General features: G+C 39.0%; 3 protein-coding genes, 1 long non-coding RNA gene and 1 pseudogene across 6 annotated transcripts; 2 read left to right on the top strand and 3 right to left on the bottom strand.

Annotated features, from left to right (window-relative positions):
- Window positions 1-45376: 45376 nt before the first annotated feature.
- On the bottom strand, window positions 45377-85875 carry Sucla2 (succinate-CoA ligase ADP-forming subunit beta). Of its 2 annotated transcripts, none has more exons than XM_070003205.1 (11): window positions 85790-85875; window positions 71549-71729; window positions 64661-64760; window positions 64343-64505; window positions 59535-59663; window positions 56260-56398; window positions 54317-54478; window positions 54081-54223; window positions 48976-49096; window positions 47761-47849; window positions 45377-46135 (listed from the first exon to the last, which is right to left on the bottom strand). In XM_070003205.1, the coding sequence occupies exons 2-11, from the start codon at window positions 71637-71639 to the stop codon at window positions 46061-46063; spliced, it is 1212 nt and encodes a 403-aa protein (XP_069859306.1). In that variant the 5' UTR covers window positions 71640-71729; window positions 85790-85875; the 3' UTR covers window positions 45377-46060. The 2 variants fall into 2 exon arrangements, with proteins under 2 accessions (XP_069859306.1, XP_069859305.1); XM_070003204.1 differs by lacking the exon at window positions 85790-85875 and adding an exon at window positions 77570-77704.
- On the top strand, window positions 77781-82605 carry LOC138814209 (uncharacterized). The gene is made up of 3 exons (XR_011367922.1): window positions 77781-78372; window positions 81283-81380; window positions 82344-82605. It is a non-coding gene; the product is annotated as an uncharacterized lncRNA (long non-coding RNA).
- Window positions 85876-86108: 233 nt separating the features above from the next.
- Window positions 86109-91750, top strand: Nudt15 (nudix hydrolase 15). Of its 2 annotated transcripts, none has more exons than XM_070003202.1 (3): window positions 86109-86291; window positions 89887-90168; window positions 90242-91750. In XM_070003202.1, exons 1-3 carry the CDS (start codon window positions 86134-86136, stop codon window positions 90483-90485), a joined length of 684 nt encoding a protein of 227 aa, XP_069859303.1. In that variant the 5' UTR covers window positions 86109-86133; the 3' UTR covers window positions 90486-91750. The 2 variants fall into 2 exon arrangements, with proteins under 2 accessions (XP_069859303.1, XP_069859304.1); XM_070003203.1 differs by having other exon boundaries at window positions 89887-90083; window positions 90242-90489.
- Window positions 91751-96918: 5168 nt separating this feature from the next.
- Med4 (mediator complex subunit 4) lies at window positions 96919-120659 on the bottom strand. Its single transcript, XM_070003201.1, has 7 exons — window positions 120502-120659; window positions 113601-113667; window positions 109253-109423; window positions 106950-107007; window positions 104974-105060; window positions 101267-101398; window positions 96919-97711 (listed from the first exon to the last, which is right to left on the bottom strand). Exons 1-7 carry the CDS (start codon window positions 120624-120626, stop codon window positions 97539-97541), a joined length of 813 nt encoding a protein of 270 aa, XP_069859302.1. The 5' UTR covers window positions 120627-120659; the 3' UTR covers window positions 96919-97538.
- LOC138813583 (sentrin-specific protease 2 pseudogene) lies at window positions 102586-104624 on the bottom strand (annotated as a pseudogene).
- Window positions 120660-144179: the final 23520 nt, after the last annotated feature.

Genomic DNA, 144179 nt, shown 5'->3' with positions numbered 1-144179 from the left:
TAATTCAGTCTAGTCCTGGGCCTGATACTTGACCAATTTAAAATCTCAGTTCACACAGTTCGAGTTGTCCTCCAGTTCCTAACAGGATGGCATGACTACTTCTTAGCTGCACAGATAAAACTCCCAGCCACCCCCATCAGGCTGCTGCTGCCCTAGCTGTCTTACAGACTCCTTTCAGTATCTCTCTATCCACAACAAGCACAAGTCAATTTCAAAAGGAAGCATGAGAGAGAGAGAGAGAGAGAGAGAGAGAGAGAGAGAGAGAGAGAGAGAGAGAGAGAGAGAGAGAGAGAGAATATGAATTTTAATCCATCATTCCAAAGAATCATGTGAAAGTGGATAGCAGCTTGTTCCACAGTTGCAGCTGCAACTTAACAGCCAATCACAGGAGATGAGGCAACTTGGGCAAGGTCGGAGGGAAGGGAGATGGAGGATTTCTAGCAGTTTCGCAAATAGTTCTAAGGCCCATCAGCTTGCTGCCCAAAATGCCTCTATATTTTCCCAGAAAAATTTGCATTTCATCTGCCAATGTCCTAACCTCCTACACACCCATATTTCTTTCTAACACTGCTCAAGAAGTATTCCATTCCATGTGCTACCAAATAAAGTCTGACAAAGACATCCCTCCCACAGCCCCTTACTCTGATTGTTTATTTATTCAACAAATGACCTTTCAGTGAGAGAGAACCCCCACCATGGACTTGAGCATCCTGCATGCTCTTGTTGACTGCGCCAGACCATAAAGCCAGTCCAGCTCCTGCCTCTGAGGCAGATGGAGACAGCCACGGTGTAATTACCTTAGGCTTGTGAGGCTTCACTTCTTGCTCCAATGTTTGCTGAGACTTTGGCCCCAATTCCTCAGCTGTAACCATGATTGCATAAGCTTCCAGGTCTATGATGCCAATACTTCAGTGCCACTGTGTGTACCCTGCAAGGAGCAATGTTGCTCTGACCCCGATGTCTGATCTTCTTTGGCATCTAGAAAATAGCCATGGTTCGCTGTCCATCCTTATGAGGCTCAGGTTCTTGCTGACACCTACAATTGGTCAGGACCTGTTGCTCACACCCCAGTGCAGAGGGCCATAAGCTCCACTAGGCATAAACCATGCTCAGTTGGTACTTGGAATGCTGGACATTTTCTGGATATTTAGGTAAAGCCTTATGTAGAGGTTGTTGATTCATTAACATAGATCTTAGGCCCAACAGTGCTGCCAATCTGCTTGAAGCAGCTTATTCAGCACATATATTTTCTCCATAAGGCACATCGCAGCCTTCCTGCCCATTAAGAACACCAGATAGTACTTTAGTGCTACCCTTGGGGAAATGTTAAATAGCAAAATCATGGCCAGATATGGTGATACACACCTATAATCCCACCTATGCAGGAGTTGAGAGGATCCTGGTGGACAGATGGCCCCAGATAAAAATGAGATCCACTAGAAAAATATACTAAAGTAGAAAGAGCTGAAGGGCTAGGCCTGATGCGGTAAAGAACTTGCCTAGCAAGTTCAAGGCCCTAAATTCAAACTCCAGTGCCATCAAATTTTTAAAAAGGAAGGGAAGGAGGGAGGGGAAAAGAGAGGGAGGGAAAGAAAGTTACAGAAGGAAGGAAGGAAGGAAGGAAGGAAAGAAGGAAGGAAGGAAGGAAGGAAGGAAGGAGAAAGAAAGAAAGAAAGAAAGAAAGAAAGAAAGAAAGAAAGAAAGAAAGAAAGAAAGAAAGAAAGAAAGAAAGAAAGAAAGAAAGAAAGAAAGAAAGGAAAGAAAGGAAAGAAAGAAAGAAAGAAGGAAAGAAATTGCCAATAATAAGTACAGCAATGCCAAAGGCAAGACATAGCTCAAAATAGGTTGTAAAAAGGACATGTGTTTATGGTAGGACAGCTGGTGTGAGAAGGCAGAGCACGACCCTGTGCAACTCAATTATGACTGTGCCTGTTAGGTGACTCAAACATTTTTTCACAGTGCACATGGCCATTAGTGACCATGATAGCACCAGAAGTATGCAATGTGGAGTTAGAAATAAATCTTCGCAAGTATGTAAATCCACAAACATCGAATATGTGAATAATGAGAATGACTGGCCATGATTATGCATGACATTATTTTTATAACAAACGTTTAGTTTGGCTAGCAGTGCGCCTGCCTATGCTAAGGAAAGTTTTGATCTCCCACAGCTGTGCTCTGATTTACAGGGAGAGAAACAACTAGCCCAAGTGCTTGCTTTGTAAGTCAACAACCCTACATGAGAGCAAAGACCCTTGCACTAGTCCAGATGTTATGCACACCAGTTAAGCAATGGCTGCCCCATAGGCCCCACCACCATCCAAAGAACTCACTCAGTCTACTTTTGTGTCACCTACTTCATTCACTGTAACTAGGACACATGAAGCAGTGAAGGGGTTTGGGTTTGAAATAGGATGTTCATCATAGGAGAGGCAAGAACACAAGCAACTGCTTCAGCTAACCTTGAATGTCTCCTAAGGCAAGACCAGGAATTAAACAGCCTGCCCCACGGTTCAGACCCAGGCATAGAAAGACCTGGAATCCTGCCTGAAGCATCTTACAGGGGCACAATGTGCTTGCACCTGCAAAACCTAATGTTATTGACTGCAACATTAATCCGTAATATTGATGACACTACAATGACTTCAGGACAAAGGAGCCAGAGAAGGCGGACAGGGGTGAGCCACTCTTACCAAGAGCCTTAAAAAGACAGTATGGAATTGGCACGCCAGTCCCATAAAACACTTGGAGGCTGAATGTTCAGGGGTATGCTGAGTCATTCCATCCAAGAAAGAATGGAATCATCCAAGCTACTTCTTCTTTTCATGAAGAAAGAAGTGTAATTTCCTGGTAGATGTCTAGCCTGTATTCCAGGTGACAGCGTTAAGTGGGACTCAAAGCAGAGACTAGCTCTTCATGGGGTGCTGCAGTCAGTGCTAAAACTCAAGCCACAGGACCAGGTAGGTCTATGATGACAGATTTTTCACTGGTCAGAGAAGATGCCACGTGGAATGGAGTGCACTGTAAGTCTTAGCAAGTCACAATTTAGCCTTCAGGGTTCTGAAGCAAGGCTTGTGTCATCTGCTGTGAAGAGCCATACACCTTTTAAAAAGTCACTTCTAGCAGGGCACTGGTGGCTCATACTTGTAATCCTAGCTACTCAGGAAGCTGAGATATGAGGATCATGGTTCAAAGCCAGCTTAAGCAGGAAAGTCTGTGAGACTCTTATCTCCATTAAACTATTAGAAAGGAAAAAATAAAGGGTAGAAGTGGAGCTGTGGTTCAAGTGGTAATGTGCTAGTCTCAGGCAAAAGCTCAGGATCTGAGCCCAGGCTCCAAGTCCAAGTCCTAGGACTGGCACAAAACAAATAAAGTAACTTCATAATCAAGTATGATGGTTCATACCTATAATCATAGCTGCTCAGGAGGTTGAGATCAAGACCAGCCTGGGGAAGAAGTTAGCCAGACCTCTAAATCAAGTATTTGCTTTACCAAAAGATGACCCTACAAAAAAACAAATCAACAAGCTGTATGTGATGGTAAACACCTACCATCCTAGTTATGTAGGAGATATAAATAGGAGGATCACCATCTAGGCCAGCTGGGGACATGGCTCAAGTGTAAATGTCCTCCAGAGCAAGAAGATCCTGAGTTCAAAGTCCATATTGTTGCCAAAAAAAAAAAAAAAAAAAAGCCTGACATGTTATCCAGCGAAAGGACACCCTATGGCTAGAAGGCCCACTAGTCACAAGCAAAGTCAGCAGCAAGCCAACTGTATAGGAAAATGTCATCCAGGAAATACAGATTGAAACTGTATTGAGATACTACTTTCTACCTGGGAGGATAACAAGGATCAAACATATCACAAATACGAAGTGCCGCAGGGTGTGGACAGCTGAGCCTCACAATGGCGGTGAAGGTAAGATGTACAGCATGCGGGAAAGGGTTGTCAGAGATAATACCTGTCATCATTGTGAGATATTCCTTTAATCCCTGTCCATATTCTTTTTGTGAATTGACTACACTTGATACTGATATAACCACTCCGGCTTTCTTACACTCAGTATGTGTCTTTTCTGCCCTTTTGACCTATCATCACATTTAAAGTGGATTTCTGTTTGATAGCATATATTTGACTCTCACTTTTGCCCAACCATGACAATGTCTACCATTTACTGGAGTTTGTTTAAATATACTATCTTGATAACTGTTTTATTTTCCCTAACAGTTCTTTGTCCGCTTGTCCCTTTTTCTTTCCTTGCTTTGGATTAATTAAAGGACATGTGTTATGCTTGTTTTGCTTTTTAGGATTGTTTTTTATCTTCACTATTGCATAAATATCTAGTACTCTTGGTCACTTTTTTACCCCTGATACCAGGGTTTGAACTTAAGGCTTTATGCTTGTTCAACTCGTTCTACCATTTGAACTACACCTCTAGCCCAAATTTTTGCTAGTTATTTTTAGAGTGAGAGTCTAGAGAACTCTTCTGCTCAAACTGGCTTCAAACTAAAGTCATCTGGATTTCAGCCCCCTGATTAGCTAAGACGACAGATATGAGCCAGCCAATTCCTTGTTTCTTTTTTTAAATATGCATGTGTTTGTCTTTAATTTTTCACAGTCTATCTTCAAATTATGTTCTACTTCACATATAATGTTGATACCTAACAACATCCCTCTGTCCAACATCCCTCCAACTGCATATATAGTAGAGGACCAAAGATGAACAAGACAAGGAAGTACCCTTAACAGAATTCTAACCTCCTGTGAGCAGTAGTGCAAAACATTGGTGATGAAACACACTGGGAATTGTGACTGAAATGTTAAATAAGTATAGAGAAGGAAGACCATATGAACAGACAGCTTAAAGGACGAAGCAGCTGTGGGCTGAAAACTGAGTTTTAATGAGAGGACAGATCAGAGGGCACCACAGTGTAGCCGGTGCTCAATACCAATAGAGGGTCTTGAGAAGAAGAGAACCCATTGAGAAGTGGGTCAGGAGAAAAGAGTTAGTGGTAAACTCTGAAGGCTGCATGTGACTTTTCAAAGAATTTAGACATAAATGTTGGTATTATTTTTTTAATGTTGGTATTATTTATCCAGAAGAATTTGTATTCTATTAACTTACTACATCAATGTGGCAATGGTATGCAAGGCCTTGCAGAGAAAGAATATTTCCTAATTTTAACGTTAGTTCTCTGATCTCTGCTAGTACAGACTTGAACTCTTTCTTATTCCTTTCTTCTTCTCAGTTACCAATGCTGACTACCCTCCATTCATTCCCTTCATTTCTTTTCTTTCCTTTCTGTTCCCCTTGGCAACTCAGCATTGCCATTAAGAATCTACCAGACAAACTGGGAGCTAGTGGCTCACACCTTTAATCATAGCTACTCAGGAAGCTGAGATCTAAGAACTGTGGTTCAAAGCCAGCCCAGCAAAAAAAAGACTCTTACCTTCAATTAACCACCAAAAGCCAGAAGTAGAGGTGTGCTCAAATGGTAGAACACCAGTCTTGAGCAATGGCATTTGTATTCAATGGTGAGACAGATAATAAACAAGAAATAAAATACCTCTAGTATGTGAAAAAAAATAAGATACAATGGCAGAAAAGAACAGAGACAGGGGTTACAGTGGCTCCTATGGATCAAGTGTGTATCTTAGGACCCACATTTGGAAACTAATTAGAAATAGAAACTCACTCAAAACCTATAAGAATATCCATTTCAATGAGATGTGCTCAGTTTGAGGAGCAAAGCTTTAGACAAGTTATAGCAGGCCTCCCCTGATCTGCCAGAATGTACTAGACTCCATGAAAAGGTGTTCTTAGACACCATTAAACAGTACAGAAGGTAGAGGAAGTAGAAACTGCAAGTGAAAGCAAAATAGGGACCTATACTCACTCAGAAGAGGGCTCAGAATCAAAGCCTTAGATTTGAGAGCTCAGATCTCTAGAACAAAGCAGGGGGATGAACGTGTGGTTTGCTCTTCAGTTAGACATATGCTGGTCAATCTCATGAATGAGTGTTCTTCAGTGTTAGCAAGAGTGATGCAAAACATCAGAAAATTATTTCGGATTATCAATTACCACACATAGTAATATTTTTTAAACTACCTTTAGAAGTTCTTGTGTTCCATTGCACAGAAAGGGGACTTTAGATAAGGATGGTGTGCTATACATTTCAGAATGATGAAAGGATTTGGGATGCTTTCACCATAAATAAAGGGCAGCTGGGTGCTGGTGTTTCATGCCTATAATCCTAGCTACTTAGGGGACTGAGATCAGAGGGTCGCTGTTCAAAGCCAGCCAGGGCAAGAAAGTCCATGAGACTCTTTTATCTCCACTTAACCAACAGAAAACCATCAGTGAAGCTGGAGCTCAAAGTGACAGATTCTAGTCTTGATCACAAAAGCTCAGGGACCAGGCCTAGGCCCTGAGTTCAAGTCCTACAACCAACAAAATAAATAAATGAATAAGTAGTAACTGTCTTGGACTGATGTTTGCCCTGACTTGAACACCACACATGTCAATGCATACCACATTGTATCCCAAGAATGTATATATCTATATATCATTTAAAGATTACATAGAAATAAGTTTAAATTTTTTTCAAACCACTTCTGGACAAAGGGGTAGGTAAAGGAACAGAGAAAGAGGAGATTGCAAATTTCCATTCGAGTTTCTGCAGGCAAAATTCCCACATAAAATCTTTGAAAACTTTTAAGACAATAGTACATCAGCCATATGAAAGTAGGAAGGCTCACATCTGATTCAGCTCAGTGCCAGAACCAAAGAACTCCAAAGGCCTCTGAAAATCATGAGTGTCCATGAAAGCAAGTGCCAGTCCCTGTGTGGGAGATGAAAGGCAGCCTGTCTTCACCGAGGGGCCTGAGTGGAGTCAAAAGCTACATCTGCTGCCTGAAGACCTCAGAGCAGAGCTCTCAGCCTCTGATAAGACAGTCACCCCTGATCACTAGGAAAGACAAGAATATTCTTCAAAACTAAGACCTAGTGTGAACAAAGGAAGCAGTGATACTCACTAGACACTACACTGAAAATGAACTGAACAACTTGTAGATGAGGACACAAGAGCAAAACTGGGAGCGAGCAAGGGAAGAGGTGACATCATCCGAAATGTACTCCTTACTTGACTTATAAAACAGTAACACTCTGTATATCACCTTTATAGGAACAAATGCAGAATGAAGTGCAGGTCTCCTATCTCTATCTCTTTGTAACCTGTCAACCATCCCAGAAGGTTGTTGTTTTTGTGTTTGATTGTTTGGGGTTTTTTAATGTGTGTCGGTTTTTTAATGGTGTCTGAACTCTGAGCCAGGGCACTGTCTTCAGCTCTTCAGCTCAAGGCTAGCACTCTACCACTTGAACCATAGTGCTACTTCCAGCTTTTTCTGTTTATGTGGTGCTGAGGAATTGAACCCAGGGCCTCAAACATGCAAGGCAAGCATTCTACCACTGAGCCACCTTCCCAGCCTCCCAGAGGGTTTTGTTTATGAACCTTAGAGATATTCTATACATCAGCAGCAATATGTGTGAACACTTGTATATTCCATGTGTAATACGTATTCATTCTCAAGGCACAGACACACTTTAGAAAATATTGTGCTAATAGCTTTTATTTTCTCCTGGCAATATATTTGGACTTATTCCAAATCAGTATATAAAGATCTAGTTCATTTTTAATGGCCATGTAATATTCTGACCATATTTACAATAATTAGCCCAATCTCTACAGACATTTGAATGCTTTTAATATTATATACCATGCTAGAGTGAACTGATATATATATATATATATATATATGCATAATTACCTGTATGAATGCAACTACAGAATAAAGTTCTAAGAGCCTAAAAAGTAGTGTATGCAGGCCAAAGACCACATGTATTTTTAATGGTGGTCAATGCTGACACATTGGTCTCTTACTCCAATCATCAAGTTTTATTAAATTCCTGTATCATCCAACTGAATATGTGAAAATGATGTCCCAAGTGTTGTTTTCTTTTTAGGATGAGGGTTGAGCATCTGTCTACATGTTTGAGCTGTATTTAGCTCAGATCCAAGGTCCATTTTTGTGTATGTTTGTTATGCTTGTATTAGATTATAGGAGCTCTTCACATAGTAACGAAATAAGAATGCAGTAAATGATGTGGGTTGCTTTGTCTCGCTCTTATGACTTATAAATGTAAAAGAGTAAACTTTTATTTTGACCATGAAAGATCTTGCCTTATGAAAGTGCTATGCCTTTATTTATTCAAGTATATCAGCAATGTGTTTTCTGACTCTGCATTTTTGTGTCACACTTTAAAATTTTTTCCATACTTTTTTCAAGAACTTTATTATTTTGTCATTTTATTATTTGTTATTTGTTTAAAATTTTAATTTTATTGTAAAGGTGATGTACAGAGTGGTTACAGTTACATGAGTCAGGTAATGAGAACATTTTCTTTTGAACAGTGTCACCCCATCCCTCATTTGCTCCCAGTTTTTCCCCTTCCAATTTCTATCTCCCCAAAGTTGTACAGTGTCTGGTGGGTTTCACTGATGAATTGGTTTATCCTTTGTCCCACTATTTCTGTGCTTCTCCTTCCTCTCCCCAAATGAGATAAACTTGTACACAAAACAAAGGGTACAGAAATCAAAAACAGCAACAGAACAGAATAAGCCAAAGAAAAAAAGGAAAGAAGGAAAAAATAAAGAACTTCAAACAGTATAATAAAAAAAAAAAAAAACTCTTCCACTTCTTGGAAGAGTTTGATCTTATGCACATAGCTATTGAGTCCTTGCAATCGTCTCCTAAGAATATCCTCCTTTGATTTCTCTGAAGAGGAAATAAGAATGGCCAATAGACACATAAAGAAATGCTCAACTTCTCTAGCCATACAACAAATGCAAATCAAAACATTGAGATACCACGTAACTCCAGCTAGAATGGATATAGTCAAGAAATCTAATAACAACAGATGGTAGAGGGGATGTGGACAGAAGGGAACCCTACTACATTGTTGGTGGGAGTGTAAACTTGTTCAACCACTTTAGAAAGCAGTATGGAGGTTCCTCAAAAGACTCCACATAGAGCTCCCCTATGACCCAGCAATCCCACTCTTGGGCATTTCCACAAATGATCACAAACAAGACCATACTAAAGCTACCAGCACAACTATGTTTATTGCAGCATTATTTACCATAGCTAAGATATGGAACCAATCCAGATGCCCCTCAGTAGATGAATGGATCGAGAAAATGTGATATATATATATACATATATATAATGGAATTCTATGCTTCCATCAGAAAGAATGACATCACCTCATTTGTTAGGAAATGGAAAGACTTGGAAAAATTATATTAAGTAAGCCAGGACCAAAGAAACATAGGTCCCATGGTTTCCCTTATTTGCAATAACTAGTATATGTCTGGGACAAGCAGAAAAGGTCAAAAGCCAGATAAGATGATGTTAAGCGAAATGAACCCCAAGATAGGGACACAAGTGGTTTTTCCTTTCTTGCTATTGTTTTTAATGTATTTATAATGTACTATGTGATTTTTTTGTTTCTTTTATATGTTCTTTCCCCATGGTATAACCCCTGTTTTCACTGTATTTGATGTCAGTGCCCTGCATCTTGTAAATACATTTTTCTAATTTGGGGAGGGGAAGGGAAATAACAAAATGCTGAAATAAAGATACAAGTTGACCCATTGTAACAATGAGATGTACAAGACACTGTGCTGAAAATGAACTTTACAACATGGGGGGTGGAAAGTGTGGGAAGGGTGGAGTTGGGGAGGTGGGGAGGGAAGGGATGGTAGGAGAAAAACAAAGGAGGGGGTAACAGTGTTCGATAGGAAATGTACTCATTACCTTACTCATGTAACTGTAACCCCCTCTCTACAGTAATTTTACAATAAAAATATATTTTAAAAAAGAAAAAAGCCAAAAAATGAGAATATCCTTTATTCTCATTATGTGAATGTTTAGACTGCTGTTTAATTAATCATGTCCAAGTGTAATTATTTGTCTTTTACTATGCATTGATTTACTTTTTAGATTTATAAGCACATTCTAGTTATTACAAATGAGGGAACCATGCAGCCTACGTTTCTTTGGGTCTGGCTTACTTCACTTAATATAATTTTCCAAGTCTTTCCATTTCCTTACAAATGGAGCAATGTCATTCTTTCTGATGGAAAGAATGTGTATATATATATCACATTTTCTTGAATTTGTTCTTTATATGATGGTGTAGCACAACACCATGAGTCAGTTACCTTTTCTCCCACTGATTAAATTCCATCATACCAACTAATAATTACTGCGTTTTTAAATTTATATTTTATAACTGAAAAAACTGCAAGCACATGTACTAAGGTATTTTCACTGTAAATACATGTAGATTTTTTTAATATTCTGTATTAGCATTCCTTCATGTTTAAAAAAAACAGTAGGAGCCAGGCACCGATGGCTCACGCCTCTAATATTAGCTACTCAGGAGGCTGAGATCTGAGGACCATGGTTCAAAGCCATCCCAGGCAGGAAAGTCCATAAGACTCTTTTTTATGTTTTTTATTGTAAAAATACTGTACAGAGGGGTTACAGTTACATGAGTAAGGTAATGAGTACATTTCCTGTTGAGTACTATTACCTCTTCCTTTGTTTTTCCCCTACAATCCATTTCCTTCCCACCTCCCACTTACTCCCTCCCCCCTCCCCAAGTTGTAAAGTTCGTTTTCAACATAGTGTCTTGTACATCTTGTTGTTACAATGGGTCAACCTGTATCCTTATTTTAGCATTTTGTTATTTCCCTTAAGACTAGTATCTCCAATAAAACCGGAAGTGGCGCTGTGGCTCTAGTGGTAGAGCTGGCCTTGAGCTAAAGAGCTGAGGGACAGGGCCCAAGCCCAGAGTTCAAACCCCATGACCAACAACAACAACAAAAATAGTAGGAAACCCATGAAACTGGTCAAGGCATCTCATAACTACTGAAGTATCCTGAGAAATATGATCAAGCCAGGCACCAATTAAAGGCTCACATCTGTAATCCTCGCTACTCAGGAGGCTGGGATCTAAAGACCATGTTTCAAAGCTATCCAAGGCAGGAAAGCCTTCAAAATTCTTATCTTGGATTAGCTACCAGAAAAGCCAGAAGTAGAGTGTGACTCCAGAGCATCCACCTTAAGTGAAAAAATCTAAGGGACAGTGCCTAAACCCTGGAGTCAAGTTCTAGTACTTGCACAAAAAAGAGAGGGGCCTAAGGACTTTACAGATTCATCTGCAGCAAGATTCCCTGAGACTTGGTCTCAAGACTTAAACAAAAGCCAAGACATTCAGGTCACAAAGCCAGTGGTCACAGGGACTTTGAGCCCATGATGGTGACTCAGGCTTTGGGCATCCACACTCAGGGAAAGTGGCAATGATGTGTCAGGGATTGGAGGAGCCAGCCCAGGAGTCTAAACCACTTGCTGCTCCTCATACATCACTAAGAGCAGAGCTTATAGAACGCTCTAGTGAGCAAAGGAGAGCTCTCACACGCAAAGTGTCCAACATGGCTCATTGGGAAGGGAGTCCCACAGCGTGACAGCCAGCAAAGGAGAAGGAAGGTGTGTGTGTGTGTGTGTGTGTGTGTGTGAATGAATTGCACACTTAAGGATAATATATATGTGGATATAATTTCAACAATAACAGTAGCCAATACATACTTTCCACTGCATCTTCTTTTTACCTTGATAAACAACATGGATACACTTGGCCTAGATACATAGACTGATATTAAGAAATCGGATTTTATATTCTTATAGAATGTCTTTCCAACCATGTAAAAGTGGCTCTATGTACTTAGAACTACTGGGTTGGAGAGAAAACATGAGAGCCAAGGCCATCCCATGTACATTTTAGTGTAAATAATCCCATCAGTCACTGCTGTTTCTCCACAAGAAAAATGCAGGTTCTTCTCTTCCCTCTCCTTATATCTGAAATATCTGAAATTCCATAATTCTAGCAATCTCACTATCCATCCCCCATAAAGGTTCTTAGCACAAGGTTTATCCTTCCCCAAAATCATAATGAAAATCACCTATCAATACTTGCACATTAACTTGGGAATGGGAGTAATAATTGCAATGCTGTTATGAAATGACTTTAACTCTTGCCTTTTTCTAAAACAGACAGCAGTGGAAACTACTAAAGCTGTGACTGGTATAGAGTGTATTTCCAACCAAAATGTATTTCCAGGAAGGAACTGGTGAGTCAGCCTTTACTTTGTTTTTTGGGGGAGTGAGGGGTTTTTTGTTTTGGATTTTGGTTGGGGAGGGGGCTTTTGCAGGGGGCTTCAGGGAAAGCTTGGCCATGGGCTTGAACTCAGGGCTTGGGCACTGCCCCTGAGCTCTTTATTGCTCAAGGCTAGCACTCTACCACTTTGAGTCACAGCACCATTTCCATGAGTCAACCTTTCTTCTCAGCTGACACTTTTCATTATGATGCCCTTGTGTTTACTCAAGGCATTGGAAAAAAGTTACACAAGCCAAGTCAAACTTTCAACAAAACTTAAGGCACCTACTATGTGCCCTGGGATTTCCAGTCTCTATTTTATTGAATCGTTAATGTCAATGTGGAAAAGACAAACTTCCCAGCTTAGCAATGCCCTATATTGAATTCCCATGGAACAGAGTGTGTGCTTGGCCTCTGTGTAAGGCCCTACATAAAGAGGAGCTTAAAAGAAATGTGAAGTGACAACTGAATGAGGGAATGAGGCAGAGACCTGGAGTGCTTCCTTCTCTATCTGATTGCGAGCCTCCCTTTCCACAGAGCCTGGCAGTAAGCTGTCTCTCAGCCCAAACCAAGCTGTGACCCTGTTGAAAGGCAGCCAAGAAATGAGGGATTTGATTCAATCTGTGAGTGCATATCCAATGTCAATATCATTCTGAAACCCATCTTACATACAGAATAAAGGGGATTAGGAATGTTAACTCCTTTTCTTCCATTCATGTACTAATCATGACAGGTTTAGTTGATTTTAAGTGGTAAAGAAAGGAGTTTAATAGAGAAAGTACACTGGCTCAAGAACCAGGTTAAACTAGAGAAAGAGAGCTGGGAGGAGGAGGGGGAAGGGGAAGGGAAATGGGAAGGAGGAGGAAAGGAAGAGAAGGAGAGGGGGAAGGAAGGGGAAGATGAGGGAAAAAGGAAGAGAAGGGGAGGGAAGGGAGAGGAGGAAGAGGAGAGGAGAAAGGGAGGGGAGAAGAGGGGAGGTAGAAGGGGATGGGGAAGGAGAGAAAGAAAGAAAACATTTCCTGCTGCTCTCTGTGCAGCTGGCGCAAGAATAGGAGTTAAAGAACCAGTTAAAGGAGGGAGGGGGTGCTGATAGCTCATGCTTGTAGTCCTCACACTTGTAATCCTAGCTGCTCAGGAGGCTGAGATCTGAGGATCATGATTCAAAGCCAGCCCAGGCCCACAAATCTGTGAAACTCATATCTTCAATTAACCAGCAAAAAGCCAGAAGTGGAGCTGTTGCTCAAGTGGAAGAGTACTAGCCATGAGCAAAAATGCCAAGTAAGAGCACAAGGCCCTGACTTCAAGTCCCAGAACAAGTATACATACATACAGACACACAGACACAGACACACACACACACAAATATAAATATATATACACACACAAATACACACATACACACATACACACACACACACACACACACACACACACACACACACACACACACACCACACAACTAATCTGTTACTTATCTGTTACTTCCCTAGGCCAAGTATCTCAGAACATGACTGTATTGAGGACAGAAGGCTTCAAAGTGGTAATTAAGTTTAAGTGAATTAATAGAGGTAGGCTTTCATCCAATCTGACTGGTGTCCTTAAGAAATCTGGACACAAAGAAACATCAGGAAGGTGCACACATAGGCCTTGTAAGGGTATAGCAAGATGGTGCCATCTGCAAGCCAAAGAGAATGGTCTCAGGAGAAACCAAGCCTGCTAACCACTGATCCTGAACTTCAGCATCCAGAACTGTGAGATAAATCCTTGTTGAAGCCAGCCTGCCTAGGGTGCTTTGTTAGGAAGCCCTAGAAAACAAATAAATATGGTAACAAGCCAATTGTTAAGGACTTAAATTGTCTAGGAAGAAGACTTCCTTACTAGGAAGCCATAAGACACCTTCTGGTTCTTCTGATATTTAGCCAATGCACCCAGGCTCTGTGCCATGACTAATCAGATGCAATCAACGTAACAAACATTGACTGAATGCCAGTCATAGGGAGCAGGCACTGGCAAAACGCATCTAATTCTCCAAAGTCATGGAAATGAGGTGGGAGCCAAATCAATCAAAAACCCCACCCCAGCCAAAAACACAAGATCTCCTTTCTTACATGTGACAGAAGTCTCAAATATCTGATGGATTCACTTGATCCAAGGCCACCACTGTCCTTGAGAGAGGGCTAATGAGACACCATTGTTCGCAAAAAGTAAGAATAATTTGTAGAAATGTACACAATTGGATTAGCTCTACCTATAAGAGAAATTAGAACTATTTCTGTAAGGAATTCCCTAACTCAAAGGAGAAGACAACTGAAGAAAAGAATATTAGAAAAAAATCCTGTTTGTCTTTGGCTTCCTTTACAAGGGCCTGAAGTAACCATGGAAAATAACAGGTTTCAAAGTATTCTGAAAGTCTTGGATAGACTCAGAAAATATCAAATTTAAACTGTCTCTGGGAAATGGCAGAAAAGGAAAGAAAGACCCCAGGCTCATTTCTTCACATTAATCCCCTGTCAGAGACAAAAAAGCTTCAAAAGACATCCCATTATCCATATCCTTATACCATCAACAACTTGAAAACAGAATAAATATCTATCTCAACACCTTCTAAGGCAAGTCCCACAAATGCACCCACAGGGATCTTGAGCATCGAGCATCCCAGGAAGATAACCCTCTGTTTGCACAATTCAGTGACAAAGATCTACCTGATGCTAAGAACATGCTTCTCACCAAATAGCAGAGCATAAAGATTTGGGACCTTTTAAATCTCCCTTTTGAGATGCTCTATTTATGTACATCTCCAGTAGAGAAAGCCAGTCACTGGTCCTTTTACAGTCCTCTCTCCTTTCTCCAGCAAAGCTAGCAGTCATTTCCAAGAGCTGACTCTGCACATCTCATAATTCACCCTTGCCTTACAACCAGAGCCAGGACTGTCTGTCAAAAGAGCCACCTCAGGTCAAACATCTGCCTGCCAACCATCATCTGGCTGTCACCCAAGGCTACAGCAAATGGGTATCAGGTCCTCCAGGGACATTCAGAGATTCAGAAACTGGATCTAGAATTTGTATAAATGTGAAGTTGAGGTTTGGGCCTGAAACTGAGTTGATAGAGTTGTGTCCTACAAGGAAGAGCATTAAACAAGGAATCTTTGGAATAAGCCTATTCTGTCTTTTAAATTTGACCTTAGACAAGTTGCATAGCTTCCATGGAACTCTGGGGTTTTTGTATGGAAGAAAACAAATCTCAGGCCAATTCTTAAGATTCTTTCCAACTCTAAAAGTGTTATGGCTGGTTAGTATTCGTGCTGGTTAGTATTCATAGAAAACAATCTTTAGTTCACATAAGACTATGAGGATGATCAACAATTAATTATTAAAGTAGCACAGATAGGAAATACTATTTTCTGAATTAGCCATGGTGTATGTGTGTGTGTGTGTGTGCATGTCTCTCTCTCTCTCTCTCTCTCTCTCTCTCTCTCTCTCTCTCTCTCTCTCTCCCCCCCCCCCCATTCCTGAAGCTTGAACTCAGGACCTGGGCACTGTCCCTGAGTTTCTTTTTGCCCAAGACTAGCACTCTACCACTTGAGCTCTACTGCCAGTTTGCAAGGTGGGGGGCGGGGCGGGGGAATGGGGGAGTTTTACTTTATTAGAGATGAAAACCTCATGGACTTTCCTGCCTGGGCTGGCTTTGAACTGTAATCCTCATATCTCAGCCTCCTAGGTAGCTAGGATCATAGGCATGAGCCACAGTGTCAAGCTAGTCATGGGTATTTTTCATTCTCTTCCTGCCTTTAAGGAGCCTCAACCTTATGGGTTAAATTCTGACCCTTCAAACATTCAAACAGTGAATCTTGGCACTGGTGGCTCATGCCTGAAACCCTAGCTACTTAGGAGGCTAAGATCTGAGGACTGCAGGTCAAAGCCAGACCAGGTACAAGTCCCCACGAAACTCTTATCTCCAATTAACCACTCAAAAGTCAGAAGTGGTGCTGTGGCTCAAGTGGTAGAGTACTAGCCTTGAACACAGAGGCTCAGGGACAGCACCCAGGCTGTCCCTGAGTTCAAGCCCCACAATTAACAACAACAACAAATTCATACAGTAAGAATATAATCTCTAGTAGTTTAGAATAATTGGAAATAGGGGTTTTGATGCAATTGGTTAAAATGAGCTCATACTAGAGTGGGCCCCAATCCAATATGATTAGCATCCTCAAAAAAGGGGAATCTTAACCTGGCATGGTGACACACATGGTAATTCCAACATGTAGGAGGTTGAGGCGGGAGGACTACAAGTTCAGGGCTAGTACAGATTACATGATGAGACTCTGTGGACAGACACATTTAAAGGAAGAACACGCACATATTAAGACACCATGTGATGATTGGAATGAAGCTGCCACAGGCCAAGAAAGTGCCAGGAAGATAGGCCTGGAGCAAATACATCCTGGCATTTGAGAAGAACACTGCCAAAATCCTATTCTGAGACTTTGGCTCCAGAAGAGATAATAAATGTGTTCTGATGAAGCCACTTTGAAAGCGATACTTTGGAGGAGCAGCTCTAGTAAACTGATGGAGAAAATGCCCATTTCTTACTGTAGAGGCAGAGCATGGGCTCCTTGCTTTCCAGCTTTCCCAGGGGTAGAGCAGGGTCATGAGCCTGAGCCCTGGGGATCAGACACACCTGCTACAGCTGGCAACTCAGAGCATCAGAAGTGGCACAAATCTACCCAGATGACTTGGAACCACTACTCTTCCACTCAGCTTCCAAGGAGACAACAACAGAAATGCAAGTAGTAGCTACAGCAGCCAATGGAGATTTTTAGAGGGTGGGCAGCACCTCCAGTGTGACCGGTGCCTGATGCAAGTGGGAGTGATACTCCCATGTATGGCATGCATTGGCAGTGGGATTTGCTCTGAGCCTAAGCCTTGAGAGATTCTATAGGTTAGATTGAGGAAGTAGCTCGGTGGTAGAACACTTGCTTAGCATGTGCAAGGTCCTGGTTTGATCCCTAGTACCACAAGAAAACAAAAGCTAGAAATTCTATAAGCTATCCAAAACTTTCTCCTGAGTTGCCTCCCTACTTGAACTGTGGTGGCTTCCATTGCTTACCTATAACCTGGCCCATAAACAGAGCTTGTAACACAAAGTGGGTTTCTTGATGCTGAATTAATCCTGAAATAACACACATGGTATTATATAAGCCACATAGATTTCACAGATAATTAAACTTACTACACATTATCTGTGTCAAAAGAGCAATTACTATTTAATAAGCACACACTCTTTATCGGCTTGCTACTTGGACATTCACAGATTGGAAATCTGTTGCTTGTGATCAGGAGGTAGCACATGGCATAAAAAAAACAGACATTCTGGCTATAGAAGGTAAACAAACTCTCTGGGAAAATAATAAAAAGAAGTTTCTTTAAAATGTAAAAATAAAAGCAAAATACCAGTGCCTCATGTCTATAATCCTACCTACTCAGGAGCAATCTAGAGGACTGCAGTTTGAAGCTAGCCCAGGCAGAAAAAATCCATTAAGACTTTGTCTCTAAAATAGTCAGCACAAAGCTAGTCTGGAGTCATGCTCAAGTTGTAGTATACCAGCCCCCAAAAAAGGTGAGCAAATGAGAGAGAAGGATGGACAGTCAGAAAGATGGACAGACAGACAGACACAGAGGGAGGGAGAGTTGAAGAAAGAGCAACAAACTAGTAAAGAAAATTTTCTGCAAAAAGTTGCATGTGTCCTCAGACAGAAATAAACTAGACTAAGACCCCTCTGCTTTTTGGGAAATAGTCCAAAAAGAGATTTAGGAAATAGATAAACAATTCAGGGTACAAATTATTCAGACAACAGCAAGGCTGGGGACTTAATTTGAGAAATTGTGTTGTGTCAGCTTGTCTTATAAAACCAAATTCATTTTTTAAAGTGTTAGCCATTATGAATTCCAGACACTTAGTAAAGCTTCTGTTTGGCAAATGTGAACCATTGAAAAATAAATGTGTGCAGTTAAAAGAGCTAAAATACCCTGTTCAAAAAAGAAATTATGGTAACTGTGAAAACTAAGTATCAGAACAAATGTCCATCCTCAAGTTTGGCAGAGATGTCACCATCAAAATCAAAGCCTCATTTTTGAGAATGTGCTGAAGATATCAAGGAAGCCTGCAACAGTAGCTAATTTTCTGCAGACGCTTCTAAAACGATGATCAACTGGATTGGCTACAATGTGCTTTCTGTCTTGTATAAGAAACTACTCTTGGAGGATTTACTACTGAAACCAGGTACTTTTCTGCAGGTCTCCCCAGAATCAGTAAGATTCTGTTGATTCACCACCTCCTACACAGAGCTTGGAATGCAGCCATTGGAGCTCCTGCCTAGTCCAGCCTGCCTGGAAAAAACACATCAATCACAGACATGTAGCTTTCTCACAAAATCCAAAGGCCACCCGCCTTATCCTGCCTGGTTTATGTTGGCTATGGTTGCTTCTGGAATCCCCATGAGTCCCCACACACTTGGCATTTAACTTATATTTAATTCCCTTCCTATCCTCTCCCTAATCCCTGAGCTCAGAAGTACTATAAGGGGGCTGAAAGACTCAAAGCTTGTGGAAGCAAAGGATTCGAGTTCAAGATTCAAATGATGTTCAGAGAAACTGATTAAACCTAGTAAAGCTAAATATGAACCTGCCCCATAACCAAGCAATTCTATTACAATGTATGCACCTGAGAACACTGTGCACACTTCCTCCTGAAGGTCTACACTTACAGAGGCAAAAACTAGACACAATCTAATTGTGCATGGCAACAGTACAAAAGATAAATGTTGCCTGGAGCTGGTGGCTTATGCCTGTAATGCCAGCTACTCAGGAGGCTGAGATCTGAGGGTCTCAGTTCAAAGCTAACAGAGGCAGAAAAGTCAGCCAGACTCTTATCTCTAACTACCAAAAAGCTACCAGTAGAAGGTGTGACTCAAACACTATAGTGCCAACCTTGGGTAAAAAAGTCAAGTGGGAACCCAGAACCTTGAGTTTAAGCTCTAGTACCAGAACCAAAAAAAAAAAAAAGATAAATGTGGCACAGTCATATATTAGTATACATCAGGAAAAGATACTACTTCTTTTATTGGGGGGGGGGGTCCAGTCATGGGCCTGAACTCTGGGCCTGGGTGCTGTCCCTCAGCTCTTCAGCTCAAGACTAGCTCTCTACCACTTGAGCCACAGTGCCACTTCCGCCTTTTTTTCTGCTTATGTGGTGCTGAGGAATTGAACCCAGGGCCTCATGCATGCAAGACAAGTACTCTACCACTGAGCCATCTTCCCAGCCCTGATGCTACTTCTTTTATATATGGATAAACGTAACATTGAGTGAGATAAGATGGACACCAAAAGTATACACCATACAATGTTCAAAAGCTGGAAACACAAATCTGTGGAGAAAGAAGCCAGGATTAGGAGGGGATAATATGAAATCTTCTTTGGTGCTAGAAATAGCCTAGATATTTGCCCTGAAAGTGATTACATGGCTTTATACATAGGTAAAAATTCAAGAGATGTTCCTAATCAGACATCTTGTAATTGTTTGATTATCCCCCATTGCCAGGATGGATCAATCCATTCTGGTTGGATCCAACCAGGTTCCAAGTTGGAGGAAAAGGAATTATGATCCATAGGTAGTATCAAAAAAAATAAAACACCTTCTAGCTACACTTGAGCAACAAAGAGGTTTAGGAGTGGTTCTAAAGCTAAACTTACCTGGACTTCACTGTCAACTTCAATTCCATTTGTTCAGTAGATGATGGGTTATCATCTTAGAGTACTGTACCAGCATTATCCCATTAAGACAAAGTTTTAAAGTAACATCCCAATCAAAATCAACAAATCTGTGAAGGATATATATGTCTAATATATGTCTTCTGTACTACTAAGGTCTCTCTAGAAATCCCAAAAGTAGTTCTAAACAACAAGAAAGGACAAAACAAAGAAAACCTAACATTTTTACAATTTCCTTTAAAAGCAGATCAATACACCCAAAAAAACTGTCATTTAAATACTGGGTCTCAAAAATAAAGCTATTGTTACATATACTTAAAGTTCTCTGATATTTGGCAAGGGAGCCAAAAACATACAATGGAAAAAGATAGCCTCTTCAATAACTGATATTGGGAAACTGTACATCCATATTTAGAAAACTAAAACTGGATCCCTGTTTGTCACCATGTGCTCATATCAACTCAAACTGGGTTAAAGACCTCAACATCATACCTGAAATTTTGAAACTACTGCAAGATGGTACAGGAGAAACATTAAACATATAGGCATAGGTAGGAACTTTTTGAAGAATTCCAGGAGCACAACAAATAGAGAAACTTGACAAACAGGATTACATTAAAATAAAAAAGTTTCTGTATAGCCAGGCACCAGTGGCTCAGATCTGTAGTCCTAGCTACTCAGGAGGCTGAGATCTGAGGATCATGGTTCAAAGCCAGCCCAGACAGGAAATCTGTAAGACTCTTCAATTAACCACCAGAAAACCAGAAGTGCCACTGTGGCTCAAGTGATAGAGCACTCACCTTGAGCTAAAAAGCTAGGTATAGCACCAAACCCCATAGTTCAAGTGCCACAATAGACCAAAAAAAAGTTTCTGTATAACAAAGGACATAGTTACTAAGCTAGAAAGACAGCCAGCAGACTGGGAGAAAATCTTTACCAGCAATACATCCAATAAAGTTCTAATATCCAAAATATACAAGGAGCTCAAAAAACTAATACTCCCCCTCCAAAAAGACTAATAAATCCATAAATGGACAATGCAATTTAAGAGAGACTGCTCAGAAGAAGAAGAATGGCAAATATACACATGAGGAAATGTTCAACATACCTGGCCATAAAGGAAACGCAAATCAAAACAACTTAGAGATTTCATCTCATCCCAGTTAGATCGGTCAACACCAAGAATTCGAACAACAAATGCTGGTGAAGATGTGGAGAAAAAGGAACCCTATTGTACTGTTGGTGGGAATGTAAACTAGTAAAACTACTCTGGAAGGCAATTTGATCGTTCCTCAAGAAACTAAAAATAGAATTTCCCTATGACCCAGCCATACCACTTATGGGCATCTACTCAGAACATTACAAGTCAGGATATGGTAAAGACACTTGCACATCCGTGTTCATTACTGCACTATTCACAAAAGCCAAATTAGGGAAAACAGCCCAGATACCCTACAACAGATGAATGGATCAATAAAATTGTGTGTGTATCTGTGTGTATATACATTGGAATTTTACTCATCCATTAGAAAGAATATTATGTCATTATCTAAAAAAAAGAAATGTACTTATTACCGGGCTTATGAAATGGCAACTTCTCTGTTCAATACCTTAACAACAATAAAATTATATTTAAAAACAAAACAAAAATGGAGAAAATTTTTAAAAATGAGAGGGTCTAACTTCAGTTTTGCACCATAACATACAAAAACATGCTTTATGTTTATATACATATTTGTTTATAGACATGTGTGATTGCACAAAGTATTACAATTACCATTAAATTCATTTGCTACCTTCATAAAGTCTTCCTCCCCCTAGTTGGACTATCAATCTTCTGATTAGTTCATCAACCACCCTAAGTAATTCTTAACTCTAAATTTACCCTAATCTGCATTGTTATAACCTCATCAAATTCATTGGCTTTAAGAGGTAAAAAGCCTCATAGGCGTATTTTCTAACACCACTCAACCGAAAAGTACCAAACCTGGAAAAGAATCCTTTGGGCTTCCTCAAGCTTCCTTATCTTAATGCATTTAGATTTTGGTTATTTTGAAAAAAAGACTCTTGTAGAAAAGAGATTCTAGAGTCTGTATATTATCATAGAAGACTAAACCTTGGTTTTATGGTCCTAACTGTTCAGTCTAGATTTCAAAACATTTCTTCCTTTGAGAGAAGGAAACAGGAGCATTGGTTTCTAAGAAGTCTATATTAAGAATGTATATTAATATAAATAGAATGAGAAGAAAGAAGAGGAGGCCCTACTTGCACCATTATGGATTGGTTGTAGGATGTTAAAGTCTATTTGAGTACTTTTGGTCCTCCAAGGAGGTTAAAATGACAGAATTAAGAATAGAAGGAGTGTTATCTGAGCACCCTTGGCCGACTCTTGTAATCCTAACTACTCTGAAGGATGAGATACAAAGATCTTGGTTTGAAGCCAGCCTGGGCAGGAAAGTTTGTGAAATTCTTATCTTCAATAAAGTACCAAAAAGCCAGAAGTATAGAGCTGTACCTCAAGTGATAGAGCACTAGTCTTAACTCCCTCCCCCCACCCCCAAAAAAGCTCAGGAACAGTACGCAGCCCCTGAATTCAAGTCCCAGGACTGGGGCACACACATGCACATACAAACAAAAAAGCCAATGTCTATTAATGCATTACACTTTAAAGTCTTCTATTAGTTCGTAAGGAGAAAACAAAGACCCTCTTGTTTCTCAGAAAAATCCCCAAGAAGTTGTCTTGAGAAAGTTTTTTAAAAGGATGGAATAGGTATGGGGGAAGGTGGAAAGTTCTTTCTGGGGCTCCAAAATTTTGTCAGAGTCCCCTGACTGGGAGTTGAACCAGGATGAAACAGACAGGGCACTGAACCTAATCACTAAAGCACTAGAAGCTGTTTTGAAGAAATTTATTGCTTTCTTTCACCAGGAAATTTATAAGAATTATTTTATTTGCAAGTCCTGTGCAGACTGCAGTCCACATTTTTCAGGTGAAACAAAGTCACTTAATAGCTATTTTACTTTTAAAGCCTCTTATACTTTTGTTCTTTTACTCAGTATTAAATGAGTTTAGGAGTGTACTCTTAAATATTTATATTTTGGCTAGAACTGATTGAAATAAACTTTGGAGCAAAAGTTAACATGCAAAAAAAAGCAGAAAGTTAAAAACCTATATGTCTTAACCCTATAATTGCAGTGTAAGAATTTTTAAAACCAGGCACTATGGCTTGATAAGAGTCCTTGATCAAAGGAACTAGACTGATACAAAGCAAAAGTGAAGCAAGGCTTTATTCTGTGCCAAGCATCAAGAATCAAACTGACTGGTCAGGGCCATCTCTATGGAGAGAGCCAACCCGCCTAGTCTCACAGGCTAATTTTTATAGGGCAAAACTGCAAGCCACAAACTAACTGTAAACATGTAGCAATTATGAGCTAATTTTACTCTTATTGGTTAAAACAGAAGGGCTACATATGTGGAGGTTTTTTTTTATTGGATGCCTCCACCTGACCTGACTCTCGCCTTTGTTCTTCTGGGCTCTGTTACTGAGGCAAGAAAGCAAGGTACAGAAGCAAAACATAGCCTTGAGTCACAGGAGCATAGGCAAAACATAATCTTGACTTGGTCAGCATGACTAATACTATCAATTCTATTGACACTGTTACAGAACTTATGTTTATTATAAGCTCCTGACTAATACAGTAACTCACTGCAGCTGGTGATAAGTCTCAAGGTTGTCAGTAGCCTTCTGCAAAGCTGCCAGCTTGGTAAATTTGATTGAGGGAGAGATGTTCTTTTGCTTTTTAGCAAGGAAGGAGAAGGGACAAAGGCTGCCTACTGGGGTTTTTCTAACTTTTTGCCAGTGAATAGCAACTCAGGTATTACAGGCTTATGCCTGTAATCCTAGCTACTCAGGAGGCTGTGATCTGAGGATAACGGTTCAAAGCCAGCCCAGGCAGGAAAGTCCATGAGACTCTTATCTCCAATTAACCACCAGAAAACTGGAAGTGGCATTGTGGCTCAAAGTGGTAGAGTACTAGCACTGAGCAAAATAGCTCAGGGACAGTGGCCAGGCCCCCAGTTTTCAAGTCCACAACTGAAAAAATTATAAAAGAAGAAGAATTTTCAAGTTTTTAAATTAAGCCATACCATACAGTGTGTGTGCGCGTGTAGATGTAAAACTAAGTACAGGTGAAATGTTAAGTATAGAGGGTGTAGTCACAAACTAAGAGCAGGTGACATAGTTAAGTTTAGAGCATTTTTCATGCTTTCACTCAGTTTCAATAATGTTTTGTTGAAATAGAGGCTTTCCCACCTCTTTAAGACAACCATGCTTTCAACAGTTTGTTTTCAAATCTTAAATCTCACAAACATTTTTAGCAAAATAGCAATGAACAAAATCAATCTATATAAATCAGTTGCTTTTTTCCATATCAGTAAGAAATGTGACAAAAGAAATCAGGAAAACAATTTACATAGCCTCAGAAAAATGAATACTAACACACACACACACACACACACACACACACACACACACACACACACACACACACACACACACACACACACACACACACACACACACACACACACACACACACACACACACACACACACACACACATACATACATATATTACCAAAAGTGAATTCACCAGGAAAACAAAAAATCCCTACCAAATAAATAAGAGATTAGCCTAGGAAACATTTAACAAAATTACTCCTAGAAATTGTGTGGGGACAGTTTTCCTTGATGAGCTTAAGTTAAATCCTTCCCAAAATGCTTTCTACAACCCAATTCCAGGGCATTTCTCTCCCAATCCCAAATACTACCGGGCCAAAAAAATAGCTGAAAAATCACCAATCCAACAGAAATTATGTGGGGATGGAACTACCATTTCCCTAGGCAGTGTAGTCTAGACACTGCAGATCAGAAGCATGTCAGAAACGACACAAAATGAAGAGAACTTCTGTGAGTGGAGATTCTTTCCCCATCATCAGAGATCTCCAACTGTGGATCCTCACAAGGAAAACCAAACCAAAGCTTCCTCTCAGAAGACAAATATCAAGTGTTCCTAAAGAAAAGACACTCACAATCAAGTCCAAATCAGAAAGAGGAAGAGATGAGAATTCAGTCACAAATACCAAAGTTACTCACCAAACAAGATGCCTTTTTCTGTTCCAAAAGTGAAATTACATGAAGAAAGTCAGCAACACTGAGTGGAGAAACTCTCTAGGAAGGTATTGGGGACAAATGATCCAGGTAGTCCCTTCATTTCATTTGATTTCATCCACAGGTTCTTGATGCCAGCAAGCAGCCAATAAGACACACACACACACACACACACACACACACACACACACACACACACACACACACACACACACACACACACACACACACACACACACACACACACACACAATGTCTACTTGGACTTGCCTCCTGACTAGCTTACCAAATCATCACAGAAATATGTCCATTTTGCTCACCATACATTATGTTGATCAATAAAATAATAAGTCTTGTAAGACCAAAATGGAAGGAGACCAGAAACTCCTGTCTAAAATCCACCTCCTAACAGATATGCCTTGAAGTGTGAAGGTGTAGGGAATAGCAATTGGAGGGAACTAAAGACAGGTGAAATGTTAAGTCTAGAGAGTTTAGTTACAAATTAAGAGCAGGTGACATGGATTAATTTAAAAAGTTTTTCATGCTTTCACTCAGTTTCAATAATGAATGTTTTGTTGAAATAGAGGCTTTCCCACCTGTTTCTTTTCATTAGGGCATCCATGTGTTCAAACTTTGTTTTCAAATTCTTAAATCTCACAAACATTTTTAGCAGAATAACAATCTACAAAACTCAGCTGCTTTTCCATATACCAATCACAAACATATTAAGAAAGAAATCAGGCAAGCAATCCATTCATAGTAGCCTCAGAAAAAAGGCCTAGGAATAAACCTAACCAGGAAATGAAAGACTTCTATAAGAAACCTATAGAACATTCAAGAAAGAAACTGAAGACACGAGAACAGGGAAAGATCTCTCATGTTCATAGATACACAGAACTATTATTATGAAAATTACTGTATTACCAAAAGTGATGGATACAATACAATCCCACAAAGTTCCAATGATATTCTTCACAGAAATAGAAAAGGCAAGCCTAAAAATTCATATGGAAACACAAAGGATCCCAAGTAGCCAAAGCAATTCTGAACAAAATGGAAGAGGTATCACAATTTCAAATTTCAAATTTTACTACAGATCCATAACAAAAACAGAGGACCTAGATAGAAATAAGATTCTCAATAAAGGCCCACAACCATATGTTGGAGAAACGACAGCCTTTTCAAATAATGGTGTGAGAAACTGGATGTCTGCATGCAGAAGGCTGAAAATAGATCCCTGCTCTCACTTTCTACAGAAAGCAATCCTAAAGGATCAATGAACTTAATTTAATACTTGAAATGTTGACGTTACTTAGAAGAAAACACTTGAAAATATAGGCACAGACATAGGATTCTAGTAGTTCAGGAAATAACTAGAATTGATTAATGGGATTGTATTGGATTATAGGGCTGCTGTACAACACAGGAAATAATTATTAGAATGAAAAGATACCTACTGAAAAGAGGAAGTCTTTACCAGCTATCTTTCTAACAAGGGATTAATATCCAGAATACATAAAGACACCAAAAGAACAAAAATTTAATCAATAAGTAGGCAACTGAATTAAACAATTCTCAAAGAAGAAATTCAAATGACCAATAAATGCAAGAAAATGTTCTTTAACAATAAAGGAAATGTAAATCAAACCTTCATTGAAAGCCAAGCACTGGTGGCTCAAACCTCTAATCCTATCTATACAGGATGCTGAAATCTGATGGTCTCAGTTGGAAGCTATGCCAGGCATTAAAGTCCATGAGACTTATCTCCAATCCCCTGTCAAAAAAAAAAAAAAAAAAAAAAAAAGCAAGAAGTAGAGATGTGGGTCAAGTGGTAGAGCACTAGGGCTGGGCAGGAAAAAAAAAACCCAAACACCCACATTGAGATCTGTCTCTCCTTAGTCAGAATGTCCATCATAAGAAAGCAAACAATGAGTGCTAGCAAAAGTGATGGTGGGGAGGAGCCTTTGTAGGCTGTTCAAATTCATCCAGCTACCATACAAACCAGTATCAAGGTTCCTCAAAAAAAAAGCACTAAAGGGCTGGGAAGGTGGCTCAGTGGTAGAGTGCTTGACTTGCATGCCTAAGGCCCTGGGTTCGATTCCTCAGCACCACATAAGAAAAAAGAAAAAAGCCAGAAGTGGTGCTGTGGCTCAAGTTGTAGAGTGCTAGCCTTGAGCTGAAGAGCTGAGGGACAGCACCCAGGCCCAGAGTTCAGGCCCCACAACTGGACCCCCCCCAAAAAAAAGCACTAAAAATAGTACTATGATATGATTCAGCCATAACACTTTTGAGTATGTACCCAGAGGTATTTAAGTCAGCATACAATAGAGAAACCTGCAGGTCCATGTTTATAGAAGCACTATTGACAATAGCCAGATACAGAATCAGTATAGGCACCCATCAATAAATGAGTGGCTAAAGAAAATGTGGTATATATTCACACAGGAGGTATTATCCGACCATACAGAAAAATGAAATTGTGTTGTTTGTAGATAAAAATGGAGGGAAACTGGAAGTCATCAGATTAAGTAAAATAAGTCAGACTCAGAAAGACAAATAATGCCATACTTTCTCTTCAATACAGAATCTACATTTAAAAAAAACAAAACTTAATAGCAGGAAGTATGGCTCAAGTAGTAGAGTCCCAGCCTTGAGTGAAAAAAAGCCCAGCAAGAGCATGTGGCCTGGAGTTCAAAACCCACTAGCAGTACAAACACGCAAAGAAACAATAAATAAATTTAAAAATTAAAAACTGACTTGAAAGCAGCAGAGAGATTGTTTGGGAGAATGAAGGGATTCAGTAAGAGTATACTGGGATGAACAGAGGGTAAGGGGGGGGGGGTATGAATATAATCAAAGAACATAATATACATGTGTGAAAATATAATGAAATCTGTCCAAAATGCACAAAAAAATGTTTTCAAAAGAGGGCTGGAGGTGTGGCTTAAATGAAAGAGTACCTACCACCTAGTAAGCAAACATGAGGACCTGTCAGAAAAGTGACATTCCAAAAGCATTACTCTAACCTAACCAAACCTTCTCCATTAAAAAGATGACAGTAAATGTTGTACTTAAGATATTTAACTACAAATAAGAAAGTTCCAAAGACACCAAAAAGTGTATCAGAACAAAGGAGGGTCTTCTAGTTGTCAGGAAAGGTAGGTGGGAAGTTTCTCTTTCTCTTTTTTATTTATTTGTTCTTTTGCAGGCTCTGAGGCTTGAACTCAGGACTCAAACTCTAGCTCTGCTTTCTTGCTGTATTACCTTTCTTGCTTTATCCATGCCTCCAGTCAAGTTTTTGTTGGTTAAGTAGAAATAGAGTCTCTCAGGCTTTTCTTCCTGGGGTGGCTTCAAATTGTGACCCTCTAGATCTCATCCTTCTGAGTAGCTAAGATTACAGGCCTGGGCTACTAGCACCCATCACATCCTTTTTATAAGGTTAAAAAAATAATAATAATTTCTTATTTTAAGAAATCCAGAGCTGGGCACTGGTGGCTCACACCTGTAATCCTAGCTCTTCAGGAGGCTGAGATCTGAGGATTATGATTGAAAGCCAGCTTATAGCTTGAGCAGGAAAGTCTGTGAACTCTATCTCCAATTAACCATCAAAACACTGGAAGCAAAGCTGTGGTTCACGTGGTAGAGGGTTGTCTTGAGCTAACCCTCTTGCTCAGGGACAAGCCTCAGGACTGACACAAAAAGAAAAAAAGAAGCCAGGACTCTCAAATGTACATCTTTCTAGGACTGATGCAACACCTTGAATGAGCTAGCTTTATATCACCCATCTCAAGATTTTCAGAAAACCAAGACAACAGATGTTGATTTTAAACACGGTGTGTCAGATTTGAGAACGTTCTTTGTTAAGAGAATAAGTCAGTCACTTAAAATTTATCTGTTTTACATATCTTGGTTTAGGATTCCCAAGACTTCTGGCTTACATCAGAATCTGTGATGTTTCCAGTTTTCTGAGAGTGAACAAAGAAAGCTAGAGAAATTGCTCCATCTACAGTGCTTGGTAGCAATTTGTGCTTGTGTGTCTCTAACATTCAGACTTAGAGAAGCATTTTGTTTATGAACATTTATAAGCAACTATGTACATAAAATTCGCATTTGGTGTTGCAAAATTGTTCCAGCAATAATGAAGTTATCTCTAACAAAATTTGACAGTATGAAATTACTTCTTTGAAATATTTTAAATTAACAAAGTGGGCACTTCTCTCATATCAGGCAAAATATAGTGTGCTCAAATGAGTCATAAAAAACTACCCAGCACAGGAAACCCCTTTACAACAGCCTGCAAGTGATCTTTTTGTCTTCCACTTTTCTCCTTTCAGGTGACAGTGCAAAATACAAATGAACTCTCTTAATGTGAGATGTGGTGTGAACTTTCTTTAGAAACCACATCACTCCAGCAGCTACTGTTTTTAAAACTCTTTTAAGATGTCATATTTTGCTCCACAGTACACAACTGTTTCCATTTTTTTTTGAAAATCACATGCATTTAAGTTGTTACATTATAGATCAGCATTGCATTTAAGCAGAATCAACCCTATAGGAATTGATTGCTGCTAGGGATGAGGAAATGATTCTTTCCTTGACAAAGAAAGTCACTGGAGCTTTTATGGAAGTAAACCTAAAAGCAAAATGTTTTTCAAAATGGGTACTTTCCTTTGTGAAAAAGTAGAACAAAAAAATGTTTGGGGCAGCAATTTCCTACTCTGGTGGAAAAATAATGAGCTATGAAAAGAAGTCACATAAAATTACATTTGTTGTGCTAATTAAGGTGACACAGTGCACCAAAGAATGAATAAAATAAGGAGGAAAAGCAACATACCATTTCCATTCTTTTTAATTGGCATGCAATAATTATACATAGTTGGGTACAGTGTGGTAATTTGATACATGTCAGCAGCATATCATAAGCAAATCAGGATAATTAGTATTTTCATCTCCTTCAACAAAAACAAACCACCCTGAGGCTCACATGATTGAAAGGTAAGAGACAACTCAATTGCTCACTCAGCCAGAGGATGTTTCAAAAATGCAGATTGGTTTCCTAACCAGCCTCTGGACAGTATGGACCATGCCATCCAGTGTACAATTTACAATGAGAAGTCAAAACATCAAACATCAAATCAAGATATTCTCATTCCTATTTCCCATTACTATTTCTCTTTGAATGTATCTTAACTACAACTGGTAACAAAGAACTACTTTTCAACATTACAAAACACAAGTATATAGCATGAAAAGCAGAATGACTGTTATTGTGGTCAGATGTACAAACTTCCAACAAATGTCAACCTCGGGGAGGGAATGAAGAAGGGAGGAAGAGAGGGAGAGAGAGAGAAAGAGAAAGAGGAGAGGAAAGTACATAACGTTTCATAAATGATGAAAGTAGCTCCTGGCCAGTATAAGATTATGTGAATTGGCTAGGTAGAATAGCTCACACCTGTAATCCTAGCTGGGACTGGGAGGAATACAATTTGAGATCAACCCAAGCAGCAAAATTCATTAAACCCCATATCATACAATAAAAACACTGGGCATGGTGATGGTCACCTCTCATTACAGATATCCAGAAAGCATATGCTGGAAGATGGCAGTCCAGGCCTGCCAGGCCTATCCAAAAAATAACTAAAGTGCCAGGCACCTGTAGCTCACACCTGTAATCCTAGATACTCAGGCTGAGATCTGAAGATCTCGGTTCAAAGCCAGCCCTGGCAGAAAAGGCCGTGAGACTCTTATCTTCAATAAACCACTCAGAAAACCAGAAGTAGCACTTCAAGTAGTAGAGTGCTAACCTTGAGCTGAAGAGCTGAGGGACAGCGCCTAGGTGCAGAGTTCAAGCCCCACCAACAACAAAAATAATAACTAAAGTGAAATAGGTTGGGGATGTGGCCTAGATGATAAGAGTGCCTTCAGGCACTGAGTTTAAACCCTAGTACCATCAAATAAATAAGCAAATTTATTATACATGTATATATGATGGGGAAATATCTTTGCTCTCTTCACATATACATGCAAAATGATGTTTTAGTACTTCAAATAGAGAATATCTAAAATTTGAGAAAACCTGTACTCTCAATGATTTGGCAAAAATACCAAGGATGAAGTTTATACTCTATAATTCCACTGAGAGTCAGCATCAGGTGGCCTGAGCCAGCTGAGTTAATAGCACAAACTCTTTCTCATAATTTCCTCTCCCAAATATCATTTCTCTGTCACATGCGCTGTCCTGTGGTAGAACAGTATACCTGTGTCTCAACCTAATACATGGAAGTTTCCATGTCCTCCCAGAAAGTGAAACAAATATATTGCTTGCTGCATTTCTGAGCTTAGAATTTCAATAAAGCTACACAGAATGCGTTGGAAAATTGTTTTAAAATGTTAATATCATAGCCTTATCTGGAGAAATTCTACTTTAATCCCAGCACTAGTATTTCTTAAAGCTTTTTAGATCATTCTAATCCACAGCTAAGGTTAGGTTCTAATGCTGGACATACCTGAAACATACATGCATCAGTACCAGGTTCTCATCACTCATTTTCCTGAAGGAGCAAGATTCCTAGAAAGAGACAGTTGCTAACAATAAGTTCCTCAACACTTTCAGGAGGAATCACAATCAAGAGTTAAATGTCTCATTAAAGATGATCCTAAAGTTCATTTCAGGAAAATAAACACACAAGTTGAGAAAACACTGGCAAAGGAGAGCTCAGGAAGGATTAGTCCAAACAGATATTAAAATATACTATAAAGTCTCTGTAATTAGAATAATACAGAGAATAATATTTGTATGTAACTAGACAACATGATCAAAAGAATAGAAGGAAAAGTCTAGGAATAGACCCAGTGCATATAAAGATCAAGCAAATAATAAAGGTGTTCTGTCAAATCACTGGAACAAAGGTAGGCATTTGTAGTAAATCATGTTGGGTTAACTGAACAGCCATGTGGAAAGCAAAGTTCAATCCATGCCCTCATGCTATCAGGGCTTTTGAGCCCTGGGACTGCTCAAAGGAGGCTCACAGGACAATTGCCTTCCAGTTTCAACCTAGGTGCAACCTCCCTATACTTCCCAAGCCACAGTCATTCCCAAGCTTAAGATCTGTGTGTGTGAAAGAGACCTGCTGATCTTGTGTCTTCACCTCTCCACATGGGCCCAGACCACTCCTCATCAGGAAGTTCCTGCTACCTAGCTATGTCCACCTGGAAGATTCCTTCTCTTCTTTCAACATGCAGTTTCAGAAGCCTCCTGTGATCTCCCATTCCAGCCTAGTGATGTGATGCCTCTCTCCTGGTTCCATCCCTTCTTCCCAGGACCCTCATCCAACTCAGGATTTGGAAAGCACAGTCTTTCTAGAAAAAGCAGCAGATTTTCTTTCTTGTTTCCCCCACCCTCTAGGCTCCTTAAAGAGCAAAGACCATTCCTTAATCATCCTCACAGTTCTGCCATCATGTCCAGAAATTTGTTCAACTAAATTGAACTGCACTTTTTATGTTACCAAAGGTCTCCTGTTGAAGAGAACATAAACAAATCTGAAATATGGTAGATAATAAATAGTTGCTCTCTCAGGGAAAGAAAGGCTCCTTCCTGCAAATACCCTTTTGCTTATCATGTCACTGTAGGAAACTAAGAAAGAACTTTAAGCTGATAATGATCTACATGGTTTGGTGCAAGGAAAATAAATAGCTGATGCTACCTTATATGGTGATTGTGATTTTCATGTGACAGAAAGTAGCTAATTATTGGGTGCTTAATTAATGTACTGCCTTGTCTACATGTGGAAAAAAGCACCATATTGAGCAGTGCTGACCTAAGGTGACAGCTTATTGCAATGTGAAAGCAAATTTTTACCATAAATCATATTCTTCATGAGTTATTTACTCCCACGCATGTATTCTTTGTTGGTGAAAGGTGGTCTCATCCTTGTAATTTAAAGAATACGATACTTGATTTTTGCCACCTTTAGGAAGTTTATGACACATTCCTTTTGATGAGGGTTAGTATTCTTAGTCCTTTGCAGTGCTAACAGTCTTTCTAGAAGATGATTAGGGAAAAAAATCCCATCATAAATTTGACGACTAGGTCCTTAATTAATATCACAATTTTGTTATAGTTTACCAAGGAGCATATTCTCCTCTGAGTGAATTCTTCTCACTTCTTCTACCCTGAGGTATAAAACCTCTAGCAGAAGCTGTGAGCACTTTCCAGTTTAATGACTGAGATATCTTACCATTGTACCCCCTCTGCAGAGTGAGGTACTTAGAGTCTGGCACCTGCACCTGCCAGTGATACAAAATACTTTAGCTCCAAGGTCACTACCCTTTCCAGACCATGAAATTAAAGTCCATCTAGTAGCTGAAGACACAGGAAAAGTGAAAATGGACAGAGGACCAGAAGAAAACAGAAGGGAAGAGGGAAAGAGGAAACAAAGTACCAGGGTGCAGATGCTACCAGGGACTGCCCCCTGCTCCAATATCTCCTAACATGTAGAAAGAGAACCTTTCACTGAGTTCAGGATTCTTCTACCAATGATTGTAGGGAACAGACCATTCTAAAGCCTGACATCACTTCTGTCCTAAAATCTACTAGTAAGGCTATGGAGGTGAGTAAGTGGAAAGTATGCAAGAATGGGAAATTTGAAGACAGGCCTGGTTCAAGTCACAGCACATGAAACCTCAGGCAAGTCACTTAACCTTTCCTCTATGTCCTCAACTGTGAGTAGGGATAGCCCTTGTCACAAAGTACTACTGTCCACACATGAAAGAGTAAGACTGTATGTTTACCATGAATGGAGAGTTCAAATGCTTGTTCATCAGGCATTCTGAGACCTAGAGAAAAAATACACCCCAAAGCAAAAGCAAAATTCCATTACCCTATATGATTAGATTATATGCATGAACTCATGTATCTATGCCTACTTATACACATAAAATTTAAAAAGAGACCTAAGAACTCAGGTCTCTCTCTCTCTAGTCACCCAAGATGCTGAAAGAAAAGAAGGCCAAGGGGAAGAAGGTGGCCCTGGTCCCTGCTGTCGTGAAAAAGCAGGAAGCCAAGAAGGTGGTAAATCCACTGTTTGAAAAAAGACCTAAAAGCCGGGCACCGGGGGAAGGGGGAAGGGAGGAAGGAATTGGGGAGGTGGGGAGGGAAAGGATGGTAGGGGAAAAACAAAGGAGGAGGTAACAATGCTCTATAGGAAATGTAATCATTACCTTACTCATGTAACTGTAACCCCTCTGTACAGTATTTTTACAATAAAAACATATAAAAATGTCAAAGCTGAAAGGAATAACCATCAGGAGACATTTAGATGTTTCATCAGAACACAACTTTCAGGAGGTTGAAATGTGTCTCTTTGGTACACTAATGTGACCCAGTATCTAGAACAGTGGCTGGCACATAAAAGATACCAAGATGTGACAAATAAAGAATTGAACAGCCAGGCGCCCATGGCTCATGCCTGTAATCCTAGCTACTCAGAAAGTTGACATCCATGAGACTCTTATCTCCAATTAACCAACAGAAAACCAGTAGTGGCACTGTGGTTCAAGCAGTAGAGTGCTTGAAGTAGAGAGCTGAAGAGCTCAGGAACAGCACCCAGGCCCAGAGTTCAAGACCTATGACAAACAAAAAAAAAAAACAAACATTGAACCCACCCTGGGATCACTTTAAATATAAGGCAACAACTTTATGATAGATATGCAACAATAATTCTGTTCTGTAAAGTCTGTATCAGTCAGGACCTTTGGTCTCTCAAAAGTCACTACCAGGGCTGGGAAGGTGGCTCAGTGGTAGAGCGCTTGCCTTACATGCATGAGGCCCTGGGTTCGATTCCTTAGCACCACATAAGCAAAAGGAAAAAAGCCAGAAGTGGTGCTGTGGCTCAAGTGGTAGAATGTTAGCCTTGAGCTGAAGAGCTGAGGGACAGCACCCAGGCCCAGAGTTCAGGCCCCACAACCGGACTCCCCCCGCCCCCAAAAAAAAGTCACAACCAGATAGAGCACTATCCCTTGAAGCTAAGGGATAGAGCCCAGGCCCTAAATTCAAGCTCTAATACTGTTACATACGAAAAACAATTGCTTTAACAGTCATAACCATTGAAAAGATTTTTCAAGACAAATTCACAAACACACACATGTATGGGTCTGCCTCACTGTTACAGAGGATAAGTTGAATAGCTACAACTATATAAATCAGCCACAAAATTCAAGTGAGAATTGAAGAAAAGTATGGGTGTTCAAGTATACTATCAAATGGATCTGAGGACAAGAACATTCTTGAATTTATTTTTGTGTCTCTTAACACTGAGAATAACATTTGATATAAAATCAATGCACCAAACTACTTGCTAAATTAAATGGAGTTTGTGCTAGCACTGGAGCTTGAACCCCAGGCTTCAGGCTCTCAGCTTTTTCCATTCAACACTAGTCCTCTACCACGTAAGCCACATCTCCACTTCTTTTGGTGGTTACCTGAAGATAAGAGTCTCATGGACTTTTCTGCCCAGGTTGGCTTCAAACCTGAATTCTCAGATTTCAGGCTCCTGAGTAGCTAGGAGTATAGGTTAAATAAAACTTATACCTTATTATTATTAACTTTTTGCATACTTGCCTTTTCTCATTAAGCTCAAACTTCAGATTTATGACTAGACCTATATAATTGCTTAATGCCTATCTCTCACACCAAATTATAAACACCAAAAGGAATCAAATCTCATTGCTCATTCCTAAAAGGTTGAATTAATTTAATGAATGTTAGAAGTCAATCTGAAATAATTGTGTACCTGAATTATAGAATCATAGAATCTCTCATTAACAAGACCTTAACAAGGCCAAAAGTGGTAGTTTACATCTGTAATCCAAGTGTTCAATGACTGAGGCAGGAAGATCTCAAGTTTGATCCCAGTAAAATTGTCTCACAAAAAAAAAGAAGAATCTCTTGTAATCCTTTTCCTGTTATTCTTGTCCTTTAGATTGAAAAATTTTAAAAATTATAGAAATTTCATCAACAAAGTGTAGCTGTATTTGTAATAGTGTATTTAGTCCTTTTAAATTGATGTCAAAAGTACTCTAGAGTTGCCAAAAGGACTGGTTCAAGTTGAGGGAAAGGTTTTGCTGGCATACATTCCCTCTTTAAAAAGACTCTCAACTAATGAGGTTAGTTTTTCTTCTCTGGGCGATCTAAGTGGGTTTCCTTTCACTGCCACTTCCACTGTTGGACAGGCCAAGCACAAAGAAACTATGTGATACTATGGGAATAAGTTTCGGTAGCTTCTGAAAAAGCCAGGTCTGGTCACCTGAGTTGGTATGTAGTGACACCAGAGTTTATCTTTGTAGACCCTCTCTTTACCTAAAGCTGCTCTATTAGTATTCTATAAGGCTTAAATGTCTGTTGGGGTAGTATTATTCCAAATCTGGTCCCTGAAGCCATTTGTCATCAGCTGGCAACAAGATAACAGAACGTAATGAAGCTTCTCCTTCATTGGCTAAATTATGCTGCCAAGAAGAAATATACATCAGATGGACTAAACAATGTACTGTGATGTAACTGACTTACATTCCAGTGAAAGATCCTTCACCTGGTAGAAACTAGGAATAAATAGCTACAGAGACTGGCTCTTTGGTTCGCACTGTGCTAAAGTATAAGATGATGTTTTCTCCTGCGTATCCACATTCTAAAAGACAGTAAGGGGATTGGGGATGTGGCTCAGTTGGTACAGCACTAGCCAAGGAGCAAATGTGTCAGATACCAAGCTGGAGCCCCAGTCCCAAACAAACAAAAAGTAAGAATCCAGGCATGGTGTTGCACGCATGGAATTCCGGTACTTAGGTACTTAGGGAGACTGACACAAGAGAATCAAGGCCAGCCTGGGCCACATAGTGAGACCTGATATCATAAGCAAAACAGTAGCAAAAAGCAGGGAGGTCATACATGAGATCTTGTGTTAAGGTTAAGAAAGGAGAGGAGGGGGAGAAAGCGAGTGCAGAAGAGAGGGACGGAAGAAAGAAAAGGGTTCTTTGTGTTCTTCAAACCTAATGAGCCATTCCCTAAGTATGGGTGTACACACAATTATGTCTAAAGCAGCTGCACATACTATTGAAGGGTTGAGGGAACCACTGAAGTGATGTGTCCTAGAATGACTTCGGTGTTTGTGGAATGCCAATTCATTTTCTCTTATCCTCTGCCCTACTGTGTTTTTCAAAGAGCCACCTGCACTGGAATCACCTAAGGAGTTTATTAGATATGAATATCCCTAACCTGGCTGAATCAGACTTTCTTGTGGGCTAAGGATGCTGCATACTTAATAGGCACCTAAAAAAGATTTTTATCCATATTGAAACCCAACTGGAATAAGACAGCAGAAAACTTCTATTGTTTGCAAAGGAAAAATAAAAGCCCAAAGGGACACTAAAGTAACTTTTTGTCCCTGCCAGATATTTCAGAAAGCATGAGGTTACAAGTGCAGCTAATCACCCAATGCCAACATCATTTACACCAAAAGTAGTCTCTGCCCTACGATCTGTTTACTATGTAGTGTTAGTGCCTGGTCATTTCCAGGCCTGTGTTTAACTTCCACTGACCACAGCAAGGTTCTTGACACTCAGTAATCCTTTCTGAATAAGATATTAGATATTTGATGACATTGGGGTGAGAAACAATGGATCTCTGGATTTGGTTTTATTTTTAAGTGAAATTTTCTCACCTTAGAGATGCTTCCAGGCTTTCTTCTCAATAAGGATATTTCAAAACAATGCACTTCTTTCACATGGTGTTTCATTCCTAAGTCCCCCTGATGATGGCTTGCCAAACACTGCTCATTAAGCAGGCTGAGTGACATGGACAAAGTTAAATTAGTTGGCAATGCAATGATAACAAAGTGGTACATAGATTTTAAATGTCACTACTCAGCTTTCTCAGCAATGAGACTTCTACAAAATAGGCACCAAGCCAACACTGTACCACAAAAATAACCTTTGCTTCGTATGGTATTAATTCTCAGGGAGCAGCTGGTGTTGGCCCACAGACAAGTACACCAGAACAGCCACTGAAGAGCAGAATCTACAAGGGAGGACACCATGGAAAGGAGTCATACAAAGCATTTAATGTCAGGAATGCTAGACCAGGAGTCAGATACAGCCCCACAGCTGTTCAATGGTCTCTGCAGAGGTCAGGAAAGGTTGACAGTTTTACATGGGCATATGATATCAAACATAAAAACATATAGCCTGATAAATCTATGGTGTTTGAAAAGTTGACCCATAATTCAAATGGCTCTTACAAGATGAAAAACAGTATATGTCAGCTGAATTACAATTTTAAAAAAAGAAAGCCATGGCCAGTTTGTTTAAAAATGCTTCTTAGGCTGTTCTTTTCAGCATTGGTCTCAAAGAAAGGGGGGAAAACATTTTAAAAATGATTTTAACACCTATGTTCTGGAAGAGGACATAGCAGTTAATGAGATCTTATCTCAAAAAAAAAAAAGTGTGGTAATACAAGTTTGTGGTTCAAGTTACTCCAGAAGCAGAGGTAGGAAGATCAGAGGTCCAATGCTAGCCATGTGGCACAAGTGCAAGACCCTATCTGAAAAATAAAAACTAAATCAAAAAGGATTTGGGGAGAATGATGTGGCTCAAGTAATACAATGCTCAAAAAAATTATATTGATCTAAGGATGTAGCTTAATAGTAGAATACTTACTCGGTATATACAAGGCCCTCAGTCCAAGTCTCAACATCACAAAGAGAAAAAAGAAATATTCAGATCAACACTCGCTTCTTTTAAGAGTCATGGTCTTGGGGGTGGGAAGGTAGCTCAGTGGTAGAGCGCTTGCCTTGCATGCATGAGGCCCTGGGTTCGATTCCTCAGCACCACATAAGCAAAAAGAAAAAAGCCGGAAGTGACGCTGTGGCTCAAGTGGTAGAGTGCTAGCCTTGAGCTGAAGAGCTGAGGGACAGCGCCTAGGCCCAGAGTTCAGGCCCCACTACCGGACCCAAAAAAAAAAAAAAAAAAAAAGAGTCATGGTCTTCCAGACAGAAAGTAGTGAATCACTAGACAAACTGTTTTCATTTCTTATCAGCCCACATTTTTATTTATCCAGTGTCAAATAAGAAATGTTTCCTAGTAGAATGTGATCATTCAATTGAAGGGTAGAAACCTTGAAAATGCACAGTACAATTCTGCACAAATAAACAGGTATAACTTTGATAGCTAAATGACTGAATGAAAAAAATGTCTGAGACACCCTCTGTCATTGTCTCAATAGATCATTTCCCACTTCCTAAATGAGAATTAATGAAGTATCCCTGTAAAGTGAATATGGCACTGACAACAGTAATCCAGCCCTCTGGCAACTAAGGTAGGAGGATCTTGAGTCTGAGACTAGTATAGGCTACATAACAGCCCAAGGCCTGACTGGGCATGGTGAGACCCTATCTCAAAAAAGTTTCCCTATAAATGTAAGTTGTAGATACTCTCAAAAACATACAAGAAGTTAGTATCATAAAGATAACAAAGCTAGTGACTAGATGAAATTTTAAGTAATTGGTATTTGGGAAGCTGGCTTTTGGGGGGCTATATACATTCATACTTCATGTCAAAACCAATAAACCATTTTAAAGTATGTTGTGAAGACTGAAAGCCGCAAAGGCTAATGGATTTGATTTTTAACAAAACTGACATATGAGGAAATATGTTGAAGGTTAACATGTTAGTTAACAGGTTGATTGGTAACTAGTGAGCTATTGGGAACCACCTGGATTGTAAGAGCTTTAGCCTTAAATAATTAATCCATTGAGAGGTGTTGGGAACTAGGTGAAGGAAGCTGTACTGGAGGCAGGACCTAGAAGGGTGTATCTTGCCCCAGCCCTTCCTCTGCTTCCTGGCCATGAAGTAAGCAGTTTCCCACCACTACAACATTCTACTATGATGGGCTTCACCATGCACAGGGAAAGGGAGCCAAGTGACCATGGACTAAAACCTCTGAAATTCTGAGTCAAAGTAAACCTTTTTTTCTTTAAGTTCCTTCTCACAAGTATTTTGTCACAACAAAATGCTGGCTAGGACATATTTAATACAAGATAGACAAATGCTTATTCTAAGATATACAAGAAATTCTTAATATTAGTAAGAATGGTCAGTAGGAAAAGTCAACATGAACACACACACACACACACACACACACACACACACACACACACACACACACACTCACTCACTCACTCTTCTACAAATGCCAGTATTTAGACCAAAACTTCATCAATACTAAATAGTAAGAACATGTTTTGCCTACTGTAATTAGGCATGGAACAAAAAGTGTTATACACACTACCATCAAGACTTTCAGCAACTGCCATGAAAATGTTAAGTATAGTTATGCTTTTACACAACTAATCCATTTCACTGACAGAATTTTATCATAAGAAGAAATTAACACAAGTGCTGAAAGAAATAAGAACAAGTTACTTTGAAACCAAAGGTCAGTAATGCAAATCCTAGGTTTTGATACACATCCTCAAATATACAGCAATTAAAGACCTATATTTCATGCTATATAAGAAAGTCGATTTTATCTTGAGATTATATGGCATTGTGTATGATTCTATTAATATACGTGCATTCAAATATCCGTGCATACATTTACACATTGTCAAGCCCACAAGAACATTTATAGTTATTTTTTATTTTTATAGTTATTTCTGGGTTTTGTCATGGCAGCTAATTTTTATTTGCTTTTATATTTTGTGTATATTTCTAGTTTAGAGAGGGTTTATTCTTAGAATCAGTATACATCATTTTTAGTAAAACAAAGTCTCCTGTTCTAAAATGTTGCTTATTTCACCATACACTATGAAAAACAGAGTAAGATACTTTGTTGTATTGGAACTAATTTTAGGAATAACTACAGCTTTTCTTCAGCTTCCTTCTTACAAGCTCATCCCTCTAGTCAATTGCTTGACTACTGGGTCTCAACTAGTGGTTTCAAGTCCTAGAAAAGATATTAATGAATGTCAGCATTTGATTAGCAACAAACCAGGCCAGGAAGTTTAGGGCTCCCTGACCCTTTCAATGTATCCTCCAAGTTGCTAAGCTTATTGATTTCTGTTACTTTTATTGGCAGCGACAAGACTCAGGCAACAGTAGTGTGGCTTCTTTGATTATTGGCAATTGCTTCACAGACTTGCAAAATGAGGACCAGGATATCACTAAGTACAAACTACCCAATGCTGAGCCTCTTATCCCCTAGGTATTTGTTTACAGCCTACTTTGAGTTCTTTGTATTTTCCTCCTCACAAACTGGATGTGATGGAGCTTTCCTCCGTCCTACCCAAAATGTGATCTGTGAATTGAAGCTGATCCACAAACCATTCACAAATCTGCAAGAGAAAAACATATTTCAGAATAAGATTTGGAAGCATACAGCCATTTGAAAGAACAAGTTTAGACCTATAAAAATAAAAATTGGAGTATAATAGTTGTTGTTTTAATAATTGTATGCCTCCTAATTGCTTTTATTGTAAAAAAAAAAATCAGCTCATGACACACTGACTTTTTTGAAGTTCCTTTAAAGAAAACTGATGTGAACTTTTAAAAAAATTACTTCTCCCAGTTTGAGAAGAGTTGATGGATATGATGAGACATTCCTGCTACGATCTGTAATTGTCAACAACTTTGCAGCTAAGACCACACAAATTTATTCTCACAGATGTGTGAGGCAATCTTAATGGGCTTGGCTAGATTCTCTTAAGAGTATTACAAAACTAAAATCAAGAGGTTAGCTGATTATACTCTCCTCAGGAGGCTGAGAAGATTCTGCTTCCAAATGACACGATAGATGATGAGCATGAGAGCAGAAATATATATTATACATTAATATAAATAGAAATATATATTAATACATGTTGTATTAATATATAACCTGATTAGAAGTATACAAACACCATTTTCTTTAACCACCTAGAAATAACCAGCTTACCAGATTTAATGTGGTGCATCTGTACCTTTTGTTGTACCTGCTGAATAAATCTGTCAGGTTCTTACCCTAAATATCAGAAATTCTTTTTTTTTTTTTTTGCCAGTCATGGGGCCTGAGCTCTGGGCCTGGGTGCTGTCCCTCAGCTCTTCAGCTCAAGGCTAGCACTCTACCACTTGAGCCACAGTGCCACTTCTGGCTTTTTCTGCTTATGTGGTGCTGAGGAATTGAACCCAGGGCCTCTTGCATGCAAGGCAAGCACTCTACCACTGAGCCACCTTCCCAGCCCCAGAAATTCTTTTCTGTAATCAGAGAACCTCAAGTCATCAAGTTAAGACTCCCTGACCCTTTCCTTTTAGAGATTTCCTTGAACTACCTACCAAATTCCAGCAATACAAACATATCCAGATGGTTGGCAAGACCCAGATCTTCATAACTGTAGGACCTCATTTCCTTGCTCCACTAGCTTTATATACTGATAGTCTCCTGTTCCCTATGTCCCCTGTGTCCTGTTCCCCTATTCTTCTTATGCTTGAAATTTCTCTAATTGCTCTTGTCACATCTCTTCCTCCAACAGGACTATGCTCTCTGCTCTTGAGCTATTAGGGTTAGATTGGTCCTACAGAGAAACCCAAGATAATCTGTTTTACGGTCTACAGCTTTAATTGCCTCTGCAAAGTTCTTTCTTGGGTAAATACAAATTGCTGGAGTTAGGATGTGAATGAATGCCTTGTTAATAGATGGGGCAAAATAAAGTCCACAATCCCTATAAATCTACTTCATGTAAAGAACCTCCGTTCCAAAAAATTACTACAACAGTGAACAAGAGGTGATAATGTGGAGGGCCAATCAAACTCCATAGACAGCTGACTAAATGCTGAAGCGTCAGCCCTCCCACTCAGGCTTTCCTTCCATCTTACTGGCTGCCTATTGAAAGCTTTCTACTGTCTGCACCCACAGTGATAATTTCAAGGAAAAACAGGCAAGCGCAGTGTGGTATGCATGGCAGGGGCTCCAACCCACCACCATGAAAGGCAATTAAGAGACTGGAGAGTAAGAACACACATGTAAGAGCAAAAGGAAAAGCAAAAACATGACTTCTTAGGGGGAGAAAGAAGAGTAAAGGAAAAAATGTTAACTGTGGTCTTGTACCTTAAAAGGCAAAGTTAAAATTTCTAGCAAAACCCGTTAAATTTTGTCAGAGTGGATTAAGAACTGAGCTAGAGCATTATTTACCATAGCTAAGATATGGAACCAACCCAGATGCCCCTCAGTAGATGAATGGATCAAGAAAATGTGGTATATATACACAATGGAATTCTATGCCTCCATCAGAAAGAATGACATTGCCCCATTTGTTAGGAAATGGAAAAACTTGGAAAAAATTATATTTAGTGAAGTAAGCCAGGCCCAAAGAAACATAGGTCCCATGGTTTCCCTTATTTGTAATATCTAGTATATGTATGAGTCAAGCGGAAAAGGTCAGATAATGTGATGTTAGGAAAATGAACCCTTAGATGTATATTTTAATGTTTTTTTCTTTCATGCATGTGTTTCTAACGCATTTATAAGATTATCTCTTTGTTGCTTTGTATGTCCCTCCCCCACAGTATAACCCCTGCTCTCACTATATTTGATGTCAGTATAACTTGTGGAGGAGATGGGGAAAAACCAGTTGTTTAAGGATACAGGTGGACCTGTTGCAACAATGAGAAGTACAAGTTGTCATGTCCAAAACGAGCTCTACAACGTCGGTGCGGGGGAGGGGGGGGGGAGGAAGGAATAGGATTGGGATGGGGGGGAGGGGGGAGGCTGGGAAGGGATGTGAAGGGTAAACAAAGGAGGAGGCTGCAATGCTTGGTAAGAAATGTATGCATTATCCTGTCCATGTAATTGTAACTCCTCTGTACAGTATGTTCACAAATAAAATTAAATTAAAAAAAAAAAAAAAAAAGAACTGAGCTAGCTAACAAGGCAGTAAAGACTACCATAGTCTGAATCCCAAAAACACTCACTGGGTTCCATCCTGGCATTTACCTCCAGTATCATCCAGACACCCCTTCATTTCCCAGCTTTCTCCTCTTCAGGCTCACTCTGGACACCAGCTTCCAAATGATCAATGCTTTTTCATTCTCACTGCTTCATTTAAAGTCCAATTTTTTTAAGCAAAAGTTGATTTTCTGGGCTGGGGTTCAAGTGGTAGAAATTCTATACTCATAATCACAGTGTTATGATGTTATACACAGTATATATTAGTGTATATATACACACACAGGATTACATTTTTGGAACACCAAAATAGGTGGAAGTTCTCAAATTCACAAGAATGGTTAAATTTCTATGGCTCAGTCACTATCTCCTTCCATATTATTAAGTCACATATCAATAATTTAATGTGTTGAACAAAAATGCATGTATTATAAGCACATATGCATGTAGGGAAATAAGAATAATGTTTTCTTTTAATATATGTTATATGACATACCCATGAGCAGTAGAATTGTATTAAATTCGCTAAAAGTAGCTTTAAGATATGTACTTTCATACCAAGAATGTTATCTACAATTTTTTTCCCAAGACCTATTTTCTGAAATAATAAATACATTACTTTCTGCAATAACTAGTATATGTCTGAGTCAAGCAGAAAAGGTCAGATAAGTTGATGTTAGGGAAATGAACCCTAAGATATGTATTCAAATGTTTTTTTCTTTCATGCGATTGTTTCTAACACATTTATAAGATTATTTCTTAGTTGCTTTGTATGTCCCTCCCCCACAGTATAACCCCTGCTTTCACTGTATTTGATGTCAGTATAATTTGTGGAGGGGAAGGGAAAAAAACAAATCATTTAAATAGGGATACAGGTGGACCCATTGCAACAATGAGATGTACAAGTCGTTATGTCGAAAACGAACTTTACAACTTTGGTGGAGGTGGGGGAGGATTGGGTGGGAGAGGGGGGAGGAGGATGGGAAGGGATAGGAAGGGGAAACAAAGGAGGAGGCTACAATGCTTGATAAGAAATGTACGCATTATCTTGCCCATGTAATTGTAACCCCTCTGTACAATATTTTCACAATTAAAAAAATATATGTTAGATAAAATAAATAAATAAATACATTACTTTCTACTGTTTACTTTAAAAACACAAAAAAGAACTCAAAAACAACATTAATCCAAATCACATTTTGAAATTTTTATTAACTTGAATTGACATTCTTAATTTTGTCTACCAAGTCTATGCAAATATATCTGAATTTGATACAAACCTGCAGATGTTTCTTAACACCACAGAACCATGAAGACTTGCAGCTTTCGGTATTTTGCAAGGATTTAATAATTAACAAGTTACCTTACTGAAATATCTAAAAGAATATTCTGAGGAGTGTTTGAAAGTTCTGTTTATAAACAGTGATTGATATATTTAGTGTGCATTTATTTGATGCTGAAGATAAAACACTTCTGATATAAAACAGTGTTTTAACACTGATCTCCTGAAGGAGCTAGATTATATAGTACATTTTAATATTAAAGAATAAAGCTTTATCTTTATATTTATTTTATTTATAGGATTCACATCAATGGAGAATCTTGTATCCAACAATAAACAGGCATATCGCAAGTGACATTCTGTAGGAGAACCAAAAGATGACTGAAACAAAATAACCCAGAAACTTGCATTATATATTCTTTATACAAACAGTCCATTCTTAACAGCCAAATTAAATGCAGACGAAATGCTCTCTAAAGTTTGTGTGCCTACATGGCAATTATGGTCTCCACAAAAAGAAAAGGAGCAAAACACAGAACACAGTATTTTGAAGGATGATAATACATGTAACATTGTCAGTCATCCACTGGGTTATCAGTTCAGATTGGCAACTGAAATTTCACATCCACGTGGGCTTGCTTAGCTAAGGTCACTATTTCAGAAAGCTTTACAACCTGAAAAGAAAGAAAAGAGCATCTTTGACTCTATATTGATAAAAAGGTAAGTTCAGAACTATATAATAATGCAAAATTAATGCACAATCTTTTCCTTCCAAAACATCAGAACTATTCTAATATTATCAATCACATTGTATTCTCACAAAGAACTGACAGTCTCAAAGACTAGTCAAGTCTGACATTCTTCATAACCCGTATTTGAATACTTTCTGAAGAAGAGATAGATTATATAGATAACTGCACTTCAATAATCTGAGAATCGATTGTGCTTCTACACAAAATATCACACAGATTACACACATTTAAAAGCAAATTCTAGCATCTGTTTCCCAGTAGAATCATTACAAAAAAAAGGAGTTTGATGCTGGAAGTATAGAATGGCTCAATGACAGAATGCTTGCTTTATCATGCGCAAGACTCCAGATTTGACCCCTCCAGGGAAGGAGAAAGGGAAAAAAAAGGAAAAAATAGGGTTTGATGTTAGGTGTTCTTGATTCAAATTGCCATTCTAATGTTTTGATATATAACTTTGACTAAGTTAGCTTACCTAGCCTGTCTCCTCATCCATATAAATAGAAATCTAAAAACCAAACTTACATTAAGAAAATCCTTGAAAACAAAAACTATAACATTTTTTTTAATTTAATTTTATTTTATTTGTGAACATACTGTACAGAGGAGTTACAATTACATGGGCAGGATAATGCGTACATTTCTTACCAAGCATTGCAGCCTCCTCCTGTGTTTACCCTTCACATCCCTTCCCAGCCTCCCCCCTCCCCCCCAATCCCAATCCTTCTCCTCCCCCCCCCCCCCCCCGCACCGACGCTGTAAAGCTCATTTTGGACATGACAACTTGTACTTATTGTTGCAACAGGTCCACCTGTATCCTTAAACAACTGGTTTTTCCCCATCTCCTCCACAAGTTATACTGACATCAAATATAGTGAGAGCAGGGGTTATACTGTGGGGGAGGGACATACAAAGCAACAAAGAGATAATCTAAAAAAAAAAAACTATAACATGCACAATATTCAAAAAATGGTGACAGTTACTAACATCATCCTATTTAATATTATTATTATTACAACTTGTATAAGCAAAAAGAAATCCAAACACTCTCTACGAGTATTATTTCTGTAAATGTAAAAACAAAAAGTCAAATGTGGTAGCCCATGCCTTAGGACATGGAGATAGGGAGGATATATTTTGAGACCAACCTGAGCAAAGAGTTATTAGCAAGATCTCAGCTGGGCACTATAAGAGTCTGCCTGAGCTCCCGGCTACTGATAGGCATAGTACAAGGATTATTGTCCAAGGTTTGGGCAAAAATATTCTTTTTCTTTAAGAAAAACAAGGTAAAGAAAGGATTGGGGTTGTGGCTGAAGTGGCAGAGCACCTGCCTAGCAATGTAAGCCCTGAGTTCATACAGGCTAAGATGCTCACTTGCCATTTTAGCAGTTTGTGCACTTATCACAATCATCCATCTCAAGTTTTGCCTTACCATTTGTAACAAGTATGAATATTTTTAACAGTTCATTATAGTAGCTGAAGCACTTGACGGTAGGAATTGGAAAATGCTTTAGATACTACAAATTTACCCTGAGACTAATATCATTTACCATTTTAGCAGCTTCATCCAAGTCATCACAAGCGAGGATTTTAAGTCCACTATCTGCTATCAATGCCTTACCATCATCAACTCGTGTACCTGAAAATGATTATACAAATATACAGAACTTTTAAATATGCATTTAAATGCAAACATATTCAAAATTTCTGCCACAACATATGCCATTATTAAAATTTTCAACACAGAGTACTTCACTCACCTAGCATACTCGTATGCAAAGAAAATGCTACAAAAGCCTGAAGCTACAATGTAAAACTTTTACCTCCCTTTACCATATTCAAGGCAAGTCAGAATTTCAGATAAGTCACAAGTAAAAAGTGTATCAAATTATATCAAGCAAAACTCTGAACATTACTGCCCCAGTGTTATGTTTTCTTCTAAGTTTTTAAAATTTCATTTTATATGATGCTTCAAGTAAAAGACATAGCTATTTGTGTCAGGCAATGATGGTTCACATCTATAATAGCTACTCAGGCGACTGAGATCTGAGGATTGTGATTCAAAGCTAGCCCAAGCAGGAAAGTCTGTGAGACTCTCATCTCCAATTAATGACCAAAAAGCCAAAGTGGAGATGTGGTTTAAGTGGCAGAGCATTACCCTTAAGCAAAAAAGCTCAGGGATAGCACTCAGGCCCCGAGTTCATGCCCCAGGACCAACACACACACACACACACACACACACGCACATGCACACGCACACACACACACGCACACGCACACACGCATGCGTGCACACGAAAGGAAGGAAGGAAGGAAGGAAGGAAGGAAGGAAGGAAGGAAGGAAGGAAGGAAGGAAGGAAGGAAGGAAGGAAGGAAGTAGAGAAAAGGGAAAGGGGAAAAGGGGAAGGGAGAAAAGGGAAAGGAAAAGGAAAGATGAAGCTGAATGCTAGTGGCTCATGCCTGTAATCCTAACTACTCAGGAGGCTGAGAGGATCATGGTTCAATGCTGCCCCAGACAGGAAATCTATGACACCTGTATCTCCAACAAACTACTCAGAAAAAGCCCAAAGTGGCGCTGTGGCTCAAGTGGTAGAGTACTAGCCTTGAGCAGAGAGAGGTTCAGGGACAGAGCCCAGGCCCTGAGTACAAACCCAGCATCAGCAAAAATAAATAAAAAAGAAAGATAAGACAAAACATAGCTACATTTTCAAAAGCTGACCTCCCTAGAATTATAAATCAACTTCAAGATGTCTTTTAACACTCACCTTGTAACCGTACCACAACAGGTATTTTAATTTCCAAATCTTTTACTGCCATGACTATACCCTTTGCAATAACATCACATCGCATGATTCCTCCAAAAATGTTGACCAGAATAGCTAGTACCTGTCAATAAAGTGTTTTCAATAGGTTACAATTTTATAGGAATGACTATTTTTTCTTCTCACAAGAAAATACTAGTATCTGTGTTTTAAAAATCAGTCCCATGGAAACATTTTTCAGTGCAAATTGCCATATCCTAATCCAGCTTAGACTATCACCCACCAAAACGTATTTCCATTTTCTTGGGTACTTTCAAGACATAGTTTATATTCCCCTTTTAACTATATGTCATATGAACAAGATCTAATTCCATTTACATCTTCCTATATAATATAACCAATCACCAACATAATCATCTAATTCATATCCTAAATAAATGTCATATGCAAGATTCTCTCTTCATTTATCACAATCAATTTAACCACTTTTTTACACAAGCCCCTATCAGAATCACTCACCTTCTCCTGCATGCCCACCCTTGGCTATACTTCACCTTTAAACCCCAGGGACTATTAGGTTAGCAATTTTTCACTATCACAATGGTATGTTTTGAATTGGTATTTTATCCTTTCCCCAAAAAAAGATTTTTGAGGACAGTTTATTCAGTTACACCATAGCTTCTCAAACAGTACGATATAAATGTGTTTCAGATATACCAAAATACTGTCTCCCTCAATCCTTAAGGAAGGAAGCTAGGATGTATACGATAGCTACAGCCTTTTTGGGCAAGAGGCTCTGATATGAAACAAACTTCTCCATCTACACTTTAGACCTCACTTAAATATTTTCACTTATTTTCTTGTGACCATAAAGATCAAACAGGAAGAGAACAAACAAGGGAAGGGGTGACATTGTCCAAAAAGAAATGTATCTTTACCTGACTTATATAACTGTAACCTCTCTATACCAAACCTTTATAATAACAATAAATAAAAATACTTTAAAAAAAGGGGGGAGGGACAGTGAGACAACAGCAAGGGAAGGGGTAACAACAAGTAATATACTAATTGCCTTACTCATGTAACTGTAACCCTTCTGTACAGCTTCTTTTTAATAAAGTATATTTTTTTTAAAAATGAAAACAAAAAAAAAAGAAGAGAAAAAGATCAAACAGGACCTTGCACATTCTAGGCAAGAGCTCTCCTTTCAACCTCAACCATAAATATTTTCTGTGAATGCCATGATATTGGCTATCCTACATATTCCTTTTCTTACTTGTAGACTTTCAAGAAATGACTCTCAAAGTCAGGCATGGTAATTTTTTTAAATCTAACTACTTGGGAAGAAGAAATAGAACTGAGATTTGAGGCCAGCCAGGGCAAAAAGTAGCAAGAGCCTATACCCAAAAGTATGAGATCCTGTCTGAAAAACAAATTAAAAAAGCAAAAGACTGGAAATGCCACTCAAGAGGTAGAATGCTTACCTAGCAAGAATAAGATTCTAAGTTCAATCCTCAATACTGCAAAAAGAAGAAAGAAAAGAAAAAGGGAAAGGGAAAGGAGTGGAGCTCTATTAAATGGACTAGAACTCATAGTGGAATAGGATCCTCTCCTATTCTCCTCTCTTCTACTTCCTTCTAGGCAGCTTCATTATTCACTAGAAAACATCACCCAACACTGTAGCCTTAAAGTTACTGGATCTCTATGAAGTACTTTCAGTCCATGTTAACTAATTACTACCAACAATAAATCCTACATTTGACCATACTGCAACAAACATCTCCAGAATATCAATCTATAAATCTCACTCTCTATCATCCTCTCCTTCATCTACAATACTTTTCACCTCTTCAAAACTACTCTTTTCTTCGACAGGTGAGGATGGGATCTTATGATCCCAGTTCAAATCAAACCTGGGCAGGAAAGTCCATGAGACTCTCATGTCCAGTCAACCACCAACAAGCTGGAAGTAGAACAGAGTTCAATCAAGCCCCTGGACCAGCACCAAAAAAAAAAAAAAAGAAAGAAAGAAAAGAAAAAGTAGCTAGGATTGAGTAGCTAGGATTATAGCATAAATCAGTGGTGCCCAGTAAAACTTCTCTTTTCTCAAAAGCCTCTCTCTAGTCCCTCAGTTCCTTTCTACTCTCCAAGCCTGAACTGACCTTCACTACAGAATCTGCAATGTGTGGATCAACCACACTTTCACCTGCATGCTTACTTTTGTCATACCTACTCTACCAACTCTGTTCAAGCAATATATATATTCCTCTAAATAAGTAAGCATATGCCACAAAGTTTGCCTCAGCTCGCTCTCTTTCAAATGAGAACAGTGTGTCCTTTCTGGGACTTCATTTACAATCATCATCATCCTGGAAAAATCACTGCAGCAGGAAGTCCCCAACTTCTCAATTCCTAATCACAGCTTCACTCTTTCCAAACTGGCATCTGCTTCTCCTTCTATTGTTCTTCAGCTCTTTCAGTCTCTATTGTGCTTGACTATTTCTACATCATTTAGCACTGTTGGCTATCACCTTGCTTCTCATACTCTACAACCAGTTAACAAGTTTCACCACCTTCTCGTGGTCTATTCTATCCATTCACCTACCTACCTACCTATCACTTTGTTCTAGCTTTCAATGAGCCTTGCTTCTTTATTCAACCCTTCAACTCTGAGAGGCCAAGTTTCCTTCTTGGTTGATTACCGCATCAACTCCTAAGACTTCAACTTTTCTCACTATCCTAAAGACTTCAAATATACATACAATAACTATTAGTAGTATATTTACAACCAATTGTCTAGTATCATCACAACCCAAACTTAAACCTCTATATTGTATCAACAGCATAACAGGGATCATCACCCAAAGAAATAATATGTCTCATTTTACTTGAATCCTCTGAGTAAAATTGAAGATTTTGAGACCCAGCCAGCTATGCATTCTAGTTCACAAGACTTCATATTTCACTCCAATAGCTGGCTGGTTATCCCAGCCACAAAGGAAGCACAATCAATAGCTGGTTGTAGTGGTATGTGACTTCATTCCCAGCAACATGGGGAAGCAAAAGTAAAAGGATCATAGCCCAGGCTAGCCTGGGCATAAAAAGTGAAACCCTACCTCAAAAACAACCAAGACAAAAAGGTACTGCAGTCATACTTCAAGTGATAGACCTGTCTCACAAGCACAAAGCCCTAAATTCAACCTGTAGTGCCACTGAGAATCAAAAGTAAAGGCAATCCAAGTTAAAATTAGATTTATTAAAAATTCTACAGTAGCCAGTACTGGTGACTCACACCTGTAATCCTAGGTACCCAGGAGGCTGAGATCTGAGGATCACAGTTCAAAACCAGCCTGGGCAGGAAAAGCCATGAGATTCTTATCTCCACTAAACTATCAGAAAACCAGAAGTAGCGCTGTAGCTCAAGTGGTAGAGTGCTTGCCTTGAGCTGAGGGATTGCTCCCAGGGCCAGAGTTTAAGCCCCACAACAGAAGGAAGGATGGAAGGAAAGGAAGGAAGCAAAGGAAGGAAGCAAAGGAAGGAAGCAAAGGAAGGAAAGGAAGGAAGCAAAGGAAGGAAGGAAGGAAGGGAAGGAAGGAAGGAAGGAAGGAAGGAAGGAAGGAAGGAAGGAAGGAAGGAAGGAAGGAAGGGAAGGAAGGAAGGAAGAGAGGGAGGGAGGAAGGAAGGAAGGAAGGAAGGAAGGAAGGAAGGAAGGAAGGAAGGAAGGAAGGAAGGGAAGAGAAGGAAAGGAAGGGAGGGAAGGAAAGGAAGGGAGGGAGGGAGGGAAGAGAAGGAAAGAAAGGAAGGGAGGGAAGAGAAGGAAAGAAAGGAAGGAAGGAAGGAAGGAAGGAAGGAAGGAAGGAAGGAAGGAAGGAAGGAAGGAAGGAAGGAGCAGTCCCAGAGTTCAAGCCCCATAACAGAAAGAAAGAAAGAATCAATCTAGAGTACAATGACTCTAGCAACATCAATGCATCAACAACTGCTAGCAACATCAATGATAAACATTATTAATGGCCTATGTATTAGATCCAACGGTTAGTAAAATATGATCCCCTAGCAATGAGAAACCAGCTTAAGTTCTAGACCATTATTTTACTTTTTTATAAGCTTTACAAAATCCACACTGGCCAACCAATAGTAATATTCTTTAACCAACATTTGTGAATAATAACATGAATGTCTTTAGTTTAGAATGCTTCACATCCCTTATATTTCAATAATAACTAATAAATATGTAGTTGTAAATTATGACACATTTGTAAGACATTATTTGAACATCAAAATGAGTGTTTTAAAATAATTACTTCAATAAATTTTTTAAAAATCAAGATATATTAGCAAAAGTCTGTGTACATGTGTGTGTGCACGCGCACGTGTGTATATACACACTAGAGGTTGAACCCAAGTCCTACTACTCTCACTTGGCTTTGTCCATTCAAGGCTTGAGTTCTGCCACTTGAGCCAGGCCTTTCTTCCAGCTTTCTGTTGGTAAAGGATAATAATCTCAGATTTGTCTATCTGGGCTGGCTTTAAACTGTGATACTCAGATCTCAGCCTTCTAAGTAGCAAGGACTGTAGTCATGAACCACCAGTACCTGGCCTTAAAGATATAAATAATTGGGTAAATTGTACAATATGTGAACTACATCTAAGCAAAGCTGTTTTTAAAAGAACATATATGTAATGTGTTTGTGTAAAATATACAATCATTAACACATCTTAAAGGAATCAAGTCAATAACAATACAAGTTATCCTACATAAAATTACAGGTGACTTTTCTCACTTCCTCTTCTGTAGCTTTATTTTCTTGATTTCTGGGCTTTCTGTGGTCAAACCATATCTCAAGGAATTTTTTTCCAAATGACCTATCATCTCATAACCCTTTAGGATCGAAAGTTAAGCCATTTAATATTTGTTCACCTTGATTGTTAAATTTACAAGTCTAACTATCAACTTTGTCAAATTAACATTATTGCACTTGTAAGATTTTAACTTTTTTCCCAAACTATTGAGATCTTTTGAATACAATGTTCAACTAGCATAATGATGAAATTTACTAATAAAATTACTCCTCATAATTTAAATTTCAAGGCATTAATTCTGCCCTTACCTTTTTATCTGATGTTATAAGTTTAAATGCTTCTGTTACTTGTTGGACTGTGGCACCACCACCAACATCTAGAAAGTTGGCTGGAGTCCCTCCATGGAGTTTTATTATATCCATTGTAGCCATAGCTAAACCAGCACCATTTACTATCAAGAGGGGAAGATAATTTGTATAAGTAACAAACAGAGATAACAAAGTAAGTGTAGCAAAGCCAGCTGTAATATAAAAACATGTAGTACCAAGACAGCCTATATTTCCATCAAGGGCAATATAGTTGAGATCTGACTGAGCTGCATGTTTGTCTCTTTCATCTTCTTGGGTCCAGTCCTGAAGGGCAAAGATTTTCTTTTGGCGATAGGCTGAATTAGAATCAAAATTGATCTTTGCATCCATACATAACACTTCAAGAGAAAAAGAGAAAGTGATCTCAACTTTATGAAATGAGCAATAAACTATTCAACCATCAAATATCATGTAGTCCAAGGGAAAAAAAAACACATTTTAATTTTGTTACTTATTTGACATATTTCAATTTATATTCACAATTATTCCAAACTGGTTTTTACATAGCTGAAATTTAAAATACTCCAAAGTTACTATTTCTGCCTCCATCTTAGGCAACAAAGGAAGAAAAAACAAATAAGATAAAAAAAACTATGGCATTTTAAGTCCTTAAAAACTTTCCAAGAAAGTCCATGCTCCTCGTTAACCCACTCTGGGCTCCAGATCCCATCCTCTCTTCATTAGTCAAGAATCCTGTTGCTGGGCACCATTGGCTCACATCTGTAATCCTAGCTACTCAGGAGGCTGAGATCTGAGGATCACAGTTCAAAGCCAGCCTGGGCAGGAAAGTCTATAAGACTCTTATCTCCAATTAACCACCAGAAAACCAGAAGTGGCTCTGTGGCTCAAGTGGTAGTGCTCACCTTGAGCTGAAGAGCGCAGGGACAGCGCCCAAGCCCAGAGTTCAAGCCCATGACTGATAAAAAAAAAAAGAATAATGTTGCATCAATTCTGTCTTTGCTACATAATAAATCTCCTCTACCACTTTCCTAGTGGCTAAATTCCACTAACTTGCAAAAATACTAGTATTTCTCCACCTTATATAAAAAGGAAAAATAAAATCATTCAATTTTACCATCTCTTTGTTTCCTGAACAGAACTTCTTAAAAGGCTTTGCTGAATAGAAAGATTAGCAAACTATGGCCAACATACCAAACTTGACTGTGTTCGTTTAAATTCAAAGTTTCCCACTTTCAAGGCAGATACTCTACCTATTAAGCTACACCTCCAACTGAGGGTTTTACATCTTTAAAGGATTATGAATAAAGAAAGAGGGGAAAGACAGAACAAAAATACGAAGATAAACAACAGAAATCAAGCTGGTAGGTGGATCATAATGCTTAACATGTTAACTTCTAACCCATGTTGATCCCCGAACTATTTTGTCCTGCCATTGTCTCTTACCTACATTCCAATCAGCATCTACCAGCAAAAAAGTTACTTTTCTGACTTCATCTTCCAGTACTCTTCTTCCTCACTCCAAATTTAACTACAACATCCTAAAGTTATTTAAAAGATAGATGGCTAAAAGATATGAGGACAGAGCATTGGTGACTAATACCTGTAGGCCTAGCAATTTAGGAGGCTTTGAAGCCAGCCCAGGCAGGAAAATTTGTGAGATGCCTATCTCCAATTAACTACCAGAAAGCCAGAAGTGGAACTGTGGCTCAGGTGGTAGAATGCTATGCTTGGGCAAAAAAAAGCTCCAGGACAGCACCCTGGCCCTGAGTTCAAGCCCCAGGATTGGCACGCTCACATTCACACACACGCGCTCACACACACACATACCAACAAAACTTCTGCAATATAAAAAACACTCCATACTGCTAGCCCTATCCCACATTTTAATCACATATAGCTCTTGAACACATGAAACATGACTAATACAATAGAGGAACTGACTCTTCAAATCTTAAACAATTTTAACTAATTTTAATTAAATACCCACATGTGGCTGATGGTCATTATACTAAGCAGTACAAATCTAATCCCTGTATATATGTATTTGTGTTAATGGGTTTCTTTCCTATTTACATTCAATTCATTATAAATTAAGCTTCTACAGAACAATGAGTTCACTTCTGTAAACATCAGCTTGATAAAAGAAGCTACTTTTTACCAGTTCCATCTGTATCTTCTACCATCGGATTTATTTCTAGCATAGTTGCATCATATTTCAGAAAAAGATGATAAAGTTTGATCATGTTTTCTGCAGCAGAATCCACAAGATCAGGTGGAAATCCCATCTTTTCTGCAAGCTGAAAGCAATTTGTCTTTAATAAATAGTAGTGATGCATAGTCAATTAGCATTAAAGTATTAGAAACAAAACCTGTTTATCAATTCTCATGAGTCACTCATAGTCAAACAGTAACTACTGAAATACCAACTATTATTACTAAGTGTCTCAATAAAACTTAAAGTCTTCCCAAAGCAGGTCACAATTGTGCCCATTTTACAGATGAGAAAGGGACAATCCTCCTATCTCTACTTCCTATTTAATTGAAATAATAGAAAACATGTCAATTTTGTTTATTCTAACAGTTCTGCTGTTACTCAGAAACACAACAGAGAATTCTCTCCCTCTTTTCAATGTGACCAAGGATACAGCACATTCTTTGAATTGAAAATCTTAAATTCTGGGCTGGGAAAATGGCTCAGTGGTAGAGCGCTTGCCTTGCATGCATGAGGCCCTCGGTTCGATTCCTCAGCACCACATAAGCAGAAAAAGCTGGAAGTGGCATTGTTGCTCAAGTGGTAGGGCACTAGCCTTGAGCTGAAGAGCTGAGGGACAGAGCCCAGGCCCAAGGTTCAGGCCCCACGACTGGCAAAAACAAAACAAAACAAAACAAAACAAAAAAGAAAATCTTAAATTCTTTGAGGGTCAATGATTCTGGTCAAGAGTAAATAAAAGAAATATAATTTTACTTTTATTTCAAATAAAGAAATATGGGGATGGGAAGGTGGCTCAGTGGTAGAGCGCATGCCTTGCATGCCAGAGGCCCTGGGTTCGATTCCTCAGCACCACATAAGCAAAAAGAAAAAAGCCGGAAGTGGTGCTGTGGCTCAAGTGGTAGAGCACTAGCCTTGAGCTGAAGAGCTGAGGGACAGTGCCCAGGCACAGAGTTCAGGCCCCATGACCGGACCCAAAAAGAAAAAAAAAAAAAGAAATATGAGACAGGTCCTGCTGGCTCCCATTGCAATCCTAGCTACTTAAGAGGCTGTGATCTGAGGATTGCAATTTACAGCTAGTATAGGCAGGAAAGTACTTGAGACTCTCCATTTAACCAGAAAAAAAGCCAGAGTAGGGCTGTGACTCAAGTGGTAGCGCTCCAACCTTGAGTGAAAAAGCTAAGGGATAGCATCCAGGTCCTGAGTTCAAGCTCCAGTACCAGCACTTAAACAACAGTACCATTTCACTAAGAAAGATATTCACTAGTACACAATTCAATACTTAATAAGCTTAATCCCAAAATAATCCTGATCAATTCAGTATCATGTTAATTTGCCCAGCACTAAGCTAAGCATCATTTCTTCTCAGCATTCAAAACGCTTTAATTTAGCACATTATTATTTCAAGGATTCTTGTAAATCAAGTATTTCCTACTTGATCTAAATTTCACTTTCCAGATATCACTTGCATGTAACTACCTAATGAATCAAATCTCTCTTTAAACATTCATAGCATTCATTTGATGAAGTTATTTGCTTCACTATTCATCACTATTCCCTACTCCTTTAACCTTGCACTAATCAAACTTTTGTTCTTGCAGAAATTAATCTGACATCATTTTCCCACTAAGATAGTTAACATCAACTTTTTTTGCTGTTGGTCACGGGTCTTGAACTCTGGGCCTGGGCTCTGTCCCTGAGCTCTTCAGCTCAAGGCTAGCACTCTACCACTTGAGCCACAGCACCACTTCTGGTTTTCTGGTAGTTAATTGGAGATAAGAATCTTATAGACTTTCCTGCCCAGGCTGGCTTTGAACTGTGATCCTCAGATCTCAGCCTCCTGATTAGCTAGGATTACAGGTATGAGCCACCGGTGCCTGGCTATTCCAACTTTTAAAATGAATCATTCATGTATAGCATTAAACCAAATAATACAACTCAATAGTATATTACTAAGTAATTTCCAACTTTCACAAGACATAGTAGAATTAAATTCTATGATTTTTTTAAAGGAAACAGAGGGAACAGGGGCTACAGAAGAGGAAGGAAAGAACATAAAACCAGTGAAATTATAAGCAAAAATTACTGTGTATGTGTATATAACTGAAAAATCCACAGGATTCATGAAAATCCAAATCATTCTATACATTTACAGGACATAAAAGAACATTAAAATAGCAAAAAGGGATTAAGGTAATGGAAAATTCAAACTCCAGTTTCATCAAAAAATAATGGAAATGAAGAGAAATGGTAACATGTATACATTAGAAAACTTATATAAGACATATTAACCAACAGCAATATGATCCTGACTCAAATAAATTACAAGAGAAACAATTTCAGACAATAAGAAGAAACTGCATGACTGAATGAGTGAAGATATTAAAGAATTATTGTTAATGATACTAGATAAAGTAGTCTTCTTAAAAAAAAAAAAAAGACTCCCTGTCTTTTCAAGATAAATATTGAGGCCCTATAATCCCAGCTACTCAAAAGACTAAAACCTAGTGGATTATAGTTCAAAGCCAGCCCAGGTAGAAAAGTCAATGACAACAAAAAGTAAGACTGAAGGTGTGGCTTAAGTGGTTGAATGCCAGCTATAAGGGAATAAAGCCATTGAATTCAAGACTCCTAAATTTACACACACACACACACACACACACACACACACACACACACACACACACACACACACACACACACACACACACACACACACACACACACACACACACACACACACACACACACACACACACACACACACACACACACACACACACACACACACACACCACAAAGAATACTGATAAAAAATTACAGATATTTTCAAATATTTTAAGTAAGACATTAACTTGTTTTGATCATCTCTTTTTTTATTTTGGTCAGTCATGAGGCTTGAATTCAGGTCCTATATGTTGTCCCTAAGCTTTTTTGGTCAAGGCTGGCAGTCTACCACTTTGAGCTACAGCACCACTTCCAGTTTTCTGATAGTTAACTGCAGATAAAAGAATCTCACAGACTTTTCTGCCTGGGCTGGCTTCAAACCCCCATCCTCAGAGCTCTGATTCCTGAGTAGCTAGGATTACAGGTATGAGCAACCAGTGCTCAGATATCAATCCCTTTTTAAAAACTGAACAATCACTTCACTTTTGTACAGTTAATTATCTTTAAGTGTTATAATCCTACAATTGCAAGCTATATTTTTTCAGAATACAACATACATGGGCAGCTTGTTCCTTTTTGATGCCTTCTACAATATCAATAGGTTGTTTAATGATAGCCTCGGGAGTCTCAGCAGCAACATCTTCAATGTTCACACCACCTTGTGAACTTCCTATTAACACAGGACCCTACCAAGTAGGAAAAGAGACAAAACACAGAGTTTATTCTAGACTCATTAATAAAATTTTAAAATCTACCTGCGTACAATCAGACTTAGGCATTCTATTTCCTGCTCTTATTTTTACATCTCCTTAAAAATTTATCCTTATATTTCCAGCACAGTGCCTCCTTAACATGTTCAAATGAAACAAGAACAAGACATAGACAATGGCATGCATACAAGGAAAAAAATTAAAAGTGCACATGGACATTTATACCAAATAAGTAAATATATGCATGTACATGAAATATAGCCTATACCTTTTTGTATGAACTTGAGACATTAAAAAATGTTTAAAATACAACCATTAGAAAATTACAAAAACAGATTATATTCACATTTGAAAGAAGCAGCCTAAGAAAAAAGCTGTAGGTTTTCTAATCTCTAACTTTACTGTAAGTGAATAAAAACAAAAGCTAACTACCATGAAAACTCACTCTGACTATTATCATAAACAATGTAACAAAGTAATATGTTAATACAATAATTAAGTAATTTTGGGGTGCTGTAAAATAAATTTTAAAAATCTTAAAACAAATTAATATATTTGCTAATCTGTACATTACCTTAACATGTAACAATGGTAAATACATATTACTTATGTAAACACATATTACTAAATACATTTACTGACATAAGAAAATAATGATCAACAGAGAGTTATGGTCAGGTGCAAGGACTCCCACCTTTAATCCCAGTTACTTAGAAGAAGGACATCAGAAGATAGCAGTTAAAAGTTTAGCCAGGGCAAAAAAATAAGACCTATCTCAAAGATCAAGCCAAGCATGGAAGTACACACCTGAAATTTAGAAGACTGGTAAAAGAATTTTGTCTAAAGACAGCCTAAGAAAAAGCATGAGATCTTATCTAAGAAATAAGCACAAAGGCCTGTGGGGAATGGCTCCAGTGAAGGCACCTGCCTAATAAGCATGAAGCCCTAAATTCAAACCCTAGCACCATTTAAAAAAAAAAAAAATGTTGGTTTTAAAGGAAAATACCAGCCAACCAGTTCAGGCTGGCTTACCTCCTCCCAACTGGTGGCCAGCACCCAGGGGAAGGTCGTGGTTCTTACCATAACTCAGGCTAGTCCTCTTATACGTCACCACCCAAGGGAGGTCTTGAGTCCAGCCCTACTGCAAGCTACCATCCTTTGGCTACTACCTAGGAGAGGGTCTTACCTGTTTCAAACAAACCAATCATCATCTGACAAATTGCCAAACCGAAAAAAAAAAAGGTAGTGAGGGACAATGCAAAACAGCAGGTCCCTGGCCACGTAGCAGACAACCAGTTTCTCACTACTCGCACTCCTGAGTTGCCTTTACTTTCTCTTCGCTAAATAAACTCTTTACAACTGTGATCATGGTTCCTGGTTTTATTTCTACACTGCCAAAGAGACAAGAACACATGTAGCTCATGCATCAGTTATATACACAAAGTGTTATATTTAAAGAAAAAAATACAAAACTCTAAATTGTGTTATCATTTAATATAAATAACAAGGCAGTAAATAAAACATAAAGATAAGCCTTATTTTACATATACCTATTTTCAAAAAAAAATTCTTTACTATAAACATACTATTCTTTTACTTACTTGACAGTACTGAAGGGTGTTACGCTTGTTAGGCAGCTACACTACCACTTGACAAATATCCCCAGTCCTTCTGCTTTTCATTGTTTTCAGGTAACAGTCTCTTTGTGTTGGCCTTGGACTAAAGTCCTCCTAACTCTGTCTCCTGAGTATGTGAATTACAGGGTACCACACCTAACCCTAAATATACTATTCTTATACTCACAAAAATAGGGCTGGAGGTGTGGCTCAAGTGGTAGAGTTCCAGGACAAAGCCTTAAGGTCAAACCCCAGTACCACAAAGAAAAAAAAAAAAAGGAAATATATCACTGGAACTGATGGTTCATGCTTGTAATCTTAGCTACTCAGGAGGCTGAGATCTGCAGACACAGTTGGAAGCCAGCAAGGGCAGGAAAGTCTATGAGACTCTTATCTCCAATGAACTACTCAGAAGAAGCCAGATATGGCACTGTGTTTCAAGTGGTAGAGCACTCGTCTTGAGCACAAAGACACTCAGGGACAGCACTCAGGCCCTGAGTTCAAGGGCTAGGACAGGCAGAAAAAGAAAATCTAATTGGTAAGTCCAAGATGGAGATGGCATGACATCATCTGGCATTCTTTCTCACAGACATACCTAACTGAACAATTATTCTCACACAAAAATCCTTGAAGAACAACTAAGAGCTACAGCAAAGCACTGTTAATTTCACCAATAACCCAAGAGAGGAGGATGACTATGGGCAATGAGGATCCACAGACAGCAGACACAGAGGCCCAAGCAGAGTGTACCTAATACATGGGCTTCACTAGAGGCCCAGAGGCTCCTATAAGAATATGCAAATCTACCACAGGCTCTACTAATTTGAAAGGTTCTGGCCCTAACAAAAAATTATATATATATATATATATTTAATACATACATTTTATTATGTATAATACATAGTACCCCAGTGTAAAAACACAACAACTTCACAACAAAAAATATAAATGATAGTGTAAATAGGAATAAATTTCAAACAGTGAATTTGAGGGGGAGGGTAGCTAGGTACTGGTGGCTCATATCTACTCAGAGACTGAGATCTGAAGATAATAGTTAGAAGTCAACCAGGACAGGAAAGTCTGCGAGACTCTTTTTTCTACTTAACCACCAAAACCAGCCAGAAGTGGAGCTGTGGTTCAAGGATAGAATGCTAGCCTTGAGCAAAAAAGCTCAGGGACTACACTCAGGCCCTGAGTTTAAGCCCAAGACCCACACGAGAGAGAGGAGAGAGAGAAGAGAGAGGAGAGAGAGGAGAGAGAGGAGAGAGAGGAGAGAGAGGAGAGAGAGGAGAGAGGAGAGAGGAGAGAGGGGAGAGAGAGAGAGAGAGAGAGAGAGAGAGAGAGAGTTTAGATAGATTAGATTAGATGGTTAAAAAGGTGTATAAGCAGCCACATTATTTCAAGAAAAATAAACAGCTAACTGAACCCAAAGACAATTCAAAAATCAATGTAAGTATTAAAAAATTTAAAAAGAAAAAACTATCAACTTAAAATACTAGAAATGACAAGCTCAATAACTGAAATAAACCCAATTGAAAGCTTAGCTCATAGAACCCAACAAGTTAAAAATAGAGTAACAGGGATTGGAAGTAAAGTAGAATAGATAAATCAGTTGAAGACATTTTTAAAAGCATAAGAAAAATGCATTGATTATGCAAGACTTCTGAAATATCACCAAAATACCAAACTAACTAATTATGAACACAGGAGAAGAGATATAGACTAAAGACATAGATAACCATTCAATAAAATAATGGCGGAGAACTTGTTCAATTTCTAGAAAAAGAGGGTCACAAAACATCAAATAGGTAAGATCGGAAAAGAACACTCAGAAAGACTATAACTGAAGCAGAAAATATAAAGAATATTGAAAACTGCCAGAAAGAAGTGGCCAGCCTTAGCATAAAAGTCTCTAAGACCATTACCTCCAGTTAAATAACAAAATGACAACTGGAAGTGTGTTTCAAGTGGTAGAACACCAACCCAAAGTGAAAAAGCTAAGCAAGAATGAGAGGACCCGAGTTCAAGCTTTAGAACAGATTAAAAAAATAATAGGTACTTATAGATGTCATAACAAAAGGAAAAGTAGTTAAAGGAAAAGTAGTTAAAGTAAATGTTTCTGCAAAGTTGTGTCATACATTAGCATCATGAAAAATGAAATTTTACTGTGTAAAAAAAAACTATAGATTACCAGGTAAAACAATTCTTGTTAATTATTTATTAAGAGTGGGTTTTTACTACCACCTAGTGGATATAACTTAATATTTTCTTAAAAAGTTGTAGGATCTTTTCATAAACTGAACATTACTAAAGTTTCAATTATAGGAGAAAAATATCACATTAGGGAAAATATTCTATCTTTAAAAGTTGTTCTACTTAAGAAACTACTGTACAACCATTAAAATTTGTTACTCTAACTTAAACATTAGTAAAAAATGTTCTATATCAAATCTTTCTAAGGTTTCTAAATATGTACAAAAGAAAATCATCTGGCTGATTAACACAGATTTGGCTTGTAAAATCTACTTAATATACTCAATATATACTCAAAAAGCCAAATAATTTCAGTGTAAAATATTTATTTTTACTCTTTCCATGCACCAGGTCTATGAAAGGACTGTCATTAAACCTGATACCTGGGGTTCAATGGTAGAATTCTAGGTTCTGTAAAGAACTTATAAGAGTTATTGTCATGTAAAATCATACTGTTTGCTACTTAATTTCACCTGCAATTTACCAAATACCAAATCACATAGTGAAACAAAAACAACCTTAAAATATACCAAGAAGTAGAAAAGAAAGAGATGAAGCAATGGATACACAAAACTTTCTATTTGCTGAACTATTTTACAGTGCTAATTTATTATAGCAAGGTTTTTCCTATAACTTTTTTTAAATCATAACATTTCATAGCACTTACCACACTATTTTTCAAACTATGACATAAATACTGCATGTGAGTTACAGATCATATATTTTTACTTTTTCCAACTTGTGAAATTGAATGTCATAAATTTGTCATACCAATTAATAACTCACTTGAAATGTCCTTTCCATTGTTATTGCAAAGTAGTATTCTCTCCTGGGATACTTTCGCTCACAGACCAAAACTTGATTGCATATTCTGCCCTTTTCTCCCGTTTGCTTAGTAAATAACTTTTTCCCAATCATCTGTGAGGAAACAGCTTTTGCTTCTTCTGGTCTGAAATAAGAAAAATAATTCAGATTCTTCACTTTCAAACTAAGAAAATTACACATTACAGCTAAAATCTCATCTCATTTATATATAAATCTCAACATTTTCAACAATTTTAATCAATCTCTAATAGTGATTATCCTTTAAAAAATACCACTCACGAAAAAACTATCTTCACTCCTCCTTTGAAGCCACCTTCAAATGTTCCTTTTCCTCTCCCACCAGCTAAAACTTGTGCCTTTATCACAACATCTTTTGAACCTAAGAAAAAAACATTTTTGTTAAGATATAAAGCAGGGAGCAACAGGCAAGACACAGATTTATTTAACGTAACACGATAATAATAAATCTTACTCAAGTCCCATTTATCTACAATGTCAAAAAATGAGGCATTTCATGTACATAGATTTTCTACATTCAAAAATGAGAACATTCACCATATAAAAGAGTACAACTTTTAAAAGTAAACTAACTTTTCAATATAAAAGTTACTCACTAAATTCTTTCTTTTTTAAAACAGAGATTGAACCCCAGGCCTGTGTGGACGAGGCAAGCATTCTACCTTTGTGCTACATACTCAGTCCTAAATCATTCTTCAAATACTATATGATGAAAACAATTTAATCATTTTTGACAATTTACTGTGTAAATTGGAAGGCATTAAAACAAAGGCATTAATGCCTTTAGAAGGCATTAAAAGTAAAAATTAAGACTCAAAACAGTTGTCAGTGGCTTACACCTGTAATCCTGGCTTCTCAGGAGAATGAGATCTGAGAATTGTGGTTCAAAGCCAGCATGGGCAGAAAAGTCTGTGAGACTCTCCACTACACTACCAAAAAAGCCAAAAGTAAAGCTTTGGCTCAAGTGACAGAGAGCTGGCCTTGAGCAAAAGAAGCTTAGGGGCGGATCCCAGGCCCTGAGTTTAAGCTCTAGGACTGGCACAAAAAATAAAATAAAATAAAATTGAGACTAATACTTTATTAGCACTTCCTGACCTCTCTATGAACATGTAAACATGATATCTTGTAAAAATCTGAGTTACAAATACTTTGAACAAAATATGCTATGATTTGAAGTATATTACCAATACCAACATTAATGCTAGTTTATACTCTCCACTAAAAGTCCTATAAATAAACATTATTGAGCAGCAATGTTAGAAGAACTTACCAGGAGTTAGTAAGATGTATATATATATATTTTTTTTTAATTGGAAAGCTAGATTTCTAAATGTAATATTTATTTTATACAGTCTTGAATCTTTCTTCTTTAAGTAGTAAGTTGATCACTATCCCTTTTCCTCACTAATATGGTGTATAAAGCTAATAAGCCTTAAGAGAAACAAATGATCTCAATCAAAAACAGAAAAAGAAAGAAAGAAAGAAAGGAAGGAAGGAAGGAAGGAAGGAAGGAAGGAAGGAAGGAAAAGAGAGAGAAAGAGAGAGAGAGAGAAAGAGAAATTGGCAAACTTTTAGCCTATATTCAAGAACCTACTTTAATAGCTCTTAGAAAGGCATTCCCTGTTAAAGAGAATCACAGAAACAGCAAGACAAAAGATGTACTAATGCAACAATGATACTCACTAGATACTATGTTGGAAATGAACTTTATAATCTGGGGAGGAAGGGTGTAGGGAAAGATAAAAGAGGGAGAAAATGAGGGAGGGGGTAACAATGTTTTAAAAGAAATGTACTAATTACCTTACTTACGTAACTCTAACCTCCCCCCCTTTTCACCATCTTTATAATAAATACAAAATAATAAATAAATAAGAAAGGCAGTCCCTGTTTCCCAGGCATGCAGAATTAAGAGCCTCCTCATTTTACCTCCCATAGCATTTTGCCCATATTGGTAATATAGCACCAATTACCATATTATGGGTCAAGGTAAATGGCCCCATGGTATTTATTATATCTCAAGCACAAAACAATATCTTAGATGTAACAACTACTCTATAAACATGTATTGAAATAGGCTGAAGATAAGAACTCTACACTATGAGGAAAAGTCACTCCTAATGTTTATGCCAAGGAGAATGAATCAACCAATCTATTATAAGTACAGTTGTGATCAAATAAGCAATAACCTAAAACTTAAATTATAAAAGAATATTTAGAAAATGAATTGTGTAAACTATCCACTTAAATCATACCCAATGGGCAGTCATGGTAACATTTTTAAAAAGAATAAAAACAAAAATAAACCCTCTTTCTCAAGCCCTACAATCATCTATTAAGAGATCACACTAGTTCTATCTTCAAACTTTACCTACAATCTTGGCTATCAATTTGGCCCTGGTCTCAGCTATTATCATCTCACACCTAGATGACGATCATTATCTGTAGAATATGTATAAATTAGTAGACAAGCTAAACCAATGATGCACTACTAAATGCCTAAGTCACAGAGTAAACGCCAGAGTTTGCAATGGCTTACAAGGCCCTGCATGATATACCACTAACACCTTATTTACCTTTTCCAGCTCCAGTGCTCTTTGTTTATCCACTCTAGCTACACAAGTCTTCTCCCATTCCTGCCTTCAGAATTTGATTCTAATGTACCCTCTGTCTAGAATACTCTTTTGTTATTATTTTTATTTTTCTTTGCCAGTCCTGGGGCTTGAACTCAGGGCCTGGTCACTGTCCCTGAGTCTCTTTGTGGTCAAGGCTAGTGCTCTACTACTTAAGCCACAGAACCTCAGCCGGCTTTTTCTGAGTAGTTTATTGGAAGAAAGAGTCTCATAAACTTGTCTGCCTGGGCTGGCTTCGAACTGTGATCCTCAGAGCTTAGCCTCCTCCTACTCAACTAGGATTACAGGCATGAGCCACCAGCACCTGCTTGGAATACTCTTTATCCAGGTATCCTTTCTTTTTATTTAAATCTTAAACAAATCTTGTTCATGAGGCTTAAACCCAATCATATAATCCTACTTAATGTGGCAGTCTACCCTACTGTGACCAACTTCCCTTCCCTAGCCTACTATTTTCCCTCATAGAATTCATCAGCTTATCACTTAATGTACAAAGGTTACAAAAAAATGTGTTATTTCCTTTCCCACTAGAACATAGGTTCCAGGATGGCAGAATCCCTGTTGTATTCACTAATGCTTTCAAGCTTCTTTTTCTGTTTTTTGTTGTTGTTTTTTTTTTTTTTGGTTGGTCATAGGGCCTGAACTCTGGGCCTGGGCACTGTCCCTCAGCTCTTCAGCTCAAGGCTAGCACTCCCTTGAGCCACAGCACCACTTCCGGCTTTTTCTGCTCAAGTGATGCTAAGGAATCAAACCCAGGACCTCGTGCATGCAAGGCAAGCACTCTATCACTGAACTACCTTCCCAGTGCTTTCAAGCTTCTGAAAGAGTACCCACCATAACATTTTGCTGAATAGTGACAACAAGAACATTAAGATGAATAGAACTCTTGTAAATCAAGTTTTTTCCCCACTCTGAAAAGCTCAAACATTGAAATACTGGATCCAATCTTGGTAACTAATGCTGTCTTATTTGGGCAAGACTGACTCAATGTGTCACAGTCCCAACCATTCACAAATGTATCTGAACTGACTGGGTAAGGATTGAAGATTTAAAATCTTTCTTAAAAGCCCTATCCACAGCTGGGTGCCAATGGTTCACACCTCAGCTACTCTGAAGGCGGAGATCTCAGGATACCAGTTCAAAGCCAGGAAAGTCCGTGAGACTCTTATCTCCAATAAACCACTAGAAAACCAGAAGTGACACTGTGGCTCAAGCAGTAGAGCACTTGCCTTGAGCTAAAGAGCTGAGGGACAGTGCCCAGGCCCAGAGTTCAAGCCCCATGTTCGACAAAAAAAAAAAAAAAAAAAAAAAAAGCCCTAACTACAAGTACCAGTCTCATTTCTGGTTATCTGCTAAGTCCTGACTCATATGTGTCCAAAGAAAATAACTAATATACATTACATAAAACCTGGTCAACAGTTTAAAAATCCTGGACTAAACTGAAAATATAGCAAGAGTAATAAAGGTCTATTTTTTCATAAACATTTCACAAAAGGCTCCTCCTCCAAAGTGTCAATTTACTTTCTTCAGAACGACAATCCTAAAGAAGATTCTTCAAAAGTTCCTTCTGGCCAGGTGGCACGCGCTACAATCCTAACACTGAAGAGACTGAGGGAGAAGGATTCTGAGTTCAAGGGCTACATAGCAAAACTTTCTCAGAAAAAGAGAAAGAGAAGAAACAAATGAAATTTAAAAAAAAAGAAAGAAAAGAAAGGAGAAGAGAGGAGAAAGGAGAGGAGGAGGAGGGGAATACAAGGAGGAAGGGAAATTAAATCTAAAAAAAAAACCTTCACAACAAAAGACAAACCAAAAATAAATAGAAACTAATGTGAATTTCACGAACTATCAAAAAGGGCTATAAGATAAACCTGATTAAAATAAGTGTTTTATTTAACTCTATTACTTTATTTACCATTCATCTACATTCCAGACACTGTGCAGGATTTATAGATAGAACAATGAATAAAAGAGGCATATCCTACCTTCTAGAGTTTGTAATCTTATAGTCTATTACAGATTTGGCCCTATATACTAGAAAAGATTTTTAGGATCTGAACATTATCTTTAAAGTTTAATTGTTATCCTCCCTAGTTTCAGTGTTCACAAACACTTCCACCATTCTTTATATATAGTTATCCAACTAATTAAAACATTGGAAAGAAAAATAGCAGTCTTACTATAAGCCATTTGAAAAGTCCCTCTCAGAAGGCATTTGTTAATTTTCATATTTATTGAACTAAACAAGGAATCTACCTTAATTATACTAAAAAACCCTATCTACAGCCAAAAGAGATATTTAAAACTTCTTAAATCATGTTTCCTTGAAGTAGAAATGATTGTAAGAAATGGTGAGTTCCTCTTATAACTGATTCTACTATATTATATAACCACCATTTCTTGGTGCTTTACAACATTCTCTCCAATAATCCATTCCAGAAATTTCTCCTTCATCTTTAATCTCACCAACTTTCACTTTATGAACTCACACAACTTTTTTTTTTCTCTGTTCAGTATTAGCATTAAACTAGGTACTGGTGGCTCATACCTGCAATCCTAGCCACTCAAAAGGCTGAGATCTGAGGCTTCAGTTTGAAGCTAGCCCAGGTAGGAAAAGCCGTAAGACTCCTGTCTTCAATTAACCACCCAAAAACCCATAAGTGGAACTGTGGCTCAAGTGGCAGAGCACTAGCCTTGAATGCAAAGCTCAAGGACAGCACGTAGGCCTTGAGTTAAAATTTCAGGGCAGGACCAGCATGCTGCACATACATGTATGCATACACGCGCATGCACATACACACATAGGAACATACACACAAACAGATACACATGTAACATTAGATTTCTTTCTAACCATTTTTCCTTTTCTAACCTCAATTATTCATACCAGGTAAAACTTTTCTCCAGGACAGTGCTTCCCAACTTTTTTCATATAATAAAAAAAACAAGGAATATTTGGAAAAGAGGCCAGAGCTCTTTTGGAGGGAATGACTAGTATAAAAGCTCAGTGGTCTCAGACTCCACATGAATTTATATCCAAGCAAATTGTTTGGTAAATAGTACTTTAGGTAGGAATTTTTAACGAGAACATTTATAAGCTTTGCAATATAACACAAAAGCAAAAATAACCCTAAAGTACCCAAAACTCAGCATTGGAAATTGCAATCTAGATGGATAAAACCATACCACACCTTATGAGGCACCTCAGACCAATAAATGTATATCTTGTCATAATCAATTCCTTCTGCTATTACTCACTGAACAAAAACTGTTCTCAATGTCTTCAAAGTCATTACTAAGTATATATTTTTAAAAGTCTGCTCTAGATTTAAAGGTTTTGTTAGTCCCTAATCCCATGCCCATCCTATAACACTGTTTGGAATATTTAATGACAAGAAAATACTTTATCAATTGATAACATTATCCTGTTCCAAATGGCTCAAAATCAGACCTCCTACCTGTTCCTTAATTGTCCTAAAGAAATAAGTCCTTCAAACACTCCTTCAAAAGTCCCAGTCCCATGGAATTTGCCAGAAATACTCTAAAATAGTTACAGTTTATCCTACACATATTAACCCTTCTTCCTTACCATATCTAAGAATCATTAGAAATCATTAGATGGAGTAATATTATGGAGTCTGGAATCAGAATAAATCCTCTTTCTCTATGAAAAAGTTTCTATATAAGTATTTTTCTGATATATTATCAGAATTTGATGAGAGTTTAACTATATGTGATACAGAAAAACACATTAAGGGAAACCAAGTGTACATATTTATAGATATAGAATATCAACTGTGTTTATCATAAGACTGGTCAGTTTCAAATACTATTATAAAGAAAATGCAGTGTACACATACTAAACTATTTCATTATTATGTTCCTGTAAATCTTTAAAAATAAAAACTTAAGTTATTAGAGTGGAAGCTTTTTCATTAATAGCTTACTATAAATTTAAGTTAACAAAATATCAATAATAATGTGATTCATATGAGTAATTACTTAATTCATGTAACAAATATATTATTGAAATATGTCAGGCACTTTCCTACAACTTTATATCTATCATTGAACAAATATATCAGAGAAACCTTACTCTCATGGAACTTACATTCTAGAGCTCAACCATATTTTTCACATCCAAACAGAAAAGGAAAATACTGGACTTCTCTTTAACAATCACACATAAACAGCTAAGACTTTTCTTCATTATTTTCCTGAAAAAATCTTCACATCCACCACTACAAAGTAATGAACAGAATTTCTTTTCTCATAATTATGTTCTAGCTTAACTTAGGATTTCAAGTTACTAAAGCCAATATGAGATGCAGAGTCATTAGCATGACAGTAGCTGAAAAATTACATAATTGTAGAATCCAACAATCATAAAGTTCTACCTTCTTTTTTAAGCAAATAAATTTTTTTAAATAAAAGCCAAACATTATCATCAAACCAAAATCAAAGTTATCATATTTTCAAAGTTTCCATATTAAGGTGGCAAAAGTTTTGCTTAATTTAGTACCTAATTTTTTGGCAATTGCATAAGCTTCATCTGATGTCTTTGCCACGAATCCTTTAGGAATAGAGACACCAGCTTCTTTCAGCAATTCCATACTCAGGTATTCATGCAGAGAGAGATTCCTTTGTTGTTGCTGCTGTACTTGGAGTCCATGGTTATTAAATAATCCAGAATTTCCCAAAACCTAGAGAAATTGGAAACATATTTATATATGACAATAATTTGGCAGTTAATCTTACTAAAAAACCCTCTTCAAAATATTTTGTATAGAATACTTATCTCATCATAGCTACAATTAAGTTGTTATATTACAGTATGAAACTAAAAGTTAACCAGTTAAAAAGCTCATGCCTATAATCCTAGCTACTCAGGAGGCTGAGATCTGATGATCAAGGTTTGAAGCCAGCTGAGATAGCAAAATCAGTGAGACTCTTATCTCTAATCACCAAAAATTCAAAAGTGAAGGTGTGACTGAAGAGCTAGAGTACTAGACTTTTGCAAAAAAGCTAAAGGATAGTGCCATTTCCTGAGTTCAAGTCCCAGGACTGGTGCGTGCGCGCGCGCGCACATGTGCACACACATACACACACACACACACAAAAAAAATTTTAAAGCCTAAGAGCTAATGTACCAGCTAAATATCAAATGTTACTTATAGTTTTAGTTATTTCCTTTTCATCTTTAGTCCGTATCTTATAATTGAGATTTACTAGCCTACCTCTAATGATTTATAGGGTATTTTCACCTAGATGCCCAATTCAGAAGATCTAAAAACCAATCTCATCTTTTCCACCAAACCAAACTCCTTGCCAACTTTTTCTCTCTACCATTCCTCTGACATCAAACAAATCATGTGACACTAGATAGATGATACTTAAATAATTTGGTACCTATATCCCTTTCATAAACCCAGCCCTTTAACAGGGACATTGTAGGGTGCTGCTCAGTTCCACTCTTCAGGTCTAAGACATCCATGGCCTGAGCTGCTGGGAAGTACTAACTCGGACAGCACTCAGACCAGACCCATCATTGGAGCTTCTTTGCCCAAAGTTCTTTACAAGCGTGGCAGCCTGCATCACTGACATTGTTAGAAACAGAAGAGGGCTATCTTAGATGGCCCATAGGAATAAAGTAATTTTGCTGCAACTATACCTCTATTCAATTCTCCCACCCTTACTTTCAATGGGTGTTAATTCAGAACACTTTCCAACGAACTTCTTTCACCCAACTCTCCATCTTAAAGTCTAAAATCTCATCTTGGAGATTCCAACCTTTGGAACAACACCTGTAATACATCCCTTCTAAGTGATTCTTTAAACTTGGACCATAAATCTTCCAAGAAAGTTATCTCTTCTCCTCATTTTATGTAGACTATTCATTCATATCCATCAAATATTTATTGAGCATCCAGGCACCAGAAATATACAGTAGTAAACAAAACAAAACAATGTCATCCCTTAACAATTATAGCCTAATTGTATATTTGTAGAAGATGGGGACAGGTAATAAGTAAACAAATACTAAGTAAGGTAAGAAGAAAATGAAAATCTAAGAGTATTCTTTTAATACAGTAGAAAAGGAATCTAATGTATTTATGAATACAGCTGAGTCAGAATTACTCTAAAAAGTATGAAAGAAGTCTGGCCTGAGCTTTGTTCCAGCCAATACTTTCAGCAGGTCAAATCATGAATGTCTGGGATCTGAAGGATAGATCTGAACAGCACTGTTCACACTGTCCACTAAAATGAAGCCAGGGTTTAAAGTCTTACGTATGTGAAAGGAATTTGGGTTTCAAATTATTTAAGAACAACATATATACTGTCAGCTTACATTTGAGATAGGAGAAAGGAGGAAGAAGACTAACTTTTCAGCTTCTGGTATCAAGGCCACAAAATTGTGAAGAGCTGAAAAATGATGTGCAACAGGAAGTTCTTTAACATCTCTTAGTCTCAAAGCTTCCATTAAGTAAGAGCCTAGTCAAATCTATCACAATTTGCCAAAATGCCTGCTTTCCTTTTTCCAATTCCTCAGACCTAATTTGCTCAATATAGAGAACAAATTAAGTTCTAATCAAGCCTCAGAAGACTGCATTAAAATCACACTTTCAAGCTTCATCTACACACTTCCATTATTACCACACAAAATACTATTCACTGAAAGCTTTTATCAACCATAAAGTATCATAAGAACAGAATCTAAAGGAGATTCTTTTAAAGTGAGCTCATGATCTGTTACATACAAATTAAATCTGCTGCTGAAAATGCAGATTCCTGGACCCTATTCTTCTCTACAAAATCAGAATCTCTAGTCCAGAATCTCTGGATCCAAGGATATATGAACCAATAACAGCTGATTCCTAAATACCCTATAGTCTGAGAATCTTTAGTCCAATAAATCAGTAGCATATAATAGCAATTTATTTCTAATTCATTTGGCTAAAATTCTAGCTAGCATTTCACCAGGAAAACTTAATCCCTTGTTCTAATGTTATTCTGATGTTAAAAGCTGATAACTTATTAGGATTCTGTATACCTATCTTCTGATCCAAAAATCTCTTTCATGAATATATTGCAACAGAAACAAGTCTAATCTCTCCCAAAGACATTTATAGTTATAGCCATAGAAGGCTTACTCCAACAACAAAAAAATGTAAATGAACTGGTTTCCCATTAATAGAAGGATGGATAAATTGTAGTGCATTCATAAATAGGGTATTAAAAACAAAAAAATTTAAAAGATTTTTAAAGTAGCTGTTTTTCACATCAATGGATTAATTTCACAAACATAATGCTGAAGGAAAGGAATAAGACATAAGAAAAGAGCTGGGAAGGTACCTTAGTGGTAGAGTGCTTGCCTAGTGTGCATGAAGCCCTGAGCTCGATTATTCAGTACCACATAAGCAGAAAAAGCCAAAAGTGGCACTGTGGCTCAGGTGGTAGAGTACTAGCCTTGAGCAAAAGAAGCTCAGGGTCAGTGTCAAAGCCCTGAGTTCAAACCCCAGGACTGGGGGGAAAAAAAAAAGACATAATACTGTTATACAACCTCTTAAAAAAAAAAAACACTATTAGCTTTTTATTATATTTCATCTACAATTAAGTTTTTATCCTCTTTTCACACAGTTCAAAACCAGTCAAAATTAGTTTATGATGGTAGAAGTCAGAATTTGTAGTTACTTTCTGTAGGGACCTACTGACCAAAAATAAAGGAGCTTTCTGAGAGCTGAAAATCATTGCACATCTTTACCTAGATGGCTGCTACACAAGCAAATACATAAGTAAAAAATCAATCCAAAAATTTGAGTAAACTATTTTCTTCACTCTACAAAAATGTGCCATAAGATAATAATACAAATAAAACTATCCAGATGCTGGTGACTGTAATGCTAGCTACTCAGACACTGAGATTTGAGGATCACTGTTCAAAGCCAGCTCAGGAAGGAAAGTCTGTGAGATTCTATCTCCAATTAACAACCAAAAAGAAGTAGAGCTATGGCTCAAGTGGTAGAGGGCTAGCCTTGAGTATGAAAACTCAGGGACTGTGTGTAGGTCCTGATTTCAAGCCCAACAATCAACACAAAAAAAGAATCAAGAAGCCAGGGGCCAGTGGCTCATGCCTGCAATCCTAGCTACTCAGGAGGCTGAGATCTGAGGATTGCAGTTCAAAGCCAGCCCAGGCAGGAAAGTCTGTGAGACTCTTACCTCCAATAAACCACAAGAAAACCAGAAGTAGCACTGTGGCTCAAGTGGTAGAACACTAGACTTGACCTGAAGAGCTGAAGGACAGAGCCCAGGCCCAGAGTTCAAGTCCCATGACAACAACAAAAAAAAAAAAAAAAAAAAGAAAGAAAGAAAGAAAGAAAAAAGAAGAAAGAAAGAAAGGAGAGAGAGAGAGAAATTATCAGTTACCAATGGTTAGTAATAGAAATTGCTACATGATCACAAGGACTCCCACACTGAAGTACCTTTCTAGATACTGTCACTCAGAAGATTCTTACTGCCAAGGAGAGGTTGGTCAATAATGCACAAAGTTAAAATTAGACAGGAGGGCAAGTTTTGGGTGTATAGTTAACAATAATGGTTGTTTATTTTACAACAGCTAGAAGAGAAAATAATGTTTTACCACAAAGAAATGAAAATATTTGAGATGATGGAAATACTAATTACCTTGGTTTGATCATTATACAACCAATGTATACACATACTGAAACACACCAATAAGTATACCATATGTACAGATAATATGCACAGTTAATGCATCATCTAAAATATAAACAAAAAAGAGGAAAAGCTAAGAAGATTCATCCTAACCAAATCCAAGAAAATCTCTTAATTATATTCTCTTAGGGCTGGGAAGGTGGCTCAGTGGTAGAGCGCTTGCCTTGCATGCATGAGGCCCTAGGTTCGATTCCTCAGCACCACATAAGCAGAAAAAGCAAGAAGTGGGGCTAGGGCTCAAGTGGTAAGCGCTGGTCTACAGCTGAAGAGCTGGGGGACAGCGCCCAGGCCCAGAGTTCAGGCCCCACAATTGGCATAAAAAAATAAAATAAAATTATACACTCATAACCTGAACTATTTTCAACAAAGACACAGAAAAATTGAAAGGTAGTCAAAGTGCTAAACAAAATATTGGGAAGAATTGCTAAATTCAGTATGTGACCTTACACAACTTTCCTAAGCCTATGCAGTGGTAAGTCCCCATCTACAAAATCAGATTAGGCTCAAATCTGTTGCAAGCTCTGAAGATGTATTTCTTAATGTCATGGTAAAAAGCTTTTAAAAAGAAAAGATGCTAGGCATATTATCATCCAGCGAAACAAAAGCTGCTTTAGAAAGGAATTTCCAAGCGTAAAAATTATGACTAGAATGAGAACACATCTATTTACCAAATTCTCATTCTCTACAAACTAAGCACCCCTTAAGGCAGTGCAGGAAAAACAACAACAACAAATAAACAAACAAAAAAAAAACCTGTATTTGGAAACCAAAGTCACTACCCCTAGACTGAAAGCATAAACATCTTCTTAAAAAATCAGTAATGATAGCTGTGCACTTGTGGCTCGGGCCTGTAATCCTAGAATCCTAGGATAGCAGTTTGAAACCAGCCGGAGCTGCCCATGAGACAATTACCTCCAATTAACCCCCCCAAAAAAAAAAAAATAAGACGGAAGTGGGTATGTAGCTCAAGTGGTAGAGTGCTCGCCTTGAACAATAAAAGCTCGGGGACAGCATCCAGTCCCTAAGTTCAAAGCCCAGGACTGGCAAAATAATCATCATCATTAATAAAACCAACCACAATAAAGGCCTCCGTGTCTTTGGATATGGCATGCCTGGAGGGGGGGGGGGGTCTTTCGGTACAACCCGGAACTCCAGACCTGACTCAGAAAACCAATCATGACCACCTCAGGTTCGCGGAGGCGACGCTGGCAGGCGCAGACCACGATTTGCGTCTTTAAACGCGTAGAGCAGCAGAGCCTCCGCAGAGGACGGCTCACCTGGCTGGCCGGGACGGGCGGCGGTGCTGCTGACCCCTCCCCTCAGCAGGGAGCGGACGAGCCCCGCCACCCACCGTCGGAGGACCCCGAGCTACGGGGGGAAGACCCGCCGGCAGACCCTGCTGGGCCCCCGAAGTCGCCCTGCCTGTGACAGCTCCCGGGAGACGCGCCGGGGCCCGGGCAGCGGCGCCCGCGCACCCCGGACCGCGCGGGGGAGGCCGCGGCCCCCCGCGTCCGGCGCCCTCCGGCCCCCCGGGCCCGCCTCGGGGCCCGCCGGCTCCCCACCCCGCCCTGGGAAGCCAGGGTGGGCAGCCGCGGCCCGTCCGCCGGAGGACCGCGGGCGGCCGCCGTCCCCCCCGTGAGCCGCAGCCCCGGGCAGGTCGCCCAAGGGCCCCGCCGGGCACTCGGAAAATGTCACCCCGACCAAGTGACCCGAAGCCGGCTCCGCCAGCCTCGCCCACAGGAGCCAAGCGTCCCACCTTGCCCTTTCTTCGGGCGGCCCTCGAGGCCAGCATAGGACCCTGAAGCCGTACCTGGGCAGCGGCCCGCAGCGTCGTCTGGGGCCGGTGGTTCCTCAAAGCGGCGGCAGCCAACAAGCGACTGTACAACACGGAGGCCGCCATTTCTGCGTCCGACCCCAGTCCCCTGGGCGCCTCGCGCAGGCGCAGAGCGGCGACGCTGCTGCTCCCCACGCGCGCTCCGCCCCTTCGCGCCCCCCCCTCGGGGGCGGGGCCTCCTGTTAACCCTGCCGCAGCGGGGTGCGGCGGCGGGGTTGGGTCGGGTCACTGCGGAGCCAAACTTTGACCTTTAGAACTTCCACTGCAGCCTGAGCATCCGACCTGTGGCCCCCGGACACAAGCACGTCACTCGATTGTGAGCTAAACCTCTCTGAGCCGTTGAGAACTTACACGTAGAATGGGGTTTAAGAACACTGAATGCCTGCTTTGTACAAAACACCGAGTTAAATTTTGGGGATTCAAGTTTTAAAAGTTAACTTTTAAAATGCACAGTGCTTTCTGACACCCGAAGAGGTCAACCGCGAAGACACTGAAATTCCTGGGGAAGCTTCTTTTAAAATACTGTGCTTCCATCCTGTCTGAGGGAAGTGAAGACATCTGTGTTAATTAGGGTTCTCTAAGAACCCAGACGTTACACTAACCATGGAAAACATGTGCTAGGGCTTGGACAAATGATTGGGCTCACGTTCTGGCTCTTGGCATCATCGAGCTAGCTTTAAGATGTGTGGGAGCGATTTTAGTGAGCAGGATCTCAAGCACAGGATGGATGGTCCTTCTGACAGGCATGTGCCAGCTCCAGTATGCAAGTCTGACCCAGTGTAAGAGAAAAAGAGAGGGGAGGGGAGGGAAGGGTCAGGGAGGAGTACAGAAGAATATAAGATGAGCACCTGTGGGTTTAGGGAATGGGAAAGGACTCTGCAGCTCCTGAAATGTACTTTCTTAATATTTCATACACTCAGGACGTCCTGGTTCCATTGGCAGTGGTGAAGGAATCACTTTAGTCCCCTGTCATCACTAATAGATACCCTGGGAGTTAGAAACAGGGAAGAAGAGAAACAGACATTGGTGGTTCAAGTAACCTCCAGTAATCGGATAAGACCTGAATGATCTTGCTAAAAGAATTGTGAAGGACTTAGTTTCTAAAAGGAGCACATTTTCCACCAAATAGGAAGAGGGTGTATTGTCAAGACATCTCTTTTAACTGATGATAAAAGAGATAGTGCAACCAACCACAACAGTCCAAGACTAAGTATTTTAAAAGACATGCTGGCACTTTAAAGAAAGCATGGCACTGGAGGGCACTTTGTTAAACCAGATACTGAAAGATAAGAAACTCATGTTCTCTCTCATAAGATAAAGCTACAAATGTGAACTTTAAAGTAGAATAGTAATTAATAGATATTGTAAAGGATGTGGGAGGTAGAAGAGTGGGAAAAGGGATGCTGGGTTAGTTCAGTGCACATTACACAAATGCATGTATGAAAAATCTCACACTCAACCCCATTGATGTGTATGATTAATGTGGTAATAATTCTAAGCTGACATTGCTTTACCTAGAAGCTTTTATTTTTCACAACAAAAACTTGCAATTCGTGGGGCTGGGAGGTAGCTCAGTGGCAAAGCATTTGCCTTACAAGTGCAACATCCTGGGTTCGATCCCCAATACCAAAAAAAAAAAAAAAACTACTAAAAACTTGCAATTCTTATATTCAAAGATCTTAGAAACTAGTATGGCAGGATAGCAGAATGTGATAAGTAGAATAAAGGTTGAATTTTGTTTTTGTATTTGCTTGCTGGTGGAGAGAGCTGTTTGTATGAAAAATATTTTTTCTCCAAGTACAACAGAATTCTTGCTTTTGACCTTTATCTGCCTCCCACTAGGATAACACATGATATACAGGGAAAAGAGGAAAGACATTTTCTGAGGATCAGGAGACATTCACTTCTTCCAGTCTTTACACTTTTCATGCTTTGATGTCCAAAGATAATACCTTTAGCTGATATGTTCTACTGTTAACAAGTACAACGTGCTTTACAACTTCCATATATGTTTCCCTGTAAGTTCTACGCCAAGCTGAGGTAACAGATGTTTATTGAACACTTACTTAGCCAAATGCTTATAAATATTTTCTTTGTAGTCCTGCCAACAGTCCTACATTTTACAGAAGGGAAAATGGAGCCTTGAAAAGATAATATGAAAACTTGCCCCATGTCACAGCTTTTATTTGGTTGTTTCTCAATCAGGGTAGGAGAATGAGAAGTTGAGATAAGTAGGATTCATACTTCTTTCTGGTTTTCTTTAACCCTTTACTTTTTTCTACATTTAATTAATAATATTCATCTCCAAAGGAAAGAATGATAGAACACAGTAGTGGAGGGCAGATTTGACATGCTTTGAATTACAAGAGTCTGAACTTTGCCTTCCAAAAGCTAAAGCCCAGAAGGACTCAAGTTTAAATGTCAGAAGTAGAACTTGACATTACCTCACCCCTTGAGGGCATGGGGAGAAGCAAGAATCTTAGCAGTGGTTCCTTACAAGGGATATCTGTACTGTATACTCCCAGGGATCATTATGTCTAGGACAAAGGGCAAGTCTGCCCCTAGAGGGAATCTAGATTTGGGAATCTAGAATAAGGGGCATTTGAGGGACACTCAAGATCTTGAGTGAAGGGTAGAAACCTCTGGCAGGCTGGCACAACCCTGTAGCTAAAGCCAAATAGAGAAACCAGCGGAAAGAAGGAAGAAGGGATCCAGAGCATATGGGAAGGTGGATGTGTCTGCATATTATCAGAGAAAAGAAATGGACAGGACAACACCTGATAAGGGAGGAGAGAGAGGTCTGGTGAGAGGCTGCTTCATTTAGCTTCCCAGTCAGTCATGGTCCTTGAAATACACAATGGAAAGCAGTCCTAGAGTTTTCACACAAAGGAAAATCTCACGAGATAGAAGTTTAGCAAAGCCTTACTAAACAGAACAGGATAAAATAAGGAGTGATAGGAGAACCCCTGGTCTGCAGAGGGTGGGAGTTTTAAGACTCAAAATGGTGGTTGTCAAAGGGTTGCCAAAAAGGAGATCACCGGGTGGTTCAGGAAGAAAAGGGTTTAGTGGGAGAGCCAAACCAACAGGCTGCACTCTAGAGTAGGGTACAGCAGCTCAACCTAATGGTAGATTATTTAGGGAGGGGCGAGAAGGAGGTGTGACTGCGTCAGATGAAAGCCTGGGGTCCTTTCATGGACCCATATTCAGGTGATTGACAGGTTATTTACAGGTGACTACTGATTTTAGGCGGTGATTTCTGGCTAGGCTACAGTGCTGTCCTTCATGAAGAGTGGGGAGACGGGACTGTTCTCCCTGGCAGACCTAACAACTATGTCTATACTTTTTAAGCTGAGGGACTCTGTCTTGAGTCCCCATTTAGAACTGAACCCCACCCTACCCCCTTCCCTACCTCCCCCACCACCCCCGGTTGCCTCAACCACATGTAAGTCCTTTAGCAGGTGGTTATAATAGCCCAGTCTCTTGAATTCTAGTTAATAACACATAATCCAGTTTTTCAGGATATTTGTGTCCAGAAACCCCAACAAAAGCTTGGCAGCTCCAGCACAGCACCTTCTTTTGGCTGCCCATCCTCCCAGCTGGAAGCTTCACTTTGGCTTTGCTTTCACTTCGCTTTGCCTTAACTCCTGCTTAAGTCACCTCTGTGTTCATCCTTAATTTCTTTCTCCAAGACCAAGAACTTTCTGGTATGCTTATATCTGAGGACCTGAATCTGGTGACATATTTCAGTGAACCAAGGAGAATGAAGGAAATCCCTACTCAGGAGCAGGTAACTATTCTTCCCTAATTTCAGTTAGCATACCCAATTCCTTTTCAATATGAGGTGAGTTTTACGTCCTCATTCTGGACTGGAGAAATCTGTACAACAGTAGAGATTTAATCCTCTCTTCTGTGTCTAGACATATCAAATAATTATCAATTTGCCTTTTGTATCATAAATTGTAACTACAGATTTTTGGACTTTGTGTATTTTCTTTGTTCTGCCTTCTTTTTGGTCCTACTAAAAGTTTGGGGGATTTTGTTTGTTTTTTGTTTTTGTGGGTCGGTCATGGGGCTTGAACTCTGGGCCTGCGTGCTGTCCCTCAGCTCTTCAGCTAAAGGCTAGCACTGTACCACTTGAGCCACTGCACCACTTCCAGCCTTTTCTAAAGTTTATGTGGTGCTGAGGAATCAAACCCAGGGCCTTATTCATGCAAGGCAAGCACTCTACCACTGAGCCACCTTCCCAGCCCCTAATAGTTTTATCATTTAAGGTTGCAGAACTTTAGTTAGTAGATTTCAACATTATGTAACATTTAGATTCCTATAAGGGGAGGGGGGAATGTTTGAAAAGAGCTTTACAAAAAATCTAAGTAGAGCTGGTAATCCAGCTTTATCCTAGAGTGCTTGCCTAGTATGCATGAAACCCTGAGTTCCATTTCTTAGTACCACATAAACAGAAAAAGCCAGAAATAGTTCTGTGGCTAAAGTGGTACAGTGCTATCCTTGAGCAAAAGCAGCTCAGGGACAGTGTCCAGGTCCTGAGTTCAAGCCCCAAGACTGGCACACACACACACACACACACACACACACACACACACACACACACACACACACACACACACACACACACACACACACACACACACACACACACACTTATCAGTAAAGTCTACATAATATCTGTAACTATATGTGGGTGGATGATTGTTATTTGTTTTGTCATGAATATAATTTCAGCTTTTTTTTTAAGCCCAGCATTAATGGATCATGCTTGTAATTTGCCACTCAAGAGGCTAAGATCCAGAGGACCACGATTCTAAGCCAGCCTGAGCAGAAGGACTCCAAAATTGCCAGCAAAATGTCAGGCTAGAAGTGTGTGTGAAATGGAAAGTACCAGCCCAGCAAGCCAGCAGCTCTGTATTCAAACTTTCGTACAGGTGGTAAAAAAAAAAAAAAAAAAAACAAGGTAAAAATAATCCAATAAAGAGGAGATAAAGAGATGTAAAACAAGAAATAAACAAGGATTATTAATATACATATGTGTATATATGCATATATATATATGATTTGTGTGTAAATAAGGTTTTCTTGCAAAAGTAACCAATTATTCTAAAATGAAAACAAGCAACTAAGAGCAAATCCAGAAGATTTAAAACATGTCCCAAAAGAACTGTTACAGTTTGTACTGAGAAATATGGTAGGACATGAAGAAGCACAATAAAGTTATGAAAACATTTTCTAGATAAAAAGGTTTTTTAAAATTATAAAATATATAAGCACCCACGAGTTTATACTTGAGCCAGGCCTGGGGCTCATTCCTCTAATCCTACAAAGGAGGCTGAGATCTTAGGATCACAGTTCGACCCAGCCTGGGTAGGAACTCCATGGGACTAAACTTCAATTAACCATCAAAAAGCCAGAAGTAGAGCTGTGGCTCAAGTGATAGCGTACCAGCTCTAAGAGAAAAAAAAACTCAAGGACTGCACCCACAACCTGAGTTCAAGTCCAGGACAAGTAACAAAAAAACTATACATGAATGTTAGTAATCACTGTATAATTTCTAGAAACATCCCAAATGTCCACCAAGTGGTATGTGAATAAACAAAGTATAGAATAGAAAAACAATAACTTCCTTGTTGGTCATGATGGTGTCTGAAAGATCCAAGAAGCTTTCATGTGCCACCAATGATCGACAATTGGCATTCAAGGTAGATGAGATGAATATAAAATATTAGATCACGGTTTTAGGCAAATATATCCATGTACTTTATTATCCCAAGCTTCGTCTTCCACCACCCAACATTCCTAATAACAGCTTTAATGTAATTTGTATACTGTATTATTCTCCCATTTAAGAAATAGAATACATTTATCTTTTACTCTATTCATACAGTGGTAATTCATTTAAACGTTTTCATTACCCCACAAAGTAACTGCTACCCCACAAAGTAATTGCTACCCTTCCATAGTCACTTCCTACTTCCTTGCAAACTCTACCTGCTTAGCCCTATGTTCTATTCTGTCTCCATGAATTTGCCTCTTATAGATTTCATGTAAACGGACTCTTTCACTTAGTGTAATCTTCTCAAGGTCTATCCAACATTCTAACACAGCTTAACATATTAGTTTGTTACATTGTTACTTCATAACTAATAAGTATGTTAATCTTAAAGACTGGTAAATATTATTCTATAATGGGATTATATGTAATGTTATTAAACAAACCATCTCAAATCTTAGTGGTGTAAAACCACAATCACTGTATTATACTGATGATATTGTGAGATCAGGGATGTGAGCAGGCCACAGCAAGGACGTATTTTGCTTTCCCATGGTGAGGACAGCTCATAGGCTGAAGATTTCTGGCTTGTTTTCAGTATTTCATGTATCTGAAGTAGGCATGTGAGTAACTGGTAAGTGACCACAGTGACTCAGTAGTAATAAAAGGGCCCCTTCTTCACTTCATTCTCTGTTTACACCATCTTGAACTTCTGAATAATATTAAACCTTGAGTTCCACGTTTTTATTGGACTCTGAGCTCTCAGATCATGTAGCTAGTTCCTTAGTTCTGTTTGTCTTCTAGACTTTTCAGTTCTTCTCTGCTTCAGGTGTGCTCAAGTGGGAATAACAGAGATGGGTTCTTCGTCTGTATTGCCTGTATTGGGATGTCTGGAAAAGCCAGTGACAGACAGCCAAATATCTCTCTCCCTGTCTTTGAATGACCTTTGCACCTGGATAGCTTGCGCTTCCTGACAATATAGCAGGTACAGGATAATTAGATTCTTCACGGGGTCCTTGGATTTCTGAGAGTAAGTCTTCTAAAAACCAAGGAGGCAACGAGGGGTAAAGCTTCAAGAATTCTGATGACCTAACCTAGCAAATCATATGATGTCATTTCCATCTCACTATATTGGTCAAGAAAGTCACAAGCAGATCCAAAAGAAGGGTAATTAAATTATGTTTCTCAAATATCCATCTAATACATTGACAGAGAAGGCACATTTGATAGAAGTAATACTAGTTTCCAACATTCAAGATAAGTTTACACAGTGAGGTAATAGGCCTGCAAGTCTGATCTTAAGCTCTCCCATAAGAATATGAAAGACTAAAGCCAGACCACAAATTACAGATTTTTTGAAGTGAGTATCCAGTTCCCTTTCTGTCTCAAAGACAGAAAAGAGGAGAGTGTATTGCTACTTTTTGTTCTTTGTGATCTTCCTATATAAAGAAGTTTCATTAGATAACAGCAATGTTGAAGACAGAGGAGAATTCCCTGCCTCTAGCCCTGCCTTATCAATCTTCCCATTTGAGATGGTTTGCTATTGCCCAGGAGAGTCCCCCATATCAAAACAAACTTGACCACACCATATAGTCAGGGGGCACAGCAGATGGGTGGAAATGGGGAGGTTTCTGTGTAAGGACTCTTCTGATGTCTTGAAGTTCCCTGGGTCTCATGCTGAGTCCACATGAATTCAAGGACATGGTCTTCCCAAAGTGTTATAACAGAAGCCACCGCATAAATCTGATATGTTTGAGACATCTTAAGGAAATAAGTTCAAATGTGAGAAAGCAGCTATTAAGACACACTGAATGTGATCAGATCAAGTTGAACCATAGTGAACATTTAGTTCATTTCACACAGACTCAATCCCAACCAACCAATGACATACAGTGTTAGGAAAAAGATGAGACGGGTGTGGGAGAGGGTGAAGGAGAGGGAGAAATGTTCCTTTGGACATGAGTTGCAATGTGACCTAAGTGTAGGATTTAGCTACATTAGGCACCATTCAATATTATATAAAACTGCAAGGTGGGTTTTGAGCTACATGGAGCTTCAAGTGTCAAACACAGGAAGTGCCAGAAGGAAAAAAGAAATGAATTCAAACCAGAGTATTTAAAAAAAATTATTGTAGATATTGTGCAGAGGGGTTACAGTTAACATGAGTTAGGTAATCAGTACATTTCCTATCAATCATTGTTACCTCCTCCATTGTAAATCCCATGTAGACAAATCATGTGTTTTAGCTATAGTTCTTTGTTTCAACGGTGATTTTTCCCCTTTTTCTGTTTTTTCACTTGGTGCATGGTGTGTAAACATCTGCAATAGTGTCTCAAACATGAAATTAACACATTCTAACACAACTTACTAGTTCTTATTTACTCCAAAATTTCATTTATCTTAAATCAGTGACTTACTTCTGCCCTGGTACCTCACTGGTTCCAGCTCAAGTGTAAGACGAGTTCTCTGGAGCGAAGGTCACTCAAGATAAAACAATGTGCAAGAGTTCAGATGTTCGGAAGGGCAGGTGTCCTGTAACCAGGTGGTATGGAGGGACCTGGGAACGGACACCTAAGTGTTGAAGTGCAAAATTAAATGGCATTAGTTAAAAGAGAACTCGGCCCGCAGTCCCACCTCTGCGGGAGGCGGAGGCCTAGCGGCCAATTTGGTTTAGAGGTCCTGGGGCGACCCGAGCTAAGATTGGAAGCGTACACCACCGGAAGTGCCCTTCCAGTGGCGGCCCAGCCAGGCCTTCGACACTATGAGCGTCAGTGTGGAGCCGCTGAGGCGGCGCCCCGGGGTCGGGGTCGGAGTGGTTGTGACCAGCTACAAGCATCCTCGATGCGTCCTGTTGGGCAAGAGGAAAGGGTCCTTTGGAGCCGGCAGTTTCCAGCTTCCTGGGGGACATTTGGAGTTCGGGTGAGCAGGTCGATCCGTCAAAGCGGAATGGAGGGCGGGCTTTGGCGTGCGTGAGAGCGTGCCTGCGCTGACGCCGTGCGTCGTTTCTCACGGGTTCCTCTGCGAAGCCGAGGGTCTCGCAGTCTCCCGCCGGGAGGGGGCGCTGTGCTGGGGGAAGGAAAGCACGTCGCCCGGGTGAACCTGCCCCGCGTGGGGCTGGGAGGAGCTGGGTGGGCGTTTCTAACCCCAGCAGTCCATCGCGGACCCTCCAAGATTCCGTGAGGTTCCTTGAGATTTCAAGTGTCCCTAAATACTTGTGTTCTGTCTAAATAGATCTAAAAGTAAAAACACACCACTATTTTCCTAACATCAGTTCTTTAGTATCATCTGTTACTCTACCTTCTTCCCAATTTTACGCATTCCCTTCCCCCGCCCCCCTGAATTGAACCCAGGGCCTCTTTCTTGCTAGGCAGGTAGGTGCTTTACCACTTGAGCTACACCCCCATCCCTCTTCCTAAATTACCTCTAAAATCTTTTTTTTAACTCTTTTTGTCCCTGTTGAGAGCAAAAGAAAAGATATATATCGCATTATCTCAACATAACTAATAGTAACTCCCCAACAGCCTTTGTCTTGCCATTTGTTAGTTGAAAATATGGAGTGTTCGTCTTGGTAATCACAAGTAAAACCGTCACACTAGTGTCTTTTAGTCTTTTATATAAAGTATGAAATTAATATTTTAGCATATTAATTTCTTTGTGCATCCTGGGGCTTGAACATAGGCCTTGGGCACTGTCCCTCAGCTGTTTTGCTGAAAGACATGCTCTACAGCTCCACTTTTGGCTTTTTGGTGATTAATTGGAGATAAAGAGTCCCATAGGCTTTCCTTCCAAGGCTAGCCTTGAACCATGATCCTCAGATCTTAGCCTCTTGAGTAAGGATTAAAGATGAGAGTCATTAGGACCCAACATGTGGAATTTTAAAAAATGATCTTCTGAATTAAAAAAATCCAATACATTTATTGTTTTCAGATAAATGTAAGTCATTAATACTGCATTTTAAAAGTTTTAATAGCCAAATTAAGAGGCTGGTAAAAGGTGGCTTAGTGGTAGAGTGTTTGCTTTGCATGTATGAGGCCCTGAGTTCGATTTCTCAGCACCACATAAGCAGAAAAAGCCAGAAGTGGCACTGTATTTCAAGTGGTAGAGCAATAGCCTTGAGCTGAAGAGCTGAGGGACAGTGCCCAGGCCCAGAATTCAGGTCCATGACCAAAAAACCAAACAGACAAACAAACAAAAAAAGAACCAAATTTAAAAGTCACCTGTGGTGGTATACACTTGTAATCCCAGCACTTGGGATTACAAATTCAAAGCCAGCCTGAGCTACATAGACAAAAACATCTCAAAAAACCCAATAGGGACAAGTACTGTGGCTCACACCTGTAATCCCACCTACTGGGACACAGAGATGGGAAGGATTTTAGTTTGCAGCCATCCTCAGCAAAAAATTATACCCATCTCCATGAGGAAACCCAGTGTGGTTGTGTATATCTGTTATTCCAGCTACATAGGAGGCATGAATAGGAAGATAATGGTTCAGGCTAAGACAGGCAAAGTGCAAAACCCTATTGGAAATATAAAGCAGAAAGGACAGGAGTGTGGCTCAAGTGGTAGAGTTCATACCTAGCAAGTGTTAGGGCCCTGAGTTCAAATCCCAGTACTGCCAAAACAATATCAGCAAAAACCTGAATTGCCTGTATAGCCACATATTAAATGTGCTTTATTGGTTGTTGGTGGGTATTAGCCAAACTTAGATCACAAGCTAAGGACTAGAAAGAACATATAATTACTAGAACAATTGCTAGAGATAGCTATCCTAAGAAAGTACTGGACTCTTGACTCAGTATCAGTGATGGTAACCAACACTGACTTTAAAGCAGTTTTACTAAGTCCTTAAGCTAAGTACCTGCTAAGCTGCTCTCTGTCATGTGGTCTTTACCAAACTGAATACTGACAGCTAACTTTAACAGGAGTCAAACAGAAAATAGCCTTATTTTGTCCTTCCACTCTTCAAAAAAGAGCTTTTTTTCCCCCACAAGTGATATTTCTGATAATTTTTCTGTACTAGTTTAATAAATTGAATTTTGGCCCTTAAGATTTACTTCCAAGCATTCCAGAGTAATCCAGTATAAATCTTTAGCCTCACTTCCTGGTTCTAATCTCTCCCTGTGATTTTCAAAGCAAAGCTGTTGCTTTGCTCTCTCCACCTCCTGCTCCCCTCCGTCTGCAGTGCAGGGGAGGAAGGAGAGGGCAGGCTGTTGATCCCATGGAGGCTGCTGCAGTTCACCCATTCCCCTTCTGTGTGCCAGGTCCACTGTCCATGTGCTCTCCCATCAGGATTCTCTGCTTGGTTGCTTGGACATCCCACAAGGATTGCTATACCATACAGTCCATGGCTAAGTAGCACTGACTGTGGTACTGGTCCTGTTCCCCTAGCTCTTGCTTCTTGCATACTACCCCTGTGGAATTCCCAGCAATCTTATGGTCTGTAGAAAGTCCACAAGGAACATACTAGAAATGGTGCTTTTTCACTGCATCCCCTCTAACTTGCTCAGCCCTCCTGGTCTTCTTCTATATTCATATGCATACTAAAGTGACAAGAGACACACTGCAGATCTTCCCAAGACTTCTTCCTTGCACCCTGCTTTGAAGTACTGGGTAGGCCTGTGAATTTCTGCAGTTCCCTGGCCATATCTTCTGGCCTCTGTGCCCATTGTCTTGGACTGTCTCTCCTAGGGCTTGGGGAACAGAATGGACTGTTCATCAGGAGGAAGGGAACCATTCCTATGAGGTAGCAAATGCATATCTTAGATATTGTCCTTGTGTTGGCCTGGGCAGAATGGGGGTCAAGGACTAGTCTGGCCTTCCTGCAAATCCATAAGTTCAGATGACATCTTGTTTGATCTCCCTTATACCATTGAGAAGCTAGAAGTGCTTACTGCCAATTGTTCTCAGTTTTAAGGCATAAGCTGGAATGCTGAGACTACTGGAAAAGTCAGTGCACTTTAGAACAACTACTCAGTGTAAATGCTCACACTTCTCTTTTTCCTTAAGATAGACAAGTAAAAGCCTTTGAGCCCCATATAAGTCTAGTTGACCCAAAAGCCCATGCTCTTAAACCAATACACTGAATGCCTTCTAGTTGCTCAGGTTTGCATCTGGCTTGAGAATTCGTGCTGAATGGGCTAAATGTTAATTTCTTGTTCTCTATGAAGTCCTTTTGCTCCTCAGCTCAGTAGATGTAGAACATACAGAAAGTCAATTCTTAGGCAAACTGGTGGTCTCCCACTCCAGGGAGGTCACCATGTTCATGTTGAACTCAGGATCCTCAATTGGCAGAGCACACTGCAGCCCAGAACTCCCGGACTCAAGCAAGCCTCCCAAGTAGCTGGGGTTACAGGCATACACCCCACCCAGCAAAGACTTTAATCATGTCTAAGTGCAAGCCAATTACTGTTCTTTTGGCCTTACACTAGTAGTTTCTAATCAAGAAAAAAAAAAAGACTAAACTGTATAAATAGAATTGAATAAAATGCAATGGAAAATTTCTGTTTTCTAGGGAGACTTGGGAAGAATGTGCTCGAAGGGAAACCTGGGAAGAAGCTGCTCTTCACCTAGAAAATGTCCGCTTTGCTTCAGTGGTCAATTCATTTGTCGAGAAAGAGAATTACCATTATGTCACTATACTGATGAAAGGAGAAGTCGATAGGACCCAAGACCCAGAACCCAAGAATGTAGAACCTGAAAAAAATGAAAGTAAGACAACTGTATATAATGGTGCACTTTGCCTCGCCTGCCTGCAGCAGATCACTTTGAAATTCAGTTATTTTCCTAAATACAGGTTAGCATATACCAAAGTACTTTCTCCATGCTCTGTGTCAGCTGAGTGCACTGACAGTCTGTCTCTTCTCCAGGTTGGGAATGGGTTCCATGGGAAGAATTCCCTCCTCCAGACCAGCTTTTCTGGGCACTCCGCTGTTTGAAGGAACAAGGCTACAATCCATTTACAGAAGAGCTGAGCCATCTGGAAGGATACAAAGGAAACCATCTCCAGCTGACCAAAAAGATTCTTTGAATCTTTTTGAATTTCTTGACTCTTCTTGGATCTCAAAATGTGATCTGAGATTCCCAGGAGACTTTCAGGGTATCAAGGCCTGAGCTGTTTTTCAGGCATGTAACTTTTCACTTTCATTCTCTGATGAATGTACAGAGATTTCCAGAGCCTGTCTGCCTGCATGGTATTCTAACAGAGCAAATGCAAAAGCAGTTATGAGAATCAGCTGTCAGAACTAGTCAGACACAAAACGGTACAACCATAATACCCCCCTCACTGATGAACTTTTTTGTTGTAGAAAAAGTTACTTTTCAGAAAAATTAGGTTCACATATTGTTATTTGGTTAATAAAAATTTCAGGGTTTTTTTTTCATGGAGATATATCTTGGGCTTTGTGTTTTTTGTTTTGTTTTCTTGGCAGTACTGGAGAGTAAACTCAAGGCCTCATGTTTGCTCAGCCAGGGACTCTACCACTTGAACCAGGCATCAGTCCACAAATAAGATCACATTTTGAAGCACTCTCCCTCTCTTCCTCCCTCCCTCTCTTGCTCTCCTATATCCTCCCTCTTTTCCCTTTCTTTCAATCTCTGCAAGTAATTAGATTTGTGTACATAGAAGTTAGTGCTAAAATTAAGTAGTTCTCATAAGAAACACCACTTAAAGCTGTTAACTGAGAGGCATATCCATGGCCCCTATATTATTTACCTCAACAAATTGAAAATTGTAAGTACGTACTTAATTCCAAATTCCTATGCTACTATATTTGTTTTCATTTTTAAAATATTTAAATATTGGATTTTTGTATAATACCAGGGCTTAATAGTTTTGCATACAGCTCTCCCATTTTATCAACAATTTCTAGGCAAAAGGGACAGTCATGAGTAAGCCAAACATTCACCAACTTCAATTGGGACTTCCTGTATCTGTCCCCCTTATTTTTGGTTGTACTGGGGCTTAGAATTCAGAGCTTCACGCATGCTAAGCAGGCATTTTATCACTTGAGCCACAACTCCAGTCCCTTTTGCTGTGGTTATTTATGAGATAGGGTCTGGATTTTTTTCTCCTATTTACATTCCCACTGTTGCTGGGAGAAAAGCTGTTTCTATGGAGGAGGAGCAGTAGTGAAACAAATCAGAGATGTACCTACCAGTGAAAGGTGTGTATCCATAGAGCTGCCACTAGGTGGAGTACTTGAAATACAAATGTTGCTCTACTAATGTAGCGGAGTCATGATGGCAAGGTATTACATTGTAGGGGAAATTACTGAAGTTTGTATTTGAAATTAAGAAATGTACTCATTATCTTGCCCATGTAATTGTAACCCCTCTGTACAGTAGAATAAAAAAAGAAAATAAATACCTCAAATAAATCAGTATATTTTTATGGAAAAAAAGAAATTAAGAACCTTATGATATCTTCTATATTTTCAGAAGCTATGGTCATGATCATATGATCATTTGTGTTTGAGAATACTCCCATGTTTTATTAGTGAATATACAAGTAGATATACTTGTCTTACACAGTAAGAATATATTTCAATCAACAAGATACTTAGGGTACCGAGAAAGAGGCTATTTGGGTAAGAGACTCTTGAAACACCAAGAGAAATAAATCAGGAAAACAGCTAGAAGTCCCAAAAATAGAAACCATGATCTGGGTAGGCCTGCTAAGGACTAGGGTAAATTTCACTTTTCTTAGTGACTTTTCAATAGACTAGGTTTACAAGTCCTGATGGCAGCAGCCACCAGCCTTATTTATTTTCACTGTCCCTGTCCAGGTTTTATCACTAAAGGAGCTGAATTTCAGCCAGAGGCTAGTGGCTCACACCTCTAATCCTCACCACTCAGGAGACTGAAACCTGAAAGATCACAGTTCAAAGCCAGCCTGGGTGGAAAAATCTGTGCGACTCAGTCTCCAAACAACCAGTAAAACACCAAACTGAAGGCATGGCTAAAATATAGAGTGCCCATGACAAGAAAGCAAGCAAGAACTCAAGCCCCAATAACAGCACCTAAAAACAAAAAACAATCAAACAAAAAACCTTCAAGTGGAGAGAGGAAGAATAAGCAGCCAACAGGTTCAGGAATAAAGTAAGGCCCAGAGTGAGGGATTAGGCCTGGGGGAAGTGAGGAGTTTGGAGCCAGAGGAATGAGACTGGATCAGCCTGTGAAAATGAAGTAGTACGACGTCCTGCAGTTCACTTTCCCAACCCAGGATACAGGCCTGGCTGCTTCTAATGTGGGTCAATCTTTGGAAGGGAGTCTTAGCTGACTCAGAGGGCTAGAAGTGATAGCCAGAAGTAATAGTTGTGAGAATCAACGGTTAAACCCATGGTAGAAATCACTCCTAAAAGTTTGTTCTGTATGGGATCTCATAGGCAAGCAAACTAGCCAATAAACTTCAGCAAATCTGCATGCACCACAAAGTTCATTAGGTATCCTTAATGCCTTGCAAAATAGCTGGAATATGAGGACTCCATTAACATTTAAATCTATGTGAATAATAAAGGAAACAAAAAAATTCAGTAACTTTTTAAAATGGAAGAATGACATGCATATAGGACACAATGAATTACCACTATCTAGATCAAGAAATAGAACTTACCCGCACCCTTTTGAACCTGCTGTAAGAAATTATACAATATGATTATAAGAATTGTGTAACTCATGGCACCTTTCAGTCAACAGTGCTTTTGAGTTTTTATCCATGTCATGCAGCTATAATTCATCACTATCATTTTGCATAGTATTCCATACTTAAATACACTGAAATTGCTAGGTGTGGTGGTAACAGGCCTATGATTCCAGAACTTAAGTCTGAAGCAAGATTGAGAGTGGGAGGACAGCTTAGACTACACAATTGAGCTCTGTATTCATAAGAATTTACATAAAGTAATGTTGATGTTCATTTGAGAATTTTGACTGGGAACTATTGTAAATAAAGCTGCTATGACTTTGTAGATTGTGTGTGTGTGTGTGTGTGTGCATTTTTACTTATTTTTGCTGGATATAAATGAAAAGTGAAAAGGCTGGGTCACCAAAGTATGTATTTTTGCGAAAGAAATTTTAATGTACTTGATTTAAAAGGTCCTACTGCAAACCTTGTTTGCCATTATTAACATATGGTTTATAAATCCTACTAGCCTTCTAAAACACACAATTCAAATCCTGAAATACATTTAAAGGCCCAAGGGTTTGAGGAGTCAGATTTATGGCACTGCATATATAAATGCAAAGAGGGTATGTACACAATTGATTCTTTTTCTAATCAGCTGCCCCTAATCTTACTATAATCTCTACTGTATATTCATTCTTTAGTCCTATTTTGGGAAGGGGGGGTTGTATCCATTATATTATCTGTCTACATATGAAAATTCCCAAGAGTAGCACTGAGATTCCCAGATAGTGGCGGCAGTGACTGAGACAGGTTTAGGACACTGGTGTCCAGGCTTGTGCAGAAGACCTTACTGGGATCTTGCATCTAGCTGGATCTGTGTTCTAATCACCACCCAGCTGGTTTTGATACTCAAGGCTGTGGCCACGTTTTGAAAAGTATCATTTTTGAAAGCAAGTTTGAAGTCTGTCATGTATCCTTTATGCTTTGCATAACATTAACACTCAACACAAGAGATGGGCAGACTTTTGCTAAAGGTAACTAAGCACATTAAACTTAGGACTTTGGGATGGAATACAAATGTAATGACATTGATCAAATCTTAACATTAATAACATCATTTCATCAAAATAAAACCCTATTGTTACACTGCAGCCACATTACTCTGGGTACATAAAACCCACCCAAGTGGAGATTGAGTGAAGGGAAATTTTCACTTTTATAGCACTTAGTAGCTATGCCTGCAAGTACTTTTCTGCCAACCTATAGCATGACGGGGAAATAAGTAACTAGGGTTGTTGACTTTATGATTTTTCTGTGAAAAAATAAAGGAGTCTTATGAACATTTTTTCCCCTTTCAGATAAGACTATCAGTTCTCAGAATTGCAGCACACAATAGGAACAAAGGCCAAGGTCAGGCATGTTATTATGGAAAAATCATGCCAGTTGAGTGTTGGCCATTTCCTTTAAGGAGTCCAGGGGTTGGGGGAAAAAAATTCAGTTGTGAAAAACAGCAGCACTCACAATTTTTCTTTTACTTTTTTGTTTTTTGGTCAGTTGTGGGGAACTCTGGGCCTGGGCACCGTACTTCAGCTCTTTAGCTCAAGTCTACTAGCACTCTACCACTCTAGCACTCTAGCCACAGTGCCACTTCCAGCTTTTTCTGCTTATATGGTGCTGAGAACTCAAACCCAGGGCCTCATGCATGCAAGGCAAACATTCTACCACTGAGCCACCTTCCCAGCCCTGTTTTAAAATTTATGAAAACTCTAGATTGTACATATGAGATGGAGGGGACTGTTAATTTCATTGGATTTGTAACTTGACTTATTGTATTTTCTTTTCCTTATTATACTTAACACTATTGGGTTCATTTTGCTGCCTTTTGTTTAAGCTCTGTCTTATTCAGTGCTGGATTCTCAGCAAGGAAGGAGTACCTAACATACAAAGGTGCTTAAACACAGTGAGTGAATGACTGCCCTGACAGCATCAAGCTATGTCAGTCTAATACTTTCTCACTCCCTTACCCCAGAGAACCTGTTCAACACAGCAGTCAGCAACAGTAATTGGGAAATAGAACGATGGAAACCTATTCTTTTTTTCTTTTTTTTTGTCGGTCGTGGGGCTTGAACTCTGGGCCTGGGCTCTGTCCTGTGCTCTTCAGCTCAAGGCTAGCGCTCTACCACTTGAGCCACAGTACCACTTCCAGTGTTCTGAGTGGTTTACTGCAGATAAGAGTCTCACGGTCTTTCATGCCCGGGCTGGCTTTGAACCTCAATCCTCAGATCTCAGCCTCCTGAGTAGCTAGGATTACAGGTGTGAGCCACCAGCGCCTGGCTTGGAAAACTATTTTCTATCCCTGGACTTCATACCCTCAGACATCTCATTTATATCATATTCTGATTTTATGCATTAGAACGAAAAGTAGCTATTACATTTAGAAGAAGCTGAAGCAAAAGAATTAAAGGAGAGTACACCTTGTATAAGGAAGACTAAGAACTTACCTTCTGACAACCAAACTTTTCTTTAAATGGCTCTAAAATCAGATGTTACAAAGTAAGTCCTTTCCCAAATAAATGATTACCATTAGGATGATACTAGGGTGATATATCTCTGATCAAGGATTTGGTCTCATAAGAAGTGCTGAAAACTACTTTAAAGTAGTTTGTTAATTGAAACAATGATTTGCAAAATTCAGTACAATTTCCTATATATTATATACATAGGTTATGCAAGGGACATACAACTATATATATAACCTGAGCCTAAAATCTTACTAGGCCAAGCATTCATTTAACCTCTAATTATTAGTTTATACAGGCCTTTAGTTGGTTATTTGTTGAACTGCATCCCACCAGATTTCTACACTGAAGCCCATAACCTGCAATATTTCAGAAAGTGGCTGGAGACTGAAAGGTGTTTGAGTTAAAATGAGACTGCTAATGCAGGTCCTTCTTCAATCTAGCTGAGGTTATCATAAAAATAATAAGTTTGGAGACACATAACTGACATGTAAAGAAAAGATCATGTTAGAAGACACAAACATAGGAAGAGAGGTGGCAGAAAGCTTTTGACCTACAGATGCAGAAAACTTGCTGTTCTTAAGTCACCCAGTCTATGGTATTTGGTCATGCAGTCTTCATGAACTATCACAGGTGAACTCAGAGTACTGCTGTAGAGAATGAAAATTCACTCTGGTAAGTGCCTACACACTTCTTTATCTGCATCTCTAGAGTTTTGGTGCATCAAAGCTGTTTTAGAAGAGAAGGAAAGCTTTTCCATCTCCTGACATTTTAAAACACTGTGTGTGTGTGGGGGCGGGGGGAGGTGATATAGAGAACAAAGGAAATTTCTACATGACAAATTTTAAATATCCCAGAAATAGAAAATGGAACAATTAACTTCCACATACTCCTTTGTCCACCCGAGAACCAAGATTTTGCTGTTTGTCTCATCTGTCTCCTTTCTACTTCCTTCCTTTCCCATTATAGTATCCATATTTTATTAATATTTTATTGATGACAAAATGATTCTATGGTATTAGTGTGCATGAGTATACCATTAGAATTAATTCATATTAGCTAGGCGCTGGTGGCTCATGCCTGTCATCATAGCTACTCAGAAGGCTGAGCTCTGAGAATCACAGTTCAAAGCCAGTCCTGGCAAGAAAGTCCGTGAGACTCTTATCATCAATTAACCACCAGAAAACCAGAAGTGGTGCTGTGGCTCAAGTGGTAGAGCGCTAGCCTTGAGCTGAAGAGCTGAGGGATAGTGCCCAGGCCCAGAGTTTAAGACCCATGACTGAAAAAATTAGAAAAAGAGAATAGGGAGGGTAAGGGCAAGATCTTTTAACACCTTTCACACAACTTATTCTTGAAAGAAGACGTGACTATAGTAAAAATTTTAATTGTTAATAAATATTTTATTTCTTCTAAGAATAGGAGTGAGAAACTTGCTAGTTGGGATTACTGGGTCAAATGTATTCCAAAATCAAGCACATTCCCACTGCAGAATCCTAGGTAAGTATTTGGAAATTCTACTAAATTTAAAATAATAATTTTTCTACCTCCACTAAAATGTTTAAATTAAAAAACAAAGTATAAACAATTTTATTTATAAAAAAACAATAATTACAAATAATACAACTTGTTACTGCAGCAGAGCTGAGAAACATGAGTTTGTACTCTGAACTCTGAATATTCAGTAATCCACCAGTTTTACAAAATGCTTTTCTAAATAATTCCTGGATGCTGGTTAGTGACACATGTGCATGGGTCACCTCCCTACCACATGCTTCCAATGGAGAGAGCCGGGCAGACCAGCACAGAACTGCTCAACAATCTTCTCAACAGTAAAGCTTGACTAGTTCCAAACATTTGCCTAGATTAGAACTAAAATCAGGTTGGGGTTTGAAAACAAAACCCATTTTTATTTTAATTAGGATGTACAATCTATGTGGTTACACTTAGGAGTGTTCAGTTTATATTTCCCCATTATTAAGAAAATCCTACAGTATTCAATCTATGTGCAATCTCACAAGTTTTTTAATCAGAGTCGCTACTACTGCTTGAGGAGTCAGTTGACATAACCTCTACGTCATCTTCATTTTCCTTATTATGTCCAGGAGGTTCCAACAAAAAGTCATTGCTGTGATTTGGTGGTAACATGTTCATTGACATGTCGTTTGACTGCCATGGATACTGTGGAGCAAGAACATCTGGAGAAAAGAGAGAAGAATGTATAAGAACAGTTCTATTGGTACTAATCTACCTATCGATTACTCTTTATGCAAATATTTAGAGTGTGAGTGTGTTTCTAGACACTGAACCAACCCAAGGCTTCATTCATGTATGCTAAATATATACTATACCACCAAGTATATCCCCAGCCACTGAATTACTGAATTAAGTGTAAAGTTAGAATTAAAATATATGTTTGGCCAAACTAAGGCAGATCAAATTAAAGTGATCCAAGAAAAGTATAATGTTTTAGTAGTGGTTCATGCCGGTAATCCTAACTTCTCAGGAGGCTGAGATATGAAGATCTCATTCATAGCCAATTTGGGTAAGAAAGTTCATGAAACTCTTATCTCTAATTAGACACCAACCAAACTGGAAGTGGAGCTGTGAGTCATGTGGTAGAATGCTAGCCTTGAGCAAAAAAACTCGGGGACAGCATCCAGGCCCTGAGTTTAAAGCCTTAGGACACACACACACACACACACACACACACACACACACACACACACACACACAAACACACCCCAGGCCCTGAGCGAGCACACACACACACACACACACACACACACACACACACACACACACACACACACACACCAGGCCCTGAGTTTAAAGCCTTAGGACACACACACACACACACACACACACACACACACACACACACACACACACACACACACACACACACAGGCCCTGAGTTTAAAGCCTTAGGACCAACACACACACACACACACACACACACACACACACCCAGGCCCTGAGTTTAAAGCCTTAGGACCAACACACACACACACACACACACACACACACACACACACACACACACCACCGCCGCCCCCCCCCACTCCACCACCACCACACCACCACAATTTAAGAACAATACATAAGTAGGTCATATATTATAAACATGTAATAATATAATACAGTTTAAGTATTAGGATAGATTTGAATAATCTTAAAAAAGAGAAGAAATCTATTAAAAAATGAATCATGCTGGGCATGATTCCTAGCTATTCAGGACGCTAAAATCTGAGGATAGCAGTTTGAAGCCAGGCCAGGAAGGAGTATGGGTAGAGACTTTGTCTCCAATGAATAAAAAAAGCCAGAAGTAGAGGTAGCTTTGAGCAAAAAGCAGCTCAGGCCCTGAGTTCGAGTCCCAGAACCAATATAAAAAGAAAAAAAAAAGAAAGAAAAAGAATCATTAGAGTTGTTGACTGGCAATGTGTGTGTCAGAAATATCTTACCAAAAAAGTCCCAAATCACACCGAGACTGAAGAGAAGGTAAAGAGCAAAGCAAATATAGTTTAAGATGAAGAGGAAGAAGTCAGATTGGAAGAGAATCAAAAGAGTAAAGTTATGCTCAGTACTTGTGGCTCATACTGGTAGCCTAAGTAGGAAAGTCTGAGAGACTATTATCTCCAATTAACCACAAAGAAGACATAAGTGCAGCTGTAGTTCACATGGCAGAGTACTAGCCATAAGCAAAAATGCTTAGGGGGGCTGGGAAGGTGTCTCAGTGGTAGAGTGCTTGCCTTACATGCATAATGCCCTGGGTTCGATTCCTCAGCACCATATAAACAGAAAAAGCCAGAAGTGTCACTGTGGCTCAAGTGGTAGAGCACTAGCCTTGAGCTGAAGAGCTGAGGGACAGTGCCCAGGTCCAAAGTTCAAGCCCGACAACTGACAAAAAACAAACAAAAATGCTTAGGGACAGCACCCAGGGCTGAGTTCAAGCCCCAGAACAAGCAAAAGAAAGAAAAGCTGGGCACTGGTGGCTCATGGCCTATAATCCTAGCTACTCAGGAGGCTGAGATCTGAGGATCATGGTTCAGAGCCAGCCCAGGCAGAAAAGTCTGTGAGACTCTGATCTCCAATAAACCACTAGAAAACCAGAAGTGGCGCTGTGGCTCAAGAGGTAGAGCGCTCACCTTGAGCTGAAGAGTACAGAGACAGCACCCATGCCGAGTTCAAGCCCCATGACCGACAAAAAAAAAGAAAGAAAGAAAAAAAGGAAAAGGAAGGAAGGAAGGAAGGAAGGAAGGAAGGAAGGAAGGAAGGAAGGAAGGAGAAAAGAAGAGAGTTAAACTATCAGAAAGAAAGAAAGAAAGAAAGGAAGGAAGGAAGGAAGGAAGGAAGGAAGGAAGGAAGGAAGGAAGGAAGGAAGGAAGGAAGGAAAGAAGAGAAAAGAAAAAGAGAAGAGAAAGAGTTAAACTAACTGTATCAATGTACCAGTCAACCTCAATCTATCCTGCCTAATTTCTTTTTCCTGGGCCAGCTGCTGCTACCTCAGGCTTTGTCAGTAGAAAATGCTAGATGGATTCTGTAAATCAAGCTTCACTTCCTCAACTGTCATTTTTCCTTTATTCCTATGGGGCCTGGCTGGAGTACAGGTCAAGTGATGTTTACTCCTCAGCAACTTTCAGCTGCACCCCTGAATGTGGCTTCTTAGGTTTTACCAGAATCCCATAGTGTGGGTTCCCATTAAGCTTCTCTGAACCCCAGCAATAATTTCTTGCTGGTCAGTGCTGGCTTCTGACAGTTTATCTAATTTCTGCTCTACTCTCGCTCCAGGGAAGTGCCCTATCTAATGTTAACTTTGGGACAACATGTGGAGTACTCTTTTAGTCCTTTTTATGGGTTGGTACTTTGGTCCTAAGTATATTAGCAGCAACCTATATTGTTTATATCTGTACTTGAGAGAAAAAAAGGGGGTTCTCCTAATCCTTCATTAGTAATAATAATTACTAATTACTAGTTAGGAATTCTTTCAACTTCCCTGTTTAAATTACCAGTGTGGTTTGTCTCCTGGTGGGATTGTGACTAGCAAACAATCCAGTAATGACTTCAGTGAGAAAGATGAATATCAAAAGGGAAATAAAATTTTCAGTGAGTTCAAAAGTCTGTACTATAGGTAGCTTACAGAAATAACAGGCTAAAGGTAATTAACTTGACTGCTCCCAAAAGGGTATCTTTTTCCTTTGTTATGTCTTTTTCTACTTTACAAATATGTTTATTATTCTATTTTTATAGCATGCTTAAATTAACAACTGCAAAAACACAATGTTAGGAAAAATAATAGAAAAGGGAAAGGCCCAATGCCTGACGAAGATGGCAGATTTTTTTTTTTGTCGGTCATGGAGCCTGAATTCTGGGCCTGGGCACTGTCCCTCAGCTCTTCTTCAGCTAGTACTAGCTCTTCTTCAAGGCTAGTACTCTACCACTAGAGCCACAGTGCCATTTCCGGCTTTTTTTTTTTCTTTCTGTGTATGTGGTGCTGAGGAATGGAATTCAGGGCCTCATTCCCAGCCCAGGATGGCAGAATTTTAACAGTTAAGGGAAGGAAAAGCAGTTTAGTCTAATTCTGTAACTTTTATCTAGGAAAGTCTAAATGGAGTAAGCGAAGAAACAGGGTAACTGGAAGATAACCTAGCTACTGAAGCCCACTGCATCAGTTTGGTTTGGAATCTCAAAACACTTGTAGCCAGCTCACTCATCAGGGTCATCTCAGAAAACATTCCTGAGGCTAATGTTACCTGGCAGTCTGCCTGCTGCAAGGGCGTCCCCTGGGAGATGACCATTTACACCATTAGTGGAAGGATTGTTCATCTGACCCAATAATCCACTTCTCATCTCTAAATCAGTTGGGTATGGTCTTCGTGGATCTCCTAAATAAAGAATGTTTTTAATTCAAACATAGTTAAAACAAAATATAAAAACCATCAATGAGTACCATCCTTTGAGTACTGATTTATCATGTTTCATTCAAAAACTCAAACTACGTTTTTACTTCTTTTTTTCTTTTGGTAGTAATAGGGTTTGAACTTGCTAGGCAGGTACTCTACTAAAGTTATGCCGCTACCCTTTAGTCCTCTTTTTGCTTTATTTTTTTTAGAATCTTGAATTTTCGTGTGTGTGCGCGCGTGTGCGTGTGTTGTATGTGCACCAATACTGGGGCTTGAACTTACGGCCTGAGCACTTTCCTTTAGCTTTTCTGCTCAAGGCTGCTATTCTACCACTTGAATCAGTTTCAACTCCATTTCCAGCTTTTGGCTGGTTAATTGAAGAGTCTCACAGGCTTCCCTGTTTAGGCTGTTTTGACCCTAAATCCTAAAATCTCAGCCTCTTAAGTAGCTAGGATTACAGGCATGAGTCATCAGTGCCCAGTGGATATTATACTTTTTGCACAGAACTAGCCTCTCACTATGATCCTCACACCTGGAATTACAAGCGAGACCACCACTTTCAAGTTGTTGACTGAGATAGGGTCTTGCAACCTTTTTGTTCTAGCACATGAATACACATAAAGAAACACACACACAAAAAAACAATTTGTAGAATAAATCCAGTAGTTCTTATATTTATAGAAAAGAAAAACAATCTTTAAAACAAAAACCCTGCTGTGCACTGGTAACTCACATTTGTAATTCTGACTACTCAGGAGTCTGAGATCTGAGGACTACAGTTCAAAACCTAAGCAGGAAAGCTAATGAGATGATTTTTTTTTTTTTTTGCCAGTCTGGGGCTTAAACTGGGGGCCTATGCTCTGTCCCTGAACAGCTCCGTCCCTATGCCTCTTTGTGCTCAAGGCTAGTATTCTACCACTTGAGCCACAGCACCACTTCCAGATTTTTCTTAGACGTTTATTAGAGATAGGAGTCTTTCTTGCCCGGGCTGGCTTCTGAACACAACCCTCAAATCTCAGCCTCCTGAGTAGCTAGGATTACACATATGAGCCATCTCTAATTAACCACCAAAAAGCCAGGAGTAGAGCTATGGCTCAAGTGATAAGAGTGCTGGCCTTGTGCAGAGAAGTTCAGGGACAGTCCTTGAGTTCAAGCTCCAGTACCAGCACAAAAACTAAACTAAAAAACAACAAAAAGTAAAATCCCTATTAATTAGCATTGTTCTTTTTGGGCTGACAGTGCAGGGCTGACCAAACACAGCCTCACAGTCAGAACTACCATGCAGACACACCTGTAAGATCAGAAACAATGCAGGGTCTTTTTAACCTACAATGCAAACATATGTGGAAACATATGTGAGAGAAGCACCAGGAGCCAGAGAAATTTGGCTCCAGTGGGGCAGTGTCACAACAGTTGCTGATGAAGGATCTCCCACACCATCTTCTTCCGGAAAAGAGGCATCTGGTGCTGAGTAAATGTGATAGGCTTGTCCTGAGAAATATAATCTGCATATTTACATGTAAATATCCCACAGTCACTCCCATTCCACTGCTGAGGAATCTCATGTGGCTGCATACAGTAGTGGGTCCACTCTAAAAGATTCAGTTCAATATTTCTTTTAGTCTTACTTTCATCCTGTAAATACTGAAGAAGAATTTCACAGATGTTCTGACCCTGTTGTCCCAAAGAATCCAGATATTTAAGACACTTTTTTCTTAAGTCCATTACTACCAGGCTCCAATGCACCTCCTGATGAATGGGCACGAGAATAAGTTCTTGTTCAAAGAGATTTACCCTTTTGGTCCATCTTTTCACTGCTTGGAAACCACCAGACATTAATTTAGGATAGAACAAAGTACTGAATGCATGAAGTATTGGGTAGCCTCGCTTTTTACTTCTTTCTACTAGAAGATTTATGTAGAAATTAATGACTTCATCATTGAGCCAGTGACCATCCTGTAAGGTCTGGATATCTCCTCGAGTAATCTGTAACTTGAATGCACTACTTAGAATCTCTTCCTGTGGGCCGTGGCCTAGAGCATCACTGATTTCTTTTTCCATGTTCTCTGTAAGTTCAGAGAGATCGTCCATGCTTTTATCCCTGTCTTGTCTGGGAAATTATTTTCCTTTGTCTCAACTACTTACATTTTCTTCCTGAATCAGCAAACCACTGCTTCAAATGGCCCAGGGTTCACTTTCAATTCTGACTCCATCTTTTCTCTATGTGAAACTTAACCTTTTGGGCACTTCTCACTAGTCAAAGAGGTCCTTGCTTCAACAGCTCTATACTGTTGAGTTGTTCAGACTCCATGATTCTGCTTTTCCACTTTGGTTTTGATCTTTATGTAACCATATGAACTTTTTGAAAACCATGATGATGCAACATTACAGGAGCAACAGAGTTTTCCATAACCACTTTCTTTACATAGCTCCAATATCCTTTGGTACTTCTCTCTTTCCTCTTCTTTTCCTTGTTGTCCTTCTCTCCAGGACAAGGTAGACCCTTCAGAACCTTTCCCTCCTCTTCAGAAATCATCTGTTACACTTCCTCAGGTTTCCACATAAAGGACCTCTCCTGATGGCTGTTGCTATGACAATACCCACCTAGTCTTCTATTAGAACTTTATGATTTCAGAGTAAAACCAATGGGAGGCAGGACTCTACATGGCGGATCACATCGTCACTGTGATCTTTGGATATTTAGTTCATTAGTAAATTTATTACCCAGTTTCAGCATGTTGTTCCAGGATCCAGAACCAAGTTCACGGGATGAAGAGTTCAAAAGTACTATTGTGAAGGGACTATGTTCCAAGTTCCATTACAAACAGAAGTCACCATCAATCTTTGGTGAATACAAATATGCTGACAGCACTGTAAATCCTATTTCTCATTTGGTGAATAAAAATTTAAGCATGCTCCTTTAGCTGGTAATTCATCAGTATCCACAGTAAAAACAGTGATATTTACACACTGCCTCTTCTGGGGGCCAAGAAAAAGGGCACTAACTTATCATGAAAATAGAAAATGGTGCCAAGAATCCCAACCAACCATCTTGAAAGACCAGGCCTAAGCAGCCAAAACAGCCAACATACTCTGAGATGCAAAGCCCAGAGTTGTCTCTGCTGCTGCCGCCTTTTGCCCAGTATGATTTTAAGGTATATAAAACTATTGTCCTGGAAGTATCGCATATTAATATATATTTTCAAAACTCAGTAACACAAAGGAGGAGGCTACAATGCTTGATAAGAAATGTACTCATTATCTTGCCTATGTAATTATAACTCCTCTGTACAGTATTTTCACAATAAAAAAAAAACCTCAGTAACATTTTTAAAAGGAAAGAAGCATAGTTCCCAGTACTAATGACATGATAAGAAATCAAACCTACAAAATCTATGACATGTGTGTATAATATGTGCAAGTATTATATACATATACCTTTACCATTAGATTACTTTTCTAAAAATAAACATTCTATGTTTAAATCTCTTTTTATAGACAAATCTTGAAGACTTTCAAAACCACAGTTATCTTGTATAAAAGAGAAGTGTTTTTACCTGGAACCCAGGTCAGTGGGGCACATACAGCATTGCTTGCACTGATTCTATGTGCATATTTAATTATTTCTTCAGAGGAGATAGCACCTGAGAGAGTTAAGGGAACAGTTTAACTGTTTAGCAAACATCCAAATTCTGAAGCACCTACATTATAAATGACACATCACAATTTTAAATTATCAGGAAAAATAGGATAATCTCAGCCACCTATCTTCCATAACCGTATCTAAATATATTATAAACCTAGATTATATTTTCAAATTAAAGAGCAAGACATCCACTCAAAATCAGCTGATAGGCTGTAATCCTAGCTACAGGAGGCTGAGATTTGAAAATCATAATTTGAAACTAACTCAAGCAGGAAAATCTGTGACTCTTATCTCCAATAAACTACCCTGAAAAAGCAGAAATGTTGCTGTGGCTCAACTGGTAGAGTGCTAGCCTTGAACACAAAGGGACAGCACCCAGGCCCTGAGTTCAAGCCCAAAGACCATCCTTGCCTGCCCCCCTCAAAATTCAATTGCTACACAGAAACAAAGTTGAGAGAACATAATAATGCTCAATAATCTCAATTATTAACTATCATCAAATACCATTACTCTTTTCAAAGCACCAGTGAGCACAGGTAAACTATAGCAAACAGTGTTTCATGTACCATTGATGGCCAAGCTAGGAAGTTGGAAGTCAATTCATCCTGCCCTCTGTAATTAACAAGGTTTCGGGCTCTGAATAGAACCAAGTGAAAAGGTATGTACAATATATTCTCTCTCAATAGAGTGGCAAGTGAAAAGATGAGCTGCTGAATATACACAGTGCCACATGAATTCTGGTTTTAATACATGTGCATACTTTATTTGCATTTTATCATATATTCTCAGATCTAGAAAAGAATCCTGAAGGACATATACTAAACATTAATAGTAGGTACCTCTGAGAAGTAAGAATTCATTTTTCATTCTATAAACTTGAGACTGGTTTTAATATAACAGAGCAATTGTGTATGTAACATTTTTCAGAACTAAAAACAAAACAAAACCATGGTCTAGATTTCAGACAGTCAGCCACCTTTCCCGGAGATTGTTTCCTGTTACTGAACACGTCTACCATTTCTCAAAGAGTACTGCTTTTTCTTTTTCTTTTTTTTTTTTTTTTTTTTTGGGGGGGGGGTCCGGTTGTGGGGCCTGAACTCTGTCCGTCAGCTCTTCAGCTCAAGGCTAGTGCTCTACCACTTGAGCCACAGCACCACTTTTGGCTTTTTTCTTTTTGCTTATGTGGTGCTGAGGAATTGAACCCAGGGCCTCATGCATGCAAGGCAAGCCCTCTACCACTGAGCTACCTTCCCAGCCCCCGTTACTGCCTTTGCATATGAAATAACCAAACAGTATTAGCTCCCAGAGAAACACAATAGAGGAAAAGCAGACAATAAATCTGAGATGATTAAATATAAATCAATCTACAAATCATTAGACATGCTATCAAACTTTTAATTACAATTCTGTATTTAACATGTGAATTAAAGAATCCTACAAGATCCTTAAGGTAAACCTTTTGAAAACAGAAGGCAGTGTAGAAGGCAACCTGAGTCTCTGTACCACTAAATATGATTACTTGCAAAGCTATTTCTAGCTCTGACATGAGCTAGAATGAGCTGTCCAATGCATATTTCTTTTCATTCTCTCTGTGCTAGCCTTCAAGATCCAATTCAAATCCCACTTCTCCTTCTTCCTGTTTCATAAACCACTGTATTTATTTACAGATCTGATTCCATAGCCATAAATCACCTTCTATTATTTTTGCTTTTAGCCTGTAAACAGATGAGATCCTTGTACCCTAAGGATGCCTAAAACAAGAATGAAAATTTACAATGAAAATTTGCTGGACATCTTTTCAACAGCAGCTAATGATTACAAGTAATATTCTCTTAAGATTCTTGAAGTTCTTGAGTATTGGTCATCCAGTCTTCCCATAGTACTAACCTTTTCTTGCTTTTTCTATTGACTTAAGTTTTTCTTTTGCTTGGTAAACAGCTGTTGCCTAATTAAAACAATATTAAGAAAAAAGAAATGTGATTTAGCTTTGATTATATCATGCATGATTTCTATATTAACTCACCAGATCTCTTATCCATAGGAACTAATTTGCAAAACTTGGACATCACTAAAATTTATTTGCAATGTCCTAAAATACTACTTGATGTCATTTATGTCCAGTTATATTTAATGAAAGAATGTAATATTAACAAATCAGTCTCCATTCATAAATTGTTGTGAAAAAAATAAACTAGGGAGATTAGTTTTTTTGTTTAGGTCACTTATCATAAATATGAAAAAGAGATCCAGACCATGTACCACTCAAAGGTATTCTACTATAAAATACCTAAATATATCTTCTAAATGTTCTAAATACATATTCTAAACATTAAAAAAAAAGTCTTTCTAAAACTAAGTGTGGCTGGGGCAAGAGGATCACAATTTCAATGCCAACTTGGCTACACAGAGAAACTGTCTTAACCCCGCCACCCCGCCCCCCACTACCCCTTCTCACATTTTTGTTTTGTTTCAGAGCTGGCAATCAGACCCATGACTTTGCATAAGTTAGAAAAGTACTCTACCAGTGAACTATATCTCCTAGGATAGAATTTTTTTTTCTTCTGGTTTACAAGAAACATTCTCAGATTGACCTTATTTATTTGTACATATCTATAATGCTTAACAGTTGCTATCAGGAAAGCAATCCATCTGTCCATCAAGCTACATTAAAGGTCAACATAAAGCTACCTCTGTGGCTAGAATATGAAGTCAGAGATATCTAATTTCCATCTTTTTTTAGCTATTGAGGCAAGTTAATTATTCACTGAAAGTCTTGATTTCATCATCTGGACTGGAGCACTGACATGATATAAATTGTTATTAAGACTGAGATAAGACATGTAATATGCAAAGCATAGGGCCCGGTGACTAAGCACTCAGTCACTGTTAGCTGCTGTTAATCGTAACATTCATTCTTACAATTCTTTTGGTCATCATCTTTAATTCAGTAATTACATTTTTTGGAAATATTAAAGAATATAATCCAAAACATAGAAGAAAAGATATGTCTCCAAGTCTAGTCATCAAAATATTATTTATAATGCAAACCTGGAAAACGAAGCAACCAGGAAACAATTACATAGTAACTGAAAGTCTATTAACTATAATAAGTCAAACAATATACCTGAGCTGAGTGCCAATAGCTCTAACCTGTAATCCCAGTAGTCACAAAGCTGAAATCTGATTATCACAGTTTGAAGCCAACCCCAACCAAGAATGTCTGTGAGACTCTTATCTCCAATTAACCACAAAAACCAGAAGTAGAGCTGTGGCTCAAATGATAGAGTGCTAGCCTTGGGCACAAAACTCAAGGACAGTGTACAGGCCCTGAGTTCAAGACCCAGGGCAGGCCAAAGGGGGAAAAAACAAAAACAAAATACCTTAGCCTAAAAGAGAACAGACTTAACTGTTAGTTTAGACTAACTGAACTGTAAATGGTAGCACCATACAAACCATGAAAAAGTAAAAGCATTTTTCCTTCTTTCTGCTTTTTCCATATTTTTAAAATTACTTTTGATAAGCAATGTTACTTTCACAGAGAAAAACAGATTAGATATATTTTTTTTAAAAAGCAGTTACTTGGGGTTGTTCTTTCAGGAGGGAGCCTGTAGTCATCCTTAATTTCTCAGGCTCCTAGTTATTGGAATCTATTTTGGCATATATTTGTAGTGATTCAACAGGAGTAAAGATGCCAACAACATCTAGTTCAAATGAAAACTGAGCTTAGCTATTTCTGTAATAACATAGAATGACAATTATATTAGTTAGTATTTAGTAAAATAACTAACAGCAAATAAACTGCTTCCTAAATATAGTAGTCAAGAACAACAGCTGGAAACCTAGAGTTGGTCCTTGACACATACCTAAATCTTGATCAAGATTCATTGGACACATAAATTGACATGTTCACTTGATGCTACAACTATTTAAAGATTGAACTTTAAAAACCCTGTTTTAGACTGAACACCAAATTAAAGTAAATGTTATTTAAATTATAAAATTAACACAAACTTTCTACTGATTTTGAATTATTTTGCAAACTGAAATTTTAGATGGTCTTTCAATAAACCACTGACAACATGTCAGCTCTAGACTTAAAAGTCAAGTTTTTGACCCTTTAAACTATTGACATAGATTTATTAATGTATCATGAACATTTTTTTCCACCTTAAGAACGATTATCAACTTACCAGTATTTGTTCTGCTTCCTTTAGCTGTTTTTGTAGTTGTTGAATATCACTGTCTCTCTTTTCTACTTCTTTCTCTAAAACTTGCATTTCATGATGGATCTTTCCCTGATTAAGAGCCAATTTCATAAGTTCTTGAAATTCTCCATCTCGATGAATTAACAACTCCAGGACCTACAACATAACAGTTGACTAAGACTACTTTCCAATGAGACACAGAATCCATACCTGAATTGGCTAGGCTGTAAAATTTTAATACCTTCAAAATGTTATCCTAATAACAACCCACCTATTATTATTTTAGGATACAGAGCTACTATCAAGATTTTCTACTTTTTCTGTTCTTCTTTCATGTAAAACAAAATGAAATTAGTCTTTTAAAAGTCACAACATGGGCTGGGAAGGTGGCTCAGTGGTAGAGTGCTTGCCTTGCATGCATGAGGCCCTGGGTTTGATTCCTCAGCACCACATAAGCAAAAAGAAAAAAGCTGGACGTGGTGCTGTGGCTCAAGTGGTAGAGTGCTAGCCTTGAGCTGAAGAGCTGAGGGACAGCACCCAAGCCCAGAGTTTAGGCCCCGCGACCGGAACCTCCTCCCCCCCCCAAAAAAAGTCACAACATGCCAAAATGGGCAAGTTTATTAATTCAGGTTATATGGGATTATGATACCATGTGTGCTAAGATAATCAAGAAGATAGAATTTACAAGTTTGTCCTTAAAAACATAAGGTACTGAAGTATTCCTAAACTTCAGTACACAATGTAATTTTAGTTGAAACCCAGGGCTTTTCTAGTTACACATTTGTGCTAACATATAACAGAAAAATTTAAACACTAAATCTGTGATTTGATGCACAGTATTATTTTGAATAAAAATGGGGGAAAAATAGGTAGTATAAAGATATGGGGAAAAAATACAAAGGTTAAATGAAGAAAAAAAAAATCCAGGGCTCAGTCTCAAGTCCTTCATTTGCTAGAAGAGTGCTCCAGGAAGTTACTCAACCTGTTTTCTCCTTAGGAAAAGAGAAATATGAATAGTATCTATCACCCTGGCTGATATATGATTATGATATAATATAGACCAAATACACATATGAAGAGTTCAGCAAAGGTTGTTATCATCATCGCCCACTAAAAAATTAAGGTACAACCCAGGAAAATAGAGAGGAGAGGTTGCATTGGGAGGGATGGAAGAAAATGATGACATCAGTCAAGATGCATTATACTTATAAACTGATTTTCTGAGTGGTATCACTTTGTATAACTATTTAAAGATAATAAAAATGAAATAAAACATTCTTCCTTCATTGTGCTATGAAAAATACTTTAGAAAAGAAATGGCTATGAAAACCATAATAAATTTTTTAAATTACTTTTTTTAAGTCATAGAAGACTAAAATCTATAGGCAAGATTCTTTGAGTTCCTTTTGACATGAAGTTCACTTCATCTTTACAGTATTTAAAATACATCAGAGGACTGATCAGCTGGGCTACAACCTCTGTTCCTGTGTTTAAGAGTATTTTAAGAAAGGAAGGGAAAAAAGGAAGGAGAAAAAGAGAAAGAATATATACTTTATACTGTTCATTCATCTAATCTGTATACTAACAGAGAATAATACACATTTAATTATTATTCAGCAGAGAAAAAAATTACTCAAACAACTAAACTCATAGATCCAAGTTCTAATTCTGCTTACCATTAGCCTCTACCTCATTTGTTTACTCGAGTTCAATCTTGCAAGATGTTAATCCATAGGCCATTAAGATCCATCTTAACTCTAAGATTCTGTATGAAACTCAAATACTCAAATAAAACAAATGGTGGTTGGGCTAACAAGGAGGTGGAAGGAGGCTGAATACTGTCCAAACAGACTTACAGCTATGAAAAGAGAAAAATAAAACCTGTTGAAATTGTTTTGGGAAAGGGGGAAGGAAAATTAATAAGAGGGGGTGAGATTGATTGAGATGTGTTGTAAACATGTGGAAAAGGTAACAATGAAATCATCACCTGTATAACTAACGTAAGCTAATATAAACAAACCAAAACCAAATGGTAGCTAGAAAATTTCAAACTGATACATCCTTATCTAATATTTAACAGTTTCAATAAAGTAACACAGGAATCTATACACTAGGGAATTAATCTAAAGAATTGCTATTGCTAAAAAAAAAGTATAGGAAAGGTTTGTGCTGATTATTCAAGAGAATGTCTGAATGATCTCCATGTGCCTGATTCATAGTAAAAATTTAGTAAGTACATAGGAAACAAACCTATGCCTTGCATTTTACTTACTGCACGTCTGGGATAGCCTCCTATTATTATTATTAAGTACTCACAGGTATTTATTAATAGAGTATCTGAGACTAGGTGTCATTAAAATATTTATCTTTAGTTTTTTTGTTTTTTTTTTTTTTAAAAACAAAACTGCTCTGGGAAGGGACGTGAAGGGTAAACAAAAGGAGGAGGCTGCAATGGTTGGTAAGAAATGTACGCATTATCCTGCCCATGTAATTGTAACCCCTCTGTACAGTATGTTCACAAATAAAATAAAAACTAAAAAAAAAAAAACTGCTAACACAGCCGGGGGCCGGTGGCTCATACCTGTAATCTTAGCTACTCAGGAGGCTGAGATCTGAAGATGGTGGTTCAAAACCAGCCCAGGCAGCAAAGTCCATGAGACTCTTATCTCCAATAAACCACCAGAAAACCAGAAGTGGTGCTGTGGTTCAAATGGTACAGTAGAGAGCTTGCCTTGAGCTGAAGAGCTCAGGGATGCACCCAGGCCGAGTACAAGCCCCACAACTGACAAAAACAAACAAACAAACAAAAACAACTGCTAATACTATACTCCTAAAGTTAGCCCCTTTCCATACTTTCAGGCCTCATCTAAATTCATCATCAGTGAAATCCCATACAAGTTTATATAAAGAACTACATTAAGCAACTAACTAAAGCATAGTCATTACTGAATCTATTTAAAGGAGGTACAAAGATCTTGAGTCCAGGATCCAGATCTATTTAGGCGGCATAATTTAATAAATCAAGGGATTTATTAAAATAATTAATATTTACTGATAATCAATAGAGATAGATCTGCTGAGCACCAGTGGGTTGTGCCTATAATCTTAGGTATTCAGGAGGCTGAGATCCCGAAGATTGCAGTTTGAGACCAGCTCAGGCAGAAAAGTTTCCAAGACTCTATCTCCAAAATAATATCCATTTAATATGCTGGCGGCATGGCCCAAGTGGATGAGCACCAGCTGAGCAAGCAAGCCAGGCAACTATAGGCCTTGAGTTCAAACCATAGTTCTGGGGAAAGGAAAAAAATTTCTCAATCAGCAAGGCAGTGGCTCATGCCTATAATTCCAGCTACTTAGAAGGCAGACATCATGAGGATCATAATTTGATAACAGCCAAGCCAAAAAGTTAGATACCCATCTCAATCAGTAAGCCAGGTGTATTGGCATAAACCTGTTACACCAGGATCTGGAGCTAGCTGCAGATAAAAACATGAGACCCTATTACAAAAACAAAAAGTCTGCGGATCTAGCTCAAGTAGTGAGGATACAGGTCCATTTTCTAGTGCCTGTCTAGAAAGCATGAGGCCCTGAGTTCAACTTCGAGTATGGCCAAAAAGTCCTAAATCAGAAAAAGATTTATTTACTGTAGAACTGGAACATAGGAAAATATAAATAAAGACAACCTGTAAACCAATATTCATAAAATATGCTCTACAGCTACATGCTTCATTTCCAGTCATTTCCAAAATAAATCACAGCGACATAGCCTCCAATAAAGGACTCAGCTTTTAAGAACATTTAACTTTTAAAATATCCACTTAATAAGCTTGACTGGTTACTTCAAAAAATAAAATTGAGTAACTGTGAAATAACACATACTTGTAAGCCCTTACTCAACTATTTTCTCTTTAAGCATACTGTTATCTTATGTAAGTGATGTTAAAAAAAAAATCAATTTACATTTTGAAAGTGGAGGCAGAGGGACCCTGCCTGGGATATAGAGCTAGAGTCTGCCTCAAAAACAAAAAAGGCTAGGAAGGTGGCTCGGTGGTACAGTGCTTGCTTTGCATGCATGAGGCCCTGGGTTCGATTCCTCAGCACCACATAAGCAGAAAAAGCCAGAGTAGAGTTTTGGCTTAAGTGGTAGAGCTCTAGCTTTGAGCTGAAGAGTTGAGGGACAGTGCCCAGGCCCAGAGTTCAGGGCCCGTGACCGACAAAAAAAAAGAAAAAGAAAATCTCAGTTTAAAGGTTTCCAGCTCTCTCGGAAAAATATAAGAAACCTTGTAGGAATTAACATTTCTATCATGTTTAAATTAAAAAAGAAGCTACTGACCTGATTTTCTTCTCCCTGCTGTAACAACTTTTGGTTTCTTGAAATAGCCAGCATTTCTATAAGTTCCCTAAAAGAAAAAGAGCAACAAACAAAATCCTTGGTAAAATAAATACAACAGGAACTTTACCTCTCCCTACCCAGGACATGGCTGGCACTCTACTTAAGGCATGTCTTCAGTATGACATTTTGCTGATAGGAGATAGATCTTGCAGAATTTGCTGCCTAGTCTGGTTTCAAACTGAGATTCTATAAATCTCAGTCTCCTGAGTAGCTAGGACTGCAAGTTTGAACCATCCACACAACAGCAGCTTTATTAACTGCTCTCTGACTAGATGACTGCAGGTTCATGGTCCTCATGGCATGGCTGGCTCTCACCAGCTGCACTGCATTTGCACCAAGATTCAGTTTCATTTACCAAATTTACTCACATAAGTTTCACTTAGTACCATATTTATACAAATACCATCATTATATAAATACCAATGATGTATGTAAACAGAAAGAGTTGTTTCTGTAAAAACCCAAGTTGAATGCTTAGAAAGACAATAGACATTTGCAAAAGACAATCGTAAAGTATCAGGGAGATGTCAGAAGAGCTTGGGAAAAGTCTGCCCTGAGACTGCTGGATGAGAGTTCTCATCTCACCTCAAAGAAACCCTTCAAGAAAATGCAGCCAATGCACTGAGTGATCTACACAAGAAAATCTGCAGGTCAAATCCAGCACAGGATTGTCTACCCTGCCCTGCAATTTAGCTATACCAATGGCTATTTATTTCAGTTGTCCCCAAAAAAACTGTAGTTGTTTTTTTTTTAAAGAGAGACACACACCATCTGACCTTTTAGAAAAATCTCCTGACTCCTGTCTTATATGAAAAGACTGATGAATAAACATATATTTCTATGTTTTAGATAAGGCAACACAACTAAAGAGTCTCTGCTTGGACTAGTGAAATCTTTGTCATCTAAGAAAGACGGTAAAATTCCACCTTCCTAGAATGCATATGTAATAAATACACCAGTTTTTCCACATGGGAATTAGCATTGTTAGAAATTTTGATTAAGAAATATAATCAAGTTTTTCCACATGGGAATTAGCATTGTTAGGAATTTTGATTAAGAAATATAATCAAGAAAATGTGAGATTTTTCAAAGATTATTTCAAAAGCTGGAGAATGTAGCCCAGTGGAGGAGTACATGCAAAGCATGCATAAGAATCTAGGCCCTAACCCCCAAGCACTGCAAAAATTACTTGAGAGGACAGGTTTACCATTATGTGATACTACTCTAGCTAGGCCTAGTTTGCATCTTCATGCTGATTGCAAGGTTTCTCTTACTTTAATATCTCCACCTTTCTTTCTGCTAGCTCAATATCATTTTCTGAATGGAGCTAATTGAACTGAACTGAAACCTCTCTACTACTACTTCCCTCTGCCACTGTGTATGAAATGAGTTAATGAAAAAGGTGGACATGGAAACACAAAGTCTACATTCACTCAATCCTCAAATATTTATTGAGTACCTATATGTGCAAGGTACTTTATACTTAAATTATAAAAATGAACAATAGTATTTAAATTCTAATACAGGAGACAAGAAGAAATAAAATCAGAGTGAAAAGGCTGAGAAAACAAAGCAGAGCTTCACCCTAGAAACTGCCAGTGAAGTGGCTGGCTACTTAAAGTGAGTGATCAGGGAAGGCACGCACGCGCGCACGTGCATGCATGCACACGTGTGTGTGTGTGTGTGTGTGTGTGTGTGTGTGTTCGTTCAGGGAAGGCTTGTGTGTGTGTGTGTGTGTGTGTTGGTTGTAGGGTAGGCGTGTGTGTGTGTGTTCAGGGAAGGCTTGTGTGTGTGTGTATGTGTGTGTGTGTGTTCGTTCAGGGAAGGCTTGTGTGTGTGTGTGTTTAGGGAAGGCTTGTGTGTGTGTGTGTGTGTGTGTGTTGGTTGTAGGGTAGGCGTGTGTGTGTGTGTTCAGGGAAGGCTTGTGTGTGTGTGTGTGTGTGTGTGTGTGTGTGTGTGTGTGTGTGTGTGTGTTGGTTGTAGGGTTTTGTAGGGCTTGAACCCAGGGCCTGGGTGCTGTCCCTGAACCTCTACCACTTGAGACATGGTGCCATTTTCTGGTTTTGGAGTAGTTAACTGGAGGTAAGAGTCTCACGGGGACTTTTCAGCCTGGACTGGCTTTGAACTGCAATCCTCAGATCTCAGCCTCCTGAGTAGCTAGGATTACAGGTGTGAGCCACTGGCACCAGGCCGTCTTTTGAGGTAAGGCACAAATTGTACAAGAGTAACCAGCCATTGGATCTGGGAGGCTAAAATGAAGGGCAGAATACACAACCAATAATTTGGCCCAAACATGGGTTGATAGCCAGAGCACAGTAAGTACCAAAGAAAGAGAAGTGAGAAAAATGTGATAAGGCCTTGAAGTCACAGAAAAGATTAGTTCTAATATATTTTCATCTTAAGTACAATGAGAAACAAAGAAATTACATGAACTGATTTACACTTTCAAACAACTGCTGTACTATTTCATGAACTGATTATCAGGTGGCCTATAGAAAACAAGTCAGTTGTTCTTTGTAGTATTCCTGGAAAAAGGCAATATTCCATGGCTTTGATTAGGCTTTAGCCTCTAAAATTTAGTGACAGAAATGGGAAAAGCTTAGACAGGCTTAAGCGTGTATTTTAGAGAACGACAGTGTATGAAAATAGTATGTCAGATGAATCTTTCTTCAAACATAAAGATAAGTCACTCTGGTCAAAGCAAACCTAGGTTACAGAAGGGGTGGTAGTGTTTGGAAAGGAGTGTGGTGGGAGAAAATCTGGGAATATACATTCACAGAAAGCCATACAAGGGCTACCTTTCATACAGGAGTATGGGGAAGAAGTTTCTAAGTCTTGGTGCTGCTCCAAGTCTCAGGACTGGAGCCCCTTCATTCTGATGAAAGAAATGTTCTAATGACCCATAGGTGGCAAACCCTTAGGGGTCATGTTGTCCTCTCCCACCAAACAACCTTTTTCAGGGTCATAAAAGAGGAACACTACCCACTGTCAGTCTTTAGTGATAAACAAATAAAATAATGTAGCAGACAAGTCACTTAAAAATCAAAGAAAAACAAAACCTCCAAGGTAATGGTTCTAAATACAGACTGCAATATGTCTCAAGAAATAAGTCTATCATCAACCTGTCAATAGATACAGTAAAGAAATGAATGAGAAAGCAGTCTTTTCTGGCACTCATGGAGAAAAAACAGAACTATAACTTCTTTCACAGAAAGCAAAAGAAAACTCAGCACTTCAACAGAGAATGTACATATGGCTGAAGAGCATACTAATGCGAAGACAAGACTCAAAACAAAAGACAGCAGCCACTTCCTACAAGGGGATATCACATCTTCATGAAGACAACATATTTACAGAAAAATCTACCATTCATATACCACATGGAAGGGCAAAATAAACAAGAAAGAACACATTCACTAGACAAATTTCACATTCCACTGCACCATCAAGATTCCTTAGCAAAGACATTAGAAGCCATGCAAGTATTATCTTTAGCCTTCAGATGAAAATTCTTCCAGAATAGCTGAAAAGTTAGGGCATTCATTAAAGAAATAAGGGAGCTAACAAGTTCTCCACCGAAAACTATAAATATAGCAAAGACAAAGGAAATGGTATTTCCACAAATCTGTACAAATATGTACAGAGACATAGTGTATTAAGGCAGATACCTTGTGCCTAAGTTGCTTGTTCACTGTACTAACCATTGAAAATTCCACATGCTTAGTTTTTCCTCATGTCCTATTTGTTATCAGGCAGTATTTGAGTCTAATCTGGTTTTAGTGGATTAAACTCATAATACACTTATATTCTACTTTCAGATTCCTAAATCATTCAATATCATGCTGACCTAGTAACTTTAGTAATACTGTACTCAAGGACTAAACTAACAGCAAACATAGCATACTGATCATAAGTAATTTAAAACACAACAGATATCCAGGCACCTGAGGCTCATACTAACAGTTAGGAGGCCGAGATAGGGAGGATCACCATTCCAAGCCAGCTTGGGCAGAAAAGTCTGTAAGATTAAGATTCTATCTCAAAGGAAGGAGCTGGACATTGTGGTGTGCATCTGATATCTCAGCCAATATGAAGCTTAAAATATGCAGATCTCAGGCCAGGCCTGTTTCCAGGCAGGAACAAAAATTATAGTTAAAGAAGTGCTAGAGGCATGGCTCAAAAGTAGAGCACCTGCCTCATAAGTGCAAGACACTGAATTCAAATCCCAGTGCAAAAAGCCTATAGAAAAGCAAAAATTTCCCACAATATATAAGATTCTAAAGGTGCTAAAGAAAGCCAACTACAGAAATGATATTTAAAGTGGATTCTGGGGGATGAACAATTCGTTCGTCATCATGGAATAGGAATAAGAATGGCTTGAAGATAATAAAGTATAACTAGCTTTACTATGAAAGTATAGTAATGCCTAGCTTCAGGACAGAACACTTTCTGAAGAATGTATCATCAAGTAATCTAGTTGTTGGAATTCATAAACTATACTTTTGCAAACCTAGAGGATATAGAGCAACCAGTCAATGAGAAGCAATCAAGAGCCACAAGTAAGCATGAGATCTATGGAGCTGCTGCCAGTGTAAAATGGCATAGGGTTTTTTTGTTTTTTGGGTTCTTTTGGCTTTACAATTCATTTAACGGCAAGTAGTAACCATGAAATTTCCCTGCATTGGTTATACATTCTTTAGACAAGTCTAAAGCACTGATTATTACAAGCTACTCAAATTAGTACACTACAGTACTACACTAGCCATTTTTCTTAAGGTCAATAAAGATCATATAAAGTCAGAACCATTATATGCTGACACAAAATGATGAAATAGACAGGTGCCGATGGCTCATGCCTGTAATCCTAGCTACTCAGGAGGCTGAGATCTGAGGATCACAGTTCAAAGCCAGCCCAGACAGGAAAAGTCCATGAGACTCTTATCTTCAATAAACCACTCAGAAAACCAGAAGTGGCACTATGGCTCAAATGGTAGAGCACTAGCCTTGAGCTGAAGAGCTGAGAGACAGCATCCAGGCCCAGAGTTCAAGCCCCACAACCGACAAAAAGAATGAAAGAAAGAAAGAAAGAAGAAAAAAAGATGAAATAATACATTATATCTGATTTTATTGGCAGGAAAGAACTAGATCTGGGGACACAGGCACAGTCTTAATCCAGTTGGAAGTTTAGCCTGTCCTGATTAGTAAAAATAACAAGAATACTTGAGGAAAACTGTACGTTCTAAAATAATGATACAAATATAATAAATACATAGCTAGTAACAATTTAATTTGTTATCAAATATTAAATACTATACATAGTTGTATGTGCCATACTTTTCTATAACTATCAGCACCACTACAAATAGGGATGTAATGCATGGCACTAGAATGTACACCATAGCTAAAAGGTCACCGGGTCCTCCATTACATTCTTAATTGACCACTATTGCATACATGGTCCATCTGTTGACTGTACTTGGAAAGGGAAGTGGAAAAGGTAGAAAGATAGAGGGGTGTGGCAGCAAATGAAAGTAACAGTTTAGTTTGTACCAGGAGAACAGCCTTGCTTCACACTAAGCTAAGGAACTTGAACTTCATCTTATCAGGTAACAAGAACCCACCAAGTATTGTTAATAGAAGAAAAGTGACATAATAAAGTGCCTTTCAAAATGATAATTCTCACAACTGTAATTCTGGCTACTCAGGAGGATGACATATGAAGATTGGGGTTCAAAGCCAGCCCATGTAGGAAATTGGAGATTCTTTATTCTAATTAACCACTAGAAAACTGGAAATAGTGTTGTGGTTGGGTGCCAGCCTTGAGCAAAAGAGCTCAGGAACAGTGTCCAGGCCTCAAGTTCAAGACCCACGACCAAAAGAGAATAAAAAAGGTAATTCTGCCCGGTGCCAGGGGCTCACACAAGTACTCCTAGTTACTCAGGAGGCTGAGACTTGAGGAACGGAGTTATTGGAGGTAAGCGTCTCAGATAGCAAAAAGCTGGAAGTAGAGCTGTTGCTAACGTGGTAGAGCATCATCCTTCCGTGAAAAGCTGAAAGACAGTGCCCACACCCTGAGTTCAAGCGCCAGTGCCAGCACAAACTACAAGAACAAAATCGGACAATACAAAAGAATGTTAACATCCAAGTTACTACTAGGACATTAAAAGAAGGCTCTAATTGTAAAGACTATCATAAAAGTTGGCAACATGGAGAATATTAATAACTGGATATTAGGAGTATAAGAATATCAACGTTAAGAATATAGAGAGTATTGAGACTCATCTATCTCTACCGAACTCCAGCCATCCCGAACAACTTTCCATTCCAGCGAGTCCGGCGTGCTCACAGTTCCAAGCGTTTGCACATTCGGCGCCATCTACCAGTCTGATGAACTCATTCTTTCCCAAACATTTCTTCAGAAGACCGCCTTACTACTGAAACAGGTTGTCTGGAACCTGCGCGCCTGAAGCGGCCAGCGGCTGGAGCATCCCTTGAATCACACCGGCCCCTGGCCCGTCATTCCTCCAGTCAGGGTAAACCCCACCCCACCCCCGCTGGCGTCCGGCCTCCGCGCGCTGCAGCCCCGGGGTGCTCCGTGCAGTCGGTCAACCGGTGGACGAAGGGGCTTAGACCTGGAGATTTCCCCAAGGCCAGACGGCTGGGTTTGGGGTTTTCAGAACCCGTGGTGTTACTAAAATGTAATCTCCCGGGGAAACCTGTCGCTCGGAGTCCCACGGGCCTGCGAACCCCGCGTCCCCACTCTCGGGACCCGCCCCATGGAGCCCCCCGAGACCAAGCCAACATGGCCAGGAACCGACCCCAGCCCGGACGCCAGCATTACCTAGACAAGACCTCGAGGTCTTCCAGTGCAGACAAGAGTCGCTCTCGCGTGCTGTTACCGCCTGCCGACCCCAAGCAGCCTCCCGGCCGTTCCTTCTCCTTCTCCCCACTTGAAGAAGCCGCCATCCTCTTCACAGACCAGCAGTCTACGCAGGCGCTCTGCGTCAGGGAAGCGGAAGAAAGTGTCACCGAGACGAAGGGAAGAGAAGGTTCTGCTAGGGCGCCCCCTGCGTCCTGGAGAGGCAGTGCGGGCGCCCTCGCCACCCGCTGGCCCTAGCGAAGGCTTCTAGGAGGGGGGAAACGAACTGTGAGGCAGAGAGCTGCATTTGAGGACAAGGAGAGACACAGGCAGTCCAGCTCTCCTGGGATTTCTGTTTTTACCAGCAGCAACGATGTTGATAAACAGATTTTAAGCATCTGAGAGAATTACATAATGGCATTTTCTTCATGAAATATCCCCGGGTCTCCGCAGATTAACCTCGCTCTAGTCTGTTATCCCCAAAATGTTAACACCAGTCCTCCTGATGGGCCTCTCATGGACGCTGTAGTATAAGCATGTTAAGGCAGGAACGATAGTCCTTTCCCCCACCCCCAATTATGTTATATATAAATAAATATATACAATAACTAATATAGTAACAATTTAATATATATTCCAGTTTTATCAAATGATAAAATAATTAATGATTTTAAATTTATTTTAATGTCATTATATAAAGGTGATGTGCAGAAGGGATATGGTTACATCAGGTAATGAGTACCTTTTTTTGGACAGTGTCGCCTCTATCCTCATTTTTCTACGACTTTTTTCCTCTCCCAACTCCCCTCCTCCACAAGTTGTATAGTTCATTTTCAACATAGTATGTAGTGAGTACCACTTCTGCATTTCTTCATCCTTTGTCCCTCCATTTCTGTGCCCCTTTACTCTCCCAATACAGCCAAACAAGACAAAAGGAAAATATAAATGATTATAAATTAGATGATTATAAGAATAATTATATGTTTTACTATATTAAATATAAGGTTCCATGGTATTAAATACACTAGTACTGTTAACCTTTTATCTCCAAAACTTTTTCATTTTTAAAACTTAAATTGTTTTTAGGCATTCACACACAAACTTTCAGACTAAAGGAGGATAATCTTAGGGGAGGAACACAAAGGTGTAACTTCTCTGAACATTTAAAATACTATTTATGGAAAAATGAACTTCAGAAAATGGAAACGTGGGGGTTTTTTTGGTGGTGGTGGTGGTGGCGGCTGGATTGTTTGTTTTTGCCTTTTTTTTCTTTTGGGGGGATAAAGGGGACAATGCAGAAAAGAGGAAAGATGGGTAAACAAAGGCAAACATGCTACTCAGTATACACTATGTAGAAAATGACCTATGTAACTTGTGGGCAAGGATGAAAGGCAGAAACTGGGGGGGGGGGGGAGAGAGAAGGAAGGGGTAACATCATCCAAAATCAAGAAATAAACTTATCACCTAACTTATGAGATGATAACCCTTCTGTACAACATCTAAATAATAATAATAAAATTGGTTTTAAAATAAACTTAAATTGTTTTTAATTTTATATACATGTTTTAGTGTTCCATAATAATTATGCATACTCCTTCTGTTCAGTGAGATATTTCAGTACATATATGTATAATGAGGGCTGGGAAGGTGGCCCAGTGGTAGAGCGCTTGCCTTACATGCATGAAGCCCTGGGTTCGATTCCTCAGCACCACAGATGCAAAAAGAAAAAAAGCTGGAAGTGGTGCTGTGGCTTAAGTGGTAGAGCACTAGCCTCAAGCCCAAGAGCTGAGGGACAGTGCCCAGGCCCTGAGTTCAGGCCCCATGACCGGACCCCAAAAACAAAAAAAAACTTATATGTATAAGGATAAGATCAACATTGCTGGAATATCCATTCACCTCAGACCCTTATTATGCTCTGTCAAAGACACATGAGACAGTAAATGAATACTATTTTAGCTCTTAATAAACAGGATATTTCTTCAACATCAGAGGAAAATCCAAGATTCTCCATAAATGGCCCAGTCCAGCCAGCTGTTGAGATGAAGAATCCATAATCCTTCAGATAGTCATTCTCACTGGTTCTACAGCTTTCTCCTCTGCCAATCTCAGGTGACGCACATGAGGGTCACAATATGTAAACAACTGTTACATCCACAATGACAAGTAACTTTGGAGACTCTGTTTTAGGGGTACTGTTATTATCCCTGGCCCAAATCCACACCCCAACTCGAAGAGCAAATAGGTTTGGGAATGTGGTGCTTTCCTGATATCTGGGGTGATTCCTTCTTGTGGATCACCCTGGCAACATATCTCAGAGCATCACAGGCTGCTGCAGAGCCAACTAGGCCACCAAAACTGAGAAGATGGCTATTGGAGATGGGTCCCAAGATCAAATCTGAAATTTTATACTCAGGAAAATACTAACTCCCTATTCCAGCCGTCCCCAGCTCTAGCAACCACCATTAGACTTTTGTTTCTGTGAGTTTGACTACTTTGTAGCTGTGGAATCAAACTGTATTTGTCTTTTCATACATGGCTTATTTCATCTGCAGGTCATCTGTATGAAGGCCTGTATCAGAATATCCTTCAGGGGAGAGGAGGGATGGGAAGGGGAAACAAAAGAGGAGGCAACAATGCTTGATAAGAAATGCACTCAGGGGCTGGGAAGGTGGCTCAGTGGTAGAGCACTTGCCTTGCATGCCTGAGGCCCTGGGTTCGATTCCTCAGCACCACATAAGCAAAAAGAAAAAAGCCGGAAGTGGCGCTGTGGCTCAAGTAGTAGAGAGCTAGCCTTGAGCCTTGAGCTGAGGGACAGTGCCCAGGCCCAGAGTTCAGGCCCCACGACTGGACCACCCCCCCAAAAAAAGAAATGTACTCATTACCTTGCCCATGTAATTGTTACCCCTCTGTATGGTATTTTCACAATAAAAAAAATATATTCCTTCAAAAAAAAGAATGTCCTTCCCATTTAAGATTCAATAATACTCATAGTAGGCATACACCATGGTTTGTTTTCCATTTTATCTGACAATTGGTAGATTGCTTTCAATGTTTTGTTTTTATTTTCTGAATGCATCTTTATACTCATACATCTGCCCATAACGTATTTCAGTCATCACTCACGATGACTGCTGAATTACATGAGTCAATAAAGTATGTCAGTGGTAGTAAATAATTGATGCAGCATATATACCAAAATCAGAACCAGGCATCAAAGTTGAAAATGTACTCCAGCCCACTTCCTGGGAAAAGCTATGTACTAGGGAATTTTCCCTACCAGGAAAACCCAAGTACTACTCTACTGGGTGTTTGGTTCTATATTATGAAGGGTTGCTATAATAAAAGATGAGATGAAGATGCCACTACAGACACCCATCAGAAATGAATAGTAAGACCTGTGGTCCCTTCATTTTAAAATTCATTCTGTCATCCATCCCTTAGAGACAGACTGCTAAGCACCAATGCTGACAGTTCTCTGAGGGAGGAATGTTGAATAAATCCCCTCAGAAAAAATATCTACATAATCCTAAATGCTAATTGATCTACTCACATTGAAAAATAATAGTGCTGAGTATATTTTCCCCATAAACAAACATGGGAAGTCAGTTTTTACTCAGAATGTTGTTTGGTGAACCTGAATTGGAACAAATGCAACCATTAGTCCTAATGCAATCATTCAGTTGTGTGCATTAGATTAGAATGCTTGCACTCATAAGTTGATGAGTGCAAGTTGATTTGTTTTCTTTTTTTAAAAAAATTGTTTATTACCTTTAAGTAGTTCACAAAAGAGTTGCCATTCATCAAAGCAGTTTATGAGTACTGAACTTCTTCATCAATGTTATCCCTTTCACCATCCTCATCCATCCCTCCGGATCCCTTCCCAAATCAACCCTTCCCTTACTTATCTTAATTTTAGATTATATAATGAATTTTTGACATTTAACAAAGCAGTTATGTGTACAATGCATTTGATATGTTTCATCCCTTCAACATCTTCATACCTCCCATTCACCCCTTCCCTTATATTTCTCAATTCTGTGGTATAGACAATGAATTCTTGCCTGCATTTCCCTCCCTCCCACTTCATTCTTTTCCCACCTTCCCCTTAGCCTCACCCTCCCCTCTTGCAAGTGCCCATTTCCTGGAAGAAACACCAACCCAATTAATAAATGGGCTAATGACCTAAAGAGAGACTTCTCAGAAGAAGTAAAAATGACTAATCAACACATGAAGAAATTGTCAATGTCGCTGGCCATAAAGGAAATGCAAATCTAAACAACATTGAGATTCCACCTCACCCCAGTTATAATGGTCACTATTAAGAAAATAACAATAACAAATGCTAGTGGAATGTGGCCAAAAGAAAACTCTACTACACTATTGATGGGGATGTAAACTTTTTTTGACCACTTTGGAGAGCAGTATGGGGGTCTTCAAAAAACTACACATAGAGTTTCCCTCTGAGCCAGCAATTCCACTTCTGGGCATTTATCCAATAAAGCACAAGCAAGGCCACAATGAAGCTACCAGCACAACCATGCTCATTGCAGCACATTTTACTGTAGTCAAGATATGGAACCAGCCCAACAGGCAAATGGATCAAGAGCATGTAGTATATATACACAGTGGAATTATACTAATCTGTTAGAAAGAATGATATTGTACTATGCATAAGGATCTGGAAAGACTTGGGAAAAATTATATTAAGTGAAGTAAGCCAGACCCAGAGAAACATACATTGCATGGTTTCCCTAATTTATGGTAGCTAGAATGTGCCTATAAATCTACAAGTAAACACACTGGGTGGTAAGTAAGGGGTTACAAATAAATAAATTGCAGTGTAATAGATTGTATGGTGAGCCCAAATAGTGTAATTTTTTGAAAAGACTAAGTCAAAGCCCAGAAAATAAGTACCATGCCTATAATTGTAAATACTCTGGAGGCAGAGATCAAGAGAATTGTAGCTCAGTCCAACTTGGGCAAATAAATAAATCCTGTCTCAAAAATGACCAGAGCAAAAGAGCAAAAAAGACATGACTCAATTGGTAGAGTGACTGCCTAGGAAATGTTAAGCCTTGCGTTCACAGCTGAGGGGTGGAGGAGAGAGAGAAGATGAGAGAGAATTGTTGAGTATGGTAGCCCATGCCTGTAATCCCAGTATACAGGAGGCTGAGGCAGGATGATTGTGGATTCAAGGCCAGCTTGGGCTTCATGGTAAGACCTTGTCTCAAATTAAAACAAAACATGGAAAAGAAATAGGATAAGGTTGGATCTGTAAGAATGATTAGATTCTTGCCTTCACTACTCACAAGATTAGTGAATTAGTAGATTAATGGAGTATCTTGAGAATGGGTCTTTCATGAAGCCAGTTTGGCTGGTATCTCATGTACTCCCTCTTCACTGTGAAGTCCTACACTATTGAGTTGCTGCCAGCAAGAAGACCATCACCAGATATGGCCTCTTAACCTTGGGTCAGAACCAACAAGTCTTGTTTTCTGACCATTCTCCAAGTCTCCTCATCCTTCTTATTAACATAATCAGTTCCAAGGCAATGGAATAAATTAGATTGAAGCTTTCCTAATTATGGTTTCCAGCATGCCTCCCAGTACTCTAGTCAATAATTTATGTTAAGTGTCCAGTCTGCCAAACTCCTGGCATATGTATTGCTTTTGTTCACTCAACTCTTAGAGTCATTTGGGGCCACAACTCTGGCGGAAAGAAGGAGAAAATGTTAGTGTACTTTTTACTTAAATATTGTGGGTGGGGGAAAGCAAAGGAAAGGGTGACATTGTCCAAGAATCATTGTACTCTTACCTGACTTGTGTAATTGTAACCTCTTTGTACAACTCCTTAATAATAATTATTTTAAAACGAGGGCTGGGAAAGTGGCTCAGGGGTAGAGTGCTTGCCTTGCATGCATGAGGTCCTGGAGGATTCTAGTGAATTGCAAAGTGGTCAGTTGCAGGTACAATTTTTCAAATACTAAGGACCAGTGTATAAAACATGTACATATTAGGCTGGGAAGGTGGCTCAGTGGTAGCATGTTTGCCTTGCATGCATAAGGCCCTGGGTTCAATTCCTCAGCACTACATAAGCAGAAAAAGCTGGAAGTGATGCTGTGGCTCAAGTGATAGAGTGCTAGCCTTGAGCTGAAGAGCTCAGGGACAGTGCCCAGGCCCAGAGTTCAGGCCCCACGACCAAACAAAAACAAAAACAAAAACATGTACGTATTATGAACTCTAGATGCCCTCTAATTCATTATAAATTCATATGCATATTGAACAGTGCCTATAAACTAATAAATAATAGCATTTCCCACCAATATGCTTTCATGAAAATTATACAGATCTTAGTTGGTTAACAAACTAGGCATTCTATCATCTAGTATTACTGAATTCATTGTAATGCTAAGTATTATGTATTTTATTGAGCTGTAAGTTCAAAGAGAACCCTAAGTGCCCTCTTATGAAATTTTATTTATTTAGCAGGTCAAGTACTTTTAAGCACTTTAAAAATATTAACACATTTAATTTTCAAAACATTTTTGAGGTAAGTATTGTTACTCTACATGTATTACAGATAATAGCACTGGATGGAATCTTATAAAAGGAACATAACCAAATACAAGCATCTGTGAATGATGATAGCAAAATGAAAGTCACTGAAAGCTGCTCAATAAAGAGGGAAGCGAAGATGAGGAAAGTGAGAGCAAGTAAGATCAATCTGGAGTAACTCAGGGTTTGCAAGTGCAAGGCAAGCACTCTGCCACTGAGCTACATCCCCAGCTTTAATTACTTCTTTAAAGGACTCTTAGCACCTTCACCCTCCCTTCTTAATTACACTGTGATACCTGCATTCCAAGAACCTAGTCCTCAATTCCAAAACACAGGACCAATAATGCTCATTGTCCAAAATTTATCAGTGTTAATTAAAATCATTAGCCCTGCTGTAAGTGTGCCACTGGACTTTAACTCCCTACATTCTTGTGCTTTAAGAATTAAAAAAAATTAAGTTAAACTTCTCAATTCTTTTAAGTATTTGTGGTGTGGTTTCAATGGGCAGGTCATTGTGAGAAATTGCCAAATTTGACTCCTTGATCTTGAGCTTTCCAACCTCCAGAGTAGTAAACCAATAAAGTTTTATCCATTATAATTGTCCAATCTGTGCTGTTCAATTACAGATGAGTTAAGATGGTTTTAATCCAAATGATGCCTCAACAACCTTTTGGATTCTGGGACTGGTGATGGAATCTGATTGTTTTCAGCAACCAACCGTCAATCAAGAAATCAATACTGCTGGAGTATAGCCAACTAACCAGCACAAATGCATTATATATTTATAATACCACCTAGTCTCTATTTCTTTATGCGATACGCAAAAAATCTATGACAGACTGCCAAATTCATATCCATAAACTTCAGATTCAATAATAAATCTAAATCTTCTAAAATTTCTAAATGATAGCAAAATGAAGAAAGAAGTAAATACTGAAAGAAAAAGGATTTGAAGGCAAAGAAAGAATTGCACAGTATAATGCACGTTTAAATCCGTAGATGTCATCCATGTCTTTTAAACTTTGTATAAGTACCTACCATCTTGCCAGTGTTCAGTATTTTATTAAAGTTGATTTATCTAGTATCTTAATGTGAAGGTCAGTTTTAGATTCATTTCAACGTTTGCTTTCTTCCAAATCAAAATATTTGTTTTGGCTTTATTAAGGGCAATTTCCCAGGAAAAAAAGTTTCCTTTTGGCCATTTGCAAGGCTAGTTTCTTCCTGTGTCGAACTCTGTGGAGACAATTCAGAAAGGATTGACTGTAATCTCCGTGTTGCTGGTTTGTTTTTCATTTCCTCACATTTCAAATCTGTTTAGTTTTGCGTGTGAACCTCTCACATGATAGAGAGGTGCTGGGTAAATGTTTACTGACTTGATTTAATTCAGGAAAACACTTTCATAAGTCAAATAAACATTATAATTAAATTAGCAAAACTTGCCTTGGACTGTTTTAACCTTGTCATTTAATGTTTGTCACAATCCAGAAAGTACTGTATGGTCCTTTGTACAAATGAGTCACTGTATCCTTCCACAAAAGGCATAGAGATAGACATCAAAGTGTCAGGGAATGAAGAATGGAAGCCACCTCAAAGTTCCCACATTCTCAGCCCATTTTGCCCTCTTGATTAACTACATCTTCGCTAGTTCCCATTTTTCCACTCATTTTCAGATGCCTACAAAGCCCAAGCTATCTGATTGTGAACCTGGCCAGATTTCTACCATGAAAGACATAAAGATGAATTTATTACTAAATGTTTGAGTCAATGCAATGAGGTTAAAGGAGGTTTCTTGGCACTTGTCAGAGTCGAACAGTGGCTCCTTTGTCCTTTCAGATGCTTTGGGGCTTGGCCCTTGCCTCTTGTTGGATAACATGTTGCTCTCCTTCATATCGAGCATCAGCCAGGTCTGGTTCTCAGACTCCCCATAAGTTATTTCCCCCAAGCAGCCCCAAAGCAGAGATGAATAGAGATGAATACAGTGATTCCCTGTCCTCTGCAGTCAAGCATCCATTAATGTTGTTTGTCTATTTTATGAATCTAACACCTGATTATAAAATTGCTAATTACACACATCAAATTCTCTCTCCTAGGAGATCTGAAAGTGCATGCGCTGGCTCTTTGTGAAGACCTTTTATTTTCATTGGAAAGCCTTTGCCAAATGTTGGCCACATTTCACTCTGTCTGATCCAAGCTATTTATCTCTTCTCAACCAGACATATGCAAAATGCTTCATTTGCTGGATGACCAGGCAATCCATTTCCAAGATCTGCTTGTACACAAAGCTCCTGTTGAGCCAGTGTGCTGTGCAAAGTGCCCCAGACTTTTTTTTTTTTTAAGATTCTGGCAGGGATGCCTGACGTTCTTCAACAAAAGCCTTACAATTTCAAAGAGACTTTATACAATTTGATTTTATAAGTGTCAGTAGTTCTTCTCTAAGTCTGTATGTGTCCAAAACACTAACCACTCAATTCCAGGCTTAGAATGTGAAGTGGTGGGATATAGAACAAATAGAATTTGGCTTACCGGTAACCATTCAGATAGATGCATATTCAAATCTGCCTATAAAACTTTGCCTTTTTTGTTTGTTTTGCATTCTGATGTGTTGATCAATAAACTTTATATCTCCAGCACAAGTGAAAAAGCTTGACCACTTTGTCCTTCATTTTTTTCACCTAAATAATATACTTACCTTTCTGCAATTGTTGTGAAGTTTAAATGACATAATATATAAATCACTAAGAACAGTACCTGGCCTTTAGTAAGTGCGTTTAGTTTTGTAATTTCACAAGACCAGGCATAGTGTCATTCAAGTAATCAGACTTTTAAAAACTCAGCAGAAAAAAAAAACCTTGAGTATAAATTTGTTTGGCAGAAATTAGTCTGAAAAATGAGACATTCTCTTAGAACATTAACACTTAAATAGTATTTTGTTTGGACTGAGGAGAGTATAGCTCTGTAGTACAACACTTAGCCCAGCATGTGTGGGGCCCTGTAATGCAAAATATGAATTAATGTATTTTAAAATGTCAAAAAACAAAACAAAACAAAACCCACAAGCCAGCCAATGTTTATCATCAAGGATAATAAGGACCCCCCAAAAAAACCCAGAGATTATAAAACCAGAATAATCTTGTCTGATTCCAGGTGATACTTGATATGCTCACAGTTTGTCATGTCACCAGAGATTTTAGGGATAAAGAAAGTCCACTAGGACTTCTCTGTTCTGAGCCAGGATAGAGAAGAATAGGGAGCAATAAGGGATCCTGAAGAAATCTGCTACATAACAGCCTCTAGCAGGAAGAGCTGATGAATTTCTCTTCAAAAACTGAATATAATAATAGAAAATTGAAGAAAAATTGAAAGACAGAAATCTAATGCCTAATTCTGACCACATGCCTTCCCATTTGTTTATTCATTTATTTATCCAGGATATTTACTAAGCAATTACAATCCAAAGTAAAATGTTTTGTAGCTTCTGATGATATAGCAGAGAATGTTCTAAACAGTGCCCTTCCCTCCTAGGGTTTATTATCCAATGTGAGAGGTAGAACATTAGCAAATAAACATGCCAAAAAAGTTTAAATGATGGTAAAATGTCTGAAGAGGTGATGGCCACATTCTCATAGGGTGGCTGCACAAAGCCTCTCTGAGAATGGTTATAAAAAAAAAGGACCTCACTGTACAATGATTAGAGAAGAAAGTTCCTACAATGTACAACAAGTATTCCTAGCTATCTGAGAAGCTGAGATGGAGAAGAATACAGTTGAAGATCAGCCCAGGCAGAAAAATTCACGGGATCCCTTTTCAATAGAGAGCTGGATGCCATGACACTTGCCTGATAATCAAGCTACAATGGGAAACTTAACATAGATGGATCACATCCTGGTCAGGAAAGAAAAATAATCTCAAAAATAGCCAGTAGAAAATATGATTGGCAGGCATGGCTCAGCCTGAATAAAGTCCATAGTTCAAATCCCAGTGTTGAAAAAAACTACAGAAATACAGCAAGTTCAAAAGCACAGGAAGGTGGGCACCAGTGACTCACACCTGTAATCCTAGCTACTCAGGAGGCTGAGTTCTGAGGATCATGGTTCAAAGTCAGCCCCGCAGGAAAGTCTGTAGACTCTTAATCTCCAATTAACCACTAGAAAGCCAGAAGTGGTGCTGTAGCTCAGTGGTAGAGCACTCGCCTTGAGCTGAAGAGCTGAGGGACAGCGCCCAGGCCCAGAGTTCAGGCCCCACGACTGATAAAAAAAAAAAAAAAAAAAAAAAAGCACAGGAATAGGGATGACCTGAGGATATCTAAGGAGTCAAAGAAGCTGGAACATGATGCATGAGAGCAGATTGGGTACGCTGAGTATCAGACAGGTCTCAGGTTGTGAGACAAAGTGGCAAAGTGATATTTTATCTTGTTTCAGTGGGTGCAGAAAGTGAAGCATCATGGGAGTTCTAGGATCTAAAGTCATTCCTATGCAGCATCATCTTTTTCAGTTCATGGTGATAAACATTTCAAACATTTCTTGTTGCTTATCTAGCCCACGGCCCAACTAAGAAATAGCTCTCACCTCATAGAATTGCTTAATGGGTTATCAGTTAGAAGTTAGTGCATCTATTCTTGTGAACTGCCAGACTTATAAATCCTATATGATTATTTGTTAAGTACTTGGTATGTAGTAGGCACAACAGAAATGGTTCTGGTTCTCATGGAGCTTGTAATCTATTAAAAAAAACAAACCTGACAATTGAATAAGCAAAATATACTATGGAAAGTGTACTACAGGGAAAGTGAAATTAAGAAGAAATTAAGGCTGGAAAATTAGAATGTACCTAGAGACTAACTCATGAGGTTAGATTATGAAGAAGCTTTAAAAAATGTTAACTCTTATAAAGAAGTATCTCTATTCTACCATGATGGCTATGTGAAGTCTCTGTAGGATATGGAAATATAATTAAGAGTAGGGAAAAGAAAAGTTGGAACAGTCATTAGAAGGCATTGTGCTAATATGGGTTAGAAATGATAGCAATTTGATCAATTTGATTTCCCATGGAGATGGAGGAATTTAACTAATAGATTATTTATCCATAGCCTAAAGGGAACCTGGAGCATTCTCTCTCCCTCTCCCCCCTCCCTCTCTTCCTCTCTCTCTCTCTTCTCTTTCTTTCTCTTTTAGAAATTGAGAAAATTTGAAAAGATCATGATAGGAGAGAGTTGAACCACAAGGAGTAGCTTCTGAGGCAGGAAAATACAAACCCAGATCAGATGCAAAGAAGCAAAAATAAAAAAAAAAACGACCATGCAGAGAAGCTGACTCTTGATTCTTGGTTAAGAAGTATTCCAGTATATTTTGGAGAAGTTGAGTCAAGCATTAAGAAGGGGGGGTAGAGAGAAAGAAGAAAAGAAGGAAGGGAGGAAGTAAGGCAGGGAGGGAGGGAGGAAGGAAGGAAGGAAGGAAGGAAGGAAGGAAGGAAGGAAGGAAGGAAGGAAGGAAGGAAGGGAGGAAGGGAGGAAGGGAGGGAGGGAGGGAGGGAGGGAGGGAGGGAGGAAGGAGCAAGTAAGCTGGAAACTGTCAATGCCAGCAAATCTCTCCATTTTTGTAGAAGAAACTCAGATCTAAGGCCAAGAAAGGTGTGTCAGAGTTGCTTTTTCAAAACATACTATCTGAGGGAGTAAGAGTAGTTTATTAAAACTACTTGCTACGTTACAGATTTTAGGAGTGCAGCCCAGGCAGAAAGTTGTGACAATCTTATTTCCAGTTAACCAGCAAAAAGCCAGAAGTAAAGGTGTAGCTCAAGTAGAATGAAAATAGAAAATACAAAACACAAAACAGAAACTGCAAAAACAAAAATGACTTAATAAGAGTGTACTACCCTCCACTTACACTTATGTGTGCCTGGGTACAATTAAAATAAGTTTGTTCCAGGTGTAGGAGGCTCACACCTGCAATTCTACATACTCAGGAGGCTAAAATCTGAGGACCACAGTTCAACACAAGACTGGGTGGGAAAATTTGTGAAACTCTGATAGCTAGTTAACCAGCAAAAAGCTTGAAGTGGAGCTGTGGCATAAGTGGTAAATAGCTAGCCTTGAAGAAGAAAGCTCAGGGACAGCACTCAGGCCCTGAGTTCAAGCCCCAAGACTGGCACCAAGAAAAAAGCTCATCTTTGGATAATTGGTACCCTAGACAGATGAGGTTAAGAGATTCTTGTTTATTGTATACATAAAACTACGTTAAGTGGCAACTCCTAAGTACAACTACCTAAAGATAATAAAATAGTATTTTTTGAATTTTTAAAAACGAGATTCTCATCCAACAGAAACACAGACAGAGCCTTATCTTTTGCTTCTACATTTGAAGATGAAAGGGCCTTGGTTATCTAAGGGAACTTGGCAAGTGTTGATTGCAGTGACTTAGAAAATGCTTAGGGTATCACATGATGATTTACTTTTCCTGCTCTGAGGGAGGGTGATAACCGAGGGCAAGAACCACAAAGAAACAAACCTGTGTTGGCCGCTGAGTGGTCTAAAGCCAATGATATGACTTCTTCCATCTGTAATTTTCTAGCCAGTAAAACAGATGGTAATTTCTTCAAAAAGGTTCTAAGTCTTCAGTCTTTTGGGATGACATGTCTTAGATGAATACATATAAGACCAGAGAAAATGAATATTCTAGAGGATGGAAGGACAAAAAATGAGCCAAACCTTCTTTGATGCTGATTACTGAGAGATGCTACTGAGAGATGCTCCTTTTGGAAATGCTTCAGTTCTGGTCATATGGAACTTGGTCAAGTGTCAAAGTATAACAGCAACAGTTGGAAAAAACTATTTTGGAACTTGAAATAAATTCATTTGTATACCCAAAGCTAATACAGCTCAATTCTAGCTGAGACTGTGAGGTACAGATTAGGAGGTTGAGATTGTGAAGTATCAAGTTTGGAAGCTATCTTGGGGAAAAAGAAGTTCAGGAGGACCCATTTCAACAGAAAAGGCTGACAGGGTAGTGTGTATCTATCACTCCACCTTCCACACACAAAAAAAATGCAAATAGGAAAATTATGGTCCAGGCCAGTCTCAACAAAATATGAAACCATCAAAAAGAGCTAAGGCAGAAAAGTGTGAAGGAATAGGTGAAGCAGTTTAATACCTGCCTAGGAGGTCATGAGTTCAAGCCAAAGTACCAATTTAAAAAAAAAAAAAGAAAAAAAGTCGGGCACCAGTGGTTCACACCTGTAATCCTACCTATTCAGGAAGCTGAGATAAGAGGATCATGGTTCAAAACCAGCCTGGGAAGAAAAGTCTCCTTGATACTCTTTCCTCCACTCAAACACTGGAAGTGGCTATGTGGCTCAAGTGGTAGAGTGATAGCTTTGAGCACAAAGAGGCTCAGGGACAACAGCCATGCCCTGAGTTCAAGCCCCACAACCTTAATTTAAGCCAAATCCATAAACCAAAAATGTCTTACAATGTTCTTTTACTAAAGAAGCTTATAAAACATTAAAATAGGGGTAAGACACTAATAAAAAGTTTCTTAAAGCTTCCTGAAACTTATTTTTATTCTAACATGTTTTTCTTATCTCTAGGTATTAAGTATCTCTTACTGCAGCATTTGCTGTAGTGTGAAAAGCAACATCCCATGAGTTCATTTATCTGGAGAGAACAACAGACACCAAGAACAGCAACAAAATCATCATCTACAGACCAAACGAGGACTCTTTATACACCAGTACTTTTAGCTTAGATAAACTGGTCTGTTTTCCACTGGTTAATTGAAGTAGACATTATGAAAAGTTAAAAAAAAATCACACACACCTTACTTTCTCGCTTAAACTAAAACTAAAAAAAAATTGCTCAGCCAACTGCAACTTCAAACCACTTTTCTTCAGGTAATAAAGATGTGATAAGAAATACACACAAGACTGAATAGGAGTGTGTACATCCCTACACAACATTTCCTTGCAGAAAATGTTGTGTGACTGGCATCCAGGACTCATTTTGTGTCAACATTAGAAGGCATCAAATTCATCTGTCCATGTGGAACCTGGAAGAGACATGTAAACAAGCTGAAGAGAAATACAAATGGTTGTTTTTTTGTTTTTGTTTTTGGGTCCGGTCATGGGGCCTGAACTCTGGGCCTGGGCACTGTCCCTCAGCTCTTCAGCTCAAGGCTAGTGCTCTACCACTTGAGCCACAGCACCACTTCTGGCTTTTTTCTTTTTGCTTATGTGGTGCTGAGGAATCAAACCCAGGGCCTCATGCATGCAAGGCAAGCGCTCTACCACTGAGCCACCTTCCCAGCCCTACAAATGTTTTTTTTAAGTGTTTATTATGAACTCTTTTCCTTTATTTATTTATCTATTTATTTATTTTTATCGGTTGTGAGGCCTGAACTCTGGGCCATGGGCGCTGTTGCTCAGCTCTTCAGCCACTTCCAGCTTTTTCTGCTTATGTGGTCCTGAGGATTGAACCCAGGGCCTCATGTATATAAGGCAAGCACTCTACCACTGAGCCATCTTCCCAGCCCTACAAATGGTTTTGAAAGATAAAAAAAGTATATAATGTGTATCTCAAGTATTACTACATAAGGGCAGCAAAATACAAAATTATAAAAGACAAGAAATAGAACAACTGGGCAAAATCACTTTTAATGTCTAACTAGACAATGATTGAAAATTTTGTAATAACAAATGTAAATGATCAAAAATAATCTCAAGGAACTTGCTGAAGAGCAGCAAGTTCTGTGCCCTTTGTAGATGGGAAGACTGCAGCCCCTAGTGGACTGAGAAGCTGTCTCACCCATGTCCCCAGAATAAATGCATGGACAAACTACTTCTCAGCACTGGGCACTGCCAGTACTACCAATGCTTTTCCCCTGGCTGCTTTCTCTTCCCTTTTCATGTCACCAGCAACAACTCCAGGATCTCCAGGATCTTCAAAAATCACAAAGGCCAAAAGAGTCCAAATCATACTATCACCAAAGCCTCTAATCCTCTTAATTTCTTTGAAACTATGGTATGACCAAGGGACAAGGGACTGGCAACACATTCCCATTGAATCCTTTAGGGCTGGTATCTCCGTCTCTGAAGAGAGCTGTCTCTTTCCCAGCTAAAGCTCATTCTGAAATCCCCAAACAAATAACACCTACTTGTAACATGCTAACACAACCATGGTGCTTTCCTGGTAATCTGCTATACTCCTCATCTCTAGTACCTTGTTATGTTAAATTTGTTTTTGTATATTTATTATTTCTCCAACCATACTAGAATTTGAAAGGATAAATTATGTCCTTCTCATTTTTCAATTCTGAACTCTACTCTAAAGCTCATATATCATAGGCACATTGGAATAATGTCTATTCAGGGAACCATTCAGTGGTATAGATTAAATGGCTTCATATTCTCACAGCTTTTAAAGTGGCCCACAAATATTTTTTTCTTTTTTACATCAACTCTAAGATGTACAGTCTGGCCTCCAAATTACAATCTTCTGGACATAGTAGCTGGCATCTTTCATTACATTTTTTCCCCTAAACTGATTACACAGACCCTACAGCAATCCTGGCAACAACCTCACTTTATAGGGCAGAAACTTGGCTAAGAGCACAAGAACAGTAGGCACTGTTTGGCACATATCTCGCCAAGGGATAAACATCCAGCATAAAAATGTTCAGTAATCTTTTCCCAGTAGCTTTTTATCTTGGTAGCTCATGATAATCACTTCTAACAATCTAAACCTCAACACCAAACCTAGAGCATTAACTGTCTATCTAGTCGGGAAGTAGATGCCAGGTCAAACTTTTTTTTTTTTAGTGCTCCTATTATAAAGCCAGTTTCTCAAATTGAATTGCACTTCTTAGAAAAGACTAAAGACTGCTGCTTGTCAGTCTCTGAATTATGTATTATCTAGGGCTTGATCAACTTGAGAGGCCAAAGACGAACTTCTCATACACTAACTACTGCCTTTCCCAGGCCATGGAAAGAAAGTAGCAATAACATAAAAATGAGAAGTCAGGATCTAATCCAATTCTAATGCATGTGTGGTTTGGACAGGTCATCTGCCTGCTTTATATATACTTGACTCCTCAAGAGTGTGTGTATGAAGGGGGGTGGGATGGGTGTGAGGTTGTGTGAGTGTGTGGGGTGTATGTGCAGTGTAAGTACATCCGTTTTTCAATTCACTAACATTTGGAATAAGCCACAAGTTTACCTACAGAATTACTTTCTGTAAAGTAGGAAAACCACACAATGTGAGAATATAAATTATTTTTAAACATTCTAAATACCATATCTAAAGGTAACCATATCCCATCTGATAACCCTGATTTGGTTATCAAAATATGCACCTGAGGTGTAAATTCAGATTATGTACCACTCATCAGTCTGAATTTCTTCTATACTGAAAGAACTACTACCACACTTTTTAGAGGAATGCTTTGTGGGGGCAGAAATAGCCAACAGTGGAAATGGGGCTTGGCTTTGAATTCATCAGAAACACATGCCTAAGGTTCAGAGCTTAACCTGGCAAAAGTGAAGGCATCTCTTGGCCATTTCCTGTCATCTGGTCTTTGAATAAACTGAGCAGGCACTTTGCACCCATGCCTAAGTCAGATATACTGGAGTATCTGCTCTTAACTGTGCATGGCCCACACAAGGCCCACAGGACATCATCTACCTTGGATTTCCAAGTCAATGGGATTTCCTACTTGTCCCTGAACTTAGGAAAAGGAAATTGAGTAACAGATATGCGCTCATACATGGCTTTATACCCCTTCCCAAGGAGCCCCTCATATATGGGACTCTTATTTTTCCTTTCCAATCTGTCTCTAATGTACTCTAGGACACAAAGCAAAACTTAGGTCCCTTATGTCAATTATGAGGAAAATGCCAGTGACCTCACACAGATCCCTTACTTTTAAGGCATAAGTATACCATATATTAACACTTACCTAATTCAAACTGATGCAAACCAGGTTACCAAAAGCAAAGCATTTTTTAAAAGACTTTGACTAAAGAACTTGCTTTATATTAGCATATTAAATTGACTTGTGAACATTACCTGATTTCCAAATTACCACCAATTATTTCTCCACAAATCCTTCAGGTGGCGCTCTATGCTCTGTCCTCCATTCTCCAAGGCCTAGTTACACCTTTCACAACTTTTCCACAACTTTTAGTCCCTATCCTTTATTCCCTACCTCATTTTTTGAATCATACTAGGACAAAGCAATTGTTTAACACTCTTAAACACATTTTATATCCCTCCAACTTCTGGACTTCCTTCTTCTAAAAGGAAAGAAACCGTAGTTCGTGGACCCAAAGTCAATTTTTCCCAGTTGGTACCAATTTAACTTTGCAGCTAAACATCTAATGAACATAGATGGATACAGCCAGTAGCAAGCAGATCTCTCCTGGGTCTTGCCCAAACAGAATCGGACACACAATGAATAAGCCTTCCTTTAAAAATGTGAACACCACAGATGAACCCAGAAATTTTCCCAGAAGGGCAGTTATCTTCTTCCCATAGATGAAGTTATGGACCAAGCAATGCAATAAAGAAACAACTCAGTCCTAGTTGGTGCCTTATGACCCTGAGAAGTAAAAAGTAATCAAAAGAAAAGAACAAGAACAGATCTCCCTCCACACTCTGGCAGGTTATGAGTGTGTCTCAATCTAGTCAGCTTAGATCACATCCAAAAGCTGCCTTGGTATTATATTGTGCAGATTGCCATGAAAAAGAAGTTACCAAAGAAAGCAGGCTTCAATGAGAGATTGGTGGGGGCTGACCCAGGCTTGCACTGGACTGTAACCCCAAGCAAAACCTCAAACGATGCCTTCAGAAATGTCATCCTAACCCCAAACATTTATTAAAAAATCACCCCAAAAGGAAACTACAGTAAGGCCCTACTAACACAACTTCTACCAGGGAAAGAGGGAGACACATAAGACCTATTCCAATAAGCCTGTCAGCTATGCTTTAAAACTTTTAAGAAACTGGTGGCTTGTGCCTATAATCCTACTGCTCTGGAGGCTGAGATCTGCGGATTGTGGTTCCAAGCTAGCCTGAACAGAAAAGTCTATGAGATTTTTATCTATAAGTAATCAGCAAAAACTCGGAAATGGAGCTATGGCTCAAGTAGTAGAGCACCAGCCTTGAGCAGAAAAAGCTATGGGTCAGTGCCCAGGCCCCGAGTTCAAGGCCCAGTACTGATCTCTCTCTCTCTCTCTCTCTCTCTCTCTCTCTCTCTCTCTCTCTTTCTCTCTCTCTCTCTCTCTCTCTCTCTCACACACACACACACACAACACACACGCACACACACACACACACCATTTTTGTGCATTTGGCTCTTGTCAAACATGAGGAAGAGCCCTGACTACAATTCCCAATATACCAGCATATGCACACCCAAAAACTAGTGCCAAGCAAGAGCTAAAGGCCTTCAGTGAAAACTTCATTACTGGATTACTGGTATACACACATGCACGTGCGCACACACACATACACACACACACACACACAGTGCCATGAAAAAGCAAGAGGCCATGAGTTCAAACTCCAGTACACTTGAGTTCAAGCCTCATAATCAACAAACACATAAAGACAAGCAAGAGTAAGAGAGGCCCAGAATTCAAACCTCAGTACTTCTGAATTCAAGACCCAATACTAGCACAAAACAAATAAACAAGCAAACAAAACACTTGTAGTTGTACTAGTAAGTTTCAACTGGCTGGCAAATACTTGGAGAAAAAATCCAGAAAGGAAGAGCAAATGAGTCCTCAAATGGTACAGAATTTCTTGCTGTAATTGTGCGTGTGTGTGTGTGTGTGTGTGTGTGTGTGTGTGTGTGTGTGTGTGTGTGTGTGTGTGTGGTGTGTGTGTGTGTGCATGCGCTGTTCTTGAGGCTTGAACTCAGGACCTGGCACAGGCCCTGAGGTTTTTCGTTCAAGGCTAGTACTCTACCACTTGAGGCACAGCTTTACTTCTGTTTTTTTTTTTTTTTTTTTTTTTTTTGCTGCTTTCTGGTTGATTAGAGATGAGAGTCTCTCAGACTTTCCTGCCCAGACTGGTTTCAAACAATGATCCTCAGACTTCCATCTCTTAGTAGACAGGATTACATGCATGAGTCAAATACTACTTGTGTGAAAATAATAATGAATTATGCTAATAGTCCTGTGTATTTACAAAGAGTTATATTTTAAAGATACATACTAAACTATTGAACACAGAAAAACCATCAATGATTGCAACAGAGACAAGGAGGCAATATGGCACAGGTTCTCCGCATTTGAGTATGTTTAACATGGTCCATATATGTCTTAAATATTATTTCTGAGCTAGCATGATCTGGTGGCTCACTCCTGTAATTCTAGCTCATTAGGAGGCATCAAAAGTTCAAAGCTGGCCTGGACAGAAAAGTCTAACCAAAAGACAGAAGGGCAGCTGTGGCTCAAATGGTTAAGTGCTAGCCTTGACTGAAAAAGCCAAACAAGAATAGAGAGCCCCAAACTGCTGCATACTTTGATAAGAAATCCATTTTTGTCTTCTGATCTACATGTATGACCTAAGTCAGGTAAATTACACAGGTTTACTTCTTTTTTTATTGTGAAAATACTGTACAAAGGGGTTACAATTACATGGGCAAGATAATGAGTACATTTCTTATCAAGCATTATAGCCTCCTCCTTTGTTTCCATCCCTTCCGGTTTACTTCTTTAACTTCCTTTCTTTCTTTCTTTCTTTCTTTCTTTCTTTCTTTCTTTCTTTCTTTCTTTCTTTCTTTCTTTCTTTCCTTTCTTTCTTTCTTTCTTTCTTTCTATCTTTCTTTCTTTCTTTCTGTCTGTCTGTCTGTCTGTCTGTCTTTCTTTCTTTTTTGTCGGTCATGGGGCCTGAACTCTGGGCCTGGGCACTGTCCCTCAGCTCCTCAGCTCAAGGCTAACTAATACTCTACCATTTGAGCTACCGCGCCACTTATAGCTTTTTCTGTTTATGTGGTGCTGAGGAATCAAACCCAGGGCCTCATGCATGCAAGGCAAGCACTCTACCACTGAGCCACCTTCCCAGCCCTCTTTAACATTTTTTTATGCAGACAATCTGTTATATACTGTGGTTTCAGATGTGCAATAATTTGTACAATGATTTATTCCCAAGTATGCCTTAAGCAGAGCTAATATGTTTTTTCTATATAGTTCCTTGCTTTAATAAATATGTAATGTAAATTTAAGCATACTTCTATTTTGTGTATTTGTAAACTACGAAGTAAAAAATATTGAATGTTTTGTGGAGTTTGTATTTTGCATACTCAAGGTGAGAATTAAGTTTTAAATAAACCTATAATATTTTATCTGAAAAAAAAGAATGGAGAGCCCTGAGTTCAATCTCTAGTACAGGAAAACAAATGTTTACATTTACAGAAATGCTTTTAGATAAATTATTGAATGAAAAGTAGGAAGGAAACATGCATTCATTCAGGTAAATGAATGTCTATGTTTAAAATATACACATCAAGAAGGCTCATGTCCCAAAACAATCACACTATTAACAGTAGAGCCACCTCAGACTGTGATTTTATTTATTTATTTATTTATTTTTGTCAGTCGTGGGCCTTGAACTCAGGGCCTGGGCGCTACCCCTCAGCTCTTCAGCTCAAGCAAGATCTCTACCACTTGAGCTACAGCGCCACTTCTGGTTTCCTGGTGGTTTATTGGAGATAGGAGTCTCTCGGTGTTTCCTGCCCGGGCTGGCTTTGAACCTTGATCCTCAGATCTCAGCCTCCTGAGTAGCTAGGATTACAGGCGTGAGCTACCAGCGCCCGGCTAGACTGTGATTTTAATAACTATTTTTTCCTTTTTTTCCTGGGGATAAAGTGTATGGGTTGTGCTACCCAGGGCCTTGTTCAACCTAATTATGCACTCTCCCACTTGAACCATGCCCCTAACTCAAAATGACTTATGATACTTAATGATTCTCTATTATCTAACTTTTTATAGTGTGAAACTGTTAGGAGCATGAATTCAAGGCCTGAGCTCTATCCCTTAATTATTTTGCTCAAGGCTGACAATCTACCATTTGAATCCCAGCTCCACTTTTGACCTTTTCATGGTTAACTGGAAGTAAGAGTCTCATGGAATTTCTTACCCTGGCTTTGAACCACAATCTTCATTCTGTTTTTGCCTTGAGCAAAAAAGCTCAGAGACAGAGCCCAGAGCCTGAGTTCAAGCCCCAGAACTACACACACACACACACACACACACACACTCACACACACACACACACACACATACACACTTATAGTTACTGAAATTCCTTAAACAGAGTTAGATTTTTCCATTCTCCAATTACAAACAAAGCTTAACAGGCAAACCAGCTGGCAGAGGCAATGTGAAATGTTTCCCTACTGTGTGTTAGTAGCTGATACTGATGCTCTGCTATTTTAATAGGAGAGGAAGTATAAGAATGGCCAATGAAAGGGAAGGCTCTCCAAACAAAGAAAGGAAGCATAGTAAATGATAACAAAAAGAAACAAAATAGAGCCCAATATTGGTGGCTCATGCCTGTAAACCTAGCCACTTGGGAGGCTGAGATCTGAGGATCCCAGTCCAAAGCCAGCCTGGGCTGGCTTTGAAAAATCCATGAAGACTTTCTCTCCAATTAGCCCTCAGAAAACCAGAAGTGGCACTGAGGCCTTCAATTTAAGCCCCACAACCAACCCCTCCCCACCCCAAATCTCAGCCTTATGAGTACCTGGGATTCCAGGCATGTATTAGCACACCTGGATCAACTCTTTTGATATCTGGTGATCTCTGTCTAAGGCACTAATTACTAATTACTGTTACTAATTTCTATGTTACAGAGAAGTAAAAAAAAAGTCACTGAAGAGAGATCACTTGTCCAAAGTAAAAATGATAGGGTCAAGGTTTGAATTCTCACATTTTTATCCCGAGTCCATATTCGTAGTCAAAGATTGAAAGAAAATTGTCTCAGAAAGATTACCCAGGCAGAAGACCAACTTCTCTGTGAACAATGCTGCCTAAAGTCAGAAGATTAGATTTCCTGTGTTGAAGAGAGGAGGAGTTCTGTAGAAAGGCTTTTTTTTTAAGTCAGTCTTGGGGCTTGAACTCAAGACCTGGGAGTTGTTCCTGAGTTTTTTCATTCAAGGCTAGCACTCTACCACTTTGAGCCACAGTGCCACTTCTGGTTTTCTGAGGGTTAATTGGAAATAAGAGTCTCACATACTTTACTGCCTGGGCTGGCTCTGAACCACAATACTCAGATCTCAACCTCCTGAATAGCTAGGATTACACCCTGATGGAGTGGCATTTTATGTGGTATAAAATAATATTTCTCCTGCTTAGAAGAGCACTGATGGCAGTCCCTGTGTTCAGTTCTGTGGCCCATTTTGTTACCTTCTGGGTCCTACATGTACATGTCTTTGTGGCCTGAACTAGTGACCCTCTTGCAGTTACTTAAGCTCTCTGTGCCTGTGGGCCCAAAATTAGAAGGTGGGTTATTTCCACTTGTCATTCCCTAAGCCAGAGGAATGCAAGAAAGGTTAATGGTCTGCTACTAACTGAACTTTCAAAGAAACCATGACTTGGCAATGGTGTTTGAATTAATGGATATGGTAGAATAGTCTACCAGTATTTTCTTTAGATGTTCTTGGCTTAGTGGCCAGATCTCCCTTGACTACAACAGCTATTGGTCTTCTGTTGATCTGTAATTGAAGTAGCAAGTTAGGAAAATGGATGGCTGAGAATGATTGCTTCAATATTACAAGGAGTCACATCCTGGAGTGCTGATATTCATGAAATGAATATACAACAGGGTCTTGCTGGCCCATAACCTCCAAAATTACACCACACACACACACACACACACACACACACACACACACACACACACACACAAAGACTATCTAAGGCCATGAAGTCCCCTGCCCAACATGTAAAAGTTCATAACCCTGTGTCTAGAAGTTACTGACTTATTAATCCAGTTTTCCAGCCCAGACCACCCCCATATCTCTACAGATCTCAATAAAAATTTGAGGGTTTGGAGACCTTCAGTGAGGGTCTTCTTGAGCCTTCCCATTCTCTTCACTAGGGGATGCACTGTTGCTT

Source organism: Dipodomys merriami, unplaced genomic scaffold (assembly GCF_024711535.1).
Source record: "Dipodomys merriami isolate MVZ:Mamm:240054 unplaced genomic scaffold, mDipMer1.0.p SCAF_6, whole genome shotgun sequence".
In the NCBI taxonomy this organism is placed as follows: Eukaryota; Metazoa; Chordata; class Mammalia; order Rodentia; family Heteromyidae; genus Dipodomys; species Dipodomys merriami.
Note: the sequence above shows the minus strand (reverse complement) of the source record. Positions and strands in the feature narration are given on the sequence as shown.

Excerpts from the sequence above, each read along its gene's own strand:
- Sucla2 (XM_070003204.1), bottom strand. The coding sequence starts at position 77,659 with ATGGCGGCCTCCGTGTTGTACAGTCGCTTGTTGGCTGCCGCCGCTTTG. Across the intron at positions 71,730-77,569 it reads CGCTGCGGGCCGCTGCCCAG|GTTTTGGGAAATTCTGGATT; the intron begins GTACGGCTTCAG and ends CAATTTCTCTAG. Across the intron at positions 46,136-47,760 it reads TGGATGAAGCTGCTAAAATG|GTTGTAAAGCTTTCTGAAAT; the intron begins GTAAATGATATT and ends CTTTCTTTTCAG.
- Nudt15 (XM_070003202.1), top strand. The coding sequence starts at position 86,134 with ATGAGCGTCAGTGTGGAGCCGCTGAGGCGGCGCCCCGGGGTCGGGGTC. Across the intron at positions 86,292-89,886 it reads GGGGGACATTTGGAGTTCGG|GGAGACTTGGGAAGAATGTG; the intron begins GTGAGCAGGTCG and ends TCTGTTTTCTAG. Across the intron at positions 90,169-90,241 it reads AGTTATTTTCCTAAATACAG|GTTGGGAATGGGTTCCATGG; the intron begins GTTAGCATATAC and ends TCTCTTCTCCAG.
- Med4 (XM_070003201.1), bottom strand. The coding sequence starts at position 120,626 with ATGGCGGCTTCTTCAAGTGGGGAGAAGGAGAAGGAACGGCCGGGAGGC. Across the intron at positions 109,424-113,600 it reads AGCAGGGAGAAGAAAATCAG|GTCCTGGAGTTGTTAATTCA; the intron begins GTCAGTAGCTTC and ends GTTATGTTGTAG. Across the intron at positions 105,061-106,949 it reads AATAGAAAAAGCAAGAAAAG|GTGCTATCTCCTCTGAAGAA; the intron begins GTTAGTACTATG and ends TAACTCTCTCAG.